This window comes from Cryptomeria japonica, chromosome 7, assembly GCF_030272615.1.
Source record: "Cryptomeria japonica chromosome 7, Sugi_1.0, whole genome shotgun sequence".
NCBI classification, from domain to species: domain Eukaryota; kingdom Viridiplantae; phylum Streptophyta; class Pinopsida; order Cupressales; family Cupressaceae; genus Cryptomeria; species Cryptomeria japonica.
In genome coordinates this window covers 515,273,678-515,417,856 of record NC_081411.1, presented here as the reverse complement: position 1 = coordinate 515,417,856, position 144,179 = coordinate 515,273,678, and the positions used below count along the sequence as shown (strand labels likewise).

General features: G+C 36.7%; 1 long non-coding RNA gene across 1 annotated transcript; it reads right to left on the bottom strand.

Annotated features, from left to right (window-relative positions):
• Positions 1-32,774: 32,774 nt before the first annotated feature.
• On the bottom strand, positions 32,775-122,058 carry LOC131061681 (uncharacterized). The gene is made up of 4 exons (XR_009110572.2): positions 121,803-122,058; positions 121,632-121,673; positions 121,365-121,467; positions 32,775-33,055 (listed from the first exon to the last, which is right to left on the bottom strand). It is a non-coding gene; the product is annotated as an uncharacterized LOC131061681 (long non-coding RNA).
• Positions 122,059-144,179: the final 22,121 nt, after the last annotated feature.

Here is a 144,179-nt window from a genome sequence, read left to right as displayed (position 1 = left end):
GGTGTCTCATGAACCTTTAGGACACCATATGATGTTGTTATAAGTCTTATGGTGTCCTAAGGGGTCATATGGTGTTCTATGAGCCTTTAGGACACCATATGGTGTCATTACAAGTCGTATGGTGTGTTAAGGGGTCATATGGTATCCTATGACCCCTTAGGACACCACATGATCCCTTAGGTATTGTTAGGGGTCATATTGTGTCCGAACAGGTGATATGGTGTCGTTGGGGGTTGTATGGTGTGCTAAGGGGTCAATATTGGGTCCTAAGGGGTCACAAGACATCGTATGACCCCTTAGACACCATATGATCCATTAGGTTTTTTTAGGGCTCATACTATGTCCTAAGAGGTCATATGGTGTCCCATGACCCTTTAGGACACCATATGACCCCTTAGGACATCATATGGTGTCGTTATGGGTCTTATGGTGTCCTAAAACCCCTTAGGACACCATATGACCCCTTAGGACATTATATAACCCCTTAGGATACCATACGATACCTTGGGACACCATATGGTATCGCAAGGAGTTGTATGGTGTCCTAAGGAGTCAAATGGTGTCCTATGAACCCTTACGACAATATATGACCCATTAGGTGTCATCAGGGGTCATATTGTGTCCTAATGGGTCATATGGTGTCGTATGACCCCTTAGGACACCATATGCTTGGAGACAATATGGTGCTATGGGTCGTATGGTGTGCTATGACACCTTAGGACACCATATGACCCCTTAGGATACCATTTAGTGTTGTTATGTGTCGTATGGTGTCCTATGACCCCTTAAGTGTCATTAGGGTTATTTTATGTCCTAAGGGGTCGTATTGTGTCCTAAGGGGTCATACGATGTCCTATGACCCCTTAGGACACTATATGATGTCGTTAGTGGTCATATTATGTCCTAAGGGGTCATATTGTGTCTTATGACCCCTTAGGACACCACATGGTGTCGTTATGGGTCGTATGGTCTTCTAAGGGGTCATATGGTGTTCTATGACCCCTTAGGACACCAATTTTATGTTGTTATGGGTCATATGGTCTCCTAAGGGGTCATATGGTGTCCTATGACCCCTTAGGACACCATATGGTTTCATTATGCATCATATGGTTTCCTAAGGGGTCATATGGTGTTCAATGAACCCTTAGGATACTATATGGTGTCATTAAGGGTGGTATGGTGTGATAAGGGGTCATATGGTGTCCTATGACCGTTTATAACACCATATCACCCCTTAGGTATCGTTAGGTGTCACTTTGTGTCGTTAGGGATCATATGATGTCCTATGACCCCTTAGGTTACAATATGACCCCTTAGGTATTGTTAGGGGTCATATTGTGTCCTAACAGGTCATATAGTGTCCTACGACCCCTTAGGACACCATATGGTGTCGTTTGGGATTGTATGGTGTGCTAAGGGGTCATATTGTGTCCTAAGGGGTCATATGGTGTCTCATGACACCACATGACCCCTTAGGACACAATATGACCCCTTAGGTATTGTTAGGGGTCATATTGTGTCCTAACAGGTCATATAGTGTCCTACGACCCCTTAGGACACCATATGGTGTCATTTGGGATTGTATGGTGTGCTAAGGGGTCATATTGTGTCCTAAGGGGTCATATAGTGTCTCATGACACCATATGACCCCTTAGGACACCATATCATGTCGTTATGGGTCTTCTTATGTTCTAAGGGGTTATATCGTGTTCTAAGGGGTCATATGGTTTAATATGACCCCTTAGGATACCATATGACACCTTAGGACACCATATGGTGTTGTAAAGGGTCGTATGGTGTTCTAAGGTGTTATATGGTGTTCTATGGGGTTATATGGTTTTATATGACCCCTTAGGACACTATATAATGTTGTTAGGGGTCATATTATGTCCTAAGGGGTCATATTGTGTCTTATGACCCCTTAGGACACCACATTATGTCGTTATATGTCGTATGGTGTTCTAAGGGGTCATATGGTATTCTATGACCCTCTAGGACATCATATTATGTTTTTATGGGTCGTATGGTCTCCTAAGGAGTCATATAGTGTCCTATGACCCCTCTAGACACCATATGACCCCTTAGGACACCATATGGTGTCATTATGTGTCCTATGGTGTCCTAAGGGGTCATATGGTGTTATATGACCCCTTAGGACACCATATGGTGTCGTTAGGGGTTGTATGGAGTGCTAAGGGGTCATATGGTGTCCTATGACCCCTTAGTACACCATAAAGTGTCCTTAGGGATCATATGGTGTCCTATGACCCCTTAGGAAATAATATGACCCCTTAGGTGTTGTTAGGGGTCATATTATGTCCCAACAGTTTATATGGTGTCCTACAACCCCTTAGGACACCATATGGTGTCGTCAGGGGTTGTATGGTGTGCTAAAGGGTCATATTTTGTTCTAAAGGTTCCTAGGACATCATATAACCCCTTAGGACACCATATGACCCCTTAGGTATCGTTAGGGGTCATATTGTGTCCCTTAGGACACCATATCATGTGGTTATGGGTCTTCTTGTGTTCTAAGGGGTCATATGGTGTTATATGACCCATTAGGATACCATATGACTCCTTAGGAAACCATATGGTGTCGTAAACGGTGGTATGGTGTCGCAAGGGGTCGTATGGTGTCCTAAGGGGTCATATGGTGTCCTATGACCCCTTAGGACACTATATGATGTTGTTACGGGTCATATTATGTCCTAAGGGGTAATATTATGTCTTATAACCCCTTAAGACACCACATGGTGTCGTTATGGGTCGTATGGTGTTCTAAAAGGTCATATGGTGTTCTGTTACCCTCTAAGACACCATATTATGTTGTTATGGGTTGTATAGTCCTCTAAGGGGTCATATGGTGTCCTATGACCCCTTAGGACACCATATAGTGTCATTATGTATCGAATGGTGTCCTAAGGGGTCATATGGTGTTCAATGACCCCTTAGGACACCATATGACTCCTTAGGACACCATATGGTGTCATTAGGGGTCATATGGTGTTCTAAGAGGTCAAATGGTGTCCTATGACCCCTTAAGACACCACATGGTTTTGTTATGGGTCGTATGGTGTTCTAAGGGGTCATATGATGTTCTATGACCCTCTAAGACACCATATTATGTTGTTATGGGTTGTATGGTCCTCTAAGGGGTCATATGGTGTCCTATGACCCCTTAGGACACCATATGACTCCTTAGGACACCATATGGTGTCATTAGGGGTCATATGGTGTGCTAAGGGGTCAAATGGTGTCCTATGACCCCTTAAGACACCACATGGTGTCGTTATGGGTCATATGGTGTTCTAAGGGGTCATATGGTGTTCTATGACCCTCTAAGACACCATATTATGTTGTTAGGGGTTGTATGGTCCTCTAAGGGGTCATATGGTGTCCTATGACCCCTTAGGACACCATATAGTGTCATTATGCTTCATATGGTGTCCTAAAGGGTCATATGGTGTTCTATGACCCCTTAGGACACCATATGACTCCTTAGGACACCATATGGTGTCATTAGGGGTCATATGGTGTGCTAAGGGGTCAAATGGTGTCCTATGACCCCTTAAGACACCACATGGTGTCGTTATGGGTCATATGGCGTTCTAAGGTGTCATATGGTGTTCTATGACCCTCTAAGACACCATATTATGTTATTATGGGTTGTATGGTCCTCTAAGGGGTCATATGGTGTCCTATGACCCCTTAGGACACCATATAATGTCATTATGCATCGTATGGTGTCCTAAGGGGTCATATGGTGTTCTATGACCCCTTAGGACACCATATGACTCCTTAGGACACCATATGGTGTCATTAGGGGTCATATGGTGTGCTAAGGGGTCAAATGGTGTCCTATGACCCCTTAGAACACCATATGACCCCTTAGGTAAGGTTAGGTGTCATTTTGTGTCGTTAGGGGTCATATGGTGTCCTATGATCCCTTAGGACACAATATGACACCTTAAGACACCATATAGTGTCGTTAGGGGTCATATGGGTTCCTATGACCCCTTACGACACAATATGACCCCTTAGGTGTTGTTAGGGGTCATATTATGTCCTAACGGGTTATATGGTGTCCTATAACCCCTTAGGACACCATATGGTGTCGTTAGGGGTTGTATGGTGTGCTAAAGGGTCATATTTTGTTCTAAAGGTTCCTAGGACATCATATAACCCCTTAGGACACCATATGACCCCTTAGGTATTGTTAGGGGTCATATTGTGTCCTAAGGAGTCATATGGTGTCTGATGACACCATATGACCCCTTAGGACACCATATCATGTTGTTAGGGGTTGTATGGTGTTCTAAGGGGTCATGTGGTGTTATATGACCCATTAGGATACCATATGACCCCTTAGGAAACCATATGGTGTTGTAAAGGGTGGTATGGTGTCGCAAGGGGTCGTATGGTGTCCTAACGGGTTATATAGTGTCCTATGACCCCTTAGGACACTATATGATGTTGTTAGGGGTCATATTATGTCCTAAGGGGTAATATTATGTCTTATGACCCCTTAAGACACCACATGGTGTCGTTATGGATCGTATGGTGTTCTAAAAGGTCATCTGGTGTTCTATTACCCTCTAAGACACCATATTATGTTGTTATGGGTTGTATAGTCCTCTAAGGGTCATATGGTGTCCTATGACCCCTTAGGACACCATATAGTGTCATTATGTATCAAATGGTGTCCTAAGGGGTCATATGGTATTCAATGATCCCTTAGGACACCATATGACTCCTTAGGACACCATATGGTGTCATTAGGGGTCATATGGTGTGCTAAGGGGTCAAATGGTGTCCTATGACCCCTTAAGACATCACATGGTGTCATTATGGGTCGTATGGTGTTCTAAGGGGTCATACGGTGTTATATGACCCTCTAAGACACCATATTATGTTGTTATGGGTTGTATAGTCCTCTAAGCGGTCATATGGTGTCCTATGACCCCTTAGGACACCATATAGTGTCATTATGCATCGTATGGTGTCCTAAGGGGTCATATGGTGTTCTATGATCCCTTAGGACACCATATGACTCCTTAGGACACCATATGGTGTCATTAGGGGCCATATGGTGTGCTAAGGGGTCAAATGGTGTCCTATGACCCCTTAAGACATCACGTGGTGTCGTATGGGTCGTATGGTGTTCTAAGGTGTCATATGGTGTTCTATGACCCTCTAAGACACCATATTATGTTATTATGGGTTGTATGGTCCTCTAAGGGGTCATATGGTGTCCTATGACCCCTTAGGACACCATATAGTGTCATTATGCATCGTATGGTGTCCTAAGGGGTCATATGGTGTTCTATGGCCCCTTAGGACACCATATGACTCCTTAGGACACCATATGGTGTCATTAGGGGTCATATGGTGTGCTAAGGGGTCAAATGGTGTCCTATGACCCCTTAGAACACCATATGACCCCTTAGGTATTGTTAGGTCTCATTTTGTGTCGTTAGGGGTCATATGGTGTCCTATGACCCCTTACGACACAATATGACCCCTTAGGTGTTGTTAGGGGTCATATTGTGTCCTAACGGGTCATATGGTGTCCTACGACCCCTTAGGACACCATATTGTGTTGTTAGGGGTTGTATGGTGTGCTAAGGGGTCATATTGTGTCCTAAAGGTTCCTAGGACATCATATAATCCCTTAGGATACCATATGACCACTTTGGTATCGTTAGGGGTCCTATTGTGTCCTAAGGGGTCATATGGTGTCTCTTGACACCATATGACCCCTTAGGACACCATATCATGTTGTTATGGGTCTTCTTGTGTTATATGACCCCTTAGGATATGATATGACCCCTTAGGTGTTGTTAGGGGTCATATTGTGTCCTAATGGGTTATATGGTGCCCGCTGACCCCTTAAGACACCATATGGTGTCATTAGGGGTTGTACGATATGCTAAGGGGTCATATTGTGTACTAAAGGTTACTAGGACATTATATAACCCCTTAGGACGCCATATGACCCCTTAGGTATCGTTAGGGGTCATATTGTTTCCTAAGGGGTCATACGGTGTCTCATGACACCATATGACCCCTTAGGACACCATATCATGTTGTTATGGGTCTTCTTGTGACCCCTTAGGATACCATATGACCCCTTAGGATACCTTATGACCCCTTCGGACACCATATGGTGTCATAAAGGGTGGTATGGTGTCATATGGTGTCCTAAGGGGTCATATGGTGTCCTATGACCCATTGGGACACTATATGACGTCGTTAGGGGTCATATTATATCCTAAGGGGTAATATTGTGTCTTATGACCCCTTCAGACACTAGATGGCATCGTTATGGGTCGTATGATGTTCTAAGGGGTTGTATGGTGTTCTATGACCCTCTAGGACACCATATTATGTTGTTATGGGTCATATGGTCTCCTAAGGGGTCATATGGTGTCCTATGACCCCTTAGGACACCATATAGTATCAGTATGCATCATATGGTGTCCTAAGGGGTCATATGGTGGTCTATGACCCCTTAGTTCATTCTCGTAGCAAAGACAGAAGCAGTTGCATTTGAACCAATTGATCCAATTTTTTATCATCTAGTTGTTTACCTTTTTCTAGTTACAATTACAGTGCCAAAGAAGCTACCCGTCCCAGTGTCAGAAACCTAACCAGTTCCAGCTTTCTACAGGTATTCTGACAAGATTGAGTTCCTAGGAATTCAGAAGAAGAGTGTTCCAATAAATGAGTTCCGACAAGTTGCCATTTAATAGTGTTCCGACTATGGTGTTCCAATAGGATACCATATGGTGTCATTAGGGGTTGTATGGTGTGCTAAGGGGTCATATGGTGTCCTATGACCCCTTAGAACACCATATGACCCCTTAGGTATTGTTAGGTGTCATTTTGTGTCGTTACAGGTCATATGGTCTCCTATGAACCTTTAGGACACAATATGACCCCTTAAGACACCATATAGTGTTGTTAGGGGTCATATGGTGTCCTATGACCCCTTAGGACACACTATGACCCCTTAGGTGTTGTTAGGGGTCATATTGTGTTGTAACCGATCATATGGTGTCCTACGACCCCTTAGGACACCATATGGTGTCATTAGGGGTCGTATGGTGTGCTAAGGGGTCATATTATGTCCTAAAGGTTCCTAGGACATCATATAACCCCTTAGGACACCATATGACCCCTTAGGTATTGTTAGGGGTCATATTGTGTCCTAAGGGGTCATATTGTGTCTCCTGAAACCATATGACCCCTAAGGACACCATATCGTGTCGTAATGGGTCTTCTTGTGTTATAAGGGGTCATATGGTGTTATATGACCCCTTAGGACACCATATGGTGTCGTAAGGGATCGTATGGCGTTATAAGGGGTCATATGGTGTCCTGTGACCCCTTATGACACTATATGACCCCTTAGGTGTCGTCATGGGTCGTATTGTGTCCTAATTGGTCATATGACATTCTTTGACCCCTTAAGACACCATATGACCCCTTGGGACACTATATGGTGCTATGGATCGTATGGTGTCCTAAGGGGGTCATATGGTGTCCTATGACCCCTTAGGACACAATATGACCCTTTAGGACACCACATTGTGTCATTAGGGGTTGTATGGTGTCCTAAGGGGTCATTTGGTGTCTTATGACCCCTTAGGACACCATATGGTGTCATTAGGGGTCTTATTGTGTCTTAAGGGGTCATATGGTGTTTTATGACCCCTTATGACACCATATGACCCCTTAGGAGACCATATAGTGTCATTAGGGGTCATATTGTGTCCTAAGGGGGTCATATGATGTTCTATGACCCCTTAGGACACAATATAACCCCTTAGGAGGCCATATATACTAATTTTAAAATAAGGAGAGATATAAAGGTGAAGATAGATGAAGAACTAAAGAGAGGGAAAAGAACTAAAGGACAAGGACATAAATAGAGATATAGATATTAAGGAGTATGAAGTGAGAGGGAGAAAAACTAAAGGACAAGGATGGATAGAAAGAGGTAGACATATCTAGATATTGAAAAGGAGAGAGGAAGATAGAGATAAAAGATGAAGATAAAGGGAGAGGGAGGTGGATAGATATAGAGAAAGAGAGAGGTAAAGACAAATATAAATATATGAAGAGATGGATAAAAATGGACAAAGAGGGGTAAAGAGAGATAAAAAAAGGAAGAGATAGAGATATATAAAGGAAGATAAATATCGATAGATAGAGATATATAGATAGTGCAAGAGAGTGAGAAAGAGAGATAGAGATTATAGATAGGGATAGATAGAGAGGGAGAGAGAAAAAAGAGGAAGATATAGAGATATATAAAGGCACTATAGAGAAGGATGTGGGGAGAGAGAAAAAGATATATAAAGATCGAGTAAATAAAGAGATAAAAGTAGAGAAAGGGAAAGATACTTCAAGAGGGTGATAGAGGAAGAGACAGAGAAGTAGATTAATCATGTATAGAGGAATATATATAAAGATAGAGGAACATATAAAAAGAGATATTGATAGGGAAAGAGATGGAGATGTGAAGATGGAGATAGAGATAGATATGGATAGAACATGATAAAGAGAGTAAGATAAATGGAGAGAGAGATGGAGTGAATAAGTGAGATTTAGAGATAATGAAATATAAATATACATGAAGATAGATCTATAGGGATATATATAGAGAGAGAGAGAGAGGGGACAAGATAGGGAGAGAAAGGAGGTGATAGAGACAAGTAATATATAAGTATAGGTAGGATAAGGTAAAGGAGGGAGATAAATAGAGAGAAGAGAGATTATTAGAGAGAAATATAGAAATAAGGAGTGACAATGATGGAGTGGGAGAGGAAGAGATATGAATAGAAAGATGCAGATATATGCAGAGATGCACGTAGCTTGGGAATTTATTTATCTACATGGAATGAGAAAATAAGTGACATAAGTAGAGAACAAAGAGATATATAAAATATATTATATAAGTATAGATAGAAAAGTGATAGATAAAGGAGGTGATAGGAAAAAAAAAACGAGACTTTGTATGCAAAATTTGTGAGTATTTAAAGTGTTAAATTGAAGGACTAACTTTAAATGATTATAATTAATTTTTAGTCTATAAAATCATCAAACTACCTCATCCATTTGATAGGTCTATGAATTACCTTTCCAACGCCTATAAAAAATCAAAATTTTGATAAGAAACGCAAAAGTTATGGCCATTTTACTAGACTATATTTTTTATGTTGATAAAATCGGATATCCGATTCCGATTTGAAAAGTATGATATCACAATAGTGACATCACAAATCGGATATCTGATAATTGGTATTACCAAACCAAATTCAAATTTCACCCGACCCAAACAAAAAGTCAAAGAAGATTTTGGCGTGTTTGGTAAGGTTGAAAGCACATTTTTTTCTCTATTGCCACTTTTTGGCCCCCCTTGATCTTGCACATACCCATATCTGATATCCATCGGGTCTTATGTCGAAGAAACCTTGGGCTTCGATGTCCTCCTTTATTTTTCCATCAAAATACTTCTTTCATCGATATCACTATGCCCCGTCGATGAATGAGTCTATTATCTCACCAAAGCTTTTCTTTATTTTCCCTTATCATTCTTCACCGATAGTTACATCGGCAAAACCACGCATATCGAGAACATGCCTTTTAGCCTCCTCGAAACCTATATCCTCATCGATATCTTTTTATCAATGTAGCTTCCTTTTGTCTGATCGATATTATTCTTTCGATGAAAATGCTCCTTTCGGTGGGTCCTTTTTATGTTGCACCGATAGTATTATTTCCTCGAGAACTTTTCCCGTCAATGAAGACCCTCTCTGCTTTCTTCAATATATTTTGTCAATGAAGTTTAACCTCCTCGAAACCTATATCCTCATCGATATCTTTTATCGATGTAGCTTCTTTTTGTCTGATCGATATTATTCTTTCATTGAAAACGCTCCTTTCGATGGGTCCTTTTTATGTTGCACCGATAGTATTATTTCCTCGAGAACTTTTCCCATCGATGAAGACCCTCTCTGCTTTCTTCGATATCTTTTGTTGATGAAGTTTAACCTCCTTGAAACCTATATCCTCATCAATATCTTTTATCGATGTAGCTTCTTTTTGTCTGATCTATATTATTCTTTTGATGAAAACGCTCCTTTCAGTGGGTCCTTTTTATGTTGCACCGATAGTATTATTTCCTCGAGAACTTTTCCCGTCGATGAAGACCCTCTCTACTTTCTTCGATATCTTTTGTCGATGAAGTTATTATCTTCAGTGAGTCCTTTTAGCATTTCCTTCCTTCGATGGCTCTTTTATATCGATGATAATTATTTTATTTTTTTTATAAAAATGATCATCGTCGGAATTATGACGAATACCAAGCTTTCGACCGACGACTTCTTTGACCATCAGCAGAGTCCATTGGATTGTTGAATTTCCGATGGGCATGGCATCGTCGACCAATCTGATGCTGAGTTTTTGAAGGTGGATTTTGTCGACACTCCGATGAAAATTCGTCAAAAATCCGACAAACGGCCGTCAGAAATCAGCTCCGAATTTACTAGTGACATAGACGAAAATCTCAAAATAACTAGAAATTACTTTGCCAGCCATTTAGCACAACTAGGTAAAAACCAGTGCAATCATCTAAGGATTTTTGAATTTTCAAGCTATTTAAATATGAATGATAGACTCCTACACCTAATTATCCAAATCTAATAACCGAACTTAGCACAAAAGGGGTTCAGACTAACCATGCAGAGGAAACAATAATCAACTATTTCCTAATGGTATGAACCAAGATTTTCTATCAAATATATGCATAAATAACTATCTGAAATTAAATACAGTTGCAGAAATATGAAATAAATGGAGAAGAGGACCATGCACTCATAGTAAAACAAACATAGCTTTAACATCCATCAAATCATGTATGTATTTTGCCAGAATTTTTATAACAATCTTTGTTTTTCTCCTTTTACAAAGAGGAACTAATTCCTTTACATAGAATTCCAAAAATAGATGAATGGCCAAGATTAAACTTAAACAAGTGGGTCAGATTCATCCTCTACCAAAACTGCCCATACCCCTAAATAGGAGGCAAAATATCAACAACAACAAAAGGAGAAACAATAAGTACCAAAAAGGTAATTAATAACTACCCCAAAAAGCTGCTCCAAAAAGTGCAAATGCACGGAGCTCAAGATTTACAATTGTTTTGGCAATTAGAAATGAACTTTATGCCTAAAAGTGCTTTTTAAGATTTTTAAAAGAAACTTGCACTTTATGAAAGCACTTTCTCCTTTTCTGTTGTAGACCCTTTTTCCAAAAATTCATCCTCACTGTGCAAATACTCCTTCCAGATGTCCCGACCTATTGTATGCTCTGCCCGAACATATTCTTGAAATCTGATGCATAGATGGAATAACACCATGCTTTGGGGCATGGGAGGATGGCGTATTTTATATTGCATACCCTTCAAGTGGCGATCTACATGCTTTAACCCACCCTTCCAGTCAGACCGATGAGCCTCAAAACTTAGTATGTCCGAATGCAACCCACTGGTCAACTCTAGGTCCTCCATGGAGTATGCGACCTTATCAATTCTCAATCTATCCTCCCAATCTAGTTGTACTTGATCATCGAACAAACTATTTTTCTAGCCCAAAACCTTTGATCGGAGGATCTTTCCACCAAGATCCCTCATGTTTTTCAAAATTTCCTTGCATTCCTCCTGCTCTTTATTAATGGTGCCTTTTGTGTCATTCTTCATGTTGGCAATCCAATACCATTCTTTAAAAATGTTGATGTCATCAGGATCCAGGATAGTGGACAATGTGAGAATTTGCATGTGGATCCAGAAAAGAGCCCTCAAGAGGGGAAGAATTGTACCAACCACCTCATGGACCCTGAAACACTCCTTTTTTACCTCGAACAATTTGACCAGAATGGTCTCTCGGTGGTGGGCCATTTCCTTTACATCTTCAATGATCCACTCTCTCTTTTCCTTGTCTTGAATCCATTCCTTGATAGCTTTGGTGGTGACACGTACTCCTTCAAACTTTGTTGTAGTCCTTTGTGCCAATGCCAATGGGGGGACATGGGATTCAGGGGCACGTTGCAATGGTTTTGGCAGGTGATCAATATATCCCTCAGCCTGCTCAACACGAACTCGGTACATGTTTCTCTCACCAGTCATTTCATCAAGTTGTTTGAGCATATTATGCACAGAATTCTTGAACTCTTCCCTTTCTTTCTCTTTGGTGGCTCGTCCTATCAGGATGGTTGCAATGCTATAATCGACCAATGCAATTTGATCTGCTGGCTAATCGACAGGTGGGGTAGCAATGTGAATGGTACAGTTCCTCTGCTCATCCTTGGTGATCTGGGAATAGGTCTTAGGTTTTTTCTTACCTTTTGAATTTATCTCTCCAATCCAAGAGAAGATATCCTCCAAGTTGATAGGCGGCTTGACGGCTGCTTTCCGCTGTGCACGAGCAATTAGCTAGTCTTGAGGGATGGTCTGTCCGGATGTTATGGCCAAATTCCCACTTTGCTCCTTAGAGGTTCCAACTGGCTCACTGCCTATCTGCAATTGATCTGTCATAGAAGGAACAGATGTAGTATCCAATCCCTTACTCATAGCTAAGTTCTCCCCTACCTCACTGAACAATTGTCGGGTATCCCCTTGTGATGGTTGTTCTTCAGTTTTGTCGGGCTCCTGGGTCTCATCCCTCTTTCGTTCTCTCTCAACGGTAGTGTCATCCTTGCTGACGCTATTCAATTGTAATTCATGTCGACTCCCCTAGGTGAGCTCACACCTACCAGCCTCTTGATTAGGCAAAATTTCTCCCTCCTCAACTTGATTTCTAGGTTCATCAGAACCAATGATCCTGACTTCTACCTCTAGCTCACCTTGTGCTGGAGGATTACTAGCCTCGAATACATCCACATCACTCTGGGAGGGTGGAGTAGGTATATAGTCAAGATCGACTACGTCATCCTCAGAACTGGGGTCTTTGGATGACGAACTGACTTCCGACCTTCTGATAGGGATCTTTTCCCTTCTAGTTCTTTTTGATATCTAAGTCCCTCTATTAGCTCTAGCTTTCTTCCTCCTCTTTCTGGGTTTCTCAATCTCTTCTTTTGGTGCACTTGAGGTTCCCCCATCCTCCAAAGATTGGGAATCGAGACTGCCCATCATATGGTATGTAAATTGAATTCCTTCATGGGTTAGTTTCTCAATATGCTGGGATAACCAGTGATCTGTATACCTTCTTGGAGCTACCATAACTGCCTCAAAATCAGTAATTGGATCCTGAGACCAATCAATGCCCGACAAGAGGTATTTTACTACCTCAAACTCTTGGAATTGCAAGCAATTGCCATAATCTATCACTTGATTTGGGACCCGACAGTACTCATAAAGCCGCATTTGTTGCACACTTAGCCTTGAATACTCATGTCGTCAGACCTCATAGTCATCGGAACAATTGCTCCAATAATCCTCAATTGATGCCTTTGCTCTGTAGCGCCTGCCATAGGCTCTTTTTGCCAAATTGTCATGATCGAAACACTTCCTTGGGAAATGTTCTTATAGGCCATAAGATGCTAATTCAACAAGTGACTCATCAGCTTATACCAAATTCTTGAAATGCACATCGAGGGTACCCAAAATCATAGGGAAGGTGAATCCAAACTGTTTTTTATCTCTAAGTAAGCTGCCCGCTGGATGTGCCTGCCTTGCAACTTCCATAAGGACTATTTTGTCTGTGGGATAGCGTGGAAGTCAGAATGGAGCTCCCTCAAAGCCGACTATCCTAATATAGGTGAACCTAGGGAATTGAATAAACCATGCGCCGTACTTTTGTACCAAAATGGTAACCTGCTCTAAGAGCCTTATGTGCAATCCCCCCTACATCAACCTAACTAGGCGCATTGTAAAGGCGTCATTGACATGCTCATATTGACCAATTGCATAAACATTGTTGTTGTTTTCTCTTTGAGCAATGTCATAGTAGTGCAGTTGAGGGTAGCATTCATACACCTTGACTTGATTTGGGTCATTCCCGATTTCACCCTTCTTGATTAATCCTGTCAATGGCTGGGGTCGGGCAAACATGTAAATTAGGTAGGAGGTCATGGTGAAGTACTTCTTTTCCTCAAGTTCGACCAACTATGTATGGATATTATCACTGATGATCTAAGCCCAGTCGAACTTGGATTTCCCAGCAAAAACCTACTTTGTAAAGTAGAACATCCACTCTTCAAAAAAGTTAGACTGAGGGAGTCCCATAACCTGGTTGAGTAAGGTGACCATATCACCATGCTCGTTATGAAAAACACTTCTGGGGGTATTTTTACTAATCCCAATACTCAGGGGCCTCCTCTCCTTATACCATTCTTCGTTTATCAATGTCCTGCATTTAGCAAGGTTCATGTCGTAAGCAACTTGTGCCTCATCTATAGTTGTAGCAATGAGATTATCAAGAAATGGGATGTCAAATGCCTCCCCAATGGCCTCGGGTGTGAAATTAGCTAGCACCATATTTTCTAGAACCACTAATCTGGTCTTTGGCTGATAATGTTGGGCAACCTCAACTACTAGCTCATAATTTTGCACGAATGGAGGGAAACCTGCTACTTGAGCGATACCACTTTCCATCATCCGCCTAGGCTTGCCATAGGCATTAGGAGAATATACCCTGTTTCTGAAATCCTGAATGTCTATGTGGCCCAAATCAGTATCATCTATGTTCTCCCATATGCTCTAGACTTTTGACTCCCTCACTCCTCCTCTTTGGTACTAGTACTTTGCAGGGAATGTTAGATTTAGAGACCCAAGATGTTCCCGTTGCACCAGGTATTTTTGAGGATTCTATTGTCGATTTAGGCATTTATCCTACACAACCGGATGCGGATTACGAGACAAGGTGAAGGAAGTGAACAGGTTAGTCAAAATAGAGGATGATGTTAGCACATAAGGATCAGCAAGAAAATCAAAATTTGAAGAAAGTACGATGCTTTAGCAAAAGAGTCTGCTTATCTAGAAGCGAATTGTTACTTGAACAAGAAATTAAGTTCTTTGTTTAAAATTTGCCACTTGCCTACAGTTCAGTTTTCAAAAAAAATGTTCAAAATTTCCCCCTGTCTGAATTTTTTTGCTTTGCCTTTACGCTATGTTCAATGCTTTTCTTAATACCTTTCAAAAGAAAATTGTGATCTACAAAATTCATCTGATTAATTCTCCATTAACCGTTAAGCATAATGACCAGATTTGCATTTATTTAATGACTTTAAAGGAGATAAAACGAGTCATACCTGGTGAACAAGGTGCTTATCCTGCGATCTCTCCAAACATCGGGTTAGAAAAGCTTTGTGCAAGTTCGGCCTGCAAGGCCCTTTTGTAACCTTTGAAAACGCCCTCCTTGCGATTTTTGGACTACAGAGGGGCTTTGTAAATTGCGCGGGCCTAATATCTCTTCCCCACGTGATTTCTGGTTGGGAGAGGCGCTTGGCAAAGCCCTAAACGCCCTTTCCACACTTAGCGTTTTCGATATAGGGAGGGTTTTTTGTGAACTTAAAATTGGAAAAAACTCCCTGCTTCTCCTCTTTTGTGCGCGATCTTTGGACTAAAAAGAGGAGATGCAAATATGGGAAAGCTTACGCACAACTACCTTATTTGCGATTTAACTTTTCCTGTCCAATTTCAGGCCTGAAGACTAAAATGCAATCTTTCAATCGCCCTTCACGCGATTTCCAATTTCATCAATGCTTGCCCATTTTCGGGTGAGGACGTCTATTTGCAAATTTATAAAGTCTAACGCCTTCCTATTTATCGTGATTTTCACTCTCCTTGGTGATTTTCAGGGCAAAATGGAGTTTTGCAAACTTGAAAGTGAAATGCCCCCTTTTCTATCTTGCGAAATTCGGCCAAGAGAGGCCTTTTGCAAAGTTACGCTTCTTACTTGTTATGTCGGGTTTTTCGACCAAAAGACATTATTTCAAAAGTTTTACCTTTCAATCGCCCTTCACTTATACTCTGCGCTATTTCGATGTTTGCCCAATTTCGGGCCAAAGAGACAAAATACAAACCTAACCTTTTCGGCTTCCTAAGCGTGTTTGAAAAGTTCGTGAATTAGAATGCCTTCACTTTGATTGGCATTTTCGGCCCATGAGGTCCTTTTGCAAGGTTTTATAATTTCGCGATTTCTAGCGTTTTATCCGATTTCAGGGCAAAATGGAATTTTTTGAAAAGTTTTCACTTAACTTGCATTTTCGGGTTGGGCGTTACTTTTGCCAACTTCGCCATTTTCGGCCTGGGTGTTACTTTTGAAAAGTTTTTAAGATGTTTTAACTCTTTGTTTAGGTGATTTTCGGCCTATGAGCCCTTTTTGAAATTTTTCTAAGTTATCGCGATTTCACTCTCTTTGCCCAATTTCGGGCTAGAATCAGGTTTTGCCAACTAAAAAAAATAAAAAAATAATGCCCTTTCCACACTTAGCGAAATTCGGCCCATAAGGCCTTTTTGAAAAGTTTTTAAGTTATAACGTTTTCACTATATTTGGCGATTTTCGGACCAAAGGCGACTTTTGCGAGCTTTTCAAACTTAGATGTTTCTCCCTTGGATTGATTTTAAGCATTCATATTGCGAGACTCAACTCGACAACATGACCCCCGGGCCACGCAACTTAAAAGTAATAGACGCCCCATCTCCTAATGGTGACATAGCTCAAAGCTTCACTACTACTTGTTGGATCCAAATAAATGGTGGATAAAAATTTAGATTTGAAACTTAGCAAGACAAAGGCTGGAAAAGAAATGAGGGGGACCCTGTCGGCGACAGGGAGTGTGTGCAATGCACAACAACTGGTAATTTCCTTGAAGGGTTCTGACTTCATTGCTTCATTCAGATTTTCCAAAACCCTAAGCTAATGACCTCAAATTTAAGTCTGAAGGGTAAAAACCCTAAAATAGACAAAACAAGTTCAAGATTTAGTCAAATTTACTCGAAACACTTGTAGACTTGATTAGGATTTGCCAAGACATTTGTAGACCTAGGGAGATTGAAGGGATTGCTGCTAAACGACCCAAAAACCACAACCAAAAGACCAAGAGGACCAAAAATGTAGGGGGTCTCCATTTGGAATGGGGTGATGTGTGATTAGGTCACAACAAATCTCTATTTTGGTTTCCTCCTAAATTCGTGGATGTGTTCGAAGACTCCTTAACCTCCTATGACTCTATTTGTTGTTGTGTGAGCATCCTCTTCTCTGGTGTACCTTTATCTTCCCATTCTTGCTCCACTTATTTTAATTGGTGCTAGATTCAACAATTCTGGGGATTCATGGATATCCACTCTAAGTCGTTCAATGTGCTTTTCAGTAGCTTGAGCTACTAGCTAATCAATGGTTGCAAGGGATGTGTAGGAAGTAGTTGTACTTGTGTGGTTGTTCCCCTATTGCTTTTTTTATTCCTCTGCCAACACAATGTTTCCACTTTTCTCTCCTTGTTGTCCCACTCTTTTACCACTACCTCTTTGTGCGGCCTTTTTCCCTTATCTTTCTTGGGTGCTTCTTGAGCCTCTTATTGCCTTTTTTTTCTTCTTCCACCTTTTGTTTGGTACGTGATTCATCAATCACCACTAATCTTTCCATTTGCCTTTCTTGTGCGACCCTCTTTTGTGCACCTTGTTGTTGACTAATTTGTGCCCTTTCTTTCTTTCTTTTGTGGCTTAAATGTATATGTCAAAGATGCCTTTTGTCCACCTTTATTATCACTGGTGATTCAACCTTGGTTTTCTCATCATCTAACTACTTTGTTTTGGACAATTCTTCTTGGTTCCCCAAACATTTTAATCAATGATTGATAATGATGGAATTTAGTTGTGCTCTATTATTTTTGGTTAGTAAGATCCTACCTAGCATTTAAATTTTTTTTTCTACAAATTGTGTGGCTATAGTCTCGCAATGTCAACCATTTTGACCATCTCTAATCTACAATTCTCACATGGATTGAAATGCATACACCATTACTTTGAATTATCCAAAACCTTTGTAGGTACTATTGATTGCTAAATGCCTAGATGTTCCAGTTATATCAATATGTCATTTTCTTTTCATACTTGAAGATCTTGTTGGTTGCATATGTAAACATGTGGTATCTATATGCCGGTGAATCAACCCACAACATCATCCCAAACCTTCTAGGTGAGGGATCTCAACCTCCTCTCACAACATCATCCCAAACCTTCTAGGTGAGGGATCTCAACCTCCTCTCACAACATCAAAATTAGCACAGAGCTAGATCTGAAGGCTTGACCCTTGGTGTGTGCACTCTCCACTACTAATACTATCTCTTCCATGATAAACATTGTGAATTTGAAATTAACTTTATTCTTTCCTACTTCATGGGTGAGATACAAAAATTCCCTCAATGCAACGTTCCATTCCAAGGTCTAAGACAAATGTTGTGCTCAATATGCTCACAACAACCCTTGTGGCTAGGTTTTATAGGGTCATGAGGTTATAGATGTACCCATCTCTCAAAACATTCAATGTCTTCATACTTTGTTCACCTCATCACTCTTCATGAATTTTCACACATCTAGACCTTCATCAATAAACCAGCAACCTTTTATATGTCAGTCAACAATATACAACCATGTGCCTCTAATCTAGGATATAGAAATTTGATTGACTCATTTGGTTTCCTGAAGTATGGAAGTGCTCAAATGTTCCATATGCCACACTCTACCAACTGATCACTTACAAAAGTATCGACAATTATTGTTCCTCCATTGTCCCTTTGTTTAGTAGCTTTAGTTGCATCTTTCCTCCATATCTTCTCAAATTCCTCCTTATAATTGAATTCCTTGACCTCACAATATCCAAAGCACGTTTCTGATGTTGTGCTAACGATAACATCTACTAAGTAGTTTATCAGTCGCAGGTTGAATTGTTTTGAGTTATAGTTTCTCCTTAAATTGCTTTTTAACCTCTCTCTAGATGATCTTTGCCTTATCCATCTTTCTCTTGCCGCTTAAGATTTTCTGCAATTGTGCAATAGTTCTTTCAACCATTTCCTAGCGTGTAGAATGCTTCTTCACGCTTGTCTCTGTTTGCTTTAATCTCAAATATTATACAAAGTATGTTCCTTTCATTTTATGACCATTTTTCAAATTTTTATCTTTGTACCCTCTCATCATACGCATTCAGCTTTCCCAACAATTATAAATCTGGCTTTCCGTAGTATGTTCTCCATCTTTGCGGTGCTTCCTTCCTTATCTATTCTAGGGATCTTGCATGTACTCAACTTCCTTGCCCCATGTTTGGCTGCTTGCAGTCCCATGGAAGTTTGTTATAAGCCCATATCTTGAGGCTCACATATTTCATCTCACGAGTGTTGTAGATTTTGTCATTGATGTCAAGGATGGTTGTCATTATTCAGTAAATGAGTTTTTGGAATGAAAAATGTGTTGAGCTGCTTGAGCTCCTTGTCTTCTTGGTCGAGCTGCCTACTAGTCTGCTTGAGTTTCTTGAGATCCTTGCTAGTCTACTTGAGCTACTTGGTTGGTTGGTTGCTTGAGCTACTTGGGTGTCTGCTTGAGCTGGCTGGGTGTCTACTTGAGCTACTTGTCTGCTTACTTGAGTTGTTTGTGTGTCTACTTCACCTGGTTGCCTGTCTACCTTAGCTGGCTGCTTGTCTATGTGTATGCCAAGTCAGATTTGCCACGTCTTCCTTTGAAAGTTGAGTCTTCAAACTAGTCGATGAAAAGAGGCATGATTGTTTTTTATGGGCTGCGTTTCTTTTGCATATGGCAGCAAACTTATTTCATTTTCAGCGGTGTCAGATTGGCTTTTTTAAAGCGATTATTTTTGTTGGTCGGTGGGAGCGTGGGGGGCTGTTTAAAGGATTTGTAACGCCTTTTTGACCGGTTAGAATTTCCTTTTTGAGATATACGTTTGCTGGTTTGACGGTTATGTGCATGAAGTCGTGTTTAAACACGAAATTGAAAACGCCTTATTTTAAATATATTGTGAGCTGTATGGGAGGTGTAAAAAAAAGACAGACTACGACTACCTCTGAATATATTTTTTAAAAAATTAAGAAAAGATTCAGTCAGTTTGCAGGAGCCTTTGAAGGAGATTATTAATGATATGCTTGCTTGTACGCACGGTTTTTTTGATACTACCAAAGGTCTTGGTGCTGTTTTTAAAGTTACATCTCGGGATGTGAGGGTATTTTTGTGAGAAAAGTCGTGGAGAGATATATTGTGCGGAGATTGTTCCACTTGAGCTGTGTGTGATATTTTTTTTTAGATTTAGCAATTTGTGTGTGATACAAAGTGGTGAAGGAGATTATCACGAAAGGTGCATATATATAGCATGCTGAAAATAACAAAGCAAGGAATATATAAAAACAGTATGTTTAATATTTGCAGAGCGATTATTTTTTACTGATATACAGTCGAATGCTGTGAAGAAGTGAATTAAATATATCATTGAAGTGTTTTACAGAAGTGTATTTCTAAGTTGGTGCTCAACCTGAGGTTGGTGCCTCAATTATTCAGAGTTGGTGCTCACTTGTGTAATTTGGGTTGGTGCTCATTTTTGTTAATGAAAGATTTTGATGTGCCGTGGTTTTTTATCCGAAAGAGTTTTCCATGAGAAAATTTGGTGTTTGTTTCTTACTCTTTGATTTCTCAAGTTTTTGTGTTTTTTTTTTTTTCTTTAAAAAGATAGTGGACAAGTCTTTGTCTTAGGATGTGGCAAATCTCACATGCATACTTCGACATTCCTCAAACAGTTGTTCTTATTATGTCCTTGTTGCCACCCTATGCATCATAAATCTGCTTGCTGAACCTGAGCAGTATTAGTCAATAACTTTCGAAATTAGGTTGCTATACTTTGAACCTCTAAAAAAAGACTCAGTCTTGTGTCAAAGCTTCCCATTGCTTCCATACACAGTGCAGCTTCTAATACTTTTTGTTGATCTGTATAGGTCTTCTAAGATAACGACCTTTAATATGGTTTCAACCTAAGTCACAAGGTTTGCAGAATTTTTGGCTTCAAGTTCGAAATTCGACGAACTTGTAAAAGATTAATAAAATTCGTCTCAAATTCGTATGAGGAAAGCGGAACTTTAGTTTTAGTTAAATGTATTTTAATGGAGATTTTTTTAATTGTTTTTCGATAGGTATTTTTTATAAATGACCCCCAACCTCAACGAAAGTTTGTTGAAGAGAAATTTCTATTGCTGCGGCTAGGGCACAATAAATGCGTGAAGGCTTGAAAACGGCATATCTGGGAGGTTTGAAGATGCGATAGGGCACGACAGGTCTGCGATTTGAAGACGTGATAGGGCACAAGTCAGACTGTAGAATAACGAATGCATTTCAGGTCGGGAAGATTGAAAAACAATTGAACAAAGGGAAAAAAGTATTTTAGAACATCTCAGACAATGTTCTTATATTTTTATAATGAAAGTTTTAAAAATCGTATGCTTTAATTTATTTATTAATCATATGTTTTTAAAGTTAAAATAAAAATTAATATATTTTTAAATTTAAAGTTTTTTAAAAATAAAGTTTAGTGATTTATTTTGTATTTATGTTTTTTAGAATAGAATTTAATATTTTTATTCTATTTTTTATAGATAAAAATTATATATATAGTGATTGCTTATTTTATTTCAAATCTATAATTTTAAATTCATTTAGCAATACTAAATTATTTTTATAATTTTATGGATTTTTAAAATTTTTAATTAAATTTATATAAGATGAATTTAATGTCATATTTTTTACCTTGCCGAACTTCATCTGAATTTTTTTGTTCCCGAACTTGAACTCGAATTCGAACCTTGTGACTTAGGTTTCAACTAACATTTTGTAAACCATTGCGCATGTTGCATAGGATGTAATTCATAAAGATAGACTAAAACCTTGCATCATACTAACACACTTTTCGACAACTCCTTAATTTCTTTGAATACATCAATTCTTTGCTGCTCAAACTTTGGGATGTCAAAGTCATTGAGAAATGCATCCTTCAACTACCCAAAAGTCGACAACCAATTGGGTTGGATCATACTTTTGGTAATAGGTTCAGATCAAGTAATGTAGTAGCAAATCACTTGCTCTCAACTTAGGTGCTCCGATGTCCCTTGAATTCTATGATCTATCTATGCCCCCTTTACACTTGTGGATATGCTCCCATGCATCTGTGCTCCCTGAATTCTGCCAATTCAAAAGACATCTCATAATGTATATGAACTGGTTGTTGATGAACCATATGCTGTTGTGGAATGTTCTGTGCATAAACATTCAACATTGCCATTTTCAGATTAACAATCCATCAAACAAAATTTCAAGGTGATTGCTTCACAACACTGCTCATACTTATCTTCTGGGTGGCTCTAGACATAACACTGCTCTATTAACATGTCTGCATCATTCTAGGCATGGAAAAATGGACCTCCATTGGTCTGTCCTCCAGATTGTGTAGTGTATTGTATTGCTTCTATCTATACATTCAAGGAACTCACAGATTGTGCATTCAATACCATAGCAGCGTCAACATTTGTGCATAACTTGTGAAATCCCTTGAGTCACCTACACTCCACTTTCTCCCAACACTAAGCAAAAAGCAGATCCAAACGTTGTAGAACTAGAACCTACAGAACCTCTAGAAAATGCCATTCTCATTGACCTATCGGCTTACCAACTTAAGACATACTACTACTTGCCATTCTTAACTTTACTAGAACTCAACTTATATTGAACAACTTGTTCCATCACGACTTCTCTATCAGTATAACTATGCAAAATTTGCAAATAACTAGTATATTAATCATCCACTTCATCACTTTTGTATATGCAATCTCTGAAATTGTGCGAAGCATTTTCTTCCTTCATCTTGCAAAGACTCTAACAAATCCATTTCAAGAATCCACTGAACAATTCCTTCCCCGTTCTGCCTCCTCCACACTCTTAATGCATGTCTTATCCATTTTTCTTGGGTACTCACGAGTCATAGTTAAAAAAATGGGACTCAGCAATAACTTAGCAGACCCAAAAATGGGACTACACAAAAACTCGTGAAAAACTGACAAATTTATTGAACATTTCAAAATACACAATTTTTTAATGCTTCAAAAACACACATATACACAATCTTTTAAAATATTCTTGAAGTCCAGTGACCTAGTCCATTGTCACATATTGCTTCAACATTTTTTAATACTTCTTAAGTTATAAATGTAAAGATAAATAAGAGAATATAAATTAAAACAGAAGGAATTTCAGACTATTGGATATATTTAACTTTAAAGCATTAATATCGATTGTAACACATATTACAAATTACATTCCGACTAAAATATCAGAACAAATAATAAAAATACCAAATTACATTTGTACTAAAATGTCTCGACTGCAAACAAAAATGATCAACCCGACTACAATGATTGTTACCGCCATGCTTGCCCAGAATGATGTGTTGAAGACTCAACTTAAACAACTGATAACCTAAAAGTTAAAACGAAAATCGTTTTTATTTTTAATATTTCAGCCAATGGACAAGTTAGGTGACGTGTTTTAGGGTTAATGGCACCCGGTTTTGCGAGTTTTTGGACTAAAATCGCTGCATGTTTTCTGATAACTCGGGTCGGAGTTACTTGCCGGTCCATTTGTGGCGCGAGTACTCACGTGTCCAGCGAGTTCTTGCTACGTTTTTCAACGAAGCAGAATTGTAGCTTACTATTTGTCACAACCTCTTGATCCAGCACTACTCTTTTCTTTGGATCCATGTTAGATAATTTTGCTGGTCTTTCTTTAGTGTATTGATGTAATCTTCTTCAGGTTCACTTGGTTCATGGTCACTCTACCATTTCTTCTGTGTACAAGTCATGCCAGCATCTTCCTCTAACTTCCATGTAGCTCTTGCACATAAAGAATTCAGCCTTCCATTATGAGGCTGTCAAAATCGAAACCAACTGTTAGTTTCTTAATTAAATATGGAATGGAATCAAGAAAACCACATTGTGGCTCATGAAGGAATCAGAACTCAGCTTCCACTAGACAAGTATACATAGACACCAAAAACCAGTAAGTAACTACCTGTTGTGCGTAAGCACTTCACACCCCGTCTTTGACCGGGGACCCCCTCTCATTCGAAGCCCTAGTCTGCATCTTGACCCAATTCCCCAAAATTTGGGAGACGCTATAAACGTTTAAAAACTACGAAGTTCGAAAACTCAGAGGGGCGTTTAATCATGTCACAAAATTTCGGCCAAAATGACAAAATTAAAAATTTTCAAATCGTCCTACAAGGCCGAAATATGAAACACGAGCTCTCAAATTGACCCATAATGCCGAAAGTAAAGAAGGCATTCGCGCGAAAAGGGAGAAAAGACCCGAGTTTGCAAAGACGCTAAGTGTCCATTCTCACGAAATCACCAATCGCCCAAAAATCATTCAATCTCCAAAATCGCGACAATCTTCAAATGGACGAAATCGCAAATTTTCCTCAACCAGTCCGAAAACACATTAGAAGCTCGCGAAATCTCCTTTTAACCCGAAATCTGTAAAGGGCATTCAAGCGGGGAGTCAAAGTCTCGCAACTTAGCCATTCAGGCCGAAAACTGAAGGAAATCGCGAAATTCATCAAGCAAAATCGTTAGTTAGGGGAAAGGAAACTCGCCTAGTCCAAGCCGAATGGCCTCTAAGGCCAAATTGCGAGTTAAAATCGGCCTAAAAGGTCGAAATGCGAGAAAGTTCACAAAACCGTCTAGTGAGCCGAAAATCACAAAGGGGATAAATCGGCTTAAAGAGCCGAAAATCACAAAGGATTCTCAAAATCGGTCTCTGAGCCAAAATTCTCAAATCGGTCTTTAAACCCGAAAACCAATTAAGAGCTCTAAAATCGCCATGAAGAAGAAAATTTCAAATCGTCAAACACACAAAATCTCCTTCATGCCCAGAATTGGCCGAAAGGCAAAAATCGTGCAATTTCACCTATTAGGCCGAGAAAGCAGAGCTCAAAAATCGGTTGAGTAGGCTGAAAGGCAAGAAAGACTCAAATGCAAATTCGAACAAAACCTCATTTAGCTGAAAATGGCACAAAACCTTCAAATCGCAATATGACCAAAATCGCGAACTTTCACAAGCTAAAATCGGCTTCCTACAAGGCCAAAACGAGAACTCAAAATTGGCAGATAACTCTAGGACTGAAGTTCGCAAAATAACATTCATCTGCCCGAGAACTCATTGAGTTTCAACACAAGTCACGTTTTTTACTAAAAGGCCGAAATGTGAGGTAAGGCTCTCAAAGAGGCTCAATCAGCGTAAAATCATAGAGTTAAAATCGTGCAGAGAGGTTAAATTTGCCAAAATTGAAGGGTGGTATTAAAATGGAGTAGTCGGTCGGAAGAGAGGGCGAAGACATTTTATAAATTTTTAAAAAAGAAACATCCTACAGTTCACCTTTCAGGCCTGAATTTCGTCTAAGTTGGAGAATGAATCAAGATGAAGAATCAGAAATTCAAGTTCGAAGAGAGGCACTTAAAAGAAACATCTCACAAAGAGCTTCTCAAGCCTGAACTCCATTGAGACGAAGCCCAACATCGTTTAACATTTAATATTTGTCAAATTAATTTAATTAATTTCTCAAGTTGATTGATTAAGGGTGAAATTGATTGCTTGCAGGATCACGAGTGACGATGTCGAGGAAGAGCTAAAGCGTCAAGCCCGAAACGCTAACCAGCAAAGACGCAAGAATGCAGATCGCGATCAAAGCCAGAAGTGAAGATGTAGGAGCGCGAGATCGAAACCGAGTATTCGGAAGTGTGGCACTAGACAACAAGTTGAAGTCCACCACCGAGACCAAAGACCGAAGATCATTCAGAATGCTACCGAAGTATGCATTCTCGAGAAATACTCAATTGAATTAATTCCAGAAATTCAGTTTTAAAAACTCAAATTGTTTTAATGTAAAACTGCGTGTGGGCCCCCCACTCAAGATATTTTAAAACAAAGGGGACACAGGTCAGTTATGGCCAACTACCAGATAGACCCAAATTAAAGCCAAACAGTTGTTAGTAGTTGAGATAGTGGTTGAGAGGATAACTGAAAATTGAGTGGGCATGGGTTAAAGCTGCTAGCTTCTGGAAGGTAGGTTGCAGCCCTTGGATGCAGTCAATCCTGGCCACTGGCTCAACATGTAAAATCTATAAAAGGCAGGATGCCTCTCATTGCAAAGGGTTAGAATTTTGTAATGGGATTTTAGAGTTAGAATAGGTTAGATTTTAGGAGTAGCATAGAGATGCTACAAAAATTGTTGTAATAGGCAGCTGGAATCAATATATGAACATTGAAGAATGGTGTTTATCCTCTTGATTTTAGTCTGTTTGCATGGTTTCTTTTAGCATTTTAGACAGATCTTTTTGTTTTAGGTGTGCACGTATTTGATGGATTCAGGCTCATACCTTTGAGGATATACTGATTGTATGTTCTTGTGTATGGTTAGTATGAGCCTTTAATCGCGTTTAGTTCAATTGCAGGTGTCCAGTTGAGCAGTGCTAGAATTAGGTGCTTAGCCATGCATTTGCAGTTTGAAAATCTTCCAAGTCCCTTTGAAGATTGCATCGTTCTTGCGAGGTTGTGAGCCATTTTGGCCAAGCAGGGATTGGTTATGTTGAATTCGTCTACCTGCACACCAGCCTGGCTAATCTTAGGTCTCTTAACCTTTCCCTTTGCTTTTATTTCCCAGTTCGAGAATCGCAGCAAACAAGCTTGTTGTATTTAACGTAAGTCCCCTTGTGCTCCCAGCAAAACACATCGACCGTTGAGTTATCCCACAGTCAAGAACTGACATTTGGAACCTTGAGGTTGTCCCCACATGATCAAACCAAACAACATTAGGGCTTCCTTATACAAGAGAGGATAGGATACTTGGCGAGATCATTCTATTCTGCGTTGGTTAGATAGTCGTAGCAATGCGATTTTAGCCACGTCAACACTACCCAAAATGCCTCTCCACCAGATGTCTACAACTCTTGTCCACACTTCATCCAACTCTTGCAATTTTTGCATTCTTCTTTAGATCAAAAAATTGTTGTGCCAAGATTTCTTCATCGGCCTTGACAGTGAGTAGATAATCACAGATCAACTCCAGCATCTCGGTGACAACATTTCATATGGGGATCAAATCTTCCTCTCCAACTAGGTTTTTGGTTTCAAAATTCCACAAATTAAAGCATCTAGGGCAACCTGAATTACTTGTACATTGAAGTCCTTAGGAGCAAAAGTCATTCTTAGGAATAAATTGGGAAACCAAATTATGAAGATTTTTTTTTTGGAAAATTGCAAATTTAGCTGGGGAAAAATGTTATTGGGATTAGGCTTTTTGGGAAAAACACCAGAAATTCAAAAAAGAAAAAAAAACACATTTTGTATTTTATGCAAAATACTGTATTTTTGACATTAAAAATAGTATAAACTATGAAAATCTGTGGTAAAATCTTTAGGTCCAATAAGTGGGAAAAGTGTAATATTTTAAGGTAAAAAATTTGCATGGGCACCAAGGCCTGATTTTTTGCTGATTTATGCAACTGTGCATTGCATCACCATTTGATCTGCATCAAAGTAATGTGAAATATTGCCCATCAACTCTGTCAGAATGATCCTGCAAAACAAACAATACCTGATTGTAATGTCCCCTACTAGGTTTAGGCCTGTTATAACCATAATTAATTTATTTCAATGACTTATGACTTAAACTAAATTGATTAGGAGACAACTCTATTCTTAGCTCCTTCCTTAACATAAATCAAATCTGTGATATTCCATAGTTTTAAATAATTTATCAATTATTAATGAATAAATTGTCAATCAACCATACTAGACAATTAATTCTATCATATGATAACCAATTTTATCATCCATAATTCTTAATGCAAAGTTCCATCCTTGTTACTACCCAGTTTTAAGGAAGAAGGAGATGACTAAGTTGCCAAGCGCTTAGATACCAAACTCAATAGGCTCCCTTAAAGTTTACTGATCCAAGCCTTTACCTATCTTGGGACTATGCCCTCAAAGTTTACGGGATGCTGATCCTTACCTTATCTTGGGAATCATCGTATTGGTTGGATTTAGACTGACCCTCTTGGAAACAATTCAATCCCATCTTCTTAAATACTGATAATATGTGTGTGTAGATAGATAGATAGATAGATATTCTTTTAATTATATTTCAGATATCATAAGTTACAATAGAATACACTCAGAAAGAAACATTAACAGTATAGAAATTATTATCAGCATACCATTGGCAGCCAGACATAAATCACTGACATCCGATGACTCAGTCTTTCATCTTTTCTATCTTTTGATGATCCTTTCCCTTAGACTACCATTCAGTATCAAATACCCTCTCCCCCCTCCTTCACTTGGTTGTGGAGGGTCATGTCTTTTCCCATGGCCACATCTCCTCCAATTAGTGGTGTCCGTTGCAGCTGACTGTTGCCTCATTCTTACTTAATTGTTGTTTTTAGTAAAAGAAATAATGATCGCTGCCCTGTAACCGCAACCTCTTTCCTTTCATTATTTCTCCTCCTTAATATTGCGATTAGTATATTTTATGTGCCTTTTCGAGTATGAAAGCTGATACATTATGGCTGAGTATTAATCAATCATGCTTTGGGGTTTAGGGTATTATTGATCATAAATTAATATTTAGTCATTAAATTAATTTATTAAATATTTGGACATTAAATTAATTTTTTAAATTAATATTTAGATATTAAATTAATATTAATTTATTTAATATTAGACATTGATTAAATATAAGATAGAAAATAGAAATTGGTTATATAAGAAATAAATTAATAAGCTAAGAAATATTAATATTTACATAGGGATATTACAGTCTGCCCTTCCTAAATTTGCTTGTCCTCAAGCAATGATAGTTTAAGGGAATCCCTTAAATGGAAGGATCCCTAAACTAACCCCTTAGATCCTCAATGTATATATGACATTCTTAATTCGCTATGGGTTATCTTGACTAATGATTGGGAATTTACAAGGTTTGTAATCTTAAGATAAGTTTTTTTTCATCTTTCCTTCCTCATCACCTGAAAATGTAAACATTGCACAATATCATAGATGTCTCTTACGTTAAGGTAAGAACTTATGTATGAGGATTAGAAACTTGACACACATCTATGACCTTAATTACAAGGTTCTCATCAGGAGGAATGAATTTATATCTCTTTTTTGTCTCTCATATTTTATGGCTAGTTCAATCATAAGTTTCTTCTCTTTTACAAGTATGTATTAGATTTGAACCCTAAAAGGAAAGATTGTTTGGCCTTATTTTTATTGTGAGAGAAGGTTTCCAAGTCCTAAACTTGCAGAGTATAATTTCTTCTTATTCTTTTTGACATCTATAGTGTAATAGGATTTTTCCTAATCGAGGATCACCTTGATGCTTGAATGGATTGGTCATGTGGATATTACAAATAATCTCAGTTGACTATCGAAAGTGTAATTGACAATTGTTATAATTGACATCATGGCTTGTTATACTCAAGTGTCACTTAGAAGTGTTTGGGAGAGGATTCTTGTCTTATTGAGCTTGTTAGATAGATATGTGTACAACCTTGATAGAGAACTTCCTGAATTAAATAATGTTAATATCCATTGAACTGTCCTTGGTCTTGAGTATACTAAAGAGATTGATACCTATCTCATCCGACTGTGTTGAGGAGTTAGATCTTGTTGAACCAAACTCTTATTAATGAGGCCCTTCCAATTGCATTTGCTTGGTTTCAGGAATTCGATTTATGGGAGCTGTTACCCTAAGCTTTCTATTTAGACTTATCAATATTTCCAACTTAAAATACTTAAAAAGACTTTTAACATCTTAATAGGCTATCGTGAAATCTTGATGGATAATTATTGCATGTCAAAAGGATTCAAGTGTACTTAAGAGCCCTTATAGAGCCTCACTCCTTTAGCATTTTCATTGTTGTGAAGAAAACATATGAATACTCAAGACATGATACAAGTGGTACCAGAGAAGCACATATGCGGAAGACATATTTGGCATCAATTCAACATGTGAAGCATACACATGAATGCATAAGACACGAGTCATGTACACGAATATACATTAAGTGTAAGGCAAGAAGCATCATAAAGTATACACATAAGGCATGATTCATACACATAGAGCACGAGGTATGCATCTGAATACACGTATTACATAAAGTACACAAACACACATAAGGCATGAATCATACACATGAAGCATATATATGAATACACATAATGCATAAGCATGGGTTCACTTAAGTTATGAAGCACATAAAGTACAAAGCATACACATGAATTCACTAAAGTTATGACAAAGGCACTTATGTAAACACACATGTTGTAGGCACATTAGCCAAGAAATAATCACATGTAAGTCATAAAGCATACATGATACACGCACTTAGAGATTACTAATCAATACTGAGTAAATATTCACATGGAATAAACATGTTAAAAACACATCAATCATGATGCGAACATATTCAGACATAAGGCATACATTAGGAAGGTGCATGCATAATCATGCTGAAATCATGACAGCAACACGAGAAAAGTACACATATAAAACATACAATGGAGCAATCATGCTGAAGACACATCAGACATAGAAAACACATAAATATCCACAAATTATGAGATATAAACATGAAACATACATTAGAGAGAAATATACATAAGGCATGTGAATACACTTAAAGCACATGAAGTATAGACATAAGGCAAGAAGCACGCACATAAAGCTTAAAGTATACACATAAATATACTTAAGACAAGAAGCATTCACATGAATACACATGAAGTATGAAGTATACACATAGGGCACATAAATACAAGCAAGGCATAAATATTTTACGTAAGACATAAAACATTCACATAAATAGATTTTAAGGTAGGAAGCATGCACATAAATAGATGTAGAACATGAAGCATATACATTGCAAGGCATGAAACTTGTATGTAAGACATGAGTTATACATATGAATACACATAAAGTGTGAAACACCTATATGAATACACATAAGGTATAAGGTATACACATGAGTACACATTAAATACATTCCAGGCCTACAAATACATTTGAAGCATATGAAATGTATACTCAATGAGTAGATGCAAGATATGAATCATAAATGCATGTAAGGCATTAAATATACACATAAAGGTATGTAAGGCATGAAGCCAATGAAGCATAAATACATTTGAAGTGCATGTAATGTATACTCAATAAATAGATGCAAGGTAGGAAGCATACACTTTGAAGGCATGAAGTATTTATTTTGAAAAGGTGCCCATATATTGAAGGGCAATGTTGGCTTTTTTTTTTTTCGATTCACTTATGAAGGGGGTGAATGATTAACCCTAATGGTTATGTAGTTTTGTCCCGCGGGATGGCAGGATTAAGCTCTGATACCAATTGTAATGTCCCCTACTAAGTTTAGGTCTGTTATAACCACAATTAATTTATTTCAACACTTATGAATTAAACTAAATTGATTAGGAGACAACTCTATTCTTAGCTCCTTCCTTAACCTAAATCAGATCTGTGATATTCCATAGTCTTAAATAATTTATCAATTATTAATGAATAAATTGTCAATCCACCATACTAGACAATTAATTCTATCATATTAGATAATTAATTTTATGATCCATAATTCTTAATGCAAAGTTCAATCCTTGTTACTACTCCAGTTTTAAGGAAGAAGGAGATGACTATGTTGCCAAGTGCTTAGATACCAAACTCAATAGGCTCCCTCAAAGCTTATGGATCCAAGCCCTTACCCTATCATGGGACTATGCCCTCAAAGTTTACGGGATGCTGATCCTTACCCTATCTTGGGAATCATCCCATTGGCTGGATTTAGACTGCCCCTCTTGGAAACAATTCAATCCCATCTTCTTAAATACTGACAATAGCAGCAAGAATGAATAGTATACACATATTCTCTTTAATGTTTATTTAAGAATTATTTCTGATTTTATAGTCTAATATTATTATTTTTTTGATCAAGACATATATATATATATATATTCTTTTTATTATATTTCAGATATCATAAGTTACAGAAGAGTACACTCAGAAAGAAACATTAACAGTATAGCAATTATTATCAGCATACCATTGGCAGCCAGATATAAATCGATGACATCCATTGACTTAGCCTTTCCTCGTTTCTATCTTTCGATGATCCTTTCCCTTAGACTACCATTCAGTATTAAATAACCTCTCCCCCCTCCTTCACTTGGTTGTGGAGGGTCATGTCTTTTCTCGTGGCCACATCTCCTCCAATTAGTGGTGTCCCGTGCAGCTGACCGTTGCCTCATTCTTACTTAATTGTTGTTTTTAGTAAAAGAAATAATGATCGCTGCCCTATAACCACAACCTCTCTCCTTTCATTATTTCTCCTCCTAAATATTGCGATTAGTAAATTTTATGTGCCTTTTCAAGTATGACAGACGATACATTATGGATGAATATTGATCGATCATGCTTTGGGGTTTAGGTTATTATTGATCATAAATTAATATTTAGTCATTTAGTTAATTTATAAAATATTAGATTGATTAAATATAAGATAGAAAATAGAAACTGGTTATATAAGAAATAATTTTATTTTTTTTCAATAAAAGTGGATTATTCCACTAAACTTTTTTATTAATATTTTTTATTTGTTACACAGGATTCAAAGAGCATACTAGAGGAAAGAACCCTGGGAAGAAAACCTCTGGTCACAACTCATAAAATAAACCTATAGTATCTGATAGATCAGTTTATGCACCCTGCCCAAAACCACATATAAAATGCGGTCACAACACATATAATATCAGTTTTGCATAGAGCCCATATGACAATTTGCCAAAAAAACCCATCGGATAATTTTCAAATGTAGACTTCACAGCTGCTACCAATGGAAGAAGACAAAATTTTCCAAAGCCCTGTGCCAAATCCCATGAGCCAAAAACCTTCTTGCCAAAAAAGAAAGTATCAAAAAACCTTTGGAAAAACACTATTGTATCAAATAACATGAGCTCGAACTCTCCTCTAGACAACAAACATGAATACTTGAAATGAAAGGGGAAAGCGGGAATAATTATCATCATAAAATTTTACATCAGCATTACTCAAGAAAATCATATAACTATTGCTGCAAACCTTCCCATACCCTAGAAGGAATTTCCTCAAAACCCACCTCTCGCTGATTAGCATTGCTATCAATGGCTAAATTTGCCAAATAATCCGCAATCTTATTAACTTCTCTATAACAATGGGATACCAAGAAAGATTCAAACAATTCTATTTTTTGTAAAATGGGATCAAGTATATACTGCAAATTCCAACAATTCAATTTCTTTTTCATAACACATTGAATAATCACCATAGAATCTCCTTCAATTATTAAGTCCTTAATTCCCAAAGAGATTTCCATATCCAATCCAAAAGACAAAGAATGAAATTCCGCATAATTGTTAGTTTTAAAACCAATAGCATGACACTTAGCTTGAATAAAATTTGCATTGTGATCATAAATTACCATGCCTACCCCAGCCGGCCTAGGGTTACCACGAGAGGCCCCATCAAAATTCAGTTTAAAGTGCCCCTGCGGAGGAGGTTTCCATCTAGCAAAGCATCTCTTACCTATTGCATCATTCTTTTTAAAATTGAGCCATGAGAGGGTAAAACTGACAGCAGCTTCCAGACTCTAGTAACTCTACTGTCCTAGTGCGAAAAAGAAGTAAGATTTTCCAAATTCTTATAAATAAATGACAAAGCAACCTCAGATATTGAAGACTCAATTTTTAATAGAACCTCAGACACAAGAGACCTTGTTTTTTTAAATATCCTGTTGTTTCTCTCTAGCCAAACATTCCAAATCACAATAGATGGAGATATGATCCAAAGGCATGCATAAAAAGATGAGGCAAACATAAAGGGCCAAGATCTGAAATGAGAAATGAGATCCTTACCAATAACAAAGGATATATTTAACTTCTAAAACAACCACTGCCAACATTCATAAGCATAATCACAATGTAGGAACAGGTGTGAAGAAGATTCTAAATTTTTGTTACAAAGGACACAAGGGAAAACAACAGTAATACCAAGCCTATCTAGTCTCATACCTGTAAGGACTCTGTCCTGAATTGCCAACCAAGCAAAGGCTCCAGCTTTAGGAAGACGAGTTGAATGCCAAAACAACTTATAAGGCCAAGATGATAAATCTTTAGCAACCATAAGAGAGTTGTAACCATCTTTAACAGTGTACTTACCAAAAATATTCTTTGTCCAAATAAGTTCATCTTCAGAATCGGAAAGAAATACAATTCTATCCCCCAAAATCTTCTCAAAATCTAATTTCATGCTTTGATCAACATCTAAGAAATCAATTGACTTCCATCTAGCTAGCTTAAGGGGTCCACTAGTCACAATTTCAAAATAATCTGCTACAAAAACACCCCAAAGGGAGGAAAGAACAGTGATAAGAGGAGACGAATCCCTAATAATCACCAAAGGTGTGTGTCCATTCCATACTTCATCCTAGAATCTGACCTTTCTACCATTATGAACAATCCATGAGAGATGAGGCAAAATAATTGATCTACATTTACAAAGGAAATTCCAAATAGCAGAACCCGAAGGCAAATTTGAGACTTTAAAAATGTACTCTCTCGGTCCATTATTTAAATATTTGGCAAACATAATCTGTGCCCATAAGGAGCTAGGCTTGTCATATAATTTCCAAACCAACTTAGCACCTAAGGCTAGATTTTGATTTTCCAGACTCCGAATTCCTGTTCCCCCAAGTTCCTTAGGCAAACATACCTTATCCCATGCAACTAAAGGGAGTTTCTTCTTGCCATCTTTATTATTGTTCCAAAGAAAATCTCTAAGAGTATCCTATAAACTAACAATAGCTACTTTTGGAGACTTCAAAACAGACATGAGATATATGGGAACAACATTCAAAACACACTTGATGAGAACAATTTTACCCGCCAAAGTTAACCATCTATGATTCCATGAGAGAATTCTTTTAGAAATTACCGAAATAATCTTATCCCAAACACCAATCTTATCCTGTTTAACAAAGAAAGGAATCCCAAGGTAAGTACATGGAAGATTTCCAGTCTCAAATCCCCAAAAGGATTGCAACCTATGTTGAACCAGTTGTGATGTATTAAGGAAAAAAATCTTTGATTTATCACCATTCACTTTCTAACCAGAAAACGATGCATAATTTTGTATTATTCCTTTAATCACTTTTGCCTCTACTAACAAAGCATGTCCAAATAACAGAGTATCATCTGCAAAGAGACAATGAGAAATACTTTGGGGAATATTCTGAATCCTTATGCCGTTCCAAAGCCCCCCCACTTTAGCAGCCCTAATAGCCCAACTAAAGGTTTCAGCTAGGAGAATAAACAAAAAGGGAGAAAGGGGATCTCCCTATCTCAAACCCCTAGAAGAAGTGAAAAAACCACAAGGACAACCATTAATTAAAACCGAGAATCTTGCAGAAGAAATACATGCACGAATCCATTTGACCCAGGCCTTGGAAAAACCTAACTTCTCAAGAACAACACATAAAGCCCCCCACTCTACTCTATCATAAGCCTTCATCATGTCTAGTTTAAGTATCACAGTCGAGGTTCTTTGGGTGCAAATAGAATGCAACACCTCATGTGCTACAATTGCACCCTCTGTCATCTCCCTTTCGGGAACAAAACCACCTTGCTCCAATGAAATGATCCTAGGTAGAATTTTTGCCAACCTAAGGGAAATTGCCTTCATAAATATCTTATACAAAGTGTTACACAAAGCAATGGGGTGGAAGTCAGCAAAAGTCTTAGTATCCTCCTTTTTAGGAATAATTGCAATCATTGTAGTATTAAGTTCTTTTAAAATAGACCTATTTCTCCTAGCTTCCTAGAGAGCCAATAAAAGTTATATAAGAAATAAATTAATAAGGTAAGAAATATTAATATTTACATAGGGATATTACACTGATGTTGAATCTTGGTAATCAACTAGCACCCAAACAATTTTACCCTTTTTTGTCTGTTTTGTCTTTGGTAGCAGTATCCTTTACCAATAGTGTTTGTGATTCGTAATTTTTTATCACTGTATTTGAAAGAATTTCTGCAACATTTTCATCAAAGCAATTTTGCTTTTTCTGGTTTGTTTCTAAGTTTAATACGTCTTTCTGCCTTAGTTGCATAAGGTTTATATGATTGCATATGTGATTCAAAGAGGAAGTTGAAGTTTATGTAATTATAAAATTTGCAGGAAAAGGCCCTCCAGTTTTGAGCGAAGATGGGCACTTCATTTCTGATACTCTCACAGAGTCGACAACTTCATTGTCATTCTCAAAATCTTTAGAAGTTTGCTATCTAATGAATGCAGACTACTTTTTTCCTCTTTTTTGGCTCAGTTTGTTTCCATTTGTTGAATGTTGACTTAAGTTGCTTTTTGCAAAATATGCCTTATAGTTATACAATAAAGAGTTCTACATAGATGATGAAAGTATTTGGAAGTATGTGAATGGAAGTTCCTTGGATGTCGTTCCACAATGCCTTGTGTGATTGTGAAATCACACAAAGCATTGCTTTTATCACAATTTGAATGCACAACTGTCGTCTTCTGTTTGGAACTCTCCCATATTTAATAGCAACATTATAAATCAGTATTTAAGGAGACTCTTCAAAATGAAACTCAAACCTTTGCTGCTATGCCAACTCTCTAACTCACCATTCAGTACACTAACTGAACTGACTCCCCTAGTTATTCCTAGCACGGTGCAGGCCATGGTATCTACCCTTCCCTTATTGTGCTTCGTCAAAGAAACAATAAACAAAATTATGCTCATCACTTCCAGGCATGACCTTTTCAATGTTTTGTACCAGCATGGACATGGAATAGTCATCAAGCCACCATTCCCGTCGAAGAAAGAAAATAGCCTTGATCTATATACAGAAAACACCTCACCCATTAGCTTTTTGGCATTTAGAAGTAGAGAACTGATGCAATTATTAGAGTAATATTAGCATATTTCTTAATTAATGGTCACTTAATACATTTTTAGTCTGATTAGATAGTTTCCATTTTCTACTTCAGTTAACGAATGTTTCATTTAGAAACTTCGTTCTTGTAATTCCTTTAAATGGAGCTGGCGAGACATAGTACCCAAAACAACCCGATCAAGGCACCGATACTCAAATATTGTAAGCATGCACTATTTCCACGTGTTAATCAAATTTCAAATATTGTAAGCATTTTGATGAGTTTCTTCTAGGCACTCCTACTCATCTTGATCCTTCGATGTTAGATATAGGTGCCTTTCCTCGTCGACCTAAATAGTGGGAAAAAACCATTGGTGTTGTTCATAATGATGAACTTGTTGAGGGGAGATCTTCTAGAGGCTAGAGCAAAAAAGAACACAATAAATTTTGCTCTCATGGCAAATCTTCAGAGTATTTATGAGCCTCAAAATAATTCCGAAGCAAAAGGAATATTTGAATGGGAAAAGCCTATGGAAACTGAGTATCATAGTCTTCAGAAGAACAATACTTAGGTTCTGTCAGATCTTCTGCCTTGGAAGAAACCCATTGGGTGCAATTGGGTCTACAAAGTGAAGTACACTGATGGAACTCTTGATAAGTACAAGGCTCGGTTAGTGGCTAAAGGGTTCTCACAAAAAGAGGGCATCGAATATGAGGAGACATTTGCTCCCACAACCAAGATGAGCACCATCTAGCTTGTTTTAGCCATTACAACATAGTTTGGTTGGAAAGTCTATCAAATGGACGTCAAGAGTACCTTCCTCAATGGTGAATTGGAGGAAAAAGTCTATTTGATGCAGCCTAAGGTTTCAAGGTTGCCGGTAAAGAAGACCAGGTATGCAGACTGGTGAAAGCACTCTATAGCCTCAAATAGGCTCCTCGGGCATGGTACATAAAAATTGAACAATATTTGGTTGGACAAGGCTTTCAAAAGAGTCCTTTGGATCCCAACTTGTATGTCAAGAACATTGGAAGTGAGATAATTCTTCTTGTCATCTATGTTGATGACCTGATCATTACTGGTAGCACGACACATTTGATTGAGCAGATCAAACAAAATTTGTGCCAGTCTTTTGATATGACAGATTTGGTATTTTTGCATTATTGTCTTGGCGTAGAGGTTTGGCAAACTAGTGGCAGTATCTTTATCTTTTAGTCGAAGTATGCCAACAATTTGCTAGATAAGTTCAAGATGGATGATTGCATACCTTCATCTACACCTATGGAGAAAGGGCTAAAACTATTAGCCAAATCAGATTTCACCTATGGTGAATGAATCAACATTCAAGCAACTAGTTGGCAATCTCATCTACCTAACAACCACTAGACCTGATCTCAGTTATGCTATGAGCTACATATTTCGCTTCATGACAGCCGCCAAGGAAGAACATTGGGTTGCAACGAAGCGTGTATTGAGATGTGTGAAGGGTACACCTAACTTTGACATTTTGTACAACAAAAACAAAGATCCTCAACTGATTGGTTTTACATACTCAGATTAGGTAGGTTTTGTTGATGATAGGAAGTCTACTTCTAGGTATGTCTTCAGTCTTGGCATGGGTGTAGTCACATGGACTAGTAAGAAGTAGTAGGCAGTAGCTCTTCCCTCGACTGAAGCTCAATATCAGAGAATTATCAAAGCAACATGTGAGACAATTTGGCTTCGAAGGATGCAATCTGACATGCTAATGTCTCAAGCGGGTCCTTCTCCCTTGTTTTGTGACAATCAAGGGGTTGTTGAAACTTGCCAAGAATCCAGTCTTCCATGAGCGCACCAAGCATGTTGAGGTTCAATGTCATTTCATCCGACAACTTGTAGAAGATCAATAAGGACTAGACTACAGACATCCTCACCAAGTCTCTAGGCCTGGACATGTTTGTAAAATTTAGGGGGCAACTTGGTGTAGTTGATAGATTGACCATTAAGGGAGGGTATAAGAGTAATATTAGCATATTTCTTAATTAATTGTCACTTAATGTATTTTTAGTTAGATTAGATAGTTTTGTTTTTTTGCTTCAATTAACGAATGTTTCGTTTAGAAACTTTGTTCTTGCAATTCCTTTAAATGGAGCTTTCATCTCCATTGTTTATGATCAAGTAATTACCATTTCAGCAATAAATGATTATGCAAAGAGAATTAAATACATAGTTCTTCCACAAATCATGTTGGATATATGCTACATCGATTCAATCTCATAACTGCACTTGCCAAGTGTTATGGTTTTAGAAACTCCATGAGAAAAAATAATTGAGGTGGCATAAAGTATCCACATTCTCCAAAAAGTCTTAAGATGAGGTGCCAAGCCTAGGATACATCCTCACTCACACTTTATCTCTATTCTTATAGGATCATGATGATGCTTTGTTTCAATTAGTCATGGAAAAACAAGTAAAGAAGGTAATTTTCTTAGTTTCTGAGAATAAAGTGCTTGTGCCAAACGGTTTCCCTGCACACTTTCAAATATTTGGGAGACAGTTAACTTGTATATGCTTCTAGTGTTGCAAATCAATTATGCTAATTGCTTATTGCAAAATGCCAAATTAAAAATTTATCTCTATTCAAAGATGCATTAAATTCTTTCCAAAGTCATAGCAACTGCTACTTAATACCAACATTTCTCTAGTTGAACCTACATTTGTATAGTGAAGGGCCAAAATAAAAATTAGGCAAGATTCGAGGAAATCATTCATTCACTTTACCATCGAAAAAGGTTGGGAGTTCTAATCAAATTGGACATGTTTAAAGGTTTTCATAGATGCAACTAGAAATATCTACGCAAAACATTAGAAGCATTTGATCACTAGTGTTGCTTCTAGGGCCCAATTTAGGTCTTCTAAGGTACCAAGATATTGTATCACATCGCTAACTTTCTCATTGATCACTAGTGTTGCATGTGGGGCCCAATTGAGGTCTTCTAAGGTGCCAAGACAAGTATTTTTCTCTTCCCTACCTATTCATTTTATTCTTTAATGGACTAAACAAGATCATCACCAAAGCTAAATATGGTAATTTGTTTGATGTCCATCTATATCCTAGGGTAAAGTTTGGTAGGGGGCTACAGGTTGATGGGAGAATAAGGCATCGATTTCCACTTTGTAGATGACACATTGTTTGTCTGATCAGCCTTGCCTCAAGACATAGGCACTCAACAATACTTTATTACCAAATGCAAGCTTGCTTTAGATCAGATAGTAAGCTTATGCAAATCTTCACCAATCTTATATCACACCTTAGAAACTAGAGAAATTTTGCAAATTGTAAGTTATAATGAGGATCTACTCCCCCTTGTATACCTTGGGTTTCCATTGATATCCATCCTTTTTTGGGTATATAGTGGGTGGCATCAATAAAATAGTTAAGATATAGTCTCCACCTATTGTTTAACCAAATGAGTTACTTTTGTGGGATGAGTACAATTGATAAAAGCTATTTTACCTAAAATACTTATGTGTTTAAAAATGGTTCATGAATGCTAGTAAAATCAGTTATGTAATTCTCTATTCTCATTCACTAGTCAAAACAGATTAATTATGTAACTTGAAAATACTCTTGATTTCTCAAAAGATAGATTTCAACAAAGAAGGAAGTATGAAGTGTAGAGAGGTCTACATAAGCTGCAGATGATAATTATTAAAATAATATTGTAATATTGATATAATGTTCATCTTAGTCATCTAGTTAGTATTTAAAAACTTCCTTTTATGTCTTTTGTCTTTCGTTAGTTTTAGGAAATTGTTTTTCTATCTTTTGTGTTTCTATTGTTGATCATTTCCATTATGGAAAGATCCTCTTGTAATCTCTAATTAAGGAGCTTTCATCTCCTTTTGCAATTATCGAATATCAATTATCATTTCATGGTATCAAAGCGCGTTATGTCCTTTTGACAAATTTAAAAAAGAAAAAAATTGTGGGTATTGACTTAGAATTTATTTCTAGAAGTTTTTTAGATGTTGTTACTTAAATTGTGGTGTTGTTACTTAAAGTATTTTTAGATGTTTTTTGACGATTTAAAAAAAATGAAATCTTGGTTTTCTCAGGTCGAGGGTTTTTGAAGGTTTTTTTTAAGATAACGTTTCGGGTACAGATATGGAATCGAGTATGGAATCGCGGATTCGGCAAAAAAAAAATTCCTTGGGTATGGGTACGTCCATACACACACACACATATATATTATATATATGTTCAAACATCAAAATTATAAAATATAATAATATAAACTATCAATACCATTTTTTATTATTACAATGATACAATCCATACAAATATATAATGTAACTTTGCAATACATTAATGATAAATGACAAATCCATAATTGCTAATAAATATTCATATATCATAAATACTAAATGTAATATCATATTACATTTAGTAACATACTAAATGTATGTTACTGTTAGACTTCGAGAAGGCCTACGATCGTGTAGAATGGAATTTCATCTCCATGACTCTCGAAGCTTTTGGTTTTCCCACCAGATTTTGTAATCTTGTTAAAATGATGATGAATGATGTCTTTGCCCAGATTGATATCAACGGATCCTTGTCTAATGCTTTCCCGCTTGGGAGATCCATCAGACAGGGCTGCCCTTTAGCCCCTGCCCTCTTCGTGATCTCCTCCGAGGCTTTCCACTATATTCTCAGAGATCACTCTATGTCCCCTGCTGTTAGAGGTATCCGGCTCCCTAATAATGAGGAGCTCATCACCAGTCAGTTTGCTGATGACACCACTGTTTTCTTTGAGGCCCGTGACAGTAATTTTGAAGCTCTCCAATGCAAACTTAAAACTTTCTGCAGTATATCCGGAGCAAAGATCTCCTACTCGAAATCTGTTTGCCTTGGGTGGGATGAGACCCCTCCTGACTGGAGCAATAGGTTCCATTATCAATGGGGAGGTCCCCATTTGGTTGTTCGGTATCTTGGTATTCCTTTTTCTGTTGACCCCTCTCTTAAGGCCATGTGGAATTGGATCAAGGACAAAATTAACATCAAACTCAATAAATGGCATAACCGGTTCCTTTCTCTTGCTGGCAGAGTACAGGTTTGCCAAAAGATTCTCTCATCTTATAACATATATTACTCTTCGGCTTGGATGTTTAACAACTACCAGATCTTAGAGATCCAAAAGGCTATTAGGAACTTCTTATGGTCCGATGGCAGAGGATCGAAAAAAATTCATGCTGTTAAGTGGCAATGGTGCCATACGGACAGCTTACTTGGGGGGTTGGGCTTGAAAGATCTTAGAACTCAGGGAGTTGCTCTTGCCGCCAAGTGGATCTTCCACTCTATGGAGGGTGATTCCCCATGGAAAATCCTCATTAGAAACAACATTGAATTGGGTTTCCCTAAACATGCTAAAACTTGGAAAGGCCTGCCCCTCTCTGATCTTATCATGGGGAACTTTCCCATTAAGGTCCATGGCTCTGCTGTCTTTTGCTCCATTTGGAAAGCTTGGGAACAAGTTAGAAAGTTTGTGTACAACAAGGACTTCCATGATAGTCAAACTCTGTATGGTGAAAGATATATATGGTGGAATTTGCAACTCTCTGGTAAGCCCTTAGCCCTCTCACAAGGTTGCTCTGCTAAAATTTGGAATAAAAAAGGGATTTCCCAATTGGTTGACTTATTTGAGCATAATCAACTTATACCCTGGAATGATCTTAAAATTAAATTCAACATTCCTGACTCGCAAAAAAAAACCTATAATATGATTGTCAAAGCCACCAAAGATCTCCCTGTGACTTGCGATGTGGATTCCAATAGAGTCCTTCAGTGCAAGTGGCCTGGTGGTAGCATCTTTAGCAAACTTAAGGCAAAAAACATATATAATGTTATTAATCACAACGAATCCATTATTGATCATATTAATGCTCTCTGGTATACCTCCCTTGATAGCTGCTCCTGGAAGAAACTCCTCAATCACCTTTGGAAAGGACCCATTGAACCAAAAATCAAATATTTTAGATGGCTGCTGTTGCTGAACAGACTCCCTGTCAGAAACTTGGAAGCTAAAACTGATTACTGCAACATCTGTAAGATGCCTGAAACCAGTAGGCATATTTTTTTCGATTGTACTTTTGCAAGAAGGATCTGGCAAATGTTTGATATATCTTATCCACTTGATTACACTATTATGAATATTGTAACTGGTCATATTTATGGGATTAAAAAGGATACTAATCTTTTTTGGTATATTTTATCTTCTAACATCCTTTGGCAGCTCTGGAAGTGCAGGAACGAGGAAAGGTATCAGGACAACCCCCGGTCCCTTACTGAGTTTTTCTGTAAACTCACATATTTTAAAATCCTTTTGCAGGTCCGTATCATGATGCTGATTGATAAGGACAAGCTTAGGAGATTCCTGAAGACCGGTCACGCCACTTTTTTAGTATATGAGATGCAGCATGGTTACGAGTGGAGGAGGAACATGGCGGACATTAAAGCTTTTGAGAAGACCCTAAACAAAATGAACCAAGAAGTCAGAAAGAACAAGAATACCAAAAAAGAGGTGATGGCTATGCTGAGACAGATACAGGAAAGGAAGAAGGTTGTCTGGATTAAAGGGGAAAAGGGGTGGACAACCTGGGTTGATGCCATTGATGGCATCCTACTATAAGCTGTATTAATTTTGTTGCTGGCCCCTTTTTTGTCATGTATATTCTGGTTACTATCTCTTGATTTCTTGCCGGGAGGCCATGCCTCATACTCTCTTTTTGCTGCCTCTATGAGGCCCGGACTCGTTCTTGTATAATTGTAACTTTTTGAAATCCTTATTATTAATACAAAAAATATCATATTCATAATTTGCAAAACAGATAATATTCAAGTTTCAAAATGTCATTAATATTTTATTAATGGAAAATAGAAAGTAGTTGAAATGCAAGACACATCTAAATCTGATTTTTGCCACGTTTTGCTGCCCATGCTAAATAAAAAACTAAGCCTGCAATCCATACCAATATGAGTTTTATTTGCTATTGAGTCCCACGACATTCAAGTCAATGAAAAATTACTTTGATATGCCTTCAATTTGTTGCTAAGATTGATGTTTGCCCTTGCCGGTTGAAATGACAAATGAAACTCAAACTTCAGATCAACCTCTAGACGCCAAAAGCGCCGAAGCTAGTAGATTCAAGGTACATGCCAAATCAAAAGTCACCCCTTTATGCAAATTCCAAATTCAAAATACATAATTTCCAGCCAAATAAGATATTAGATGTGGACACTAAAAGAGGTTACACAACTGCAGGTTGAAGGAATAGACTAGGCGCCAAAATTGCAAAAAGACCCAGGACCCACAAAGGACCCAACCGCGTGGGAGGAACCTAGGGGGAGTCCACAAATGACCAGGCTCAAACCAGGACCCGAATCCAAGCTTGCCCAGGAGAATCCGGTATCTTAGGTGTTTTTGGCGAACTTTTTCAACAAAATTCTTAGGTACCTAAAACATTATTTTTTTAGAATATATTTTGAATTGGATTTTCTATAGAAAAATTGTGGGTTTCTTGCAATATACAACAATCTAGGGTTTCTCCAAAGATGGAGGGTTTTCTAATTTTTTTCCAAAAAAATCATGAAGGGTGTTGTTTTTTGGGTTTTTTAATTTTTTTTTCCACAAAAAATCAAGGGTTTTGCATGATTTTTTCCATAAAAATCAGGGAGGGTTTTGCATTATTTTTTTCTAAAAATCGTGGTCATGGGGTGTTTATCATTTTACTATAAAATGAATGTTTTTGCCGATTTTTTCACAAAATCATCTATGATTTCAGCATCACATCAAGGGTTTGATCATTTTTTTGAAACAAAAAATTAGAGTACTTTATTGAAAGAATAACAAGCCTTTTATAGGCAATTACAAGGTGGTTGTCCAAATTGGGACTAACCGTTCACCAAAGTTAAATTGACTCTAAGAATAAAAACTCCTAGTTACTCACAATTCTACCACAAAGCCTCTATAAATATAACAACCAACGAAAGAACTCACTAAAAAATAACTAACTCTAAAAATATAATTGAATGACCATTAATAAACACACAAACCAAAAATCAAAGTACTTTATTGAAAGAATAACATGCTTTTTATAGGCAGTTACAAGGCGGTTGCCCAAATTGGGACTAACTGTTCACCAAAATTAAACTGACTCTAAAAATAGAAATTTCCAGCTACTCAAAGTTCTATCACAAAGTCACTAAAAATATAACAGCAAACTAAAGAACCCACAAGATTACACTAAAAACTAACTAACTCTAGAAATATAACTGAATAACCATTAATAAACATAGAGCTAAAAATAACAATTAAATATTCTAATATTTTTCCACAAAATTGTGGTTTCTTGCAGCTTGTTTTTGGGTCGCACCTAGGGTTTCTTGGCCGAATGGTGTTCTTCTACAAAAGTTTTTGACAGTTTTTTTAGAAAATTGTTGGCATTGCTTCTTTTGACGATTTTTGGCAAAATCGTGTTCTTTCAGACCTGTGAAGTTTTTGAGCAGCTGATCTTGATTTCTATATCTTTGAATAGCAGGAAGGATAGCTTTGTTACCCAACATCATACGTTAGAAAGATTGTGGTAAACTTGGTCATATCCAAAATTCATTACCTCATTATTGAAATGATAATTGATATTCGATAATTACAAAAGGAGACGAAAGCTCCTTAAATAGATATTACAAGAGGATCTTTCCATAACGGAAATGATCGAGAATAGAAACACGAAAGACAGAAAGGAAACTTCCTAAAACTAACTAAAGACAGAAGACATAAAAGGAAGTTTCTAAATACTAACTAAATGACTATGATGACCATTATATCAATATTACAAAATTATTTTAATACCCTTCCCTTAATGGTCACATCTTTTGTAGGGTAGTTAGTAGGATGACCATTAAGGGAGGGTATTAAAATAATTTTGTAATATTGATATAATGGTCATCATAGTCATTTAGTTAGTATTTAGAAACTTCCTTTTATGTCTTCTGTCTTTAGTTAGTTTTAGGAAGTTTCCTTTCTGTCTTTCGTGTTTCTATTCTCGATCATTTCCGTTATGGAAAGATCCTCTTGTAATATCTATTTAAGGAGCTTTCGTCTCCTTTTGTAATTATCGAATATCAATTATCATTTCAATAATGAGGTAATGCGGACACTTTGGAATTAAACATAGTTGAAGCAAGATCATGAGAATAATAGAATAAAACAGGTTATAGTATTTTTAGTGATTAAATTGCTAAAAAGGGAAAGGACATGCTTTCATTTGTGTCATGGTGGTTACATGTGTCATGTGATTACATATGTATCGTGATGTTTTATAACAATTTCACACCAATTTTTTTATATTTCAATATAGAAAATGCAAATACAAGTTTGTGCACTTTCTGATCACCAAGTTCCTAGTGTGGGCAAGGTGAGAGCATACAATGTTTGGACAAAACATACTCTATCTAGAGGAATGCATTGCTGAAATGTAAAGATGAGAAGAGGACCTAGGTATTTAGGCAGTAGAGCCGATCCTAATCAAAACCTCTTTAACATGCAATCATGCATAGAGAATGTAGAGCCATTGGCATATTACAATGGAACCCGATCAAGCCAAAATGGTTGATTGCATGTGGATCTGATCAATGCCAAAATGGGCTCGAATTGTAGAAGGGTCTAGCACTGAATCAATCAAGTCCTTCTATGATAAATGCATTAACCGGCAGTATACTATCCGGTTTTACAATGTTTTGAACATGAAATGCACAACTCTCTAGTGGTTCTACCATCTAGAGTTGCAATAATATGAGCATGGAATGCACTAAGGACAATTGAGAATTATATTGATAAGAGAAACTAGCTCCACACACTAGTATTGCTATTCAAAATCATGAACACACTACTGCGTATACATAAGTTAGTCCATAAAATCATAGGTTGATGTTATACCATTCATGTGGATTCAATAAACTAAAGTGCATTGTCAAAGAGGCTGAAAGATGAAAGATGATGTAGAATGTTGATTGCAGACCTCCAAACTCGCTAAACATTATTTAGAACTGTCATATCAGATTGTTTGGGTTTGAAAAATGCCTTCCATCCACCATACTTAATACCCCAAACTGCTGTATAACGAATTCTTAACTATAGGATAATAACATTTTTGTATGGCTCAATATGTAGAGAAAATTTCATTCAAAATTAATCTGATTATTGCTGCAGCAAACAATATTGCATGAAATAAAGAAGTACAACCCTTGCAAAGCTCTGAAAGTCACTCCTAAATTCAAGCCAGAACTGGGACAATAAGTCAATAAGTATTAATAAACTTGCATACCAAAATCAACAAAATACATAAAAAATCTCCATTATCAACAATAAATTGGAAAAGACTTGGCATTCAACACAATGGTGATTTCTGGATGAAATCACTAAACCGGATAGGAAAGTTTTCATCCCAAAACTGAATTCATCAAAAGGTTTTCATCCTTAGGCAAATAGAGAGAACTCATGTTCTTTCACAAAAGAAAATGAAATGAATAAGCAATAACCCTTTTTCTCAAGACCCAACCTCTTTTTTAACCTTTTTAGAGTTATTTTAGGAAAAAATGATTTTTTCTTTTTTATAGCTTTTAAAAAAAAAGATTTTTTTTTTTTTAAAGCTTTTTTCATTTCTTTATTCGAAAAAGTGTTTTTTGTTTTTTGTAGCTTTTTTCAGAAAGCAAATTTCCTTAATAAAATAATATACAGTGTTCTTATGACCACTTTTTAGCACCTTGAACCTAGTGACACCTTATCTATGCACTTAAAACACCTTTCTTTAAAAGTGAATCTAAATTGTCATTTAATTTCTTTTTTGACAAATTTAATATTTAACCATTTAATAATTCAATTATTTTTCAAACAACCACCAAAGTTACAAAAATATTAGTATAATCCAAAATATGAATTCTGACCACAAATACCTTAATTGCCTAGGATATCAATCTATATGAAAGTTGGTGCTCTCCCATGATGACAAAATTATCTAAGAAGTGTGGAGTGCTTGCAGGATGTTGGATTCTCACATGGAAAGTATTGTTGTGCATGTCTTGGTTTTAGGAACTTATTATCGCCGTTAGAATTTCCTTCCAAAAAATTTGACATTCTCCTAGATGTTGGAGTTTCCAAGAATGTTGGAATGGATCAGAAGAGGGTTTCATAGGTATCGTGCTAGTTTTAAAAGTATCATAGCAATTATGCATATAGGTGCTACTAAAGACATGACGTATGGTGCAATTTTTCCTAGAAGAAATTACAAGAGTAATAGTTTGTAAATGGTGTCTCTTCCATTTCTTGGCTTTTGGGCTTCTTTAATTTTATCCTAACTTGATGTAAACATATAAATATACCTTTAAGGGCCATCATAAAGTTCATAGAGTTTTAAACAATTTTTTTTTTAACTCAGTTCTTGTTTGAGCGAATAGGGAGTTAAGTGCAGTAGGAGAGTGTGCATGTGATCAAGTTGCAAAGCACTTAAAGTGTTAAGTTGTAAGTTGTAATAGTGATTGTTGTCCTTGATGGCTACATGATTGTAGTAAGCTTGTATTTTAGGAGAGATAGTGGAAAGAGAAGACAAGGCTTTACACTTTTGGAGTTTCTTCCCACATTGGGTCTTTAGAATAGTCTCTTGTCCTAAGCTATTTATTTTTTCGCAAAATTTTCAGTTCTTATTCATTTTTTATGTTTTCACATACAACTATATACATTTTAATCCAATATTTAAAATGACTCGTTTGTAGAGCACATTGTAACTATTTTCCTAGTGTTTGTGTCCTTGGCTCTTTGGAGGCATTCTAATACTAGGGATGTGGGTATGCCTTTGAAATTTCTCCCCATCATCACTTGTCAATTTGTTTTTTTGTCAAAACATCTCGGAAATGTTGCTACTACAAAGGGACAACTTGTTATTCCCAAGATTGTTGGGGATGTCAATGACATCTCTTGACCATCCTCATGCGATAATGTTTTTATAAGCCCAAAATGATTAAAAATTATTTTGTTGTTTTCTTGGGTGTCCACACCGTACTTAGGAGTCAGCCCTAAATAACTAAAAGAAGGCTCCCATTCCAATTCATTTTTACTCACCAAAAAAAATTGTAGTAGAGTTGGAGGAAAAAAACATTTTGATTAAGGTTTGAAGGTGAGTCTGGAGATAACAAAGCTAAGGCAACATTAATGAGCAATGAAATAACACAACTAGTAGTAGAGGTAAGTGATTATTTCCCTTTTTTGTCCAAAGTTTTAAGGAAGAAATTTTAGATTTTTTTCCTATTTTCCGTTTGCACATACATTCTTCTTTCACAAAACATGGGCAGCAGTAGTGACAATTATGAACATGAAATTGAAGAAATAAATATTAGAGTCTTAGAGTTTCAATCTCAATTGGGGGATCATTAGGGTGTGGGAGTGTTGTGGGTGAAGGAGAATAGCCACATAATCTATTTAAGTGTCCTTCCACAGCCTTAAAAACTTATGCAAAGGCCCCCTTAAACCCTTAAAAACCTCTTCTACAATTTGTGAATTTGCAACAAAGATTTTAGAGGGAGCTACACTAGGGTATATTGTCATCTCTTGGGCATTATTGGACATGGGGTTAGGATTTGTCCAGATATAAAGGAGAAAGAGAATTTAGAGGTTAATAGATTGCATATGGAGGTAGAAGCAAGGTCTAAGGGCATGCCAATGTGGTTTGCACAATCAACTTTGTCATCCATAGGTGCGAGTGGTAGTGGTGATATTTTCACAAGAAGAAAGAGAAAGGCTAGCAGTAGTGAGAGGTCAAGAACAGCTGTAGGTATGTTCCATATGGACACACAAGATGTGGCAAATTCTTCCATTGCCATATTTTTCTATGTGCCATTACATTTCATGTGGCATGTTCTCCTTATGTCAAATGTCCAAAGATGCTGCTTCCATTGGTTCATTACCCTATTGGAGAACATATACTACACACTACCCTCCTTGTTAAAGAATATTCAAAGGTGATTTTGGTGGAGGGCACAAGGAAAACTTAGATAAGGACAAGTTGCTCTATTGTCATGGATGGGTGTATTGATATTAGACATCAGCCACTCATCAACATCATAGTCACATGTGCACTTGACTCTTCTTTTTTTAGAGTAGTTGATTGTTCAAGGAAGTGCAAGGATGCAAATCTCCAATTTCAGATTTTAAAAGAGGCCATAGAGGAGGTTGGAACCTCAAACATTGTACAAGTGGAGGGTGTTTACAAGCACATTGTTTAGACTCCATGTTGTGTTCATGCATTGAACACACCATGTTTGGTTAATGATCATGCTAGAAAGTTCCTTTTGAACCTTGACAAGTTGTCTCAAGACAATTGTGTTAAGAGACAAAATGGGTTTACAAAATTTTATGTTTTAGTTTCACTTCAGTAACTAAGTTCAAACACAAAGAAATTCCAAGTTACTGAAGTGAAACTAAAACATAAAATTTTATATTGCTTCATTTACTTTCAATAATTCCAATTTCGAAAATGATCTAATTATGCCTCGTGACATGTGGTGGTTGGTGATGAATATTTGGATCTCCTCAATCTCTGCATACAACTCTTTGATCCAATCAATTTTGTTTCCAATTTTTTGTAGCATAAGATTGAGAGGGTGGATAGCACTAAAACAACTTTTTCTATATTGCTTCAATTACTCTCAATAACTCCAATTTTGAAAATGATCTAATTATGCCTCGTGACATGTGGTGGTTGGTGATGAATATTTGTATCTTCTTAGTCTTTGCATACAACTCTTTGATCCAATCAATTTTGTTCCCAATTTTTCGTGGCATAAGATTGAGAGAGTGGATGTCATAGAGTCCAAAAGATGTGTGAATAGCTTTCTTCAACCAGTACACATCAACTTTACAATTCTTTGCATTGTCCATTGTGACTTGAACAACATAATGGGGTCCCACTTCCTCAATGGCTATGATGAAGTTGTTTGCAATAAATTGGCCATCCATCTTTTCCCCCTCATAATCCATGGCTCTAAAAAAACATTGTCCCTTTAGGGGAAATTGCTATGACATGGATCAAGGGTTGATTTCAGCAGCTTTCCACCCATCGAAAATAATGGACACCCCTATCTCAACTCATGAATCCCTTATAGGCCCTAACGGATCTTCTACAAGATTGACCTCCTTGTTGAATGAGGTGCCACACATCATCTCATAACTTGGCTTCTTGTACCCTTTGTAGTCTAATTAACTTTTTTCACCATTTCTTGCTAATATGGTGAGCATACAAGATTGAAAGCCAACCCATTTGCATTAATACATTCTACTATGTGTTGATTGACAATGTCTCGAGTCTCATTTTGAAATGTCATTTCCAAAAATGGGTGGCTCTATACCACAACATTGAGATTAAATGGGTGCATATGGGGCTTCATTCCTTTTGATATTCTCCTCGCTAGAAGATTATTTTCTCTATGGCTTGCTACTTCATTTGCTTTCTCTTGCTCAATATATGCTATCACTTGCTTTAGTGGCATGGGCACACCATTATTTCGAGGGTAAGCTTTGATGCCTAGTGAATTCTATGCAAAAGGGCTTTCACCCAACTATATGAACTTGAATACTTGACACCACACTCCCTACAAATCCAAATTTAACGCCCACCACCTAGAATTGACTATTATATCAACATACTTCTAAAGAGAACTTGAAGTTGTTTAGAATTTAGGTTGGCTTGTGATGCTAGAATTAGCTACCATTTTAATTCTGTTGGCAGCAAATTTTATAAACAACACATTCAAAACAAATAAAAACAAAAAGTAGAACATAAAATCAAACTCTTTAAAGATTTTAAGCATAATGATACATTTGTAGACAAATGAACGAAAAGCAAAGCAAAGCAAGGGAGTTTGTTTTATGTTTGTCAAACAAAATGCAAGGAAAAAATAAATAATTTTTTTTTTCAAATAAGTCCTCCTATGGTCTTCTTGACAGCTACAGGACACTTGCACATGTATAGGAATAACAATGCAACTGTTGTGGAACTTTCAATGATCGATCTGCAACAAGAAATAATGAAAGTTCCTTTTGGAATGGTATTTGTCTTTTCATTTTGCAATCAAAATGAGCTAAAATGAGTTTGTTTTAGTGTTTGAATTGCTTTAGTTGGCACTTGTAGGGTAAGGATTTCGTTTAGTGCAATCAGGTCAAAGTCAAAGGTGATTTTTATAATAAAAAATTGCACAAAAAATTAATTAAATTGCATCCAAAAGGTGACCGGTTCGCTGCAATCTGTGTGGATTCTCCTCAGTGAACCCAACTCCTCCTGCCTCTGCTTTGCCAGAATCTGTAAGGGCATCATAATGGACTATCTATCTAGTTCATCTGGCCTATCACCATGCATATCTGACAACTCAGTCATTATGCATTGACAATTGAGATTTTCAGAGAGACTTGCAAGTTTTTGGATAACTCATCGTCAATTTTTGAAGCGAGTTACTTGCCCAAAGGGCTTGACTCATGATTCTGCAATCTTTTGATCAAGTTTTTGAACTATGAGAGTGATAATAGCATTAGTGTCGCCAATTTTAAGACTTTTGAGAGTTCTTTTCTAGGCGAAACTTCTCTAAGTATGATGCTATTCCCCAATTGAGACAATGGAGTGATAGGAGAGATTACCATTGTGGAAAAGCGAGTGAATTGGTGATGGATGACAGTGGTCAGTTATACTTAGTTGGGTCTACTCTATGCCACTTGTAAATGTTCCATATCAGCACAGGGAATATAGGAGACAATATAGAGTATGAGTTTATACTCCTAGATCTCTATATATTGGCTTCAATAATGAAGGGAAGAAGAGAAAGATGTGCAATTGATACTTCCAGCCATTTTTCCCCACCTGAGGGTTTTAGGATTAAAATGCTTGTGTTCATGTGGTTTGTTTCCTTATCTCTTTGTTGTTACAATTTATTATGCAGGGTTCAAATCTCTCATTTCCAGCTCTTTTCCTATCACTTATATGATTATATTTTTGGTGCCAACAGGAGGGTTTTGCTTTTACATTTTACTATTTCTACATGCAAGTGACTTTATTTTTAGGAATAAATTATAGAAGTCAATTTTTTTTAAAACGCATACTTTATTTGTCTTTTGTTTTAGCAATTTTTACTCTTTCCCATAGTCTGTGCTCTATTGAGAATGTTCCTCTTTGTTAAATTAATTCATCAAAAGAAAATCATTTATACACGTGGTTATATATTATCAAATGGGAATATATTTTATAATTTTTATTTATTTTTCCAATCAATCAGAGTAAGTCATTTCTCCCATGATACTTTGTTGCATCATTCCGTCTTCTTTGCATGAACCAAGAGAAAATCAAGGGATCGGCTCAATTAGAAGGCCTTTGTACCAAGAGAAAGTGGAGAAGTCAACCTGCACGAATCAGGTAAATTTAGACCATTTGTGATTACTATGCACGCATCTACCCATATGCTACTTCCCAACCACAATGAGAATTTGTAAATAAAATATCATTACCCATTTAATAAACCTAATATCGAAATCTAAAAATAAAGTGGAACGAAGTTAAATAAAGTGTGCCTATGAAAGTTTTCCTTTTAAGGTTACCAAAAAGCTATATTGCCAGGTGTGCAGGATCTGGCCTCTATGCCTTGACCAGAATGGGTCTGCTATATCTGGGCCCTGGTGTACCCCTGGCCCTGAGGCTTACCTGGTCAATTAGGGCACTCTCAGTGCATACCTGGGCATGCAAAAAAGTATTTGAGGATTCTTATCCGATGACATTTCAACTGTGATACGTACCCCAATCCCTACACAGAGATAAGGTTGACACATCTCATTCAAAAACTGATTCACTCACTTATTGCTAGCAATTTAGGGGAGAGATTCTTCTGGATCTATCTTTAGGTGTCTTAAGAAAAACGTATCAGCGATTCCTAATCACTCAACTAAGACAAGTGCGTGCATGTCAGCACCATCTTTAGCAGTTGCTCATAGGCTTTCCTTAATGAAACGTTCTTTACCCTGAAATCTGCCATGGTTCTTTCCCTCCCGGTTCCCCATTGCTCGGCAATCTAAAGCATCCATCTAAGCGTTATCGGTACACGAAATGGGATGACCTATCTATCGCATTACACCTTGGTATCGTAACGGGATTAAAGCACTTCCTTATTGTGCGGGCCCTACACTACAATGGGGCTCGGGTGGTATGAGGAAAGATCCCTTGCCGCTACTTATCCTATTTCTGAGGAGCCATACTTAACTGAGTGGGCGTAACCCGAGATGAGATAGATTATTACCCTTTATTATTTCATTATCACCTGAGCGGGCGTACCCTGCCCTACCTTAAAGCATGTTGGGTTGTCTGTCTCCTTGATTTCAAGGCAAGGCAGTTAGAGTCAGCCTCAAAATTAAAAATTCGGTGAATCATGATCCTGTTCTTCCCTATCTGAAATTGTCATCTAGGCTGCTTTTACTCATTCCAAAATCATCAACACTGTTTGAGTTATTTATTCCACAACAAACACACACATACACACATAAGATTTATTCCAACCTATATAACGAATTTGGTAAAGTACATAATGTTGTGGTCCATTGCTTCAAGGGGTTTAGGTGTAGTTTCGATATTTATGTGAGAAGTCGTCCAAGAGATTCATCTTGTAACAAATTCAATATTATTATTATATATAATATTAGCAAATTTAGCTGTGGGAAAGTTGTCATGTCCCCTCCTTGATTGTTATATATATCCCAAATGAAATGATTATTATTAATTAATATATTAATTACCAGCAAATGATTATTTGAAATTTATTTATTAAATATTATTATTTAATTAATAATTATTAATATTTATTACTAATAATATTCTTGAAATATTCAAATAAAAATATCCCAAATATTTTGTAGACTAATACACTTGACAAAAAAAACAATGACACGGATGGCAAGCATGAATACGTGGAGGCTACGTAATCCCAATAGACTTTATCGCAAGTATCATGTATTAATATTATAAGTGCTGCCAGCATCCATTGTCAGATGCAAATAAATATTTATAATGCTCTCAGGAAGACATTAACAAGAAGAATGGACATGACAACATTCTCATCGATGTCCTTGTTAGACAAAGGAAGACCGATATGGTAAGATTAATGAATCACTATCACAATATGATCGAAGGTTCTAAAGCATTGATCAGTGGAGAAACTACCATAATCAAATACTGTGTCATACAACACAACCACCCAACGATTTCAGTGATAGGATTTATGACTGGGAACCACCGAGTCAGCTACGAGTACTCAAACTAGCGATCATAGTATCGAGCCCCTCGATGAAAGGAATCACGGTGAAGCGTTCCTATAAGAATCGATTAATAGAGAACCACAATTATCCTTATTAAGAAGGCGACTGAATTAAAGATTGATAAGGATAATTAAGATAGAAGAGTAATGATAACCAATGACCATTAAGATATGATATGTACAATTAAAGTGGCAGTGATTAAGAGTTATCAAGAATCATCAGTATAAATCGATTGATAATGAAAAGATGTGATCTGCTATGAGACACTTCACTTGGCATTCAAACATTGCAATTCTTCAATCTTGTAAGGATCGAATCCATTCTCTAAAGAGGGAGGGGAAATATATATCTGAATCGCATCATCCTATTTGGATGGCTGAAAAGAGCAATTGCGGTAGGCACATAGTCGATTGCATCAGGAATGTAGAATACATAAACTAAACTCATCATATAAGGATATCATCTGCAATCATCGAATAGATGGGAAATGATTAAATATAGTCTCTGCTCATAAATGGAGGACAGGCAATAACATCTTTGTTCTTGGGGGTATGCCTAGGGGATGTGTTTAATACATATTCCTAATATATGAAGCGTGATAATGTCTGTATGCAGAATTTAATAATTTAATAGTAATATTAATATAGACTGCAATACGTATGAGTCATATTTCATTTTATTCATAATGGCAGACCAGATCTGTCAGCCTTTACAACCACTATTATACTAACAAGTAATGTTATTAGGCAGCCAGCAAAGATAGCAAAAGCTCAGTGACAGGTACTTGTGGAAAGGATGTCTGATTTTAGAATGGAGTATAACAGCCAATAATCTATATATTAAATCTTATATGAACTTAATTAAATTAGTGGCATTAATATGGTATAAAAGCTGAAGAAGCAATCAAAGGTAATCAAACTCGGTTTGCACAAATTGTTGTAACACTGTAAACTCATATAGTGCTAATAATACAAGGAATATAAGTATAGTTAGATGGTCAGTAAGGGGAGAAATATTATCGAAGAAGTTCGAATTACACCATTGGCAGTCAACTACTGTTACTGCAGATTGGTTATTGGTGTCAGCATCTTATGAGAGTAAATCCCCCTTCCCTCATTAGGATTAGGAAATAAGCTAAGATAGAACTTAATGTAATAAATGTTAAATGTGTTATAATACTAATTCATGTAATAATTTAAGAAATATGAATCGAAGCATAAGAATGTATAATAATATATGTTAATTATTAGTAAACTGGCAGCCCTCCTAATAAAGGACATTACAAATGTTGGAAAACCAACCCGAACCAATAACATAGTCAAAAATTAAAGGATTTGTTAATTTAAATATGTTGCAGTTGGAAAATCAACACATATACCCAGTTGGAAATTATATAATGTTTGTCCTTTTGTTTCTAAAGATATTGGATACACATATATATCTATGTATACACACATATATATACATATACATACAGAGACAGAGACACACACAAAGAGAGAGAGGACCAAACATGGGTAAATTTTTTGGATTGCCAGACTGGATATACCAGACTTCCACTGAGAGGAGTGGATCACAAGACTTGCGAAGTCTTGAAACTGAAACCCCAACCCAAACTGGCAGCATAGTCAAAAGGTAAAGGATTTGGTGTTTTGGATTTGTTACAGTTGGAAAATCAACACATGTACCCTGTTATAAAATATATAAATGGTTATGCGTTTTTTTTAGAGAAAATAAAAGCTAAATATTAATCTGATTTATTTTTATTTGTGCTGATGTTCAGACAGGGGTTTTGAGTAAGTGCCCATTATGCCTTAGTCCCCGTCAAAATCCTACGGCTACACCATGTGGTCACGTCTTTTGTTGGTATGCAATCAGCAATTATTATAAGTATCTATTGAATTATTATTATGCTATTTTGTTGACAAAACTGACATTGTTGAAATCTTATACAGAAATTTCTATACATAAGTTGTATCTAACCCCACACACCACCCCCCTCTGGTATGTGCTTGGACAGGAATTGTGTTACTGAATGGTGCAACGAGAAACTAGAGTGTCCTCTCTGTCGTTCTTCAATATCACGTTCGGATTTGGTGTGCATATATCATGCAGACTTCTAGATCTTTAGGAATTGAGGAGAGAAATTTGAATCCCGCAGTTGTAAGTGGAGTAAAATCTCTAATCTGAAGTTGGGGGCAAAGTTTATATCCAATCCTTGATATTGGAGATACCTCGTGTGTCTTATCTTCATCTCTTTGTATATGCTTTTACATACTTCCATTAATTTTTTTAACAGATACTTAAAATCTTTTCCCCCTAACATTATGTTAATTGTTAAAATAAAGGTAACTAGTTCAAGAAGGTTGATATTCCAGAGAATGACTCAGATCTTGAAATTCGGTTCCGATACAAGCTGAGGTTGCTTGTGTATAATAATAAAGGAAATCGAAGTAGTTTATTAGTGAAGACATTGCAGATAATTAAACCATAAAATCAATTTTTAAAAAAGAGTATGGGAACATATCTCTTGGGAAATAAAGCTTTGAGGGAGATATTGATCTGACCATATAAGTTCCATGACTTTTTTTTTATTGGAATTGGGTTTCGATTTTTATTAATAAAATAAAATAAGACATTGGGTAAATGCATTATTTCCATTTAAAGAAAGTGGCCAAAAGTATCATGGTCCAAAAGACAATTTGGTTTTCAAATATGAGTATTAGCTACCTACATCAACACAAAAAAGGGGTGTCTTCAAGAGCAAAAGTAAGGCATAATATCAAATGAGCTTTCTTAAACCAGAATACCGGCTAATGTTTACTTTGTGAGGTTGAGTTTGGCTGAATGGAAATGATGGTTGATGTCTACTCCCTTCAAATGACAATGGTTGAATGGAAATGGTGCTGACGGGTGCTCTCTCACTCCATTTCTACCAGGTTTGTTAACTCTTGTTACAAAGTATATCTCAAGCTAACATTCACAAAATTATCACCACAATATGAAAAGAACTAATAAAATGAAAGTTACAGGGACCATGTATAGTAACCACCACCACAAAGTCTTAAGTTAGATAACAAGGTTAGTTGAAAGGGCTACGGTCTAGAGACCATGCAAGGTACCCAATATTACATATTATAAATCGTAATGGTATTTATTTAGAGAAATAAATAAAACAAATCACTAAAGGGGATTAACTCCTCCATACCATCTTGAGGCCATGTGTAAAATTAGCCACATGGCGTCGTGCCATCTCTTCATGTTTCTCTAGTTCCATGTTTTGGGAAACATGGGTTTGAGGTTTTATACGACTGCTCTTAAACACTTGTAACTTTATTTATCATCTCCTTCATTTTCCTTTCAATGCTGACATTTGCAGCTCTAGGAAGAACACAACCACAGTCTGAAGCTAACATGGGTATATTGGCAAGTGTCATTGTGGAATCAAAACAAAGACAAGTGGATTTAGAGTGCTTAGCTATACTTTCAGCTGAGGGCACTTTAGGAACAATTATTTGCTTAAAAATTTGACTTATATCCATATTTTGTGTAGACTCAATAGTGGTGTTTTAGATTGGATCTATATTTTTAGTAAGTCACCTACCCTTTTGGACCTTGAACAACTTTTTCTTCTCTTCAACACCCACCACCTCCTTTACTGCAAACAATCAAACGCCTTGCTCGCTATGCTTCCATCCCACTCGATGCATCAACCCTCAAATCTTAACCATCTTCTCAAATGACAACTCTAGAGTACATATGAATGCTTAACTAACATATGAAGAAGCAAATCAAATTTGGATAACTAATTATTGAAGAAATTCAAATCTCAAGGAACCCCCCATCAATTACAACTTCAAGTTTAGAAACAAACTCTAATTAGTACGTCAACCTACAAGGCAAGCAAACATTGTAACTTCACCATTGAAGTCTATGAAAAAAATAAAAATGATTGCATCAAGATGTAAATCGAGCTTTGAATGGTGGGGAGGAGGGGGAAGTTGTAGGGTGCATTGAGCAAGAAGCATGATGATGTGGATGAAGACATGAGTAATGATTCTAAGGAGGATAGGAGTTGCAACTAGAAAGAGGAGGTGAGGACAAAAGCCTTTCAGACATGGATGGAGGCTCAACGAATTGTGAAAGAGCGACGTGCATCTTGTGTGGTTACTAGTAAAATTCCAACACCATTTGATTCATAGGGAACTTTTAATAGTCTTTCTTCCCTTGACTTAGGAGAGGGGGTATGAGGTCTTTGTAGGAGATTTCTTCTTTTCCCTACTGTATTTTGTTGCATTGTTGTTTCATTGTCCATGTAGGATCTTGCAAAGTCCATCATGGGTGTGTTTGTTCCAAGATTTGCTGACTTGCTCTCGAAGAAAGTGTCCATTTCTAATCATTTGTTGGGGTTGGATTGCACTTTGTTGAGGGTGGAGTTTCTTTGGTGCAATTTGTTGCTACAAGTGACCTTGGGGCTTTCACCATTGTTGATCCCCCCACATCTCCTTGGTTGGGAAGTTTGTGGGGACTAGACCCAACATTGATGATTTCGAAGCTTGGGTTAGAAAAATTAGAGGTTTTGTGGCTAGATTGTTATCTTGGCTTTGCCTTTAGGTTTTTTTAAGCTTTGGACAATTGTGATCAAATTCTCTTGGGTGGCCATGCTTTCTTCGACACGCAAGGTTATGGTCCCAACAATGGTTTCTAGGTTTTGATGAAAAGACAAATTTTACCAAACAAGTTCTTGTTTGGATCAAGCTTCCAAGTTTGCTTATAAAATTTGAAGTTTGCCTATAAAATATAGGGACAAGTAAGTGTTTGTGAGCATTGCTAACTCAAATTGGGCAATTCAGTATTGTTGATTAGGTTATGAAATCAAGAAAGTGCTTATTGTTTGCTTGATTTTGTATCGATGTGGACATTGGTAAGAAGCTTCTTGTTCGATTATTTTATCTTCAAAATTGGGGACATAGGTACAACAATGTATTTATGGAAATTCATTGATAGTATGCTCAAATTGCTACAAAATGGGTCATTTTGTTTTGAGTTGTATGAATGACAAAATGAAACAAAATACTCAAGGAGAAGATCTAGCTAGTGCCCTCTCAACTAGTCTCACGTTGAGATTTCCATGGAATGGTGTTGAGGATATTTCATCTTCGTCAATGTCTTCTCTTTGTGTGTAAGAACCCAAGCCAAATATTATGCAAAAAATTTGAACTTTCTCCAATTTTCATTAAAGGGACATTTCATCAAATAGTTTGTTTGTACAAGTTTACGAAGAATTTCCTAGTTTGCAATGGTTTGGAACAAGATTCCAATATTATATTCACTCAATGAACATCTTAGAGTATTATATTACAAATTTACTAGATATTATCATGAACTTATGAACATCATTAACCATGAAGAAGCTATAGGTTGTTCATATGAAAACAATGCAAAGATACAAATTTGATTATTTATTTGAAATCACAATTCTTTTTCCACATTTCAAACCAAACTTAGACTATTGACTAAGTCCCTAAGCTATCGTTCCACACATTGGCTAGTCATTATATATCTATGCCTTTATCTTGGAAACATTTCCAACAACAAATAACTTTGATTTTCAAACCCACATCTAGCTAGAAACTTGAACCAAACCTCACACTCGCCTCAAAGAACAAGCCAACTAGCTCCTTGGGTGTCTAGTCACCTTGGTTTAGTCACAATTTCCATGCCAACATTAGTTCTCCAAACCACCAATGAATCCTCACACTGAATAGCTAACCAATCATACGAAGTCGTCCCAAAGTTGGCCAAAAGAAACGTGTATATTCACAATATTGATTGCCTAGCCCTTTGTCATTAATCGACTATCATTCCATGGCTCTAATGGCTAGCACAATATGATATTGGTTTCTCATAACATAATACAATCCTCATACCATGCGACAAGAATATGGTGCAACAAGCATACAAAGTAACATTTGCCCAAATTGTATCCTTCAGGAAGTTGACCCTTTGTAATACTCTTCCTTTTAATAATGGCTTCCAAGCATTTCTTGTAAAACTCATTCCTTACTTCCAATAGTGCAGGTAATTTGTCTTGCCTACACGACTTAACAAATTAAATCTTCAATAATTGAATTCAAGAGTGAAACTTTTATGATTTCACTGGCAAATCTTTGTCATGCAAATTGAAACTTTGAATAGATTTCATAGTATCAACTAGGAAGGGTCTTTCACCACAAAACCTGATTTTCATTGTAAAGTTTTCGTCTTTGGTTGCGCTTGAAAAAACTTGTTCAATCTCCATAGCTGTAGTTTTAAGAGAATATCAAATAACCAAAATGCCCAAATGACTCCATCCTCCTCTATAGCTCTAGGAGAACTTTTCAAAAGAATATATTTTAAATGCACTTTAATAATCAAGGCCTCTGAAATTTAATTATAAAATCACTTATAAAAATATTAATTTCTTTTTTCTCATAAAGTGACTTTATAGTATTTATTTAATTTTTGGCTTGATGTAGATCACTTTATTAAAATAAATTATTCAACTTATAAATATAATTAATTAAATACGAATTGTCTAAAGCATCAATTCGGACAATTTAATTTTATTATTAAATTATTTTTCTATCTAAATGCTTGAGCTAAAGATGGGGACATTAGAGTCCTCATTTCCCAAAGATTGCTTGCCCTCAAGCAATCTCCACTCCATCATTGTCTAATCCTAGATGTAAGACTTTGAGATTCGAGGACCCCAAATAAGCCTTGTGAATGATGCACCACAAATTTGCTGCCCCACTCTAAAAAAACTGAAATTGACAACAACCATCATTTTGCCTTACCTTGTTAAGTAGTCCTAGAATCATACAAATATCTAGATTCCAAACCTCGATAAAATCATATATGTTGAAGGTGAAAGGATAGGCATAACTCAACAAAAGTCATCATAATGAGTTTCCCATCTCAAAATCAATATTGTTGGCAAACATCTAAATTGTTTCTCTAAGTGCAATACCTCCCAAATGTAATCAATGTTGATAGCCATAATCATCCTTTTCAATAAAAACTTACCAACACTTTTGCTTGATTCTTTGTTGTCGGTCTGAGCATAATTAGAATTGTCTAAGATTGAAAACCATTAACTCACAGTTTGATTTTTGCGCAGTCGACAATGTAGTTGCAATACTAAAATCTATTACCAAGAATGGGGAGGGAGTACGTAGGAATGACACGAGAAATCTGAAATTTCTTCCTTTCAATCATTAATTGAATTTTTTTACATTCCATACTAGAAAACATTTGCCAACTTTCTTGAATGCGTAAAATCATAAGTATGTGGAGGCTGATCTGCATTAAAATGACAATACCAAATCTAAAACTTTAATCTCTAAATTGCAATGCAATGTACCATTGGCAATCATATTCCTCCAACAAGGTACATTGGCAATCATATTCCTCCAACATGCTTTGTTGGAGATCACCAACATGAATACCAAGAAAATAGTGATCCCATGATACTTATGTTGTGCTACTTTGGTTTTAATGTTATTCTCATCCAAAGATCTTCTAGAGGTGCTAATTTTTTTTAAGACAATTCCTCAATTTTCCATAGTGATGGTGTCTCTTTTTACTGGGTAAGCTCAAACTTGAAAGTTTAAACACCATGCAAGGATGAAGCAATGTAGAACAAACCCCATTATGAAAAAATGCCTTAGCCGAATTCAAAACATTTCACACCTTGATTTCATGCCAAAAGTCAACCAAAGAGGGTATCTTCATGATGGTGAAGCCTTCATGATTCATAACCTCTCATGGGTGTACTCCACTTGGATCCCATTGACCTATGAATTGATGGCTTTGTTATGAAAATGTATGCTCATTGTGTGCCCCAAGGGTGGTTGTTTCCCCAAAAAAATTACCTCTAAATCAAATAGCTTGAAGCTATCAAGAACACTCTTCCCTATAGATTCTATTTGAAAGTCAAATTGACATATTTCGCATTAAATTTTTTTGCAACCTTTGAACTATAATCACTAAAGTGGTGTATGAGTTCTTCATTATATACTTATGTAAAAACTTCAACATACTCAACTTCATCCTGCTCTTTTCCTGAAATAGCATTTTTATTTCAACAATTTATCGTTTGCATACCTTTCGTTAGGATTAGTCTAAGACCACCTCATAATTCTCATGATTTGAAACATTCTTTCATGTTTCAAGTTGTCATAAAATGGTCCATGTGACAACCTTGTCCTTATTTTTTTGGTGTTGTTTTGCCCAAGAAGCTATAATCTTAGCTTCTTTGGCCCTTCTTAGCCATTCATCACACATTTATTGGTTCCTCACTATTTCTTATGTACTTTCCTAGAATGTAATTAGTTTCTTTCCCACCTCAAGGTCCTTGTTTATTGTTGTTGTAAATGAAGGTGGCTCATTAACTACCAAAGATGCATCATGAGAACTAATTTATGCTCAACATATTGTTTTGATTTCTCCTTTATTGACGACTCTTCAACTTTCTTACCAACTAATAAATGAGGTTACAACATCTTTGGATTCTCTAACAGCATTGCAAGATTCTTTAAATATCTTAAGAAGACTTGCAACATTTCTATCATGAGTTCTTGATTAGACATCTTTTTACTAATTACTAATCTGAACATGACAAGTTGGTAGAGTCCAGGCTCTGATAGCAATGTAAGAACCCAATCAAAAATTCTATGCAAAAAATTTTGAACTTTTTCCAATGTTCGCTAAAAGGACATTTTGTCAAATAGTTTGTTTGCACAATTTTATGAAGAACTTCCAAATTTGTAATGATTTGGAACAACCTTCCAATATAATTTTCATTCAATGAACATATTAGAGTATTATATTACAGATTTACTAGCTATTATTGTGAACATCATTAACCATGAAGAAGCTATAGATTTCTATTCATATTAAAGCAATAAATCTCACTTGATTATCCAACCATTATTTATTTGAAATCATAATCCCTTTTCCACATTTCAAACCAAAATTAGACTAATGATTGGGTCTCCAATCTATCACTTCATGCACTGATCAATTGCTATATATCTACACCTTTATCCTAGTAACGTTCAAAACAACAAATAACTCTGATTTTTAGATCCACTTTTAGTTAGAATCCTTAACCAAACCTCATGCTAACCTTAAAGGATGAGTCAACCAACTCCTTGGGTGTCTAACTGTCTTGTCATAGCTTCCATGCTAGTATTAGTTGTCTTGCAAACTACCAATAAATTCTCACACCTAGTAGGCAGCCAGCCATAGGAAGCCATCCCAAATTTGTGCAAAGAAATGCCTATCTTCACAATATTGATTGCCTAGCCCTTGCAATGAATCACCTATAATTCCATGGCCCTAACGCCCAACATAAGATGATATTGATTCCTCATAACAAAATACAACCCTCACACCATGAGACAAGAATATGTGGCGACCAACATACAAAGTAACATTTACCATATGAATATGGCTCTTGCTCCCACTACAATAGCTCTAGCGATTTTGAATCTGTCTTCTATTTCTATAGCTCATGTCCTTGCCCCTATCATTGTTGTGTCTTTGATTTCACTTGTGGGCTCTGGATCGATGTTCGTACCTCCTGCATTGGTGGGTTTGTGGAGTCTTTGTGCCCTTTTGTGGTTTCTTGGGGCCTACCTCATAAACGGTGCCATCTCTAGTGGATTTGTTGTTAGTTGGTGATGTTTCCGCACAAGTTCTCTTTGTTACTCGTGTGGGGGTTTTCCCCTCTATCCATTATCATGTTTATGGTCGACCTCCTATCCAGTGGGTGTTGGGGTCCCTCCTCCAAGGCCTTTTTTTATCACTGGTGGCTGAAGCTTTGCCTGTGCTATCAAATTTGCTACTGCTCATCCTCCCAAAGGAAAATCTCAACCTCTTCCTTGTGCCAACACGTCTCCTATTGTGGTTTGTAGCCAAAATGTGGTGGAAAATCCGGAATTCTACCAATGTTGTAGGTTGGTGTGTAGATTTGTTGGTCTTTGGCCTTCTCTCATGGATCTTCATCCTTGGGTGATGAATTTTCGGAAGCCCTTAGTTGCTGGTAACATTGATCTATTCCCTTGTGCTAAGGGTTTTTTTTATTGCTTCTTTTGTTGACCATGATTTGGGGTTGAGCAAGTTGTGGTATTGGGAAGTTAAATTTCTCTTGGAAAACCCTAATTCTCTTACTGAACCACTCAATGTGCGTTCAATGTCAATTTGTCTTCCCAATAGTCCCCTCATTTTTGGGAGAATTCTTGTTATGAAGTCATTGTTAACTCTATGGGCCGCTTCTTGAAGGTTGATGATACCATTTCCTTCATGGGAAATTCTACATGTGTATGCATTTTGATCAATATTGATATTTTCATGCCTGTTCTTGGGGATGTGGCTCTCATGGTTGGGGATAGGCCATGGACTTAATTGCTAGATTATGAGGGCGTCTCCTTTCGATGTCACCAATGCTTTTCAACTTGTCACTTGGTCATAGATTGTTCTCTCTCGCATCATTAAGGCGTTACCACTTGGTGGAAGGATGCCAATGGTGATCACTTGACTGCCTAGGCCTTTGATTCTTTTTTCGATGACTCTTAAAAGGTTGATGATGACTCCTGCCAAGATGGTGTAGAGCCTCCTACTACTAGTGTGACCTCCTTGGACCCCTTGGATCCTAGTTTGTCTCTTGTTGCTAGTGTGGCCTCCTCAGGCCCCATGGACTCTAGTCTACCTATTGGTCTTTTTTTGCTCCAACCATTTGTGGATGGTATTTCTCTTGGTCAGCATTTTGCTCCTTGTGCTAATATAATCTCGAAGGGAATTTACCCTCATGCTCCTCCTTATGCTAATATAATCTCGAAGGGAATTTTCCCTCATGCTCCTCCTTGTAATGGTGTTCTAAATGATAATATTATTTGGACTATTGGTCGTCAACAGTAGAAAGGTCATTCTTCCTCCTTTTCCTAAACTCCTCCTTGAGTTGTGGGTGAAATTTTGACCCACCCTTGATTTGGGTTACTAGTTTTACTACTAGTGTGCTATAAGTGATTTGTTATGTTATTTGTTTTTCTATCAGTGGTATGCTCGTGACTTGTTGTAAGTGGCCTATTTGGCTCGTGTATGTGTAGAGACAACACCCTTGTTTTTTGCTTTTATAACAAAAAACATTTACCGAAATCATTGCCTTTAGGAAGTCGCTCCTTTGTAATAGTCTTTCTTTCAATAATGGCTTCTAAGCATTTCTTGTAAAACTTTGTTCTTACTTCCAATTCCTTAGGTAATTTGTCTTGCTTGCAAGACTTCACAAATTAAACCTTCAATTGTTAAATCCAAGAATGAAAACTATATGATTTCACCATCATATATTTTCCGTGCAAATTGAAAACTTGAATGGATTTCAAAGTATCGGCTAGGGAGGATCTTTTACCTCCTAACTCAATCTTTGCCAAAGGATTTTTGTCCTAGGTTGTTCTTGAACAAACCTATTAAATCTACATAATTGTGGTTTTAACAGAATATCAAATAACCAAAATGCTCAAATGAGTCCATCCTCCTTTAATAGCCCTAGGAGAACTTTATGGAAGAATATTTTTTAAATGTACTTTTTTGTCACATCCTGCATTTTGCTCTCCAATAAATTAGAAATAAAGAAATAAAGTATCTGACATATCGAAACTCATAAGGCATGGGTTGAGTATGGGCCTACTATGTGGGCATTTATTGGGAGAAAAGAGGAGACCTCGTTGCCAATTGTTGGAAAAATAATGTATGGAGGATGATTGACCAATGACCCTAATAAAGGAGTATGGTGCCAAGAAAGTTTATGGGGATCGACAAATTCATGTTGTAAGTATGGGCGATTCTTATTTTCTTAAGAAAGAATGGGCACAACTAAGCGAGGGGCAACTATGCCATTATTACGGTATGCAAAGCATTTATTTGGCATGGAAATAATTGACTAGTGCAAAAAGGCTCAAAAACTTTCAGGAAAAGGCAACACACATGTAAAATCACATACTCCACAACCCATGAGAGCATCATCCCTGTTGCTGCCAAAATATCAGCTTTCAATGGGCTATGTAGGTTCATCAAAGCATTAAGAGAAAGTAATTTTGTTGAATGTTGTCTCTAGTAGACATGTAAGCAAAATTTGGAAGCACGGACAAAGCAATGAACTGTTGGACATAATACTTGAGAGAAATATGGTCTCATGGAACGCAACAATCACAGGATATGCTCAAATCATATTTGTTGAATAGGCTTTAGAAAATTTCAATTGAATGCAATTGGCCATGCAAAGCCAAATTCCATGAGATTGCCAAGATCTTCCCTACCTGTGTTGAAATAGGAGCTAGGTCTATGGGGGAATAACTACCAAGTTTAGGGGTGGTTCCCAATTGTTTTAACCACTCCTCTTAGTAGGCTTCAAAGGATGCCAAAATAGGCATTAGAAGATTATGTAAGAGATAGGAAAATTGATATCTTATACATAATATATAATTTACTTTTGAATAGTGGGTTGAAGGAAGTGAATGGTGGACTACCTTATGGCCATTTGTTTATCTATTGAGTAGAGGCCATCTTATGTTGGATCCAAGTGATCTTATGCAGTTGTGTAATTTAATGCTACACCTATAAGACATTGTGTATATACTCCTAGATTAGTCAATTATAATCTATTTGTTCTGAATTAGGAACCTCTCTTCTAGTTATAGTGCTAAGCCAAGTACAAGTGCTGACTTTTACGACAACAGATGGAGATAGGACCCTACGAGGGCATAGGTAGAGCATTGTATTCCTCTAGCACATAAACTAGTCCTCTCTATCAAAGGTGATCACCAAAGGATAAATCCTTTGGTATGCTTAAGGTAAGCTTATCTACTCAAGATTGACAATAGTCAAGGAGCGTACTATGTCAATAGACTATCAGTCATACCACCTAGTTAGCGGATGGTTTCCGCTAGTTGCATGTAGGCGAGGTATACCCCACATTGATTGATGGTATTAGACAAATTTTGCTAGGAGCATGTAGGTCTGGGGGCTAGTTGCATACTGACGATGGATGTCCTTGTTGCTTAGCTATCTGATGGACTGCAGGTTTCTAATGAAGAATAGGTAGGTAATAATTGGACCAAGCCTTGTATAATTTGGGCATATATTTATGTGGAGGTGGTATACTTGACTTTGTTAGGATGAGGACGTGCACTCGATGTAGTATGATACATCGAATCCTAATGTCACTTGCTTGTTGGTGTAGAAGACCGGGCAAAAGAATGTGTCCCATGGTGTAGTGCGCAGTGCACCGACATTATTTTATCTGGGATGCACTACGGGCAATTGGTAGTTAGCCATTATGGATATGTCAGTCCCTCACTGTGTATATGCTAGTCACTATGTATGTGATGTCTGCTAAAGCTAGTCACTTTATATGAGTGGTGTATATTGAAGTTAGTCCCTATGAATATGTGACATATACTACAGCTAGTCACTGTGTATATGTGACGTAAACTAGAGCTATTTGTGTGTGTGATATGTAAAAGATAGCCACCATGTGTTTTATGGGAAAAGTGCTCGAGTCACTCTCTATGGACTTGGGAATTTTGTAAGGGTATGACCCCCTGTGTAATTGTGTATGTGTGTACACTACTTGAAGGCAATTAGATATTTCTTTATTATTGGTGGGATAATTTTAATAAATATTCTTAGTTTAAAGAGAGATCAAAGATCCCATACTGGGGAGAGAATGAACTCCCTCCAAACTTCATGGGCGAACTATGGAACCTTTGATTTCCTTCAAAGGGATACGTAGGTAGGGTCATCTAGAATGAACCCTCGAGGCGTAGGTCTAGGAATAATGGGAATTTTGGCCTCAAGAGCTTACCACATTTGATTACAAGCATAAATGGTGATGTAGAGTTGAAACATCTATGGTTATAGAATAAATTATGAAGTTGACATTAAGTTGGTACTTGTGAGTTAAAGGAAAAAATATAGTAGCAACTAGTGGCGGTTATTACATTTTTAATAATTAAGGGCTCCAAAATATAATTGTAACATCACTTATTAAAATATTAATTTTTTTTTTCTAATAAAGTGACTTTATAATATTTATTTTAATTCTGCCCCTAGGTAGATCACTTTATCAAAAATAAAAAAATTAACATAAATATAATTAATGAAATACATGTTGTTTGAAACATTAATTTAGACAGTTTCATTTAATTAATTAAATTATTTTTTTGTCCAAATGTCTAGGCTGAAAATAGGGACATTACATTCTAATATTGTTGGTTGCTATTTTTTCAAAAGATAGGCCTCAATCCAAAGTAATTGATCAAGTGAAATTTTGCAAGGAGTTAGTCTTGAGCTATCTTAGTTTGGGAAGCTTGTTTAGGGCTAAAGAATTGCTTTTCTCTTGTCCTTTGAATCCTTTTGAGTGCTCGATTTCTAATCTCGAGACCATCAAACAAGATTCTTGCAAGGCTTTAGGAAGAGATGGAGTTTGTGTTCTAAAGTCATTGTAGCAGTTGAACTTCTTATTGCCTTGTGTTAGTCAATCTTTCATGTGTCTGGGCAATTGTTCAATTGGCTTGCACCTTATAGTGTGATGTTAATGGTTTATTTTTGAGGTATTAGGTTATTGTTGTTTGTCTCTTCTTGTTACTTTGTTGTTTAGAGATTCTATCTCTGTATAAAACAGTTTGAGCTCTATCAAAAACTCACCTTTATCAATAAGTAATTTTTTATGTGTAAAAGGGTTTGAGTTCTTCCAAAAACTCACCTTTATCAATAGTTAATTTTTTTCTCTCTTCCTTTAAAAAAAACATGATTATATCTCATTTTCCATAGATACATAAGAACCTTCATAAAACAAATTAGCCAAAAGATTTCCATAAAAAATGAATATTTTCCTATTTTTGAAACAATAAATTATACTTAAATAACAAATCAAATCATATCATCTCCATATGAAAATAAAAAGACCATACCAACAAACCTTTTTCACATAGTCTTGGCTTGAACCTAAATCAAAGCAAACATTACTAATAAATTCTTCTTATTCAAAAATTCAGTTAGTACCAACAAAGAAACTAGGCCTAACTAGCAAAAGTTCCAAAACAAGTTTCTTTTATGGTAAGAGATACATGAAAAAAAACTTTTTCGGTTTCACACAATAGACCCATATAATGGCAAATTCAACAATCCATCTTGTAGGAGAATCATATCCTTTATACCAAATTTTGCGCCACTATATTCCAAGGACCTGATTTAGTTCTATGGATCTTTTTCCTCCTAAGAATATTATTTTGGTTATATTTGGCATCTCCAACTCAAATTTAGAGGGTAAATTATAAAATTCTGATAATGAGTTCAAATTATTCATCGTTTTTAGTTAAAAATTTGGATCTTTTAGATTGAAAATATGTATTTAATGTCAATTTTATTAAATATCTTGTATTGGTAGTTTAATGACTAGTAGTGTTTGTGAAAAATTCAAGCTTAATAATTATTGTCTAAATTTGAAAACTATAGTGAGGAGCAGAAATATGTTATTCACTTTGATATCAATTTTCAGACCTCCAAAACACAATTTGTACTTGTGAAATTCTAGACTATCTTCCAATTTCACATTACACTATTAGTATTATAAAAAATAATTAAAAAAATATTATTTTAAATATTATATGGTGAGCCCATATTTTATAAAAAGGAAAAAGAACTTAAAAACCAGACCCTTATGGACCCATTAAAAAATTAAATAGACTACTGTGTCAAATGTTTTACATAGAGAAAAACTAGATAGATATAGTAACTAGCACTTGTACCAAAAGGTGGTGCAATGGTTATGCCAATAGTAAAATATATTGGAAGTTGCAAATCGAAGAATGTAAAAATTGAATTTAATAGTGATAATAATTTATACTATGTCATAATAAACATAAATCAATAGCTGAGATTCTAATCATAATAAATATAAATATATTTGTAATAATATCATTATTGTTATTATTGAAATCATTCTAACTATAATATTATATAAATAAACAAAATATATTTGACGAACCAACAAGATATTGATGAAAATAATATTATAGTACTATTAGTTCTTTTTTTTTTTGGACAAAAGGTAGAGGCCTATAATATATATATTAAAATAAAGAAGAAATAAGGACAATAGTAACAATAGAATATGGACGTGACGGATAAAGGAAGACACCCTCAAAACCTCAAAAATGATCCAAATATAAATTCCACAAAGGGAATCAAAGACAACCCAATACAACCCCAAAGATGATTGAACATCCCAACCACAACCCAAAAACAACAATTTACATCTTGTTGGAGATGCAACTACAAAATACATTACAAAAATATTTGTAATGATAGAAAGCATGATTCCCCAAAAGAGCATGTGAACACACCAAAATGACTAAACCAAAATCAAAGAGCACTTCATCTTTGACTTGCAAATAACAACTTCGAACCATAATTTGAAGCAGCCATGTTCTTGAAGAGAAGAGAACCAATTCAAACCCATGAGTAGTGCTTGAAATCAAGAGAAACAGGTATAAACTTGCTTGCCGACCAATCAAAAATGTGTCTTGCCAAGAAAGGAAACCGGAGCTTTAATTTTCTTGACCTTGAGTTGAATTAAAGCCACTTCAAATCGTAGAGAACCGCTAACAAAACTTCATTTTTAAAGATGATACGAACCATAGCATTCAGTCAACAAAAAATCATCTTGCATGCAAAACATAGATTGACAAAACACAGGGATGGATTTGAAAATTGCTTGCCACCCATCATACAAAAACCATTGACCTGTATGTTAAAAACTCAAACTCCATTATCAAATTCTTGAGAAGCTGCAATATCAAGAGGGAGTGGAAATGAAGTAGGGTACCCATGAGCATCTATTCGAGCATGAGTATAAAGCTCCCACATAGGATGAAACTTAAAATACTGGAATAGAGAACATAGGTTCACCAATTTGAGGTGCATACAAATGAACCTAGTTTAGGAACGGAGCAAGGGACTCATATCTTAAGCCATTTATGAAGGATAATAGCATTGATCTTGATACAAAATCATCCATAATTTCAAGCTTGTTGAAAAAACCACCTACCCAAGCATCATTAAAGAAGATATTATAATTGGCCAACTGGAAATTCAACTCATCCCAAGTGAAGAGGGAAGTATGCACAAGAGATCCAATCAGAAATTTTGTAAAATCAGCGGACCAAGTCAAATCCATTACCATTGTTGCCAACCTTGACACTGCCACAGAAGATGGAGCAAAGTGATTCGCTAATAACTAGTCTTCACCCAAGATCATCCTCAATGCCCATTCCACACTTGCATGGGGAATGATAAATGCATCATTCAGAGATAGTGGAATGACATTTCCCAGAGGCCATACAAGATGGAAATTGCCCTGTAACAAAATTCTAAATGTCACACTGAAAAAACTGGTGAAAAACAAGTCTTGAAGAAAAAGCAACCACAACACAACATTTAAAGACCCGGAGCAAAAGAGCACGATTTGAATTGAGGACAAAACTGGCCATAATAATGCACCAAGAGTCCAGTTCACGTACTCCCCACAATCAAAACACATCAGCTCGCAGATGTTGATCCATACAAATTCATGTGACAGTCCAACAAACATCGTGGACAAGCCAGGAGGTACGCACGACCTATGCAAATTGCAACAGAGAACTGTAGAAAAACAAGCCATTTGTCCTAGCACGAATCTCCCCAATTTATCAGAGGACGAATATCCACCTTTAAAGATCTAGCAAAATGAAACCGCATGAGGGAGGACAATCATAATCCCACAAAACCATTTAAACACCTTTTCACATTCTTATCCTGGACATCATCTTCAGTGGCTCATACATATGGGAAAATGTATTAAAATTGATTGTTTTCATATAATTGCAGTATGTACAGGGCATGATTTAAAATGACCTCATAAACTTTGGAATATTGCGTACCCACCACAACAAATCGAGCTCATCATAAAATATACCCTGCAAAAGAATATCCACCCTAGAGAGCTGGGTACAGACATTTTGTTTCACCAATTCCTCTATAACTAGTTTGTTGAGATTTGCATTCTTCAGGACTTCAATAGGAGATAGGATCTATTCACCTTCTTGAAGACTACAACCTTGATTAGCAAGACAATATGCAACCTGATTGGCTTCTCTAAAACAATGCATAATTATATAATTTTCAAATTTATGCATGATTGAGATGTCTTCTTGAATGATGTAATTTATTTTCTAGCTTGGTAACTCAAATCTTTTAAGAGCCAAAATAACGTTCATGGAGTCCCCCTCAATCACCAGATTTTGAATTTGTTTCCCCAAAGCAACTTTGATACCTAACAATAGCGCTTTAGCTTCTTCTATATTATTGGAGCCATCTTGTATTCTTGCTTTCCCTATTGTAATGACATTTCCCTTGTGGCACCCAATTCTTGAGTCTCACGGGTTTCCTATTTATCTTCTTTTTTGAATTGTTCAAGAGAATTCCTTTGAAAGGAAGTTTTACCAACTTCCATTTTGAAAGGATCCCACTATCCCAAGAAGTAAATTGTGAATCAAGTTTCTTATTCTTCATTATATGAGCATTTGCAACCTTTGAAATGTTAGTCTCAATTCTTAAAGTTACCTCCTCAAAACTACTTTTCTCCTTCCTAATGTTGGCATTTGATGTTGTTCTAGTGATGCTCCGGTGAAGATTGTGTTAGGGTTTCAAGCAGATCCGAAGCAAATATGAACTAACAATTATATGCATATTTAAATACAAAAGAAAAGAAATAAAACAGGATACAGATAACACAGAGATTTAACGTGGTTCACCCAAAATGGGTTACGTCCACCATACATAGTCGTCCAATCTTTCTTATTATCCAGCAAAAACAGTACATCAACCTTACAATGCCTTAAGCATCTCAGCCGCTTATAACATGCGTTTTTAGGGCAACAAACAAAGTCGGCCTTTTTAGGGTTTTATTACAATGTCGGTTTTCATCAACGAAAAACGGCAAAAAAAAATTTCTCGGGGGCTGCCACCCCTGAAACCCCACTTTTTTCGAGGGCGACCGCCCCCGAACTCCTGCTTGGGGCCCACCCCCGCCTCGGACCCTAGCGAGGATACATGCTGAGTGTACAGTACTTTGTTGATCAGTCGCCACATTTCTACAATCTCCCACTTGAAGACTGATCAGGCTCCACACCGAACAATCTCCCACTTGGAGACTGATACTACACAACACCATTGTACATGCAACATCCGCTGGATAAAACACTAGGACTTAACTGGTATAAATTCCACAATTATCAATCAAGAAGACCAATAGAAACTGATGAAGAAATCCGCTTCTCCTGTGGAACTGCCTTTGTGAACATATCAGTAGGATTCTCACTTGTGTGAATCTTCTCAAGCCGTAACTGACCTTCCTCCAAAACAGTTCGGATGAAGTGGTACCTGAGCTGAATGTGCTTTGTCCTTGAATGAAAAGCAGAGTTCTTTGCAAGATGAATGGCACTCTGGCTGTCAGTATACAATGGGCTATCCTCTTGTGTCTGACCCAATTCCTTTAGAAAACATTGTAGCCAAATCATCTCCTTGTTGGCTTCTATAGCAGCAACATACTCAACTTCAGTGGTTGAAAGTGCAACAACCTTTTGCAGCCTAGAAATCCAACTGACTGCAGTTCCCCCTATAGTAAAAACATACCCTGTAGTACTCCTCTGTGAATCAATATCACCTGCCAGATCAGAGTCAACAAATCCACTTAGAGCAGCATTAGATCCTTTGAAACATAATGCCTTCGTAGTAGTTCCTTTCAAATACCAAAGAATCCATTTCACAACATTCCAATGTTTCATACCCGGATTACTCATAAACCTGCTCACAACTCCCACTGCATGTGCAATATCTGGCCTTGTGCATACCATTGCATACATCAAACTGCCAACAGCTGATGAATACAAGATGTTAGACATTTTATTAACCTCTTCCTGTGCCTTTGGGGCACATCTCCTTAGTCAATTTGAAATGACTAACCAAAGGTGTACTAACTGCTTTTGCATCCTGCATGTTAAATCTTTTCAACACCACCTTTATATACTCACTTTGGGACAAATTCAAGGTTCTATTTTTCCTGTCCTGTGTAATCCTCATACCAAGAATTTGCTTAGCTGCACCCAAATCCTTCATAGCAAATGACCTGACTAATTTCTGTTTAAGATCATTTATATGTTGCATGTTAGACCCAGCAACAAGCATGTCATCAACATAAAGCAACAAGATAATATAACTGCCATTATCAAATCTCTTAAAATATACACGATGATCAGAATGACATCTATGATAACCATGTTCAGCCATGAAACTATCAAATTTTAAATACCATTGTCGGGGTGCTTGCTTTAGGCCATACAGACTTTTCTTCAACTTGCACACCAAGTTCTCCTTACCTTTGACCTCATATCCCTGTGGTTGCAACATGTAAATTTCCTCCTCCAAATCTCCATGGAGAAAAACTATTTTGACATCTAATTGTTCAAGATGTAAATCATCTGCAGCCACAAGACTAAGTACAGTTCTAATTGAAATCATTTTTACAACTGGCCAAAATATTTCATCATAATCTATACCCTTTTTCTATGCAAAACCTTTTATCACAAGTCTGGCCTTATATCTTTTCTGACCTCCTTCCTCCTCCTCCAGCCAATAAACCCATTTGTTAGGCAAGGCTCTTTTTTCTGCAGGTAAAAGGACTAAGTCCCAAGTCTTATTTTTCATCAAGGAGTCCATCTCTTCTTTCATGCCTAGCTCCCACTGTTGTTTGGCATCTACCTGCATTGCTTCTTCATATTCTTCTGGTTCACCAGAATCCGTTAATAAAATAGAATACAAAGAAGGAGAAAATCTTTCAGGGGGTCTACTTGTCCTCGTAGAACGTCTAACACTTGCAGGAGTTTGTGGGACAATCTGTTGTTGCTGAGCATCAGGTACCTGTGGCATTTCATTTTCAGGAATCTCATCCAACATCGCATATTCTTGTTTGTTTTGTTCATGCTTCTTTTCATGCATCTGTTCTTTATACATAACCTTCTCATTGAATATAACATCTCTACTTCTAATTATTTTCTTATTTTCAAAATCCCATAACCGATAGCCATATTCATCTATCCCATATCCAATGAAGGTACATTTCTGAGATTTAGCATCAAGCTTGGTTCTATTTTCTTTATCAACATGGACAAAAGCTTTGCAACCAAAAGTTTTTAGAAAAAAATAATTTACCTTTTTACTAGTCCATGCCTCCTCTGGAATACCACCATCCAAAGGGGTTGAAGGTCCTTTATTTATCAAATAGACAACAATATGTACAGCATCTGCCCAAAAATGTAAGGACAATCCAGCGTGCAATCTCATGCTCCTCGCACGTTCCATGATAGTCCTATTCATTCTCTCTGACACACCATTTTCCTGGGGAGTTCCTGGAACTGTCTTATGCTTTCGAATCCCATTTAAGGAACAGTAATTTTCAAATGTTTTGCTGCAATACTCACCTCCATTATCCGATCTGAGACACTTCAACTTTTTTCCTGTCTCATTCTCAACCAAAGCTTTCCATTTCTTAAAAGTTTCAAAAACATCTGATTTTTGTTTTAGGAAATATACCCATGTTTTTCTGGTTGAGTAATCAATAAAAATAACATAATAACAAGAGCCACCAAGAGATGATACCTGAGCTGGTCCCCATACATCTGAATGTACAAGCTCTAACTTCTCACTCTTCTTCTCTTTCCCAACCTTGAAAAATCTGACTCTTTTCTGTTTACCATAAACACAATTTTCACAGAACTCCAAATCAATCTTCTTTAGTCCTAGCAATAGATTTTTGGAGTGAAGGATTTTCATCCCTTTCTCACTCATGTGCCCAAGCCTATGGTGCCACATTATCGAATCTATTCTTGCAATATTTATTGTTGTTGTCCTTGCAGTAACTTTATCTGTAGCAGCTAAGGTAGAGTAAGTGTTACCAGTACACAGATATAATGTGCCTGCCTTTGCACCTTTAGCTACTACTAATGATCCTTTAGTGACCTTCCACATACTGTCTGAGAAGGTAACTATACAACCTTCACTACCTAGTTGCCCTGCAAAAATTAAATTTCTTCTTAAATTAGGAACATGTCTTACCTCCTGCAGAAACTAGTCATTACCATTCTGCAACTTGATCTTTATCTTTCCTTTTCCAACAATTTGACAGGGCTCATCATCACCCAAATATACCTGTCCAAAATCACCTTGAACATAATCTAGAAAATATTTTCTATGGGGTGTAGCATGAAATGAAGCCCCAGAATCTATGACCTAGGAATTATTAACATTATCCAAACATAAGATTAAAGTATCTTGTAAAGTATTACTTGCAATATTAGCTTTCTTACTGTCATTTTTATTTTTGTCTCCTTCTTTGTTTTTTCGAGACCAACAGTCTTTCTTTAGATGACCAGGCTTTCTGCAGTACCAGCAATCTTTCTTTCCTCTAGATTGAGAGCATCCTTTCTTTGACTTCCCTCGTGACTTCTCATTCCTAGGGCCTTTTCCTCTTTCCTTTGATCTTCCTCTGTTCTCCACATTCAAAACACTACCCGATGATGTTGAAGTCTCACCTGTGCTTTTCCTTCGCATTTCCTCGCTTAGAATAACACCAACAATATCATCAAATACCAAAGTATTTTTACCAGAGACAGAGTTACTTACAGCCATAACCAAGCTATTCCAGCTTTCTGGCAAAGAACATAAAATCAAGAGAGCCCTAACCTCTTCTGCAAAGGTAATTTTTACCGAAGACAATTGACTGGTAATTGTATTAAATTCATTTAAATGCTCCGCTACAGATCCTCCCTCACTCATTTTCAAATTAAACAAACGCTTCATAAGAAATACCTTATTCGAAGCCGAGGGTTTCTCATACAACTTAGCCAATGTTGCCATCAAATCTACAGTCGTTTTTGCTTCTGTTATATTGAATGCTACAGACGATGCAAGGCACAATCGAATGGATCCCAGTGCCTTTCTATCTAAAATGTCCCACTCTTCATCTGATATTGTGGTCGGTTTCTTTGCCTTTCCTTCCAATGGCCGCCACAAATCCTTTTGATACGGGTAATCCTCCATTTGCATTTTCCATAACTGATAATTCTGGCCGTTAAACTTTTCGACCTTGAATTTGGAATCCTCCATTGCTCCCACTCAAATCTGAAAGTCCTGCCAATTTACAGAAAACCTTGCTCTGATACCAATTGTTAGGGTTTCAAGCAAATCCAAAGCAAATATGAACTAACAATTATATGCAGATTTAAATACAAAAGATAAAGAAATAAAACAAGACACAGATAACACAAAGATTTAACGTGGTTCACCCATAATGGGTTACGTCCACCATACACAGTTGTCCAATCTTTCTTATTATCCAGCAAAAATAGTACATCAACCTTACAATGCCTTAAGCATCCTAGCCGCTTATAACATGCGTTTTTAGGGCAACAAACAAAGTCGGTCTTTTTAGGGTTTTATTACAATGTCGATTTTATTACAATGTCGGTTTTTATCAACGAAAAATGGCAAAAAAAAATTTCTCGGGGGCTGCCGCCCCCGAACTCCTGCTTTTCTCGAGGGTTGCCGCCCTCAAACCCCTGCTCAGGGCCCAACCCGGCCTCGAACCCCGACGAGGATATGTGCTGAGTGTACAGTACTTTGCTGATCAGTCACCACATTTCAATAGATTGGTGATATCTGATGCATGTAGATTCTTAGAACTCATCTTTCTGATCTTATCTAGTATGGAGTTTTGGTTAACCGGACGTCTTGAGTAAGTTTTTTGGTATCAAGTCTGCCCGATGAAGCTCCGTGTACAGTTTTGTGGGCGTTTCTCATTTCTGGTGAAGTAGATTTTGGTTTTAGAGATCAGGGTTAGTTGGTCAAGTATTAGAAGCAAATTATCATACAAATCTACCCTTTGGTATTGTTTCCTAAGCCTTTTTGAAGATCCGATATCCAGTAGAGAAGTAAAACAGTGTTATCTTCATTATTATTGGTGTAACGTGTGGTCTCGATTTTTTGGATAGATTTTGGTGATTGGTGATGTGTTCGAGATAATTGGTGAGACCTATAGGAAGCGCGTGAACATGTATTTTGCGTTCGGAATATATTTTGGAAAGGATTTGAGCCGACTTGCAACATTACACATTTCATATTTTGATATTTTGTGAAGCTGACTTATGAGAGATCAATTTTGTTGGTGCGGGTATATAAGATCGACTTGGATAGTATTTTTATGAGAGGTTATGGTATTTGCAATGGTTATAAGAGTGATTGAACACAGTTTCATGTCTGCATCCTGAATTGTGTTGATCTGGTAAGCAGAGCAGAGCAGAATAGAGCAGTTTAGCAGATAAGTCATAGCGGATCACTTTGTGCCTAACCAAAACTGATATTTGGCATAATTAGATGTTGTTTTCCAGTTCATTGTTCATTGTTCATTGTAATCATTCTATAATTATTAGTAAGACAGTGAGCCTTCCTCCGGGGTTGTAGCCCTGTTTTTGTAACTGAGCAGTGAGCTCTAGGCAGTGTGTCTAAATGCAAGTGCATTCACCTTTTGTAATATTATTTTGCTACTGCCCAGAGTGGAATAATATTATGGGCTCAAATCCCACTATGGTTTTTTCCTTTCCGGGTTTCCACGTAAAAATATTGGTGTTATGGTTATGTGCGCGTTTGCTTTGTGTTTTTGCATTTCAGTTTCTTATTTGTGCATCCGGTTGATTAAAAATTAGATTAACAAATTTATTAATACTGGAACACTGATTCACCTCCCCCTCTCAGTGTTCATTGATTCCAACAATTGGTATCAGAGTCTTGTGCCTTGGAAGAAGCCTGAGAGCTTGAGGAAGATCCAGAATATTGAATCAATGGACTCTGGTTTGCAGAGACAGCTTGTTGTGGCACTTGAAGATCTTGATGCAGCAATGAAGGAAAAGAGTAGCTTGAAAACAAATCTGAATGCAACTGAAGACTTCATTGAAACCCTGAAAGATCAAGTAAATACTTCTTGGGAAAAGAGAAACCAGTTGATGGACAAGCTGAAGGAAAAAGAAGAACAAAGTGTTGACAATCAAATTCTACAAGAAAAGACTGATGAATGTGAGAAGTTGGCTAGGGAGAATGTAGTTTTGAAGAATGAGATGCAATCTATTGTTATGAAGCTGACTAAGGAGATTGAAGATTGGAAGAAGAATGAAGAAAGCTTGACTCAATCCTTGAAGGACAAATCTAATGAATGTTGCAGATTGACGATATATGAGAATGATCAGTTGAAGCTTGAACTGGTGCAGACAAAAAATGATGGACAAGAACTTGAGAGATGGATCATAATCTGAGAGATGAGATGACTACTGCTAATGAGTACAAGGAGAAGTTTAAAGTTAGTTCAACCCAGTTGGATGAGATGCTGGATAGTACGAGACATGGGAAATACACAAGAGGACTTGGATATGAGAAAGGAGAATCCTCCGGTTTTGGATAGAGCAATGCAAAATCAAATCATCAGCAGAGAAATAAACCTCTCGTAAGACAACCTAATGCCTATAAATTCAATGGTAGATGCTTTACTTGCAATAGATTCGGTCATATGGCAAACCAATGCAGAAGTATGATGAACAATCTAATGAATAATGGTCCTACCTTTACCAGTCAATGTTTCAAATGCAACAATTTTGGACATAAGTCAAATATGTGCAGAATGATGATTAATTTTCAAAACAAAAGATGTTTTGCATGCAAGATGTTTGGACATATATCTAACTAATGCAGGATGAGACCAAATCAAATGAACTTTAGGCCTTTACAAAGGAATGTTGTTTGTCATGCATGTAACAAAGTAGGTCATATTGCAAGACATTGTAGAAGCAGGAATGCATCAGTGAACAAGAACAAATCTAATGAGAAAGGAAAAGCAAAGGTAGATGAAATAAGAGATCAACATAATAAGATGTGGGTAAAGGAAGAAGATCAGAATGTGCAGAATGGCTCCACACATAAATCCGATGATGGAACCTCATCCAATAACTAGGGATTTTTGGCCTTAGGGGGATTTTTTCATGCAAATTAGTAGAACCCCCTCTTCGGAGATCTATAATCGGTTCCAGAAGGTTGCAGAAGATCTAGCTTGTGTATGCATATATTATCCGGAATATCTCATGGAGATTTAACGTTCTGGTAAGCGATTTCATGAAAAACAAGGCAACCAAAAGCTTTAAGGTTGAGCATGTATTACAACTGGAAATTAGATTTTTCAGAGGTTAAAAAGGCATTTCAAAGGTTCATTCTTCACAATGTGAATAAGAGAACAGAGCAGATCAACATGCAAAGGTGATTTGGCAGCTTAAATTAAGCTTGAAGCGATCAGTGAGCGATTTCTTGCACTCGGTTGAGAATTAAAGGTATTTATCCATTTTTCATGAGCTATCTGTTTTAAACCCTAAATTCGATATGACATCTGCGTCCAATATTTTTACCCCTCTGGTTGTTGAGATTTCTGATAGAGCAAGGCCCGTTTTTAAGAAACACCCTTTCAAATCCATTGAAGACAATCCGAAAGGATCCTTTTCTTCAGTTTCGTATGGTGTTCTTCATAATGAAGATATTAGGACATATATCCACTGTGATATTGAGGAGCTTGGTAGTGTAGACATGTTATTCCTTTATAACAAGCATTCGGCAGATAGTTTGGGGAATTTAAAGTCGGAACACAAAATTCTTCATGACAAGGGTTTTTTGCAATTCATTCATTTTCCCGTATTCGATGAAGAGAAATGGGTCTAGTATGTCCTTAGCAAGGTCCATGATTAATTCACCTGGTTGGACAAACCTTATAAAATCACCAAGCACGCTATTCAAGCAGTCACATGCTTAAGTGCAACTAGTGAAGTGCCCAGATTGAGAAAAGTACATAATAACATTGTGATAGCCGCTACCGGTTCCAAATTTGACAACAGGGCAATGACTATCAGTGATATCTTGGAGTATGATGTCAGATTTGCCTCGATGGTGGTAGGTTACAAAGTTTATCAATCAAGCAGGCAGAACTCGGTCTTCGGTACTGCAATATTTTTCAGCATATCAGATGCTCAAGGAAGATAAAAGGTATGATATGTGCATAGTTCTCTTGAATGAATTGATAAGTAACATGAAGAAGATTAAACAGGACAAGAAACACACTTTCAAGTTTGGGTCCCTTCTTATTTGTTTGGCATTATACTTCTTGAATGATATCCCCAGACTAAAAGGAAAAGTCCAATGGGCCTATGATAAACCAGTGGTCATGCAAATCAAGGAAGGACTGATGGGTATAGGTGACGCTACAATGAGAATATCTACCTTATGGGGCTATTTCAAGAATTTCCAATCCATTATGAAAAGTATAGAAAGAAATCCCAAAGCCATAGTGGAGAAATATGAGCAAACTATTTGCTTCATGGTAGATAAGGATCAATGCCTGATGGAGGCAGTAGAGACGAGAACAATGTGGAGTTTTTCCATGGGGTATGAGGTCGATGCAGACACACTCGAAGTATATGTACAACATATATTGAGTCAATCGGTAGATCAAAAGGAAGAAAGATTTGGAACTTTTTCAGGAAAAGGACCTTAACCTGCATAAGAAATTCACTGAGGCCGGAAGGAAGAGGAAAGTAAGAAAGGAGGTTGAGGAACTTGTTGAACATATGGGTATTACCTGGGAAGAAGTGAAGATGGCAAGGAAGAAAAATATTCTGGAGGAAGATGTGGTGAAGCTACAAGCTAAACCAGTTCCTACCAAGCAGCCCAAGGTCAAGCCTAGCAAATCAACACCTACCTCCGATGTGCAAAAACCGGTACCTCCACCTAAGCCTAAACCAACAGTGTCTACTGGTGGAGCAGAGAAAAGGAAGAAGGAGAATCCTACAAGACAATATTCTGCAACAAAAGAAGAGACAGAGTCAGATGAAGAGGTAAGGCAAGTAAAGAAGACTACTACATATGCAAGGGTAGTTTGGAAGCCTACATCTGGTGATGCTCCTCCATCCAAGAAAGCTAAGCTTCAAACAAAGCCATCTGGAAGGGTTAGAATAGGCAATAAAAAGTCTGAAATAGATGAATCTCTCAAGTCCAGTAAGATAGAAATCCCATATGAAATTGTGCCTCCATTGACCTTGCACAATTAATTGATGAAATTTTCAAAGATGGTAATTTGAAAAATGTTTTTGTATATTATGGAAATTTTGAGGATAAAGATCAGTGGGCAGTAGAAGAATCAATTCTAGAGTATATGGATAAATTTAATAAGGTTTTGATAGAGTTATAATCTATGATCCCAAAGAGCTTGTATGATATCTTGGATGCCCGACGACACACCGTCAACATAGAAGATGAAAGGTTGAAAAAATTTACATTAGTAAAGATATGTCCAAAAATATCTAGAGAACAAATTCTAAAATCTTGGGACTTGCAAAGGAAAACTTTTGAAGCAAGCATAGAGTGAATAAAATAATGATCGGAAGGGTAGATGAGATAGTGAAAGACACTGAAGGCATTTTGAGGAAAATTTTGAAAGAAAATGGCTATCAAGTTATTCTGGAGAAGAATGATACCCAACAGGAAGGACATTCGAGTAAAGACACTTCTCCTCCACCAATTCATGTGCAGACAGAAGTTACATAGGATCAACCAACTGTACAAATTGATCTTGTTGAATAGGTTGCTCCAGTAGATGCCTTTGAAAATCAAGTTGTGGATAACTCCGGTGATGCTACTCAGGATCCTCTTGAGATAGAAATAATTGCAGAAATGATAACAAAGGAGTTAGGTGAAGTAGGAAAGACTACAAATGATGGAAGAGTTGGTGATAAAGGTGAAGAGGATGTAAATGTAGAACCGGTGAAGGAAAAGGGTGAAGAGAAAACAGATAAAGCTCCGACAACCATGACCAAAGTTACTGTCCTTGATAAGGGAAAACAAATTATAGTTGAAGATGATCTTTTTTATGGTCCCATAGATCTAAGCACCTTATCCCCTCTTCAAGCATTAAAGTTGGCGACTCTTGCGCAAATCAAGGCCAGTGAGGACTTACTCAAGTCCGCTTCGGAAGAGAAGGAAGTGATATCTTTGGCCACTGTAGTTTTGGAAAAAGTTTTGCTTGACCTTAAGCAGATTTCAAATGACTCACCCTCTGGTAAGCTTAAGGATATGTTGAATAAAGTTGACTATGATTTTGTATCATTAGAGAAAGCGGTAGATATAAAGGTTTTCAATAAATTCAATGAGATGAGGCTTCAAACATATTTGAAGAGAATTGAAGATGACAGAGAAGTTTTGAAGACTGCGGTGAAGAGTGCAGAGGATGCATTAAGTGAAGGCGGAAAAATATTTAAATCATGTCTATTTTTTCCTAAGTTTACTTCAGACATTGATAAGCAAATAAGAGATTTTGAAAGGAAGCTAGCTAGTATCGGTCATTCATTTACCCTTCATTCAGTTTTTCCTTGTTCCCTTAAAGCCCAAATAATGGATTTTACTGATAAAACAAAGGGCTTGAATACAGAAAAAGAGAAAATGTTGAGCAGAGTGGGAAAACTGAGAAGTTTGATTACTCCCCGGATGGACATCTTACTTGGAGCTCAGCAAGATGCAGTCAGTGCCTTAGGAAAACAGGTGCCATCCGATCTCAAAGGTGTTGAAGTGCATGCATACATGTTCAATGCTCTGATTAATGTTTTAGATTGTTTTCTGAGAGGATGGAATGGGTACTTACAATCCTTGAAGGTTACCTATGCAAATATTTTTAAATTCAAGTAAACTATTGCATTTTTTTGTACATAAGTTTTGGCGGATTCCTACCCTTTTCCATTGATGTCAAAGGGGGAGAGAATTGAGAGTGTAGTGAAAAATGATGCTTATTCTTAGGGGAAGTATTGGAGTCAGTTGAGTGTACAAATTTCAGATTGTCGGATGTCTTGAGTAAGTTTTCTGGTATCAAGTCTGCCTGGTGAAGCTCAGTGTACAGTTTTGTGGGCATTTCTCATTTCCGATGAAGTAGATTTTGGTTTCGGTGATCAGGGTTAGTTGGTTGAGTATCAGAAGTAGATTATCATGCAAATCCACCCTTCAGTATTACTTCCTAAGCCTTTTTGAAGATCCGATATCTGATAGAGCAGTAAAACAGTGTTATCTTCATTATTATTGGTGTAATGCATGGTCCAGATTTCTTGGATAGATTCTGGTGATTGGTGATGTGTTTGAGATCATTGGTGAGACCTATAGGAAGCGTGTGAACATATATTTTGGGTCCGAAATATGTTTTGGAAAGGATTTGAGCCAACTTGCAGCATTACACGTTTCATATTTTGATATTTTATGAAGCCGACTTATGAGATCAATTTTGTTGGTGCGGGTATATAAGATTGACTTGGATAGTATTTTTATGAGAGGTTATGATATGTGCAATGGTTTTAGGAGAAATTGAGTGCAGTTTCACATGCGCATCTTGAATTGTGTTGATTCGGTAAACAGAGTAGAACAGAGCAGTTTAGTAGATCGGTCACAACGGATCACTTTGTGCCTAACCAGAATTTATATTCGGCATAGTTAGATGTTGTTTTCCATTTCATTGTTCATTGTAATCATTCTATAATTATCAGTAAGGCAGTGATCCTGAAAGATCCCTGTTGGATCCCTGTTTCTGATCTGCTGTAATTTTTATTTAATAAACTAGGTTTTTGTAATTTTCTGGTGATCTTATAGAATAGACAAAAGTGCAGAAAGGGGGTTTGTTTCTTTTGTTTTGAAGTTTTGAAGATATATATATAAAGAAACAGTAAACAATAATAGTGCGAAATAAGAATGGAAACAATGATCATAAATTAGACTCTTACAATCCAAAATACTACAACTCGTACCAGGACAATAATATGATTTCCTTGTATTCCAACAATTATCATTTACCAATTTGGAGCTGCTACAAAATGAATTGACCAGCAATGAATAAGCAAGACACAATATGCAGATTTTCAGCTCTTCACACCAGCAACAAACCAAACGTGGACAGCAAGGAAGAATGACGCCACCACAACTCCCAATGGGCTGCAGCTGTAGTCACGTGCCAGCTGAATAAGGTTAGCTGCCTTGATGAAACCCTCTGAATGCAATCTGAATCCTCTGCAATCAATAGGGCACCCAATCTCTGTCAACCAATGTCCAACACCCTGAAGTATTTACTGACAAACTACTGCTGAGGGTTACGTCCTAGCCAGTATCCAACCTGGGGTTTGCGTCTCAGATGAAGAATCGCTCTACCAGAGCAAATTCGCAAGAAGCAAGTTTTGAATGTGTAAAAAGATGCAAGAATTAGGTCACAACTTCCTTATAACCCCTTCCCACTTAGCTCGAACCCTAAAAGTGACTCAATGGGGCGTTTAGGGTTAAAATGTTATATTTCTCATTTTAAGTTGCCAAGTGTATAGAAAAATGACCTTTTTTCAAATATAAAGAAATCCGTTCATCGAAAGGATCTGAGTCAAAAGAGAAATATTTAGAAAAGTCCAAGACCTTTCCAACGAGCTATTACACCAAAGGATGCGCATCTAGATGAGGCCAAAAACCTTATTACTCCAAAATGGCTATAAACATAGCCTTATTTAAATAATAAATGCTAACTTAGGAAATATTAAAAATATAACCCAAATAGCTGCAAAATGCTCAAATGACACCACAAACCAGAAAGTCAACCTACCACATGTCTGTGACTGAAGTCGGAAATCAAGGATCCAATGGCAGTCTCATCCCTAAAATCTAGGGATGCTCCTAGAAACTAGGAAACAAACCCAAATCCTCTTGAATTGAACCCAAGGAAGAATCTCCAGGAGACCCAACCCTAGGTATGGTCATAACCTCCTAAATAGTAGGGATATCCTCCATAAATGTAGGAACTGTCTCCTAAAAATAAGGAACTACTCCAAACTGATCAACTACTGCCAGAACACCAAGTCTGAGACATTGTATAACCACATCGAGTCTCAATCCATCACTGTCAACCTACAAGACCCCATAATAATCTGATTCACATGTCTCTGCTAGACATGATAGATCCTTCCTTTAGGGTTGTAGCCCTGTTTTTTGTAACTAAGCAATGAGCTCTAGGCAGTGTGCCTGAATGCAAGTGCATTCCCCTTTTGTAATATTATTTTTCTACTAGCCATAGTGGAAAAATATTGTGGGTTCAAATCCCACTGTGGTTTTTTCCTTTCCGGGTTTCCACGTAAAAGTATTGGTGTTATGGTTATGTGCTTGTTTGCTTTGTGTTTCTGCATTTTAGTTTCTTATTTGTGCATCTGGTTGATTAAGACTCATATTAACAAATTTATAAATACTAGAACACTGACTGACCCCCCCTTTCTCAGTGTTCATTGATTCCAACACCTAAAAATTCGTCTATTTCTTTCCCACCAAACATTCCAAATAATGAGAGCAATAGAGACTTCCCAAATTACTGAGAAAAAGGGCTCTCTAAACAACTACAATAAGACTCAAATGCATCTTTCCTTGGATGTTGGTTAATATTGCAAAAATTATTAACCCCTTGCCTTTTCAAAATAATCTCCAATTGATATGCAATTACACCCTTATTACTCAAAATACATTGACAATTATTTTCATTTTTTGGAGAGCCTATTTCAAAATTGACATGTATGAAATTTGTGTTTCTTAAAGATTCTCAAACATTTGTTATATAAGACAATATGTGTCTACTATAACCTTTATGAAATGAACCATATATAGTCAACAATTCTAATTTATATAAATATTTGTATTTGGTAATAATAGATGTTGTAGTCACATAAATCTGTCCATTTTAATTAAATGAATATTTCATATTTATTTGATTAAAAATCCACTAACCAACAGTTAATTAAATTAATATTTAATTAATTCATCTTCAAATCATTCTCCTATTAATTAAATAAATTATTCAATTTATGTTTATTAATTCATTAAACCAAATTCATAGTCAATTAAATGAATAAAATCTTATTTATTCATTTTAGCCCCTTTTCCTCTTTTAAATAAATTAAATAAAACATTTATTTAAATCATAAATCCCCCCTACTTGCATTTTCCTACAAATGCAAGTTGCAACCACAAGTTGAAATAAATTAATTTTATTTTAATTAAAATCCAATTTTCTCTCACCCACCAAATCCACTTGCAATCCTAAACCCCATTCTAGACTCTTCTAACCCCTTCCTAATTAACCTAATCCATCCCCTAATTATTATCACATTCCTAAGAAACTTGGAGTCACTTCTCAAAGACTTCAAAGTCTTTGAAGAACATTTAATGCTTTGTGTGTTCAACAATTTAACCTCTAAAGTCTTCCAAACCATTAATGGCTCTTACCTGACCATTTATGGTTAACCCCTAACTCAACCCTCATATGACTCATGTGTCTCCTCAAACGTTTATTGCTTTGACCATGGTTATCCTTTTTACCCTTGCACAAGAGTTTATCTATTTGATAGAGGCTTTATTCTTTGAATAAAGAATTTATTCACTCAACCCAACCTTGACCTTAACTCCTAAGTTAACTCTCAGGTCATGTCAAACATTTAACACTTATTCCCTCTCCTCTCAACCTATCTCATATTGACACTTGTCATCCTGGGATTGGGTTGAAAGCCTTCACATGGATTGAATACCATTCAACCTTGACCCTTGTTGAGATTACTCAATCTTAACCATCCATTTCCCTATTTTCACTATAAATAGAGCTCTCATTCCTCATTTTCAAATCCTCAAGCATTTAGCATTCATAGTCATAATCCTGAAAACTTGTATACATTTAATCTATAGTGAATTTTAGAGAGAGCATTTAGCATAAATCACATATATTGTCATTTTGGACTAAAATAAATCTTAATTCATTTCATAATATGTCTAATTAGTTTGTTTTACACTTGCATAGCATTGTTAAAACATTTCAATCTTGAACCTCCATAAGCATCCATAGTGCAAAAAGCTGCTGAGAGCTACACTAATTTGGAACTTGGAGAGGAGAGGAACAAAAGAGAAAGAGCTAAGAGTATGTTAAAAGGCATTTGGAGATGTCTTGTGGTATTTACTTCCATAGTTAAATCCTTTATCATATTTTTAGTGTCTCTTTTGATATGCTGCTTAGATTAGTTTTTGATTGATTAACACTAACAATTTCTTGTATTTTGTGTGTTATACGACCATAGGCTTTAATCTAACCTTGCCTCATTTCGCAGAGCATCATTTGGTGAACCCGACGTGAATCAACACCCAACAACTTTTTTTTGTTTTCAAAACTAACTTTTGACTGTTTAGCTTGACGCACAAGTCGCGCTTTGGCGCTTTTGCAATTTGATATTCTAGCGCTATTGTATTTACAATAGCACTATTGTCTCAAATTTAGCGCTATTGTCCGTATATTAGTGCTTTTGAGTCTTAAGTAGCGCGTTTGTCCATGTTTTAGCGCACTTCTTGTTGTTAACATTTTAGTTTAGTGCTTTTGTCCACGTTTTAGCGCGTTTGTGTTAAGTAGCGCTTCTGTTTTCACACAGAGTAGTGCTATTGTAACAAAACGTTGTAAAAAAGGACATGTAACCGATAAAATAAATTTTTTTAGGCTTGTGGAAGCCCACCATATGGTTGGATTTTACTAACCTTTTGCTTCATGTGCAGGTTTTAAACTAACCCCGTTTGTTACTTAAAATAAAAAACTTTCATTTGGTTCTCTAAAAATCAACAACAAAAAATTTCATTTCTTACAAGTTAGGATTCCAATTTTCATTTGGTGCTCTAAAAATCAACAACACAAATTTGCTTTCATTGCAAGTTAGGGATACACTTTATTTTGGTGCTTAAAACAAAACAAAGACAAATTTTCTTTCTTGCATCAAACTTAAAAAATCACAATCCACACTTCAATTTTTGTGCAAGTAAAAAGAACAATCAACTTGTTTCAATTTTGCAAAACGATTTTACTTCACGCAAACGTGTTTTTCATTAAGTTAACTAGGATTTCAAATTCTAGTTTACACAAACATATTGCCTTTGAAGTTAAAAAGAGCATCATGGTTGTTGGAGCAACATCTCCAATTAGATAGAAAATCATTGCAATGATAAGTTAAAAGGAACAAGTGTATTTTGTGTTTTGGCACACTTGTGCAAAAGAGTTGGTAGAGTGGTCCTACTTCTAACACACACTATCCTATCCCTTAGCTTTCGTGGTCCTAGGTGCAAGAGAAAAGTGTTAGAAACACTCACGTCTTATCTTTTTAAGAGATGCCTGCCAAGAGACACATCACTCTTGGGAACGACCTCGCGTGGTAAATACTTCGAGCCACTATAGAAATCAGGTGAGAGCGAAAGCTGTAGCCTTGGGTATAGCTGTTCCTACAGTGTAACTTGCTGAAAGGACAAATGGGCCCCACCACAAGTTACAAGGCTCTTAAGTGAGTCACTGCAGAATGAACTTATGTCCAAAGACATCGAAAATTACTAAACACTTTTAAGTAGTAGCCCACCTGTTCTATTGATTGAGGATATTTGTGATAAATTCAGTGCAAGAGCATAGATGGTTTCGCTCCCAAGATACTCACCATACATATTTCCTTGAGTAGAAACATAGCTTTTTGAAAGGTTACTTGTAGCCCGATAAAAGTAGTGACTCCCCCATCATAGGAATCATCTATTTGTTATGCTCGTGCAAGACTTGTATATCACATCCTTACCTGCCACAACGGGATTCATAAGGTATGTAGTACCAAAGTCAAAGAAATATCAAGATGTGGGCTGAAATTATCGCAACTGGCCATTTGACCTTAGGGATAAAGAGTGTTTGAAGTGTTTTTGTTTTAGTCAAAAACCAAGTGCAAATTGAGCCGACTTCAAGCTTTGAAAAAACACCTAAAATACATTTAAAGGAAAGGGTCATTAAAATTTCAAAAGATTGGGTTGATCTAGACCCATACTTACTTGTGCCTCTTGAGGCAACATTCTTGTGTTTGTGTGCTTGCTTTGTTTTCTTGTCAAAGAAACATCATAAAACTAAAATCCAAAACAAGTATTCATCCAACACAAACATTTTCAAAAACAAAAGATCCAAAACAAAGAGCAACAACAAAAAAAGTATCGAACTATATGACCATTCTTCACATCTTGAGAAAGAAGAATCTTCATCAACACATCAACTTGAAGAAAAGACCATTAAGCTCAAAGGCTTTTATCAAAAGGAGGAAATTCTTCTATCTTAATAGACAAATCTTTGTCTCTCATAGAACCTTCTTACGTCACATGTGTCTTTACCTTCAAGGGAAATCAAACGAATTTGATCCAGAATCATTAAACCGCAGAGCTTTTATGCAATATCGCGCTTTGAGTTATCACAAGAACAAAGGAGGCAAGATCAATCCTGACTTCTTTCCAGATATTTGCTTTACATATAACTCAGCTAGGGAAGAACCATCAACCCCTTAACAAGAAGAGGAAGAATTTGTTCCTTTTGTAACACAAAGTTTCTATTGAAGTTAAACATCTCATCCATTATCATATTCATATCTCATCAAATCCACTTCCAACTCTCAAAACATCAAGAGGTTTTGTCCTAAGTTCTATTTTGATATTTCTTGAATCAAACACAATACATCTCTTTTTAGAGTCTCTACATCTAGGATAACCTCATCCTAAGAGACATTTCTACGCAGGTTAAAACTAGTCTATGAGTGAATCCTCTCATTACTAGGTAATTGAGTTTGTAACACATCTCAGATCTCTCTAAACCTTATCACATCAAACTTTGTCGATCAAACACAACAAGCAATTCAAAGAGAAACTTTGGTAGCATCTACCTTTAGTGCTAGAGATTCATATGCAAAACACTTCACCAAACATCAATCTTTCATTCCATCACCAACTCATCATCATTTTCATCAAACTTCAACAAAAACTTGTAAACAAAATGGCTCATACCAAATCAAGATCTAGACAACAAGAAATTGAAGAGGAAGAGGAAGAAAATATCAATGAGTTCCAAGAAGCCCTTGGAGGAAATGTAAATGATGAAAATCCAGGCACTCCTACTCCTGCGGCAATAGAAAGGGCACAACACAACCCTCTCTTTAATAGACTTTTTGACGAAATACTCAGGAGCAATGCTGATGCTCACTTTTTAAGACTTGCTCAAGAGGGGGCTAAACTACCCTCTGACTTTGATGTAGCACAACTAAGACAAACATCAAAACACCAAAGTCGTAATGAGGATGAAAGAGGTCAAGAACACATTAGATACAACTTTCATCAAGGTAATCCCCCACCTCCTCCTCCTCCGAATGACATAGAAATGTTGCGACAACAAGTTGAGAATCTCGCCGAACAACTTCATAGTGGTGTAAAAACCAATCAATTTTCACTCAATGACATTTGTCCTTATCCCTTTGATAGGAACCTTCATATGCCACCTTTTCCATGAGGGTTCGAAACACCCAAGTTTGAAAAATATAGAGGAAAAGGAGATCCTCGTGATCATGTTTGAGAATTCCATTCAGCTTGCCTCAAAGTGGCATACGAGGATACGTACCTAATGCGCCTTTTTCCCCAAAGCTTGGGAGGAACAACCACATCATGGTTTTCCCGATTACTAGGTGGCATTAGGACATTTGAAGAACTCATCCAGAAATTCTTGGCACATTACTCACACAACATTGAACGAGATATCACAATGGCTGATCTATGTAACACTAAACAAAAACCAGGTGAAGTATTTTCAGTCTTTCTGCAACGATGGCATCAAATGTCTAGCAGATGTTTTCTTCAGTTACCTGAACAAGAACTAGTGGAAATATTTATTTCCAACTTAAATGAAGAAATGGAATTTCACTTAGACGTGAAAGACACAGATTCTTTCAATGGCATGATCACAAATGGCTTGAAATGTGAGCGGGCTCTCATCAAGAAAGGACTTATCAAAATCTACAATGACCCAAAGGATGGCCCTCGCCTGCGCTTCAATAGTGACAAGCCTAACTTCTGGAACAAAAACAAGAATATTGTCAACGACGAGGTTGTCGATGCAAGAACTATCAAAAGTGCACAACCTGTGGTTCGATTTCTAGGACAAAATCCTCCACCCAAGAATAACACAGTTGCTCCTCCAAATCAAGGATGCAACACATCTCAAGAGGAACCCAGACAACATCAACAAAATTTTAAACCAAAACGAACATACACTCCCTTAGGGGAACCCATCGAAACAGTGTTACGTCAGTTGGTTTCTCAAAATCTAGTGACCTTACCCAAAACATCAAATTATGAACGTCAAGTCAAACCTTCATGGTGGAGGGATACTGAACATTGCGATTTCCATCAAGGGAAAGGGCATAAAACAAGCAATTGTCACAGATTGAAAGATCTTATTCAGGATCTTATTGACCGAGGTGAAATCGAAATTGAAGGACATGACCCAAAGATAACAAACAATGATCATCTCATGTTTAAAAATCCACTTCCATCACAAGATCAAAGAGGTCCTTCCACTTCAGGGAGAAACACAGATACCACCAATTATACGCAAGCCGCATATAATTACACTGTGAATCACCTATATGATGCTAGTGAACAAATTGCCACTATTACCATTAAAAAACCCAGCTCCACTTGCAATGTTGTTACATGTCGCAGTAAGATTACCATAAAAGCAGCTCCACAAGGCACCCCATCTATCCCAAAGCAGTATAACCTTGTGGAACAGTTAGACAAAATGTTCGCACTGATATCTATCTTAGAGCTATTGCGCCTATCTCCATCCCATAAAACAATTTTGGATCAAGCTCTCCAAGAGGCGTCAGTCCCTGCAAACCTAAATACAGATCAGTTCCAAGCCATGGTTGGAAATATAAGGTCATCACCTTGTCTCACTTTCTCTGAAAGTGACAACACATCCTTCCAGCAACCTCATAACGCCTCAATCCACATTGAAGGATTTATCAACCAACATAGGATCAAGCGAGTCTTAATCGACAATGGAGCAGGCCTGAATATCTGTACTCTACAATTAGTCACAGCTTTGGGATATGCAATAGAATCAGTGGATCCCCGCAAGAAGATCATAATCAAAGCCTATGATGATGTAGAGCATTCATCCAAAGGAGCTGTGGTGCTACCAATCCGAGTGGGCCCTGTGATGAAACACATCATCTATCAAGTTTTGGACCTTCTTCTGCCATACAATTTATTGTTAGGAAGACCTTGGATACACGCCATGCAAGCTGTTCCATCCACCTACCATCAGTGTATCAAGTTCCCGCATAATGGTGTAGAAATTACAATCCTAGGCGATGCAAACCCCTTTGCATATTGTTATAATACCAGTCATCAACCAGAGATTACCATTACCAACAATAGAGAAGCCTTCTCCTCCACATCATACGTAAGTCCAACCTCTCTTGCCATTTCAAACAACACTATACCCACGCAAGAGAAGCTCAAGATGAAAATAGCAGAGGAAGGTCCTGGGGAATACAATTTGAGCCAACTCTTCTGTGTGGGACAAATGCCTACTTCTCCTAGGACACATGGTAAACCTCAACTGTTACTTCAAACGCCACTGGACAAACCAACATGTATCCATAGACCCTACGTCACATCCTACGCTTGATTCTGATAAGGAGAGTACCATCAATGACCTCCACCATAATGTCTTAACCCTCACTGATACATCTAACAAAATTAACCTAATCGATGAAGTAATGCCCATTATCTATCCTGAACTCATTGAATGGAACCAACCTAATCCCCCATGTCTTGACCATTTCCAAAATGATGATGCGATCATTGACTTTTTGGAACTACGGGGTAACATACCAAGCAAGGATCACAAAGCTAGATTCACCATTGAACTTAATAGCACAACATACTTCAGGGCGGATGCCAAACCTTTCAGCTGCAAAAATATAAGAATAAAACATGGATCTTCCAGTGAAAACCACACTGTGGCACTGTTTGATCCCGCAAGAGTAAAAAGAAAGAGTGTATCCAATGGTGAAAACCTCTGTGAGGCACCAGAGGATGAAAGGTTTGACATTCTCCCTGGTAGTACACAACAGGAACGGTCAACAATTCTTATTGAAGAGACAAAAGAATAGAATGTGGGGACTTCTGAAACTCCTCAGCACATACATCTTGCATCTCTTTTAACTCCAGAGGAACAACCTAAGTTTGTAGAGTTCTTCTAGAAGCGTCAGATCAACTTCGCATGGTCATACGCAGACATGTCTGGGCTTGATCTTGATTTAGTCATGCATCACCTCACCGTCGCCGAAGGAACCAAACCTATCAAGCAGAAACTTCGCAAGATGTATCCTCAAATTGCAGTACTAGTCAAAGCAGAACTCAAGAAACTCCTAGATGTTGGTTTTATTAGACCAATTGATTATGTAGATTGGATATCCAATATTGTTCCTGTCGGCAAACCAAATGGGGGCATCCGTATCTGTACTGACTTTAGAGATCTGAACAAGGCATGTCCTAAAGATGACTTCCCCCTACCAAACATCGACATAATAGTGGACCTAACAGCAGGACATGCCATGCTTTCTCTCATGGATGGCTTTTTAGGGTACAACCAGATAAAGATCACACCTGAAGATCAACATAAGATGACCTTCACATGTCCATGGAGCACATACTATTGGAATGTCATGCCTTTTGGTCTAAAGAATGTAGGAGAGACCTATCAAAGAGCAATGACCACCATCTTTCATGACATGATGCATACCATAATGGAAGATTATGTTGATGACTTATTGGCAAAATCACTAACAAGAGAAGGTCATCTGGAAATATTAGAGAAAATATTTAACAGACTGGAACAATATCATGTTCGACTCAACCCAAAGAAATGTGTCTTTGGAGTAACCTCAGGGAAGGTTCTAGGATACATTGTCTCAAGCAAAGGTATTGAGGTCAACCCAACAAAAGTCAAGGCAATCATGGACATGCCACCGCCAAAGAACATCAGTCAGCTAAGGACATTACAAGGGTGGCTTCAATCCATCTGAAGATTCATTGCACAACTGGCAGACAAGTGTCACCCATTTACACACTTGTTACACAAAAACACCTGCTTTCAATGGGATACCAGATGCTAGCAAGCATTCCAGATGTTTAAAGACTATCTCATGAATACACCATTGCTGATTCCACCAGATCCAAGTAGGCCTTTATTGCTCTATATTTTAGCAACTAATACAACATTAGGAGTGCTACTGGCACAACACAATGCAGAAGGGAAAGAGTGCGTTGTTTACTACATCTCTCATACACAGGTTGGCTATGATCTCAATTACACACCTATTGAGTGAGCCTGCCTAGCAGTAATCTTGGCAGCTACCAAACTGAGGCACTATCTGTTGACACATAAAGTACAGCTAATTGCAAAGATTGATCCACTAAAATACTTACTCAGCAAAGCAATATTAATAGGCCGCTTGGCCAAATGGATGATGATTCTAAGTGAATTTGACATCGAGTATGTAGACCGTAAAGTTATCAAAGGACAAGTAATTGCAGATCAGTTGGCTGATGCACCCCTCATAGGTGATCATCCTCTCATTTCCAATTTTCCAGATGAAGAGATATTCATAATCACAGCAGCACAACCATGGAAACTACACTTTGATGGTTCATACACTAGGCATGGCTCGGGGGCAGGCATTCTGTTTATCACACCTCAAGGTGACAACATCCCAAATTCTTGCAGGCTCACCTTTCCATGCACAAACAACATAGCTGAATATGAGGCCTTGATCACAGGACTCAGGCTAGCCATACAACGGAAGTTTTAAGAACTGCAAGTATATGGAGACTCTCAATTGGTCATTCGACAAGCAACAGATGAATATTAGACCAAGGATGACAAACTCATGCCATACAAACAAATGGTGGACAAATTAAAAACATCATTCACTACTATCACCTTTCAGTAGATACCCAGAGATCAGAATCGAGCTGCTGACGCTATGGCTACCATTGCATCTCTCCTAGATCTTCCACAAAATTCAACACGCTATGAGTTCTTGGTAGAACAACTTTGGATTCTCTCTTATGACATCCCCGAATCTGAGATGATATGTCGCCTTGTTAGTTTCGAATCCCCATGGTACGGTGACTTCTACACCTGCCTCCACGATCACACACTTCCTCCTAACCAATTGAATAACCAACGTAAAACCTTCATTCGCCAAACCATTTGATATATCATTATTGCTAAAACCCTATACCGACGTAGTCTTGATGGTAATCTCCTTTGATGTTTGGAACAGGATGAGATAACAAAGGCCTTGGAAGAGGTGCATGAAGGAATTTGTGGAACTCATGCAAACGGTCCATCACTAGCCAAGAAACTCCTACGCACTAGATACTATTGGCCATCAATAGAAAAAGACTCCTACTATTTCGTTAGAAAGTGCAAGAAATGCCAAGTTCATGGAGACCTGATACATGCACCAACACAGGAATTGCAACCAATCACAACACCATGGCCTTTTTGTCAATGGGGACTTGACCTTGTGGGTAAAATCTATCTATCTTCATCCAACGGCCACAAATTCATTATAACCACCACCGAATACTTCACAAAGTGGATCGAAGCTGTTCCACTTACCCAAGTCACCGGTAAGAAGATCACCTCATTCATCCTTAATTACATCATCTGTCGGTATGGTGTACCCATATCCATCATCACATATAACGGGCTTCCATTAAAAAATCAGGATGTTCGTGAGCTCTGTGAGAAATTTCACATCCAACACCGCTTTTCTACTACCTATTACCCACAAGGCAATGGTCAAGCCAAAGCATCAAACAAAAACATATTAAGAATCCTCAAGAAGATAGTCAATGATGCCAGTCATGATTGGCATGTTCAATTGAATCCAGCACTATGGGCATACCGAACTAGCATTCGAACCCCTACAGGCGCAACTCCCTACTCACTAGTTAATGGCACAGACCTATCTTACCTATTGAGGCAGAGATACCATCTCTACGGGTTTCCTTGCATAATCTTATAGATGATGAAGCCTACAGGGTATCACATCTTCAATACTTAGAGCTACTTGATCAGAAGCGACAAGCTGCATACAATCACCTCAAGGCCTATCAGCAGCACATGAGTAGAAGCTATAATCATCGGGTTAGACCTCATGCATTCGAGGTAGGTGATCTTGTTATTCGAGAGAATCCTCATAACCAACCCAACCGAGAACATCAGGGGAAGTTTGAATCCAATTGGTTGGGTCCATATGTTATTACTATTGTATTTGGGTCCGTGGCATATCAGTTGGCTACTTCAAAAGGCGAACCGCTAGCAAATCCGATCAATAGCATGCACCTCAAACGGTTATATACATGAGTTGCACAGAGCATCAGGATCCCATACATACCAACAAAAACACCAAAAACATTCAAATAAATGACCTCAAGAAAATACAAAAACATCAAAATAGTAAAGAAAAAACATGCATCCAAATGGTGAACAACCACTCCGGTGGCACCTTGGATAAGTGCGATGGTGAAAACCTGGCAAACAGGCGCCACTCGTAAAGGCTATGGCTCCATTGTCTTTCATACTTGTTGCGATCACATTCACTACATTCACTCCTCCATCAATCCAAAACCATGGCTTGTTATTGATCTACAATCAAGGATAGTACTTCATGTGTCTTGCATCCCACTTTTTCATAGTCATATCTAAACTGGGGGAAATACCCTTAACCTATTTGATGGAAGTGGATTCTGCATTACTTGTGACTCATTGATTCTTCGTTCAAAACTGTTTCACAAAATCCAAAAACATTCAACACAATCACAAAATCCAAAAACATCCAAAACAATCATCACAATACCAAAAACATTGGAAAATTGTCTCACAAAATCGAAAAACATTCAAAACTATCTCACAAAATCAAAAAACATGATAAAACATAAAAAATCAATCAAAAACATGGCAACACCCTGTACATACATTTTTCAAAGCAGATACCAAACAAACATTGTGAAATACTCCAACGATGACCACTTATCCAATCAACCAAACAATCAACATCGACACGTAAACTGTCTTAACAAGGATGCATCCTTCCTTACCAAAACAAAGACAAGATGACATTTTCTTTGACAAGAAAATTTTGTTTAAGCTATCAAATACTTGGTTGATTTGTAGGTTATATCAGGTTCCTACAACATTGTTTGTGTATCTTCTGCGAATTATTCCGATGAAGTACTGGGGCATGTACTAATGGTATCTATGTGGGAAGTTCACTAAGCTACATGATCTTATGCGAAATGCAGTCATAGATCACTATGGCTTGTTGACTACAGCGTATACCTCGACCATATGAACATGAACCATTATCAAGGGTCCATATTCTTTATTCATTATATATGTTGTTTGCTTACAGGTACGATGCTCTATCCTTGGTTCCTACTGCCTCATCCAAACTCGATAATGGATTATCTCTGATTATAGTGTGAAGTTGTCTTAGGATATGATCGGCAAAAGATCAAGGAGGACGTTCCAAGTCATCCATGAAAGGAGATAATCCTTGTCTGTTCTACAAGCAATACTCAAGTCAACTTGATCCATTATATCAAGTTGCTTGTATTAACTTGCTATATCAAAATTCATGTAAGAACTACTCAGGTCATCTTGAATCATTATGTGAAGTTGCTTGTATTTTCTTACAACATTTTCCAAGTTCAACGATGAAAATAAAGCACTATGGATCGTCATTCAATCTCATCTGTATATATTGCATTCTATTGCATTCCATCCATCCATACATTCATAATAGATGCATATCATGCATACATAGTAATGACAATGGATACTCTATTTTCCTCTTCTTCCATAGGAATGCGTCATAGGTCCTCCATTTCTCCTATCTAACATCGAACCCCCCCTCACCCTCCCCATCTTGGTAATCAGCATCACATACCCTATATCATTTCCCATCAAGCCAATCAAGCCAATTACTCTGTCTACACAGGCACATAGGCTCACACACACTTAGACTATCAACAGATACTTTGATCAAGTATCTTTGGGTCTCAACAAATAATCGATTATGGCAAACCTAGACTACAACGGACATTTATCATAATGACCTAGTCTCAATGGGGCTGCTATGATTCACCACAACCATCCATCACACACACACACACTATCAATTGATCAACCAATCAAACACAATCATAACAGACAATTACATCAATTGTCTAAGTCTCCACGAGTATTTTGTTTCATATACCTTGACTTCATTGGGCAATTACATCAATTGTCTAAGTCACATCAGGTCACTTTGATTCACTTACTCAGACTTTATCCTATCTAAGCGACCAACTGACATCAATTGTCATGCTTTGACTCGACTGGGGCAATTTAACCGATTGCACCAGATTGTCCAACCAATTTTGATCAATTGTATAGCATCAATCCAAACCACACACTACATTTGCTCTATATCTCTTGCATGACCTAAGGGTACTTGTTGGCTTTTTGTTTCTGTTAGGATTCCCACAGATACTGAGAGGGGGGCGGGGTTAAATTGGTATCTAACCGGTGATAAGAATTTTCTAAGTTAAAACATATAGAACATAAAATAACAGTATACCAGTATGTAAGAATTAATGCAATAAACAGAATCAGAAACATCCACATGAAAAGAACACCATAACACAAGATGTTTAATGAGGAAATCCGGTGTGGGAAAAACCTCAGTGGGATTTGTGACCCACAATATTCACTCATTGGCCAATAAGGGAATATTACTTACAATAGGGGCCTGCACATGCAGGAAAGCCAACTGCCTAGAGCTCACTGCTCAATGTGAAGTCACATTGACTTACAATAAGGATTATACTAATCCAATGACTTGTACTGCTTTACAATAGCATCTCCAATGCCAGATTCAGTATTGGTTCTTGCTTTGTTCTTTACATATACCCTTGACCTATATTTCGCACATTAGGTCTGCCTAATAATTTTCTTTATTGCTTGCTACATTACCTCTCTAAATGTCTACAATGATCTCCTTTATATACAAGAGTCATTTTACAATTTGCCAAGTCGGCTTACAATAATAAACAAAATATTACATATCAAAAATCCTGTCAGCCTCTATGCCGGTATACATCTTTTATTTTGTGCCGGTGCCGGTGCCGGTGCCGATGTAGAGTGATCTTGTTGATGCCGGTGCACTGCCTTGTCTGTGTAATGCTTTTTCGATATGATGTCTGGCTGGTGCCATAGGATTGCAAGGTTGCCATCAATGACAAAACCTTCAATCACATACAATGTCTCATTGGAGTGTCCATATGCCAACAATCTCCCCCTTTGGCATTGATGGCAACACTCATGAGAAATTTCAAAAAGTGTCCAAAAATGTGTAGTCCAAAAATTTGAGGGCTCCCCCTGAGCATATGATTCCTGTCTTTGAACTTTCTCATCCTACTACTCTCACTTTGACATCAATAACAAAGGTTGTCAAGATGTTAATAGAGTTTGTAGTTACATCTGTCCATATCCTCAACCTTGTAGCTAGGTAGTTATTATCTAAAAAAGATCGCCCAAAATTAAGTTTATACTATCCATAAACTTTTTGCTATCTTTTATTGCTTTATCAGTCCTCTTCACGGTACCGGTGAGATGCTGCAAATGCTTTGCCGATGTTTTGCTTCCCTATGCCAATGCCTCTGAGATTTCCTTCCGCAGAGATGCTAAATAGTCCAATCTTGGACTCAGTTTAGATCTCAAGTGTTTTGCCTTGTTTATTATTCTCTCTTTCTCTCTTTCCTGTTTAAGCAATTCTTCCTCAAAATTTGCTAACTTTTCTTCAAAAACAGATAATGAATCCGGTGAGTTGACAACATTGTCTACAAGCTTATTGATCTCATCCTGTGTCTTGCTTATTTTCTTGTCAATATCTACAGTCAAGAAGTTTGTTTTACATGTATCTTTATACAGATTTTTATACTCTTTCAACAAACTACATAGTTTCGGTAGAAGTGTGTCAAAGTCTCTATTACACTTCTTTATTTCTTCTTCAAAGAATTTATGTTTCTCTTTTTCTACCATGTCTTTTATTGATTCTTCCTTTATTTTCTCAATATTTCCAGAGATGTATTTACATAATGTATCCAATTGCCCTAAAGAATCTTTATTAACTATATTACAATTAGGAGCAACTAACTTCAAAATTGGTATTGAATCATCTATTGCTTTATAAGCCTATGAACTGCAGTCAGTTATTTTCTTTATGGATTCAAGTAATACCTCAGTCACATTTGTTGACTTGAATGTTGATGATGATCCAACAAACTGAGTACCGGTGGAAGTGACCATGCTTGTATTGACCTCTGACAGGTCAGTTTGTGTTTGCATTTCTTTTAGCACTGGTTTTCCCGCTTCATTGCTTACTGGTGGCATTGTTTCCTTGTGAGCTTGTTCCAGAGCCTTTAGCTCTATTGGTTTCTCTGTATGTGCCTCAGATTCCATCTTTTTCCCTATATCCTCTACCGGTTTCTCTGTATCTCCTATTACCGGAGGCTCTTTAGCCATATCTAACTTGTCAGTTGTATCTTTATCAACTATTATGTTGATCTTTTGGGTATCAACATTTATAGTGTATAGGACTTCAGGATTTGGATTGCTATCCTCTACATCCATACTTTCTGTTGCCGGTTGGTCTTCAGGGGTTGTAATTTTCACAAGTGGAGGTAGGTTGTCTTTAACCTTTATGCTTGGAGGTCGACCAACTTTGCCTTTCCCTTTGTCCCTATCCTTCTGATATACTTTAATAGGCTTAGGGTTCTTGTATTCTTCTTGTTTTTTCAACTAGGAATATGTCCCAACCATCTTCTGTTTCCTTTGTAACTTCAGTAACTCTTCCTGCCATCAGTGAAATATGCCAGTGTGCAGTAGAGAAAACTATCCGATTTGCCTGAGCAATCAAATCATCAATTTCTTTTGGAGAGTTTACCGGATATACAACAAGTAGTTTTTCTATTTTTATTTTCTTGTCTAATTCAATTACTGCTTGCCTTCTGTCCTCAAGTCTTTAGTATAAATCATCAGGAATTTCATTTACAACTTCCATCAAAAACTTTTTGTACATGTCCATATGCAATATTACACTTTCCTCAACTTGCCCTTTCTCATCAGCAGATAGAGTGTCATAAATTTTCTCTATGTTTTTCAGTTTTCCTTCTTCTGTGATCTCATTTAGCATTATGTCTAGAGGTGCCAAGTCAGTTTTTGTCTTTTTCTTTTTCTTTGGGGTTAGCTTCTTTTTAGGTGTGACCTTTCTAACCGGAGATCTCATAGCTTGTTGCTTCTGCCTTGTCCTTCTAGGTGAAGGAGTGGTTGTCGGTGAAGGATCTCTTTTCCTAACAACTCTTTTAAAAGTTGTTGGCATGTCACCTTCCGAAGAAGTACCTACCGGTGATAGATGAGCTTCAGGTTGTGGGGCTGCCAACTCATTTTCTGTTATGCCGGTTTTCTTTAACACATCTTCCTTAATGGCCTTTGCTTGTCTGGATCCTTTCCTCACAAATGCCTCTACCTTCTTCACTCTTTTCTTAGACTGTATTTGGCTTTCTATGGTCTCAGCACTACCAAATACTTCTTCCTTAGGTTCTTTGGGGGCTTCTGGAAGTGCTTTAGCATAAGTTTCAACTATGTGGTCATCTATCTCATAGCCCATTTCGGTTACCCAGATTGTCCTTGGGATGACTGCTTCCATCCATATTTCATCCTTTTTAATAACAAAGCATATGTCATCTTTGTATTTATCTACAATTTTCTGAGATAACCTTATTCTTTTCTTCATTTTTGTCTTCAATGCTTGGAAAAAGTCAAGAATGTTGTTTTCCTTGTTCTCACCCATGGTATTAAACAGTTCTGTCAATTGCTTTCCTACCGGTATGTCATATCCTAGTTCTTTATATCCTATACCGGGAACCTGTTTTGTTATATGAAGCATTAGGCATACTAATAGATTTCCAAATCTGAAAGTTCCTTTCTTATCCTTCTTTATCTTTCCAAGGTTGTCTATCAGTTCATCCTTTAACCATTCACAGATGTCAATTTTTGCATTGTCTGTCACCATATCATAAGCACTCTTGATGCATAAACTTGAAACTGAGTTAAGTCTATTAGCATGAGTGGCTTTGTAACCTAATATCATACTTATGAATCTCACATTGGTATCCTTTACATTGTTAACCCTTAGAGATCTCTTATCAAATGTTGCACCTGTTAGGTCTATGACTAAATCATTTGAAACTTCTTGTTTTTGTCTGGTCTTTTACCGGTGACCGGTAACCCTGTGACAGCCTTTACCGCTTCCTTGGTGATTTTATGAATTGCATCTAACCAGAAAAATTCTCCATGAACTCTGCTTAACACTATCCTAATCACATCCTTAGGAAATTTAGGAATGCTAAGGATTTCTGTGAATCCTAGGGTTTCAATAACCTCGTGTTCAGTTTTAACATTGCCGGTATCATCACATATCTCGGTTTTATACATGGTTTTGATTTCCTTATCTCCTAACTCTTCAATATTGTAGTGGATGTACATTCTAGGGTCTTTAGCATATACAACACCTTTAGGAATTTGAGAAAATGCACCTAAGGTATCATCCTTCTTTGCTATCTCGGGAACTAATTGAAATATGGGCCTAGGTCTTTTAATTACTTCCACAACAGTAGGGTTCGCTATGTATTCAATTGCAGAGGTGGATGCCATGATTGAATACTTTTTTCTGTCTCGGATGGATGAATGCTTGGAGTGACCTTACTTCTTGCTCGAAATGCCTTAGCTCGGAATCTTCACGCTCTCTGAAAGTTTGAAATCACGATGAAATGAAATGGAGCCAAAATCTTATTTTTATAATGTATTTTCACCACCTACCACATTAATTGCATGCCGGTTAAGTATTCACTTAACATTGTTTGCTGGTAATAAGTAATTTTCAACTTCTTATTTCTAACCGAGGGAATAATAGCACGTGTCATTAGATTGCCAAACCCTCAAGGAAATTTTCTTCAATTAGATGAAGAACTTCCTGCCGATGGAGCACTGCTCTGTCCTACCGGTGAAGCATCACTCTGTCCTGCCGGTGAAGCATTTGTTGGTTCTACCGGTGGAGGAGTATTCCCAATATTTAGATTAACTTTTCTAATCCATTGTTTTGAGAATTCTTGCTTAACCTTTTCAACTTTTTATTTACCTTTCAAGCTAACACTTTTGTTGTCTACCGGTGTACCTTTACTTCTACAAAATTTAGCAATATGCCCAATCTTGTTACATGCATAACAAGTTACATTATTTTTCTGAATAGCTTTCCCATAACCTATGCCGATTTGTGTTCTGCATTGATTTGATAAATGTCCAAATCTTCCACAAACATAACATCTCACATTCATTCTGCAGTTTTCAGAGTTATGACCAATTTTGTTTCATTTTGAACATTGACCGGTGGGTGTATTGATATTTTGATAATTCCTAGATCTACATTCATTTTCCCTATGACCATACTTATTACAATTAAAGCATTTTCCATTGAATTTATAAGCATTAGGTGGTCTTACCAGTTTGCTGTGATCCTGAGTATTTGCAGTATCGGAGCTTTCACCAACTTCAAAGCCAATTCCAGAAGTGTCACCTTTAGGTTTTTGATTCTTCAATAAGGTACCAAGTTCTTCTGAGCTTTTCTTGAATTTTTCTTTATGTTGATTTGCAGTTTCCAATTCCCTTTCCAATATTTCTTTTTGTCTCATTAGTTCATTTGAGTCATTCTGAGTATGCATCAGATCTGTCTTCAACATGTCATTTTCATAGCTATGTCTTGTGTTCTCATTTACTGCATCACTTAGTCTTCTGGTCAATTCTTCTTCATTCTTCTTTCTATCCTCAATCTCTTTACAAAATCTCATAGTCATATCCTACATTTCATTTTCTATTGTCATGTTTTCTTGTTTCAACTTGCTTATCATATCATTAAGTGATTCTTTTTCATCATTCTCATTTTGCAATTTTTCACAAAGTTCTCTTCTCTTATTTCTTGCAACAGTAAGATTTTCTTGAAGTGCCTGAATGATATCTTGAGCTGCTCTTAAATCATCTTCTAATTTGATATTTTTCAACTTCTCTGCATCATAGTCTGTAAGAGCTCCTTCAAGTTGCTTCATCAGATTTTCCATCTTTACCGGTGTCAAGATCTTCCTCAAGCTGTTAGGCTTCTGAAAATAGAAGACCAAGCTCTGATACCAATTGTTAGGATTCCCACAGATACTGAGAGGGGGGGGCTGAATCAGTATCTAACTGATGATAAGAATTTTCTAAGTTAAAACATGCAGAACATAAAATAACAGTATACCAGTATGTAAGAATTAATGCAATAAACAGAATCAGAAACATCCACATGAAAAGAACACCATAACGCAAGATGTTTAACGAGGAAACCCGGTGTGGGAAAAACCTCGGTGGGATTTGTGACCCACAATATTCACTCACTGGCCAATAAGAAAATATTACTTACAATAGGGGCCTGCACATGCAGGAAGGCCAACTGCCTAGAGCTCACTGCTCAATGAGAAGTCACACTGACTTACAATAAGGATTATACTAATCCAATGACTTGTATTGCTTTACAATAACATCTCCAATGCCAAATTCAGTACCAGTTCTTGCTCTGTTCTTTATATATACCTTTGACCTATATCTCGCACATTAGGTCTGCCTAATAATTTTCTTTATTGCTCGCTACATTACCTCTCTAAATGTCTACAATGAGCTCCTTTATATACAAGAGTCATTTTACAATTTACCAAGTCGGCTTACAATAATAAACAAAATATTACATATCAAAAATCCTGTCGACCTCTATGTCGGTATACATCTTTTCTTCTGTGCCGGTGCCGGTGCCGATACCGGTGTAGAGTGATCTTGTTGATGCCGGTGCACTGCCTTGTCTGTGTAATGCTTTTCCGGTATGATGTCTTGCTGGTGCCATAGGATTGCAAGGTTGCCATCAATGACAAAACCTTCAATCACATACAATGTCTCATGGGAGTGTCCATATGCCAACAGTTTCTTCGTATTCACTCCGTTTTCTCCCATTCTTTCCCCATTATTGCTAATTTCTTTTATTCTACCTCCCCTACCAATTTTCATTCTTTTTCAAGAGTTTGCACGATTTTTCAAAATTTTCGACCCATCTCTCGAGGGGGCATACCACCCACTAAATTAAAATTTTATGGGGCATATTTCTTTGCACCTATTTTTCTTTCTTTGAAACGACGTGATAAACCGCATCGTCTCAAAGAGGGGCAAATGTAGTCACATAAATTTGTCCATTTTAATTAAATGAATATTTCATATTTATTTGATTAAAAATCCACTAACCAACAACTAATTAAATTAATATTTAATTAATTCATCTTCAAATCATTCTCCTATTAATTAAATAAATTATTCAATTTATTTTAATTAATTCATTAAACCAAATTCATAATCAATTAAATGAATAAAATCTTATTTATTCATTTTAGCGCCCTTTTCTCTTTTAAATAAATTAAATAAAACATTTATTTAAATCATAAATCCCCCCTACTTGCATTTTCCTACAAATGCAAGTTGCAACCACAAATTGAAATAAATTAATTTTATTTTAATTAAAATCCTATTTTCCCTCACCCACCAAATCCACTTGCAATCCTAAACCCCATTCTAGACTCTTCTAATCCCTTCCTAATCAACCTAATCCATCCCTTAATTATTATCACATTCCTAAGCAACTTGGAGTCACTTCTCAAAGACTTCAAAGTCTTTGAAAAGCATTTAATGCTTTGTGTGTTCAACAATTTAACCTCTAAAGTCTTCCAAACCATTAATGGCTCTTACATGACTATTTATGGTTAACCCCTAACTCAACCCTCATATGACTCATGTGTCTCCTCAAGCATTTATTGCTTTGACCATGGTTATCCATTTTACCCTTGCACAAGAGTTTATCCATTTGATAAAGGCTTTATTCTTTGAATAACGAATTTATTCACTCAACCCAACCTTGACCTTTAACTCCTAAGTTAACTCTCAGGTCATGTCAAGCATTTAATGCTTATTCCCTCTACCTATCTCATATTGACATTTATCATCCTGAGATTGGGTTGAAAGCCTTCACATGGATTGAATACCATTCAATCATGACCCTTGTTGATATTACTCAATCTCAACCATCCATTACTCTATTTTCACTATAAATAGAGCTTCCATTCCTCGTTTTCAAATCCTCAAGCATTTAGCATTCATAGTCATAATCCTGAAAACTTGTATGCATTTAATTTATAGTGAGTTTTAGAGAGAGTATTTAACATAAATCACATATATTGTCATTTTGGACTAAAATAAATCCTAGTTCATTTCATAATATGTCTAATTAGTTTGTTTTACACTTGCATAGCATAGTTAAAACATTTCAACCTTGAACCTCCATAAGCATCCATAGTGCAAAAAGCTGCTGAGAGCTACACTAATTTGGAACTTGGAGAGGAGAGGAACAAAGGAGAAGGAGCTAAGAGAATGTTAAAAGGCATTTGAAGATGTCTTGTGGTATTTACTTCCATAGTTAAATCTTTTATCATATTTTTAGTGTCTCTTTTGATATGTCTGCTTAGATTAGTTTTTGGTTGATTAACACTAACAATTTCTTGTGTTTTGTGTGTTAGCTAGAAATAGAATTCAGTCGGTTTGACTGAGCTACATTATAACCGATGACCATGCTACCAAATCTAATGTCTATGTCGGTAATAGTGCTTATTCTCATAGATCGCCTATTTGATGTTGCACCAGTGACCTTGTTGACATAATCATTAGAAACCTTCTTATCTGGACGTTGCCCAACCTATGGTAAACTAGTGAGTGCCCTGATGGCTTCCTTGGTGATCTTGTAAGGTCTATCCAACTAGATAAACTCTCCATGTACTCTGCTCAAAATATACCTAATGATTTCATCTTCGAATTTTGGAATGTCCAAAATGCCAGTAAACCCTAAGTCTTCAATGTGCTTGTATTCAGGTTTGATCTTTCCAGAGTCTCCCATTAGCTCACTCATGTACATGTCCTTTATGTCAGATGTCCCTAAATCCTCAATGTGAAAGTGTATGTATGCTCTAACATCTTCGACATACACAACTCCTTCTAGAACACGGGAAAATGCTCCAACCAAATCTTCCAAGGTAGCCACATGGGGATACCACTTGAAAATTGGCCTGGGATGGTCCTTGACCTCAACAACAGTCAGGTTTGCAACAAAGATAGGAACAAATGATGATCTTGCTTCCATGTTTAAAGATAAATACCCGTTTATCGCTTCTGATGAAACTCTAACAAACTCTTTCAGTCACCGGTGAAATAGCTCAAGAAGATATATGATCGCACTGAATCACCTTTGATCTCTCTTAATCGCTCTGAATGCAAGGTGATCAATAATGAAGTAGATTCAACCTTACATCCTTCAAGAAAAACCCTAATCTTTCATTAACATAAATGACTTCCAGTGAAAGATATCGGATTTCAAACAAAACATTTCCATGCAAGATAAGCATCTTTAATGTCTGCAACATTTTCCAGAACCTCTTCCTAGGGCATATGCAACATCTTCATGAATTTTACCTACCTCTAAGGCATCTACCTTAGTTACCGGATGAGCTTCCTACCGGTGCAGGAGCAACCTCTTCTGCCGGATAAGTAATAGGTTCATTCCCATCTACTGATTGTTCTTCAGTTTTCCTGACCCATCTCTGGGTATGATCTTGTCGGATTTCATTAACCTTCTCTTTCCCTTTCTCATTTGATACTCCATTACCAACCGGTGGAGTTCTACTTCTGTAGAATTTAGCAATATGTACAACCTCATTACATGCATAACATGTAACATAGTTCTTTTGAATTGCTTTGCTAAAACCGATATAATTTCTTGACCTGCACTGATTAGCCATATGACCAACTTTTCCACATGCATAACATTTAACATTCATTCTGCAATATTCTGCCTTATGACCATACTTATTACATTTAGAACATTGACCGGGAGCAGAATTAGGATTTTGATTTGCTATGTTTCTACATTGCCTAGGCATGTGACCAAATCTATTTCAAACAAAACATCTACAATTAAATTTATAAGTATTAAACTGCCTTACCGGTGCCTTATAGTTTTGATCTTCATTTGCACTACCAGAACTCTGTCCTTGTTCAAATCCAAGTCCACTGGATTCTCCATTCTTCCATTGTCTCTTTAACAACTCATCTAGTTGTGCTGAACTAATCTTGAATTTTTCTTTGTACTCACTTGCAATAGTTAGCTCATCTCTTAGAATTATCATTTGTCTCTCAAGCTCTTGTTCATTACTTTGGGATTGTATTAAATCAGTTCTCAACATATCATTCTCATGAACCAACCTACCACATTCTTCAAATTTGTTCTTCAAAGATACAACAAGATTTTCATCCTTTTTCTTCCGGTCCTCAATCTCCTTAGACATTCTCATAGTTATAACTTGCATTTCATTTCTCATGACCATGTTCTCCTGACTCAGTTTCCGACACTGTTTGTTAAGTGCGTCTTTCTCTTCATCATCCTGATTTTGCAAAAGTTCCTTTCTCCTAGCTTGAATAGATGACAACCTCTCCTATAGGACAAGAATGAATTCCTTGGAAGAATTCAATTCATCTTGTAGCTTTAAGTTTTTCAACCTTTCAACATCATAATTTGCAAGTACCATCTCAAGTTGCTTTTCCAAACCCATATCCATGGATTCCGGATTCAGGATCTCCCTTAAGCTGTTAAACTTCCTCTGAGGCACAAGGCTTTGATACCAATTGTTGGAATCCAAGAACACTGAGAGGGGGAGGGGGGGTGAATCAGTGTTCTACTGGTATGATCAATTTTAACCTTATTAAAACATGCATACACCAACTGGTATACCGGTACATAAAGAATTTAAAGAAGTAAAGCAACCAATAAGCCAATCACATAAATGAGAACCATAACACACAGAGTTATATGTGGAAAACCTCAAAGAGGAAAAGACCACGGTGGGATTTGTGACCCACAATATCAATCCACTAGCCATATGAAGAGATATTACAAAATATAGGGGCTTGCATTTGTAGGAAGGCTTGAAACCTAGAGCACACTGCTCAATCACAAAAGGAGCGTCACTGACTACATATAAATCCAGACTTCAGTCCAGAGAAGTGTTGAGCTACAAAAGATAGCATCTCCTATGCCTGAATATAGTTCCAGTTAAGCTTTGTCTATTCCGATCTGAAACCCTAAACCTTTTACTGGAATGTTACATAAATCTCCTCACATACATAATCTCTCTGATATATTTTGCATTTTCGTCCTAATACATATTCGCATCCTTTTTCTAATCCACACACACACACACACACACACACATATATCCATTACAATCTCAAAATGATCTAATCCAACAGACCTATATACCCTATACAATTTATCATGCCTTATGTCGGCTTACAAAGATAATTACAATATCAATATACATGTTGGCTAGATAACATAAATACACGAATATCAAAAACAATTGCGGATGTCGGACCCAAGAGATGTTGGCTTCCAATACCGATAACCTTACTCTAAACCATGTCGGTCTGCATTGCCGGTAACCAAATAAATCCTTCTATCCTATTGATGCCGGTGTAGTGTCCGTGAAGTGCCTGTCGGTACACAACTGAACCAAAACATGAAGCCGGAATAAGCTGCCATGTTGCCATCAATGACAACATAGTGAAACCAACCAATTGAGTTTCAGTTGCCAACAATCTCCCCCTTTGGCATTGATGGCAACACTCATGTGAAAAAATGATCATGGTTTCATCTGTTAGTTTCATCTTGTCGGCTCCCCCTCAGCTGAATATTCATCAATACAAAATACTCCATACTCCCCCTAATGTATACAACTCCCTCTATTCTTTTTCATATCTATATCACTCCCCCTTTGACTTCAATGCCATCAAAATATCCAAAAAGAATACCAAAAATCCAAAACTGTACATTGAATATCCCAGAAATATCTTACCGGAGCTTAACAAATTTGAAACTTTCCGGATATGCCTTCTCCAATAGATCAAGATAAGTATCCCAACCAAATTTGAAAGTGCCAGAAATAGATACAAGTCCATTTAGTATATGAGAAAATGACTCTTTCTCACTTAGCTCTGTCGGTGTGGGCTTACCAACCATATCCATACACTCCTTCTTATGTACACTGAGTTAATCCAACCGGGGACTCACTAAGCCTCTAAGACTTCTGGCTCTTCTTATGATTTTGTCTTTTTCTTTCTCAAGAACAAAGATTTGGCCTTCCAAAACCAAAATTTGACCATCAATGGATGTAGTTAATGAATTCAATCTATCAAAATAATTGGCTATACCTGCAATTTTCTCCTGAAATTTCTTAATCTTCTTATCCACATTAACTGTAAGTACATCTATGTTACATCATACCCTGTATATATTTGTACACTGCTTTAAAGAATTATCTATCAATTTCAATTTCTCATCAATTTCCTTTATCTCAGACTCAATCATCTGATCAAATGCAACTCTTTTAGCCTGTGTAAATCTCTTTAGTGCTTGTCTGTTTGAAATATGTTGCAAGGATTGAAAATCCTTTGAAATGTGCTCAATAATTGTCTTCAACTTGCCAGATGGGCTCGCTTCCCTATCAATCTTGCAATCTAGGACTAGTCTGTGCAAAACAAAGATAGAATGATCAATAATCCTTTTATCTATAGATCCCTCTTTCATCAATTTCTGTGCAGCCATCATCATGAGTTCAATGGGACTCATCTCAATTATGTTTTTCTTTACAACCTGCGAGGAGTTAATTGACAATAATGATGGACCTACTACCGGTTCCTTGTCGGATTCCCCTTTCTTCTCCTCTGATGATTTATCCTTTATAGCTTCCTCACTTGCACCGGTTGCTTCGCCACTTGGTGCAGTCTCTGTAACTAGTGGTTCCTCTGTAGGAATTGTAACCTCAACTTGTACATTTGTATCTGGAGGACTATTGTCCTCAACATTAGTATCCTGTACAACATCAACCTTTACACTCTCTGTATTTGCCGATATCTCGAGATTTGCTTGTACATTTGTATCTACCACGGGATTAATTTCCACTATCTTAATGTTTTTCAAAATTGAGGGTGAAGTACCCATAATACCCTTTCCTTTTCCTTCAACTGGGATGTCTACAGTATCTGACTTAGTTTCCGGTGAAGTAAAGAAAACTCAGTTCTCTTCAAAGAACTTAACCCATGCCTTGTGGGTTTCCTTTATTATCTCATTTACCCTTCCTAACATAAGACTGGTTATTCTATGTTTGTTGTTAAATATTTTTCTATCTTCCACCTCAAGTGTCCTATCCATATCCTTTGGAGTAATAGAAACACAAACAAATAACAACTCTTTAATTTTTATGTGCTTGTCTTCTTGCATTGCTGATAGTCTCCTAGCATCTAACATATCATACAATTCTGCCAGTATTTGGTCTTGAATTTCTATCAAGGCTTTCTTATAAATATCCAAATATAACAATACTGCTTCCTCTACCTCTCTTTGTTCATCATTCTCTAAACGATCATAGTAAAATTGTACATTCTTTAACATGTCATCCTTAGTTATTTCATCTACTAACTCTGCATAATTTTTTAGTGGAATGATGGTTACATTACTAGATTGAATTGTCGTATCAATGTCATTGTTCTTCTTCCTTTTTGTAGTATTGGATGGAGCTGAAGGGGTTACTTTTGGTGCTTGCTTCTGTTTCAGTAACTTGAATGTGACTTTCCTAACTAGTTGTTTTTTAGCTTATACCTTGGTTTCCTCTGTTTTCTTCCTTATAACCCTTTTGAAAGCTAGGGGTGTGTCATCCTCAGATGTAGACTTTGTTGTAATAGACTCAATGAACACTTTTGGTTCTTTCCTCTTCCTGCCTTTCTCTGGGACAATATTAATCAATGCTTTGATGTCCCATGAGACCTTCTCAACAAACTTACTTGCCTTTCCTTCTTGCTTCTCTTTCTTCTTCCGGTTGAACTCTGTTTCAACCTCTTGTGTCTTCTGCTTAGCAGTACTACAGGGCTTCTCAGCTTCATCAATAGGTGCATCAATTAACATTTTTGCTTAAGCATCTAAAATCTGTCCATCAACTTCATAGCCCATTTCCTCAATCCAGATCTTCTAGGGTTTAACCGCTTTCATGAGTGTTTCATCTTTCTTTACCATGAAGCATATGTCAGTTGAGTATTTCTCAACAATATGCTTAGGAACTCTTTCTCTAGATTTCATAGCCTTCTAGAATGCCTTAAAATACCCCCATACTTTGTTATCCCTTTGACTGCCCAATGTAGCAATTGATTGTTTTAATTGCCTCCCTACCAGGACATCAAATGCCCATTGCCTTTTCCCAAAACCGAGTCTCATTCATAAAAAATAACATTAAGTAGACAATTAAGTTGCTATATGGAAAAGTTCCTTTCTTTTCTCCTTTAATCTTTCTTAGGTTTATCAATAATTCATCTAACATCCAACCACATAGATCCAATTTCTCATTTTCTCTCATCATCTAATCTGCGAAAAATGTAGGAGCTAGAAACAAAATTCAATCGGTTTGACTGAGTTACCTTATAACTGATGACCATGTTACTGAATCTGATGTCTGTGTTGGTAATAGTGTTTATTCTCATAGATCATTTGTCTAATGTTGCGCCAATGATCTTGTTGACATAATCATTAGAAACATTCTTATCTGGACGTTGCCCAACCTGTGGTAAACAAGTGAGTACCCTGATGGCTTCCTTGGTGATCTTGTAAGGTCTATCCAACCAGATAAACTCTCCTTGTACTCTGCTCAAAACATACCTAATGATTTCATCTTCAAATTCTGGAATGTCCAAAATGCCGATAAACTCTAAGTCTTCAATGTGCTTGTATTCAGGTTTGATTTTCCCGAATCTCCCATTAGCTTGCTCATGTACATGCCCTTTATATCAGATGTCCCCAAATCCTCAATGTGAAAGTGTATGTATGCTTTAACATTTTCGACATACACAACTCCTTTCAAAACACGAGAAAATGTTCCAATCGGATCTTCTAGGGTAGCCACATGCGGATACCACTTGAAAATGGGCCTGGGATAGTCCTTGACCTCAACAACAGTCGAGTTTGCAACAAAGATAGGAATGGATGATGATCTCTCTTCCATGATTAAAGATAAATATATGTTAATCACTTCCGGTGAAACCCCAACAAACTCTTTCAGTCGCCAGTGAAATCGCTCAAGAAGATATATGATCGCACTGAATCGCCTTTGATCGCTTAGAATCGCTCTGAATGCAAGGTGATCAAGAATGAAGTAGATTCAACCTTATATCTTCCAAGAAAAACCTTAATCTTTCATTGACATCAATGACTTTCGGTGAAACATACCAGATCTCAAACAAAACATATCAATGCCAGATAAGAATCTCTAATGTCTGGAACATTTTCCAGAACCTCTTCGTGGGGAATATGCAACATCTTCATGAATTTTTCCTACCCCTAAGGCATCTACCTTAGTTACTAGATGAGCTTCTTGTCGGTGCAGAAGCAACCTCTTCTACCAGATAAGTAACCGGTGCATTCCCATCTGCTAATTGTTCTTGAGTCTTCCTGACCCATCTCTGGATATGATCTTGCCATATTTCATTAACCTTCTCTTTCCCTTTCTCATTTTATCCTCCATTAACAACCAATGGATTTTTGCTTCTACAGTATTTAGCAATATGTCCAACCTCATTACATGCATAACATGTAACATTGTTCTTTTCAATCACTTTGCTAAAACCAGTATAATTGCTTGACCTGCACTAGTTAGCCATATGTCCAAATTTTCCACATGCATAGAATTTAACATTCATTCTTCAATATTTTGTCATATGACCATACTTATTACATTTAGAGCATTGATCGAGAGCAGAATCAGGGTTCTGATTTGCTCTGTTTCTACATTGCCTAGCCATGTGACCAAATCCATTGCAAACAAAACATCTACCATTTAATTTATAAGCATTAAATTGCCTTACCGGTGCCTTATGATTTTGATCTTCATTTGCAGTACCGTAACTTTGTCCTTGCTCAAATCCAAGTTCACTGGAATCTCCATTTTGCCTTTGTCTCTTCAACAACTCATCTAGTTGTGATGAACTAATCTTGAATTTTTCTTTGTACTCACTTGTAGTAGTTAGATCATCTCTTAGAATTATCATTTGTCTCTCAAGCTTTTGTTCATTACTCTAGGATTGTACTAAATCAGATCTCAACATATCATTCTCATGAACCAACCTACCACATTCTTAAAATTTGTTCTTCAGAGATACAACAAGATTTTCTTCCTTTTTTCTGTCGGCCCTGAATCTCTTTAGACATTCTCATAGTTATAGCTTGCATTTCATTTCTCATGACCATGTTCTCCTGACTCAGTTTCTGACATTGTTCCTTAAGTGCATCTTTCTCTTCATCATCCCGATTTTGCAAAAGTTCCTTCCTCCTAGCTTGAATAGATGACAGTCTCTCATGTAGGACAAGAATGAATTCCTTAGCAGAATTCAATTCATCTTGTAGCTTTAAGTTCTTCAACCTTTTAGCATCATAATCTTCAAGTGCCATCTCAAGTTGCTTTTCCAAACCCATATCCATGGATTCCAGATTCAGGATCTCCCTCAAGCTGTTAAACTTCCTTCGAGTTACAAGGCTCTAATACCAAGTGTTGAAATCCAAGAACACTGAGAGGGGGGGTGAATCAGTGTTCTACCGGTATGATCAATTTTAACCTTATTAAAACATGCATACACCAACCAATATACCGGTACATAAAGAATTGAAAGAAGTAAAGCAACCAATAAGCCAATCACATAAATGAGAACCATAAGACACAGATTTAGACGTGGAAAACCTCAAAGAGTAAAAACCACGGTGGGATTTGTGACCCACAATATCAATCCACTGGCCATATGAAGAGATATTACAAAATATAGGGGCCTGCACTTGCAGAAAGGCTTACAGCCTAGAGCACACCGCTCAATCACAAAAGGAGCCTCACTAACTACATATAAATCTAGACTTCAATCCGGAGAATTGTTGAACTGCAAAAGATAACATCTCGTATGCCTGAATACAGTTCCAGTTAAACTCTGTCTGTTCCAATCTGAAACCCTTAACCTTTTACCGGAATAACCCTTACATAAATCTCCTCACATACATAATCTCTCTGATATATTTTGCATCTCTTTCCTAATACATATTAACATCCTTTTTCACATCCACATATATGTATCCATTACAATCTCAAAATGATCTAATCCAACAGACCTATATACCCTATACAATTTATCATGCCTTATGTCGGCTTACAAAGATAATTACAATATCAATATACATGTCGGCTAGATAACATAAATACGTGTATATCAAAAACAATTGCCGATGTCAGATCCAAGAGATATCGGCCTCCAATACCGATAACCTTATTCTAAAACATGTCGTCCTGCATTGCCAGTAACCAAAGAAATCCTTCTATCCTATCGGTGTCGATATAGTGTCTGTGAAGTGCCTGCCGGTACACAATTGAACCAAAATATGAAGCCGAAATAAGCTGCCATGTTGCCATCAATGACAACATAGTGAAACCAACCAATTGAGTGTCAATTGCCAACACTTTCTTATGCTTTATTTGTTTTCTATGGTTTGAATATTTAACTTCTTGTTAAAAGTGAATAGATTAGATTAGTATAGGAAACAAATATTTGAGAGATAAAAAATAGTTATGTAGACACCCAAAAATGGTCAACGCTTGCGAGGTCATACTTTAACATTTGCGCATTGCCTCATTTTAGGTTTTTGCGTCGCATTAACATTTCTCCTATGTCACACACTTGGTCTTTATCATTTGCGAACATCGAGTCATTCTTCTATATTCTTCAATCATCTCGTCCTCGAATTTGGTCTTGTCGACAACATTATCCAGTCATGATTTTGATCGATTTTATCTTATTGCATCAATGAGCATGCTTATTTGTCATCATTTTGGACATCGTCAATCCTAATTAGGGTTTTGTCCTCCTGTCAATCTTGCGACCGATTTGTTATCAATCATTGTTCTCTTATCAATCTTTTCATCAATCTTATCATTTTGGACATCGTCAATCCTAATTAGGGTTTTGTCCTCCTTTTGATCTTGTCATCTTGCGATCAATTTGTCATTGATCGTGGTCGTTATCAATCTTGTCATTTTGCAATCTATTTGTCATCGATTTTTGTCCTCTTTTCAATCTTGTCATTTTGCGACCGATTTGTCATCGATCGTGGTCATTTCCAATTTTGTCATCTTGCAATCTATTTTGTCAATTTTGTCATTTTGTGACCGATTTGTCATCGATCATTCTTTTTCTCAATTATGTCAATTTGGATCAATTTGTCATTGTTCCTCGTCAATTGGCGCATTTATCAATCAAATCATTTATCACATTGGTCATTTATCAATTCAAAATCATGACATTAATTATCTTCAATCAAGACCTAATTGTCATTTTCGCATGTCTAATTCGTCTTCTAGGGTTTTATGATTTATTCATTTAACCTAATTTTGCCATTTCTTCCTCTAGGATTAAATAAATTACTTATTTATCCTAAGTCTTCTCATTACAATTAAATCTTTATTTAATTGGCTAATTATTCCTCTTTGTGAATTGATTAATAAATGAAAAATTATTAATTAATTCACTAAATCCTAATTTCTAATTTCCTTCAATTTCTAATTCTTAATTTTCATCAATTTCAATTTTCTAATTTTCTAAATTTCTAATTTCTTTTCCCTCCTATTTCATCTCCTAATTCTATGGGAATGACATTTCAATTTGTCATGAAATTGTCATAATTGATAATCAATCAATTTGACATGGAATGTGTCATAATTTGTCATCAATTAACAATCAATCAAATTGTGCATGGAAAGTGCATAATTTGTGATAATTTGTCATGTTGATTTGCAATTTCCATTTGAATTGCATCATGCCAATCTTGTCATTTCTCCAATTCTCTATAAATTGGATGATTTTCAATCAAACCTAATCCGAATTTCTATAAGACTATCGAACTTACGCTTCTAGTACTCTTGAGCTTTTCATCAATCTTGCTTTCAATTGTGTGAGCACTTGTAGGTGAGATCCACAAACCCATTGAAGAGGAAAGAACAACAATGGAGCCGCATGGAAGGAGCATTCAATTCTGCATTTGGTTTGCATAATCTTTCATTTTGAATGTTTTGTTTTCATATCTCTATTGAGTGTGCTTAGAATTAGGTTCATTTGCAATGAGTGTTCTTTTGATTAAGTTATCATGCCTAGTGTTTTGATTGATCTACTTGCTTTTGATGATTCCTAATTCCGATGCTACAAGTTACATGTACTTTCGTCCAAACTACATATTGGGTGTCCCGTGCTATTGTATTCTCTTGTCTTACTTATTGAGAGCTATTTTTATTTGCAAAGAATAATACTCAGTTCCATGGCACTTTGACAGATAGTTGCCTACGTAGCAGAAAAAGTCAAAGCTCAACATCCTGAAAATTTTGAATGATCGGCTAAGAATTCAGTTTACCTGGGGATCCTCACAATTAGGGCAAATTACCTTGGCCCGAGGTTGTGTATTTCATGGAAAAAAAAGACTCTTTTTAATCAATATGAATATTTATCAAATAATCTCTAAAATCGACATATACTCAACACTTGTACCCAGGTGATGTGATATCAAATACAAATGGAGATAAAAAAAAATTCAAGACCCCCTAAGGCTACTACAATAAAGCTGGATACACATATCTGGTTAGGGGAGGTAAAGTATCTGGCAACTTTGTCCTTGGCATGACTTCAACGAGAATTTATGTCTCCTAGCCTTTCTGTTTACTGAGGATTAATTGAGATTTGACATGTTTAAAACATTACATTGTTTCATTTAGTGGGCTCGCAATTTTCCGTACAATATCCTTTGCTTATGATTCACGTTGCTTACTTCCTACTAAATTCATGGGCTTTTTAGTGTGCCTATTTTTACAGCCACATGTAACTTTATTGGCTATGCAAATAAAGATCTAAAGTGTTTAGTTGTTGATACTAAAACTTGACCTGAAATTCCTGCATGAGAAAGATAAGTTTACTGATTCTGAACAGGATACAAATGTAAGTTTTGTCTCTTAGAACTACAATGTGGTTCGATTTGCGAGAATCACTTCTCTTGCATGGCAAACGCTGCCATTATTCTACAGGGTTCTTTAGAGTTGCATTGAAATCTCAGATAAATCGAGTGAAATGACAGTGAGAAAGATGGAAGGATGAATGCCCGTTTCTTCGAAAAAAAAAGAAGCTGCTTGAAATGCCCTTCTCCGATTCACGATCCTTTCCCACCCCAAGAGCCAATAAAAATGTGTGTAGCTCATTATCAAAACAAAAACCACTACAAAGTCTAATATTGAAGGCTGGGAAGCTCATTATTAAAAGAAATAATGGTAACCGTAGGGCTTTCCTTACCTGTACAACCAACTTTGACGCAAATCAGGAGTGAAAGAATGCAGCTGCAAACGCGAAAGAGTGTTCTCCTCGCATCCAAGACTCTACCCTTGATTTTTGAGACCTATTTGCAAACCAGTTTTCACATATTGCATCAAATAAAACAATAAAATACTGAAAACCCTCGTCCGGCCAATCAAGGAATGTTGAAAACCCAATGCATTGCATAAGAGAAAACTAAAAAATCAAAAAGCAGTTTTAAAACCCACAAACAGGCACTATACCAACCTCTCGCTAAACAGGTTTACTGCAAACAAAAGCAACCTGAAACTAGTTGCAGCCCACACGCAAAACATTACATCAGAAAATCAAAGAAAATGACAGAATCGAAAACCAATATTACAACCCACAAAGAAAAACACCTCAACAAATTGAGGCCAGAACGAAGAAATAACTCACCTGCAAATGAGATCACCAAACAAGAAACAAATTTCAACCAAATCTCCAGAGCTTCCGTCGTTTTCTCCTTTGATTTGCCAAATGAAAATAAACCAAAGAAATTTACCACTTACTGCCATAAACCCAAAAGAAGTTGCAAACATAGTGATTAATGCGAATAAATCGAATTCAATTTTTGTTGGAAGTGGAGACACTCTGAGAGGGGGGGGTGAATCAGAGTGTAACGATTTTCACAAGTATTTCTTCACAACTTGACAATCTTGTTTAACAATAAGCACAGATGATGAAAGGCTAAACAAATGAGACTTAACACCTTAAACTAACATTGTTAACAATGCAAGGAATACATAATAAGACCAAATAAAAAACTTGAATCATGTTTTTCAGAAAACAAAAAGTTTTTGATTCTTTTACAAGAACATAGAACAGTTAAAAGTTTTTGATTCTTTTACAAGAACATAGAACAGTTAAATGAGTATTGCAAAGATTGCATCACATAAGTTCAAGCAAAACAGAGTATGAAATGAAGGAAGCAAAAGACATGTAGTATCAGAGCATAAACCAGTAAGACAAACTGAGACAAGACAGGGCACATAACACCATAGTTTTCATGAGTGGAAAACCCTCCTGGGGTAGAAAAACCACTCGGTAAGATCCCTTATATTATTTCAAAGAGCACCAACTCAGTACACAAGATTTAGAAACCACAAGGCCTCAAGGAGCACCAACCCCTCTTTCTTATCCAATAGAAACATTCCAACTCAAGCTACAGTCACTGGTAATTTTATGAATGCACTTAATTCTGCAGTCACAAAACCATCAGTGATTGGAGTGAGTATATTTTACCAATCTGTACAAATGATTCTCTCTAAATGATTTTTGCAACAATATTCTTCAAGGCTTTGAATCATAGATAGATAATAGTGACATTCTTTTAAAGACATTAAAAACTATCAGAGAGAAAACTCAATCTCTGAACATCAAAATAATTTCAACCATTATAGCCTCATGTACTCTGCAACAAAACAGAGTAATACTCTCAAACCCTCGACTATCAAAAATCTCTAATAGTCTTTTGTTATACACAGCACTTTCTTTTTCTTTTTCAACAAATTCTTTGTCTTTACCTTATTCACACTTCTCACCCAATTTCAACATGTTCTGTTCTGTATTTAAATTGTTCTCTTCCCCAAAACAAAAAACGTCTTCAAGAATAACCCTCGTATAGGGTTACCAAACCCTTACGGGAATTTGCAAACTGAAAACAAATAACCGATTAACTGTGCAACGGAAAGAGAAGCTGAGAGATAAACTAAAGATGCTTGAATTTTCCAAATTTGAAAACCAAAAATAAAGCTAAGTCTGTTTCATTATTTCCATTTTTCATGATTGAAAAACCAGATTCGAAATACCTGAATCTTTTTAAACAGATGAACAAGAATATTACCTGTAATACACAACCTCATTGATAACTGAAAAGAAACTAACCAGAAATCCATTTAGCTCACTGTTAAGTCCACTCTTGCATCATTCTTTCCAACCAAACAAACTAACTTCGAGCTCCTTTGCTACAGCGGCGGCTGCATCTCTCATGGCATCTAGGGTTTGAGACGGATTTCAACCAACAATAAACTTGTTCAAAAAACAAATGAAACAAAGCGATGCTTCCAAAAACTTTTAATCTGTCGGTCACATAGAGTATTCCGAAGTATATGCTATTAGTCCGTAGACATATTGAACACAATATTAACCAAAGATACTGTTCAATAAATGCCAAGACAGTGTTATTCACTGTATCCGTGTCACCAGCCTGGCCCGAGAGAAAGGCGTTTTAAAAATATAACACGTCAGCTTAATTCAATGTATCTGTGTCACCAGCTTGGCCCGAGAGAAAGGCTTTTTAAGAATATAACCACATGCTTAATACACTTGCCTCAAAATATGATATTTAAGCAACACAACTTCTCCCTTTTTATTTTCTTGTCATCGAGGCCAAAAGTATCAAAGAGCAACAAACTCCCCCTTTGTCCTTGATGGCAACAAAATTAAAAAGAAAAAAAAACTCAAACCAACGTTGCCATGAAATATGTTGTCAACTGAAAGGACCATAATCAATGTAAGGAATTTCACTGTCAACAAACACAACATATACAATCAACACTGAACCTTGTCATATGCAAACCTGTAAAAAATGCAAGATCCTCTGAACCTGTAAAATGCAATTCTGTAAAAAGAATGAATACTATCAGAATAATGAACTCCCAATCTGATCTGTATCAAACAAGAATACCAAACTGTAATACCAAAATAAAATGCCAATGCCACTGTAATATCAAAATGAAATACCAATGCCTGAAATGCCAATGCCACTGTAATATCACTGTAATACCAATGTCACTGTAATATCAAAATGAAATGCCAATGTCTGAAATGCCAAAATGAAATGCCAATGCCTCAGGCCAAAAATGCCAATGCCACTGTAATATCACTGTAATATCAACTGAAATACCAATGTCACTGTAATACCAATTTCAAAATGAAATACCAATTTCTCCCCCTTTTTTTTCTTGTTTTTTTTGTTTTAAACACAAGGACAAAAAGAAAGTAAATCAACAGAGCAACACTCCCCCTCAAATCATGCATTAGGTGGAGACAAGAGCAGATTGAGAAAGCACTCCCAATCTATCCCTTAACCGTTCAAAGACTTCTTTAAACAAAGCTTTTGTAAAAATATCCGCTACTTGTGCCTGAGAAGGTACATATAAAACTTGAAATTCATTAGCCAACACTTGTTCTCGTAGAAATAGTAATTTAATAGCAATATGTTTAGTGCGAGAGTGCATCACAGGATTCTTTGAAAAACTGATGGCACTAGTATTATCACAGAAGATGGAGATGGGTTTGTCAACTATAATACCCATATCAGCAAGTTGATGAGACATCCAGATTAATTGCGTACAACAAGTTGTTGCTGCAATATATTCACATTCTGCAGTTGATAAAGTGACACATTCTTGCTTTTTGCTGTGCCAGGCAACAAGGCGATCTCCTAAGAAGAAAACTGCACCACTGGTGCTTTTTCTATCATCTATATAGCCAGCCCAGTCAGCATCCGTAAAACCAACAAGAGTAAAATCATTATTTCGTGAATACCACAAGCCAAAGTCTAAAGTACCTTGAATATACTTGAATATCCTTTTTATAGCAATCAAATGAGATTGTTTGGGGGCAAACTGAAAACGTGAAACCAAACAAACTGCATGCATCAAATCAGGCCTAGATGCAGTTAAATACAGTAGGCTGCCAACCATTGATCTATACTCAGATTGATTTACCTCAGGTGAGTCATCTAACTTGGTCAATTTACAACCAGTCTCCATTGGAGTACTAACAGGTTTGCAATCTGTCATATTGAACTTTTTAAGCATCTCTTTAGCATATTTGGTTTGTGAGAGAAAAATGCCTTGTTCAAGCTGCATTCCTTGTTCAAGCTGCATTACTTGAAGCCCAAGAAAGAAGGTTAATTCACCTAACATGGACATTTCAAATTCAGATTCCATGAGTTTTGAAAACTTTTTGGATACGGCATCATTATGACAGCCAAATATAATATCATCCACATAAACTTCAACAACTAAAGTATCATTACCTTCAATTTTGACATACAGGTTACTGTCAACACCACCTCTAGTATATCCATTTGTTGTAAGATGGGCATCTAACCTGGAGTACCAAGCTCTTGGAGCTTGTTTAAGGCCATAAAGAGCCTTTTTCAACTTGTATACATAATCAGGTTTATCTGCAGAGACAAACCCTTCTGGTTGTTCCATATATACCTCTTCATCAAGATAACCATTAAGGAATGTTGTTTTAACATCCATTTGATACACTTTAAAGTTTTTATAACATGAATATGCCAAAAATATTCGTATTGACTCTAGCCTAGCAACAGGTGCAAATGTTTCACCAAAATCTACACCTTCTTGTTGTGCATAGCCTTTACGCACAAAGCGTGCTTTATTCCTAACAACTTTACCAAATTCATCAAGTTTATTTCTAAAAATCCATTTACCCCCTATAACATTTTTATCATCTGGTCTAGGCACAAGTTCCCAGGTTTTATTCTTTTCTATTTGACTGATTTCATCTTGCATAGCATGCAGCCAACAATCATCAACAAGAGCTTCAGAAACAGACTTAGGTTCAGAATTAGTTACCAGATAGTAATGCTCAGCCATTTGAGCTTGTTCACCAGTTTTTGCTCTTCTCCTAGTCAAGATTCCAGCATCCATTTCACCAATAATCTGACTTTGAGGATGTCTTTTAGTAATGATTCTAGAGGGTGTATGTAAAGGAATTTCAGTTTTAGGACTTGGTGGAGGACTCTTTTCATTTGAAATTTCTGCTTCAGCGGATTTAGGAACTTGTTCCAGTCTTATTGAAATATCCTCTTCAACATCCTGCATACCATCACTTAGAAGAAATTGCTCATCGAATCTTACATTAATAGTTTCAACAATCTTGTTCAATCTATTATTGAAACATCTATAAGCTTTGCTATTAGTAGAGTATCCAAGAAAGATACCCTCATCAGTCTTAGCAGCAAAACTACCTAGATTTTCTTCATCTCTTTTTATATAACATTTGCAACCAAAAATTTTGAAGTATTTAATTGATGCAGCTTTACCATACCAAAGTTCATAAGGAGTAAAAGTGGATTTTACCCTGATTTGCACACGATTCAAAATGTAAACTGTTGTGTGAACAGCTTCTTTCCAATATTTGTCAGGCAGATTTGCTTCATTCAGCATTGTGCGAGCCATCTCTTTAACTGTTCTATTTTTTCTTTCAACCACCCCGTTCTGTTGAGGTGTTCGGGTAGCAGCATATTGTCTTTTAATGCCATGTTTCTCACAATAATCTATAAACTCTTGTGATGTAAACTCACCACCTTTGTCTGATCTTAAACATTTGAGCTTTAAATCAGTTTCACGTTCAACCATTTTCCTGAAAATTTTAAATCTGACAAATGCTTCAGATTTATGTTTGAGAAAAGTAACCCATATCATTCTTGTATAATCATCCACAAAAAGCATGAAGTATTTTTCACCGTTGATGGATTGTGTCCTGGTTGGACCACATAAATATGTGTGAACAAGTTGTAACGGTCTAGTAGAAGAGTGTTCTTTAGATTTAAAAGTTGTTTTTGTTTGTTTACCTTTAAGACACTCTTTGCACATAGAGTTTTCTGGTTTACTCAAGATAGGTAAGCCTCTAACATTCTGATTCTTGTTGATTCGAACCAGATTATCAAAGTTCACATGTCCCAAACGTTTGTGCCACAACCAATTTTCCTCAACTTGACCCATAAGACACATGCCTTCATTGATTTCATAGTTTGTGGAGTCAAGCAGGTTGTAAACATTGCCAATAGTTCTCAACCCAGCAGCTACAATTTTACCAGACTTAGTTTTTATAGTACAACCATGAGAAGTGAAGGACACATTATAACCACTATCACAAATCTAACTAACACTAAGTAGGTTGTGTTTCAATCCTTCAACAAAATACACATCATGTATTGGAGTATCATCATTCAGTAATAATGTACCCTTACCTCTGACGAAAGCTCCTGAATTATCACCAAATCTTACAAAACCTCCATCAAAGTCTTCAAAATGAATAAATCTATTTTTGTCTCCTGTCATATGGTGTGAACAGCCACTGTCCAACACCCACAATGACTTCTTACTTGAAAAGAATGCAGATTGCACTATCATAGACTGTTCAATACTAGGGACAAACTTTGGTTTCCATACCTTATGAATATTTGCCTTTGATTTGCATTGAGAAGAAGTATGTCCAAAGGTGTTACACTTAATGCACTTCACGGTGTTTGGAAAGCCATAGGTTTGATTGTATCCAATCATAGAAGTTCTATGTTGTAAAAATCTGCAAGTGTTAACCTTATGGCCAAACTTGTTGCAGTAAAAACAGTAACCATGAAAGAATCCAAACCTAAAAGGTGTCATTCTGTTATAAGCCTGAAATTGGTTTCTATTTGTAGGTTTAGTAATCTGTTTTGCTGATTTAGCACTCTCAAAGCCTACACCTGTCATATTCTTGCATAGTTTTTGTTTGTTTAAAATTTCATTTAAATGCAAGGGACTTTCATACTGCTCAATCTGCTTATGCAAAGAATTAGTTTGCTGTTCCAAAGTATTAACTTTCAATTCACTATCAGCAAGTAAAAATTTTAAATCTTCAACTGTTTGCTTTGAATATTTTAATTCAATTTGCAAAATTTGAATTTCACTTTCATGAGAAACTACAAGCTTCTTTAGTCTTTTGATTTCCTTAAGAGCACAAAGCAATTCTCCTTCAAGATCAATTTCACCTTGATCTAAGTCATCAGATTTATCTTCTGATATGTTCATTATATCTTTCTTTGAGGAAGTTTCTATTTCAGCCATAAACAAAGTTTCATCACCTTCACAAGGTGAGTCATCTGAATCATTTTCAGAATCTTCTTTTATAAAAAGACTCTTCTTTTTCTAAAACGGATTGAATTTCTTTTTAGGGTTCCATTTTTTCTTTCTAAAAACTTTTTCTGATTTTTCTTCTTCACTGTTTTGATCACTCAGGGGACATTTAGCAGCAAAGTGTCCGGCTTTACCGCAATTAAAGCATTTGAAGGGTAGTTTTCCCTTATATTTCTTTTTTAACTTCCTTACTAGCAGGGCTTCTATAGCATCTGAAAGTTCAGACTCACTATCTGGTTCCTCTTTCTTTTCTACTTTAAAAGCAGTTTCTTTAGAATTAGAGGAATTACTACCAATTCTCATTTCATAAGCTGTAAGTATGCTTTGAAGGCTGTCAAGAGACATAGTAGAAAAACTTTTCTTTTCTTCTAAAGTGGACACCTTAGTTTCATATTTCGGAAGTAATGTTCTAATAACTTTTCTGACAACATCTTTTTCATCAACATTTTCACCAAGACCCCTTCTTGAATTCACAACTGTTAGAGTATTCGGGTATTTACTTGATTAATTAAACATTCTTTGTTTAATTATTTAAGTTCCCTTTATCTCTATTACACTTAAGCTAACTTTAGGTGCATATAATTAATTGTTTTAATTAATTATTATGTGCAAACCTAGGTTTTCCCTTTTTAGGGTTTCTTGACCTATTAAAGGTTGAGTTCTTTCTTTTCATTGTAAGAATCACATTACATATTTTTGTGAATATTGAGCTCTCTTTTTTTGAGCATATTCTCTGTGTTTTGTATGTTCTTCAGATTTTGCTTCATTGCTTCTCCTTGTAACAGGTTATTCGGCTTGCAGAAGATCTTCAGGCTCCTGTGGTGTTGTATTTTCTCAACTCCTATATGGTATCAGAGCGTAGATCTGCAGCTACCTGTTCTTGTTTTGAGATTTTTGGCTTTGGAAGCAGATCTGGGGTTTCAGGAATTTTTTTTGTGTACCTAGGGTTTGAGCTTTTTTTCTGAGTACTTTGGGCCTAAACGGACCACACCATCGTGCTCAAAAGGCCCGAAAATCCCTATGGTCATATAAAATTTGACCTATTTTGGTTCCTAAGCCTCTGGGAGCAATTTTTTTCTTAGATCTAGGGCGTACGGCCCTGGCACGCAGATCGAGAAATTTTTTTTTCAAAAAATAAAAATTTGCCTTTTTACGGCATGCAGGCCGAAATTTGTTTTTTTTTAAAAAAAAAGGTGAAAAAAAAAAAGGGAGATTTGTTTCTTTTTAAGAAAAAAATATTTTTTGGGGAAAGTTTTTTTTGGGGTTTGGGGGTACCGAAGGGTACCGGACTGACAGGCCTGTCAGACCTGTCAGTCCGGCCTCCGGCCTCCGGCCACCGCTGTTGTTTCTCCGGCCGCCGCCGGCTCCGTCTCCAGTCCCCGCCGACCGCTACATTTCCTCCCGCTCCCGCCCCGCTCCGGCTCTGGCGACTTTCCTCCGACTCCGGCTCCGTGCTCTCCCGCCGGCGTGTCTCTCCGGCGCCGCTCCCGGCGCTCCGATCGCCGCTCCCGCCCCGCCGGCAAGCCACCACCGCCCGAGCAGCGCCGCTTCCACCGGGCCGCGCCACCTCTGCCCAGCCCGAGTACCGCTCCGCTTTTGCAACACCTCCGCCCGACCTGAGCGCCACCTCCGCTCGACCCGAGCGCCACCTCCGCCTGGAGCACCACCAGCCCCTCCTCTCTAGTCTTTTTGAGAGGGGGTTGGTTTTTTGGGCCTAGATCGTGCCTCCGGAGTCGGATTTTGGCGAACGAATAGGCGTTGGAAAGGTGATTCCGAGCTGGACCTCGTGGTGGTAGATTTTTTTCCTGGATCTGCTGTTTGACTGTGTTTTTTACCAGTCAAAGTCGGGCTTCTTTTTTGCACTTCCAGGGCCCTAGAATGGGCAAACGGAGTCATTTTTTTGAGAACGAATAGGCATCGGAAATTTGGTTTTGAGGCCGACTTCATGGTGTTGGTAATTTATTCCAATTTTTCTATTTGACTATGTTTTTTTACAGTCAAATTGAGGTCTCCTTTTTGCACTCTGGGAGACGTAGAATGAGCATCCGACCTCCGTTTTTCGAAAACTTTATATTTTTGGAAAGCGTGTTCTGTGTACTTTCCAGAAATATGAGTTTTTTTTCTAGATTCTGGTCCATGCATATTTTATTCAGTTTTTTGCTTTTAAGCACTCTGGTGGATATCATGGTTGTTTCAGGTCCTGGGATCTCTTTTCTGAGTAGGGTGTCTCTGTTTTGATTCTCGTTTCTATTTCTAGTCTTCTTATCATTGTAGCTTGTAATTATGCAAACGCACTGAGATAAAGTGCCATCATGCATTGTTTACTTGGAATCTTGCATATCTTGTGTCTAGTTGAACATGCACTATTGATCAAGTGCCATGCGGGGGTTGATGTTTGCCTTTGTTTGTCATCTTCCTTTGTCAAGTGAGTGTTCCTTCCACGACATTCGCCTCATGATGATGTGTCTCAGCACCTTTGATGTTCTTGGTTCTTCGTCATGCAGTTGTTTTTGGCTGTCCTTTTCAGTGTTCCTGTCCCTCTCCCACTTCCGCATTATGGGGAGGTTTATCCTGTTGGTTCTAATGCTTCCATGGTTCGATTGATCAGCTCTTCAGGCTTTGGTTTCTCATGCCATCTGTATCTTTGATTTCAGTTGTTTTGCCTTATTTGCCTCCTGATTCGAGTAGTGTCATTTGAGGGCACTCATGCAGATTACAGTCTTCTCTACCTGGTCATGTTCTAGTTCAGTGGATGTTCTTCAGATCAACAGTTATTCTTCGACAGAGTTTGCAGGGTCTTCATGCTTCAGTGATATTTTTTCCATCTCTTTTTGGAGTAGAGTTTTGTTCCCACGTGGTTTTCTCTATTTCTCCAGTTCATAGAGATTTCATAGTATTTGGGTACCTGATAAGGCCTTATTGCCGGGACCCATCTTTATTGCTTTCAGTAGTTGTTCTAGGTTTTAGCTTCTCCCTAAGTCTAGCTTAAGGGGGGTGTTAGAGTATTCGGGTATTTACTTGATTAATTAAACATTCTTTGTTTAATTATTTAAGTTCCCTTTATCTCTATTACACTTAAGCTAACTTTAGGTGCATATAATTAATTGTTTTAATTAATTATTATGTGCAAACCTAGGTTTTCCCTTTTTAGGGTTTCTTGACCTATTAAAGGTTGAGTTCTTTCTTTTCATTGTAAGAATCACATTACATATTTTTGTGAATATTGAGCTCTCTTTTTTTGAGCATATTCTCTGTGTTTTGTATGTTCTTCAGATTTTGCTTCATTGCTTCTCCTTGTAACAGGTTATTCGGCTTGCAGAAGATCTTCAGGCTCCTGTGGTGTTGTATTTTCTCAACTCCTATAACAACTTCATCAATTCTAAGAAAATAATTTGCAATAGTCTCATCTTCTTTCATTCTCAATGACTCAAACTGATTCTTGAGTGTGAGAATTTTAGATTCCTTGACCTTTGCATCACCTTGATAAATGGTTTCTAGCTTACTCCATATTTCATTAGCAGATGCACAATGCATAACTTTAACAAACACATCCTTGGTGAGACGACATAACAGAGCATGCTTAGCTCTAGCATTTATCTCATATTGAGTTTTAGCATAAGGATCTGAAGGAATAGAAGTAGGAACAACATATTTTGTAGTAACAATGTTCCACACATTTACATCAACAGAGATCAAGTATGTTTCCATTCTGATCTTCCAGAACACATAATCTGTGCCATCAAAAAGAGGAGCTCTTGATAAAGATGCACCTTCTTGAGAATGAGCCATAAAAAAAAAACTTCCAAATGACCAGGAACAATCCCTAGGACAGACCTATATGAGGGAACCTATTCTCTGATACCACTTGTTGGAAGTCGAGACACTCTGAGAGGGGGGGGGGGGTGAATCAGAGTGTAACGATTTTCACAAGTATTTCTTCACAACTTGACAATCTTGTTTAACAATAAGCACAGATGAATGTAAGATGAAAGGCTAAACAAATGAGACTTAACACCTTAAACTAACATTGTTAACAATGCAAGGAATACATAATAAGACCAAATAAAAAACTTGAATCATGTTTTTCAGAAAACAAAATGTTTTTGATTCTTTTACAAGAACATAGAACAGTTAAACGAGTATTGCAAAGATTGCATCACATAAGTTCAAGCAAAACAGAGTATGAAATGAAGGAAGCAAAAGACATGTAGTATCAGAGCATAAACCAGTAAGACAAACTAAGACAAGACAGGGCACATAACACCATAGTTTTCATGAGTGGAAAACCCTCCTGGGGTAGAAAAACCACTCGGTAAGATCACTAATATTATTTCAAAGAGCACCAACTCAGTACACAAGATTTAGAAACCACAAGGCCTCAAGGAGCACCAACCCCTCTTTCTTATCCAATAGAAACATTCCAACTCAAGCTACAGTCACTGGTAATTTTATGAATGCACTTAATTCTGCAGTCACAAAACCATCAGTAATTGGAGCGAGTATATTTTACCAATCTGTACAAATGATTCTCTCTAAATGATTTTTGCAACAATATTCTTCAAGGCTTTGAATCATAGATAGATAATAGTGACATTCTTTTAAAGACATTAAAAACTATCAGAGAGAAAACTCAATCTCTGAACATCAAAATAATTTCAACCATTATAGCCTCATGTACTCTGCAACAAAACAGAGTAATACTCTCAAACCCTCGACTATCAAAAATCTTTGATAGTCTTTTGTTATACACAACACTTTGTTTTTCTTTTTCAACAAATTCTTTGTCTTTCCCTTATTCACACTTCTCACCCAATTTCAACATGTTCTGTTTTGTATTTAAATCGTTCTCTTCCCCAAAACAAAAAACGTCTTCAAGAATAACCCTTGTATAGGGTTACCAAACCCTTACGGGAATTTGCAAACTGAAAACAAATAACCGATTAACTGTGCAACGGAAAGAGAAACCGAGAGATAAACTAAAGATGCTTGAATTTCCCAAATTTGAAAACCAAAAATAAAGCTAAGTCTGTTTCATTATTTCCATTTTTCATGACTGAAAAACCAGATTCGAAATACCTGAATCTTTTTAAACAGATGAACAAGAATATTACCTGTAATACGCAACCTCATTGATAACTGAAAAGAAACTAACCAGAAATCCATTGAGCTCACTGTTAAGTCCACTCTTGCATCATTCTTTCCAACCAAACAAACTAACTTCGAGCTCCTTTGCTACAGCGGCGGCTGCATCTCTCATGGCATCTAGGGTTTGAGACGGACTTCAACCAACAATAAACTTGTTCAAAAAACAAATGAAACAAAGCGATGCTTCCAAAAACTTTTAATCTGTCGGTCACATAGAGTATTCCGAAGTATATGCTATTAGTCCGTAGACATATTGAACACAATATTAACCAAAGATACTGTTCAATAAATGCCAAGACAGTGTTATTCACTGTATCCGTGTCACCAGCCTGGCCCAAGAGAAAGGCGTTTTAAAAATATAACACGTCAGCTTAATTCAATGTATCCATGTCACCAGCTTGGCCCGAGAGAAAGGCTTTTTAAGAATATAACCACATGCTTAATACACTTGCCTCAAAATATGAAATTTAAGCAACACAACTTCTCCCTTTTTATTTTCTTGTCATCGAGGACAAAAGTATCAAAGAGCAACAATTTTCTCATGCGTAAAACAACTCCTAACATTATGTATTGCAGGACATTTTGCATGACATTTCGTTCCTACTTTGACAAATATTCTGATAAAAATTGATGACTCGACACAAACGAAACCGCCAAATTATATGACAATGAAATTCGTTGCTTTGTCAAACAAGTGGTTTGAAGGACAGCTAAATCTAGCAAGAGCTGAGCTATGTCCAGTGGTAATTTCTCTCAGAAAATGTGACCAGTGGCAATTTCTCTCAAAAAACGTGACCGGTGGCAATTTCTCAACATGGCTGACAATTTCCCGAGCAAGAAAGCCCATAATAAGAGCCTATCGGCTCAATTAAATTTTATTAATACTTAAGTTATAACAACAATAAAACTTTTAAAAAATGAGAGTTATGATAACAATTTAATTAAAAACTAAAAAGTAAACTTCATAATTTTTTTATTTTTTTGAGAAACTACCAAAATAGTATCAATATGAAACCAAATATTTAAAAGTGAAGAATTATTATTTTATAGGAAATAAAATTACCTACAACATATATAAAAATAATTAATAACTAGAAATTGCACATTGGTGTGCAATGGGTACGCTGAAGAGGAGTGGAAGGTCGATTAGGGAAAATTTTGGTGTATTTTGCATACATTTTTCAGTGTGTAAGTTCAATTGGTAGACCATTTAAAATTTGATGTTGTTTGTGCAACCAAGGTTTCAATCAACAAGTGATAGCTTAAAATGAATTATGCATCTAGTTATAGGGATCCAAACATGACTTAAAAAAACTCTGATTCGGGAAGATAATTAGATTCCATTGCCAACAAGATCATGTCATGTTTGCAATAGGTCCAGAGAGGGAGATAGATATATGAATAAGTAGAGATGGAGGAAGAGGAAAGGAGAGAGAGAGAGAGAGAGAGAGAGAGAGAGAGAGAGAGAGAGAGAGAGAGAGAGAGAGGGAGGGAGAGAATAGAGATAGGGATACGGAGGGAGAAACGAGGAGTGTGTATGAAAGTGTGAGAGATATTGAGATAGAGATGGGGAGGAGTAACAAGGAGTGTGTAAGAAATATTTAGAGAGATAGATAGAAAGAGGATAGAGAAATAAAGAGATATAGAAAGAGGGGGTAACACAAAAGAGAGAGAGGAAGAGGTAGAGAGAGAGAGATATGCATGGAGAGGTAAGGAGATAGAGATAGGGGAGAGAGTTAGAGAGAGGAATGTGAAGATGGAGAGGGAGATATAGATGAAGAGGGAGAGAGGGAGATAAAGAGATAAGAGTGATGGAGAGATAAATTAAATGTATTATATAAATTAAAATAAAAATTCAAAATGTAACTTTTCTACAATAAATTAAAATTTTAATAAGATAAATAATTATAAATTAAATTAGTTCTAATCTTTTAATTATTATTTTTTAATTTCATAAAAAGACATAAATAATTAAAAATAATTTTCAAACTTAAATCTAAAATTAAAATTAAAATAGAATAGAATAAATGCAAAGTCAAAATCTATGAAAAACCAAATATTAATAAAATAATAATTTTAAAAATATATAATAAATAATAAATATTTTAAATTTTAAAATAATTAAATAAAAAATAAAAATATATATTTTTAATTTATTAGAACTAAAATATTAGTAAAACATTTACCTAAATAGTATAATTAATAGATTACAAACAACATTAACATTAACGAATCACAATCCAAATCGTAACCTTAAGATTTATCATATCTCGAATGATGCATTACTAGTTAGGGTGTGTTCTTGCATTATTTAGATCAAATCTTTGGATATTGTATTGTATCTAATGACTTAACAACAATTATGTTATTTTTCTTTTCATATTGGTTCTGTGTGCACCTTGGGCTAGAATTAAACCAAAATTAAGTATTATAAGGGTTATGGTAAGGATCATTATAAATTTGGCATTAATAATAAATATTTCAAGTACTTTTAAGTACAATTTTATTTCTATGTGGGATTAAGTATTATTGGATCTAAAATTATTAATCAAATCACACGATATTTTTTTAGCTTACAATTAACTCTAAAATTACAATAAATTGTAATTTATAAAATTTATAAACATTTATTATCCAATACAAATAAATTTAATTTAATTTAATTAAATTTAAAAATAAGTAAAATATTACTAATTATATAATTTTGAATAAATTAAAGACTAAAGTTTAATTTAAAATTAACTTTCAATTCTAATTTACTCTTTTTAGCATGTAAATCATTTCATATTAAAATTTTTAAATGATTAGTAAATTAAATAAAATTAAATATATCCAATACCAAATAGATATATTAACTAAAAAATATTCTATTTTATTTTAAAAATCACTTTTAACAAGAAAATCAACTTAAAATAAAAAAGAATTTATGTATCTAATTATTAAAAAATATTATATTTTATTAAATGAAATTGTTTTTAAATAAAATTTTAAGATTTTTTTTTTGATCGATAATTTATAATTTTATTAATATAAAAGATAGTACATGCTAAACCATCATCCACCCAAAACCACCATCTGAACTCCAAACCACCCTATCAAAACCATGTTGATCATCAAACAGAAACACAAAAAACCCTCCCCCATCCCCACTGTAAAAAGTAAGTTCAATTACAACGTGCCAAAATGGCATAAATTGTTCATCAGAAAAAAGAAACACGAGATAGCTAATCTAAAACAAAAGATTTTGTACCAAAGAGTACCATTGTTCGCCCTGATTCTTCATGCATTATATGAGCATGGAGCATCCTCCAACCTATTCAAACCACCCATCGCCCCACCCTACTCGACTTGTCTTGCCAACTCTATAGAGAGTCATCTGGTGATCAGCCTCCTTCTTCACACCTCATCCACCATCCTAGCCTCCTCGCCCACTTGTCTGATAATTTCTTTCAGCTCCATTATTTGAAAGTAGACTTCCAGACCCTCCCACCCTTGCCTCACATCATCTTGGAACCGGGCTTTGACCTCCTCACGACATCGCAGAAATGAAATTCATGAGTGTCTAGCCCAGAGCTCAACATTGTTCTCTGGAATTTGCCTTCGGAGACATTGAAGCCCTAGCCCGGAACAACCCACTCCAAACAGAGACTCCAAGTTTAACAGATATGCACTCAGAATAATATTACTCATCACCTTCCTAACCTCTTCGCATGAATGACCCAAGTCCAGTCCCCAAACCATGATGAGAGAATAGATATCAACCCTCGAACGATATCTATGGCCGATTATCGCCACCTCCTCACCAAGAACCACTCGAACCGCTTTCAAGAACATAGGGTCTTTTGCTAAAAACATATTCTCGAGCCTCTTCGCAAGAACAGGACCCTAGAAAGCCAACATCAACTTCAAATATTTTAGAGTAAAATTTGCTTCCATGCTGGTGGCTCCTCAAAACCGTCAAGCTCTGCAAAAAAACCGTAATCTTCCCCACTAAACTCGCTCAACAGCCACATTGAATGAGCGAAGATACCAATTTTAGCAATAAAGAAGGCACACTTCACAACCGTCGTCATTTCACAAAACATTATGTATTAATTGTCGCTAAACACAAACTAGACTCTGCGCTTTGGATAAAAAGCAGGCCGCAAGTCGCACATATCAAATTTGCAGAAGTATTGTACTTGGCATGATATCTTAACTCCATCGCACAATGTTATCATTACTATCCCACCACCTCACCTCACCTTTGGAGAGCTCACACGCCACGTTGGATAGGCCGTCAACAATGGCATTACCACTTCATTTAACATGGGAAATACAGTCTTGGAAGGATTTAAATTTTGCACAAATAATATTTATGAACTTGGTCAGTTTCCAACCTTTCATAAGAGCATTAATCACCACTTGGGAATCCCCCTCCAAGTGAACTTTCATAGCCTTCATGTTCATTACCAATTCAGTAGCTAACAACGCTGCTTGAACTGTCGCTTCATTATTAGTTATGTCATTTAATCTTTTAGCGCTTATGAAGAGAATCTTCCCCTCATCATCACAGGCCACACACCTTGTACCTGAAGTCCCTGGATTCCCCCTTGAGGCCCCATCAAAGTTAATCTTCACCCAGCCCCTCTTAGGTTTTGACCAGCTCACTTCATCAGTATCAGGAAAACTACACACAGGTTTAACCCTAGGAAACCCATGAACGAGTCAAAAATTTTAAGATTTAATATGTTGATAGAATTTAAATAATATTTTGTGAGATTTTTGTTGCTTTTCCATCTAATGGTTGAAACAAGGAGTCTTCATCGTAATTATTAAACATATTATTTTAAACTTCTTATTTAGTAAACTTTTTTTAATAAAAAATATATATATTTTTAAATATTTTAAATTTAAAAAATGTTAAATTTACAAAATTTTAAAATAAAAACTTTACATAATCAAATATAAAATAAATATTATCTTAATATGCAAAAAAAATTAAAAAACCATTTTTAAAAAATATGATCATAAATCTCAAAATATTGTTTTTACATGGACTAATATGAGAAGGGGTTTTTTTCAGATAGCTGAAAGATTAGATAGGTTCTTATTATCTGAAAATTGGATTGATTCAGATGTTGAATTCTTTTCTTCTATTCTTCCCAATCCAGGTTCAGACCACCTTCCAATCTCCTTCTCCATTCTAGAGGAAAAACCTCTTCACAAGTCACCCTTTAAATTTTAGCCTATGTGGTTTAGAGATTCCTCTTTTCTACCTTTATTTAAAAAATGGTGGGAGTCTGCTCCTTTTGTCTCGGGTTCTAGAATGTTTCAAATTGTTACAAAGCTCAGTTTTTTAAAGTTGAATATTCGAGAGTGGAACTTAGTTCATTTTAAGAATATTTTTGAAGAAAAGTAGAGAATCCAGGATATGATAGAAGGTTTCAAAAATCATGTGATTCAACATGGGATAGTTCCTCGGGTTTTTGATGAACTTAAGTCACTCAAGTTTCAGCTTGAGGAGATTTTGGCTAGGGAAGAAATTTATTGGAGACAAAAGTCTAGGGAATTATGGCTTTCAGATGGGGATAGGAATACAAAAAAAATTCATTCCTCTACCAAGTTGAAGAGGAGAAGGAATAGGATTGCTTGTATATAGGATCAGGAAGGTCAATTATTGACCAAGCAGGATGATATTGCTAAGGAGGCAGTTAGGTTTTTTAAAACCCTTTTGACATCAGAAGTAAGTGATGTCAGCAATTTTGATTCTCATGTCCCCTCTCTAGTAACCATGGAAGATAATAGGATGTTAATGACACCTTTCTCCCTAGAAAAAGTTAAACAAGTAGTCTTTGCTATGAACCCTGACAAAGCTCCTGGTCCTCACAGTTATACACTTATTTTTTCATAAATGTTGGGATTTTGTTGGAAATGATTTTTTATTGGCTCTTGAGGAGGATAGGCAGAATAGGTCTATGTTGAAAGAATTGAATACAACTTTGATTTCAATTATTCCTAAAAAAGAGGATATAAAGTCTTTTGTTGACTTTCAGCCTATTGCTCTGCGTAATACCTTATATAAAATATTCACTAAGGCAATTTCTATAAGGTTAGCGAAGATTTTACCTAAGATTATTTCCTTGGAGCAAGGGGGTTTTGTTCTGGGGAGGGAAACTGCAAAAGGTGCCATTGTGGCGCATGAGGTGTTGCATTCTATCTCCTCCTAGAAATCTCCGACCATTATTCTCAAGCTTGATATGATGAAGGCCAATGACAGAGTAGAATGGCAAGCTCTGTGTAGGATACTGTTGAGGTTGGGTTTTTCCTATGCTTGGGTAAAGTGGATTCACTCTTGTATATCTTCAGCAATATTTTCAGTGATTCCGAATGGTTCTCCTTGTGGTTTTTTCTCTTCTTCCAAAGGTTTGAGGCAAGGAGATCCCCTTTCTCCTTTTTTGTTTATTCTTCTTGTTGAATCCTTTAGGTGGGCTATCGGGGCTGCTAGATTGGGGGGTCTTTGGAGAGGTATTAGGATTCAAAATTATCCTCAGAATATTTCACATTGTCTCTTTGTTGATGACACTATGTTATTTGGGCATGCCTCTTTAGTAGAGGCTAGAATAATTTCAGGAACAATACAGGAGTATGCTTTGTTTTCTGGCCAGAAAGTAAATGGTGATAAGTCAAAAGTTTTTTTCCTTAATACTTCTCTACTTGTCCAGAAGAGATTTCATTCCTTCTGGGGTTTTGAGATTGGTAATCTGCCATGTATGTATCTTGGGATCCCTTTTTTTGTTAAGCAAGATAAGTTTGGTTTTTGTGATAAGGTTATTTCGGTCATTTCGAAAAGAATTATTTCTTGGAACCATAAATGGTTGTCTTTGGTTGGTAAATTGATGTTAATTAAATCTATTCTGAACGTTGTTCCTATTTATCTAATGTCGGTATTAAAATACCAAAAACTATTATTGTAAACTTGCAAGATACTCTAAGGTCGTTTCTTTGGAATAACAATAAGGATGGAAAAAAGCGGCTGTGCTTGGTAGCTTGGGATAAGATTTGTCTTCCTCAGGAATTAGGTGGTACTGGTATTCGTAATTTGGAGAATCAAAATTTAGCTTTAGGGGCTAAATTGGTCTGGAAACTTTATGATAGGCCAAACTCTCTGTGGGCTCAGGTTATGTTTGCTAAGTATCTGAATAATGGTCCCAAAGAGAGTATTTTTAAATTTTCTAATTTGCCTTTTGGTTCTGTCATATGGAAGTTTTTATGTAAATGCAGAGCAGTTATTATTCCCCGTCTCTCATGGGTTGTGCATAATGAAAGGAAAGCTAGGTTTTGGGATGAAACATGGAATGGACGTTGTTCCTTGATTAGCATTAGAGATTGGTCTCCCTTGATTGCAATCCTTACTTCTCTTTGGGGTGTGTATGTGGCGAACTATTTTGATATTGTTCAGAATGGTCTTCTAAAATTGGCTAAATGGAAGTCGATTGATTTCCTTGATGTGGATCTGCATTTGAAAGTAGAGTTTGATAAGATTCTGGGTGAGAGGTTTACCATTCTCTCGAATTCTGAGGATGAACTTATTTGGATTGGGAATGACTCTGGAAAGTATTATGTTAAGGATGGCTATAACTCCCTTATACCTGCTAAATCTTGTTCATATTGGCCTTATAAGTTGTTTTGGCACTTGCCTTGTTTACCTAAAGCTGGAGCTTTTTCTTGGTTGGTTGTCCAGGATAGGGTTCTAACAGGAATGAGGTTGGACAAATTAGGTATTACTATTGTTTTTTCGTGTGTTCTCTGTAATAAGAACCTAGATTCCTCTTCACACTTGTTTCTTCATTGTGATTCTGCTCATGAGTGCTGGAAATGGCTGTTGAGTAAATTAGGTTTATCTTTTGTTATTGGTAAGGATCTTGTTTCTCTCTTTTGCTCTTGGCCTCTCTTGTTTGCATCATCTTTCTATGCATGCCTTTGGGTTATTTCTCCTTCTATTGTGCTCTGGAGCATTTTGCTTGAACGAAATAATAGGATTTTCAAAAAGGTGTGCTCTTTTGTATCAGATGTTTTGCAAAAAAAATGAAGTCTCTATTTCGGAGGTGGCATTGTCATACATTTATAAGAACTTGGGTAACCAGTCTTCCTTTTTCCATTGGGATAATAGGGTTACCAGGGTTTGGAAATCTCTCTCGATCTTACCTTCTCATGGCTCAGTCTCCAAGAGTAATAAGTCCTTTGCCCAACGGTTATTGGCCAAATGGAAAACTCCTCCTTGGGGACACTTCAAACTTAATTTTGATGGTGCCTCCCGAGGAAATCCTGGGAAGGCAGGGGTTGGGATGGCTATTTTTTATCATAATGCGCAACTCATTCTTGTTAAATGTCACGATATTGGTATTAGTACTAATAATTTCGTGGAGTATCAAGCTTTATCCCTTGGCTTGGATATGGAAATTTCATTAAGGATAAAAAATATAGTGATTGAGGGTGACTCTATGGTAATTATTCAAAGTGTTATGAAGAAGAAACTGAATTGCTGGAAGTTGCAATATTTGCTTGATCATATTTTACAAAAGTTAGATTCTTTTGATTCCTTCTTAATATGTCATTGTTACAGAGAAATTAACACAATGGCGGATTTTCTAGCTAATTTAGCTATTGATAGCAAAGCACATTTTTGTATAGTTGATTCCAAAGAAATTCCTTCTAAAGTGTGGGAAGGAGATCAGAATGGTTAATGCTTTGCATGGTTCTTCTGCAATCTGGTATCTAAATGATTTATTTTTTGGTGATTTTAAATTCCTTGCCCGCCCTCCTTGAGTTGTCAAGTTTGTGTTCATGTTCACTGTATGGGTGACTATTGGTATATGTTTGGTATTTGAAGTAGAAATTGTATTTCTATTTTATGTATTAGAGACATACGATGTCATTCATAGGGTGAGGATGTGGATAATCGTGATACATTCAAGGGTGGTGGTATGTGCGATATAATGTTTTGGATTTTCAGCTTAAAAGGGATATTGGCATGTGTGAGATATTATCTGTTGTATGTACTTGGGCTATTATTGTTTGATGATGTCTCTGTACTAACTTGAAGATTTTTTTGTGTGAGTTTCTGTCGTGGCAGGAATGGCATTGTTCTATGATGTTTGTAATCATTTTTTGGCTTATGTGTTTTCTCCTATTAAGCTTTCATTGATGGCTATCAGGTTTGAAGTGTTGTTATGTATTGTGAAATATCACATTGATGCAGTTTGTAAACCTGAAATGATATTTTATCAATCTTTTTGCTGTCGTCAAGGTGGTAAGTTGATGGCAGTCATTTATTACCTCTTTCCGTGATTTTCACTTCGACTATTTAGTATGTGGTAGGCTGCATTTTGTTTCACATGTTATGTGGGTTGTTTTGGTGTGATTATTTCTACAAATGTCGAGTCTCTTGTCTTCTGTAAAATATAGAGTGGTACTTGAATCTGTGGTTCTGGAGGAAGAAAATGAGGATAATTATGAAAAGCTTAGTAAGGTTTTTAACTTGTTTTCTCCTGAGGTGGCTTTTGAAATCCGCAAGCTTTTGGGGAATCGTTGGTTGGAAATATGTCTTAATATTTCTTACTCTAAGATTATGTCTCGATTTGTTACAATTTGCTATGATGTTTTACTTGATGCTGAATTGGTTTGTCTCCTGGTTTCCATGTTCATATTTCCAACATTGTGTAATAGGGATATGGTTTTTTCTGCTTTGGATAGTTATCATTTTGATATGGGGACTTTCTATTACGGTGGTTTTCTTCCTTGTCACGAGCTTTTGGGTAATGGATGGTATGGTCAATTATTGTTTGAATTAAGGATGGGGCTTATATGTGATACTATGGATGATGCCCGTACATGTATGGAGTTTCTTGTGAATTGGGTTCCTACTCAGATTATGGATAAAGCTTGGGTTGTTTTTGAAGCTTTGCACGTGTTACTTTCTTTGAGCTTTCTGTTCTCTGCCCCTGCACGCCTGGAATTCCCTCTAAGGGTTGTTCCTCCTTCAGATGCAGCTAATGATCCCCCTGCTGAAGGCACTAGCTCTTGGTTTTTAAATGTCCAATAACTTTTCTATGATATCTTGGACATGTGGTATGTTTTTTATGCAAGCATGGACACTTTTGGTATAATTCTGTTTTCACAAGCCGGGTTGAAGATTTTTTTGCTCCCCATTTGGTAAAAGCATATGGGCTTCTTCGTGTCTTTGCATGATTTTCTCGAGGAGATATTTGTTGACATCCAGCTCTTCATTTTGTAATCAGTTGAGCTTATATTTTGTTGGATATAAACAGATGATGAACTTTTGTATCAAGAAATGTCCTATGGGACCTCATTGTATCTCTCAAATGAATGGGTTTGGGTGGGATAAATGATCAATTGGATATGTAACAGCTATTTTGTAAGGGTAGTATAGTTTGACTTATATATAAGTCAATTATTGGAGGTTTTCTTGCGGGTTCTTTCCTATCGATATGCCTTTTGAACCCGTTGTAAAAATTATTAAATATAATAAAAAAAGTTTAGTGGCTTGTCCACTTTTATTGAAAAATAAATAAATATTAAAAATTGTTAAATTTATAAAATAAAATAAAAACTTTAAATAACCATTTGAATACAAAATAAACTAAGAAGAATATTCTATAAACTTATTTTAATTTTAATTTTATTTTTA